The sequence below is a fragment of the Eulemur rufifrons genome, chromosome 22 (genome assembly GCF_041146395.1).
Source record: "Eulemur rufifrons isolate Redbay chromosome 22, OSU_ERuf_1, whole genome shotgun sequence".
Lineage (NCBI taxonomy): Eukaryota > Metazoa > Chordata > Mammalia > Primates > Lemuridae > Eulemur > Eulemur rufifrons.
Genome location: NC_091004.1, coordinates 2,054,127 through 2,155,072, shown reverse-complemented (window position 1 = coordinate 2,155,072; position 100,946 = coordinate 2,054,127). Strand labels below are relative to the sequence as shown.

The following is a 100,946-nucleotide window of genomic DNA, read 5'->3' as shown; positions in this document are numbered from 1 at the left end:
GGCGTCCCTCCCTGCCCAGTCCAGTCCCTCCCGCCGGGCCCGCCGCCCTGGCGCTTCCCGAGACCCCCGTGTCCAGATCGGGGCGCGGGGAGGCGGGCGGGGGGCGGGGCTGAGGGCAGGGGGAGACCGAGGGGTCTGGCGCGCGGGCGCACACGCCCCCCTCCGCCACCGCCAACAGGGACGCACCGCGCCAGCGTCCCACGCCCCCACGAGCAGACCCACGGACACGGACACGGGCGCGCAGGGACAGCCTTCCCGGCGTGGCGACGGAGGGGCAGAGCCGGAGAGCGCGCGGGAGCCGGCCCTCCCCCGCGCCACGCCGGGGCAAGGTGAGGAGGGGGTCGGGGGCGGGGCCGGGACCAGGAGGCGGGGTCGTGGGCCCGGTCCTTGCCCGGAGGTCCCGAAGACGCGCGGCCCCCCTGCCTGGGGAGGACCGTTCTGCCCCGATCCCCGTCGGGGGTGGGGGGTGGGCGGAGGAGCGGGGTGGCGGGAGGAGCCGGGGACGTCCCGGAGTACGGGGGGGGGGGCTGCGGAGAGCCAGCGGCGCTTAGGGATCCCGCCACCCGGCTCCCTGTGGGCCCGGGTCTGGGGCCCCCCCGGCAGCCTGCAGAAGGGCCGGGCCGGCCCCGCCGCTCCCGCTGCGGCTGCCGCTGCCGCCGCCTGGCGGTGGTGCCGCGGCGGGGGGAGGGGAGGAGGCGGCGGGGGCGGGGGCCGAGGCCGGGGGCGGGTCGGGGTGGCGGGATCCGCCGTGGCCGGCCGGGAGGGCGGAGGGAGGGGGCTCCCCCTTCGCCACCCCCCGCCCCCCGACCCCCGCAGCCCGGCGGGCGGGACCAAAGAAGGGGCGAAAGCCTAGGGCACCCCACCCGGTAGGGAGGAAACTTAAAACCCCGATCGCTCTGTCGGCTGGGAGGGGAACCCTTCCACGCACGCTGCCCACGGGGCAGCTGGATTTATACAACCATTTGGAAAACAATTTAGCATAAAGGGATGAAAAAAAAAAAAGAACAAAAAAAAAAAAAACCAGGGGCATGATGTAGGAACAAGCCTATTCTCTGCGTGGCAGGTACCATAGAGAAGAGAGGGCACGCGTGACCGGGGAACACCCGGGGCGGTACTCACGGGAGCCCCGTTTCCGTGGACCCGGGGAAAGACGGTTCAGAGAGATTTCCACGTCTCCCTGCGGTGCCGGTCTCCAGCAGCGCCGACGAACCGCAGCTTCTCGTGTGAGCGAGGATGCTCCTCCAGACCCAAGGTCTCCCCTGGAACACGAGTTCCCCAGAATGAAGCCAGAAGGGTTCCACGTATATGATAGAGCCCGTGAAAGGAACAGAACGTCTCCGTGAGAGAGTCACGTCCTAGGGAGCCAAAACTTTCAAAGGAAAAGCGAGGAAAAGGGTGACCGTCCACAGGGGATTTGTTTGGGAGAAGGGTTTTCTGGGTTCCAGGCCTTCAGGAACAGACACACAGCGGTTTCCAACCCGGGAATAAACTCCCACGTGTATAAGGTCGGCGGTGGAGGCTCGGTACAGTTCATTCTATTTAATAGAATCATCACAACGCTTATGCTCTAACATATCCACTTCCCAAGTTAAAAGTAAAAGAGAAAGAAACAGACTGTAAATGTCTAGTTGTCATAACCCCGTTTAAATCGGATCATGTCTTCATTCGGGGGAAATGATTATCTTGGGGATTCTGTGTCCATCTGTCTGGGAACACGGTCTGTCTCTCCATGGATTTGGGCCGTCCTTGATCCTTCTGCCAAGTTTTCCATGGAAGTCGGCACCCGTTTCCTCTAGGTGCGACGTAGATCTTCTGTGACCTGGAATATGAATCCTTTGGAAAAGTTGCATTCGTTATCATGTATTGGGCCTGAGTGTGTGCTGAATTTAGAGCCGGTCCGTGAGAAGTTGCGGAGGCCCGGACCTGCCACAGGTGTCTGAGGGGCGACAGCCTCGGGGACCGAGCCTTGACATGTAAAACCTGACCTCTCTCCAGGGTCCACGGGGCAGGGTCCGGGCCAGCCGGGGCGGTGGGGGCAGGCCCGGGCCGGGCCCGGAGGACGGAGGGTCCCCCCCTTCCCAGCCGAAGCGGGCGGCGGAGGAGGAGCCCCCCCCCCCCCCCACACACACACACCTTCTGGGCCAGGGGGTCGGGAGAGCCAAAGAGGCAAAGGAAAAAAAAACAAAAAAGCGTACGGCGGCCCCGGGTCTCCCATCCAGGGCCCGGCCGGGCCCGACCCTGCTTAGCTTCCCAGAGCAGACGGGATCGGGCGCCTTCGGGGCGGCGCGGCCTTAGACTGAGGCGGGTGCCGCGGGACGCCCCAAGAGGCCCAGCGGCCAGGCGTCCCTCCCTGCCCAGTCCAGTCCCTCCCGCCCGCCGCCCCCGCCGCCCTGGCGCTTCCCGAGGGACCCCCGTGTCCAGATCCGGGCGCGGGGAGGCGGCCGGGGGGCGGGGCTGAGGGCAGGGGGCGACCGACAGGTCTGGCGTTGGTCGGGCACACACAGCCCCCGCCTCCACCGAAAACAGGGACGCACCGCGCCAGCGTCCCACGCCCCCACGAGCAGACCCACGGACACGAACAGGGGCGCGCAGGGCCAGACGTCCCGGCGTGGGGAGGGCGGGCCAGAGCCGGAGAGTGCGCGGGTGCGGGCTCTCCCCCGCGCCACGCTGGTGACACACACACACACACACACACACACACACAAACACACACCCCTTCCATTCCAGGGGGCGGGGCAGCAAAGGAGGCAAAGGAAAAAAAAACAAAAGCGTACGGCGGCCCCGGGTCTCCCATCCAGGGCCCGGCCGGGCCCGACCCTGCTTAGCTTCCCAGAGCAGACGGGATCGGGCGCTTCAGGGCTGCGCGGCCTTAGACTGAGGCGGGAGCTCCCGGAGGCCCCAAGAGGCCCAGCGGCCAGGCGTCCCTCCCTGCCCAGTCGAGTCCCTCCCGCCCGCCGCCCTGGCGCCCTGGCGCTTCCCGAGACCCCCGTGTCCAGATCGGGACGCGGGGAGGCGGGCGGGGGGCGGGGCTGAGGGCAGGGGGAGAACAACCGACGGGTCCGGCGCGCGGGCGCACACGCCCCCCTCGGCCACCGCCAACAGGGACGCACCGCGCCAGCGTCCCACGCCCCCACGAGCAGACCCACGGACACGGGCCCGCAGGAACAGACTTCCCGGCGTGGGGAGGGAGGGCCAGAGCCGGAGAGTGCGTGGGTGCGGGCTCTCCCCCGCGCCACGCCAGGGACACACACACACACACACACACACCCCTTCCATTCCAGGGGGTCGGGACAGCCAAAGAGGCAAAGGAAAAAAAAAAAAAAAAAGCGTACGGCGGCCCCGGGTCTCCCATCCAGGGCCCGGCCGGGCCCGACCCTGCTTAGCTTCCCAGAGCGGACGGGATCGGGCGCTTCAGGGCTGCGCGGCCTTAGACTGAGGCGGGTGCCGGGGGACGCCCCAAGAGGCCCAGCGGCCAGGCGTCCCTCCCTGCCCAGTCGAGTCCCTCCCGCCCGCCGCCCTGGCGCCCTGGCGCCCTGGCGCTTCCCGAGACCCCCGTGCCCAGATCGGGACGCGGGGTGGCGGGCGGGGGGCGGGGCTGAGGGCAGGGGGAGACCGACGGGTCTGGCGTTGGTCGGGCGCACACGCCCCCCTCCGCCACCGCCAACACGGACGCACCGCGCCAGCGTCCCACGCCCCCACGAGCAGACCCGCGGACACGGACACGGGCGCGCAGGGACAGCCTTCCCGGCGTGGCGACGGAGGGGCAGAGCCGGAGAGCGCGCGGGAGCCGGCCCTCCCCCGCGCCACGCCAGGGCCACACACACACACACACACCCCTTCCATTCTGGGGGCGGGGCAGCAAAGGAGGCAAAGGAAAAAAAAACAAAACGTACGGCGGCCCCGGGTCTCCCATCCAGGGCCCGGCCGGGACCGACCCTGCTTAGCTTCCCAGATCAGACGGGATCGGGCGCTTCAGGGCTGCGCGGCCTTAGACTGAGGCGGGTGCCGCGGGACGCCCCAAGAGGCCCAGCGGCCAAGCGTCCCTCCCTGCCCAGTCCAGTCCCTCCCGCCGGGCCCGCCGCCCTGGCGCTTCCCGAGACGCCCGTGTCCAGATCGGGACCCGGGGAGGCGGACGGGGGGCGGGGCTGAGGGCAGGGGGAGACCCACCGACGGGTCTGGCGCGCGGGCGCACACGCCCCCCTCCGCCACCGCCAACACGGACGCACCGCGCCAGCGTCCCACGCCCCCACGAGCAGAGCCACGGATCTCTCCATCGATGTGGGCCATCCTGGATGTTTCTGCCAAGTTTTCCATCTAAGTCGGCACCCGTTTCCCCTAGGTGCGACGTAGATCTTCTGTGACTTCGAATAGGAATCCTTTGGAAAAGTTGCATTCGTTATTGTGTATTTGGTAGGAACTGAGAAATATTCAAACTGTCGATCGAATGCTGACTTCAGGTAGAGCTATCTTGCCGAACTCCCTGAGGATTTCTACAGGTCTGCCACGCATAGGTGCAAACGTTCTATTTTGAGAACCGTAGGAGGTGAGGAAAATGAATAAGGTGATTTTCCTTTCCAATACACTCCTGGTTTTTTACCTGGCTTTAGTACAGTTTGAGAGCGTCTCCTGCAGTACGGAATAGGAGGATTTGGTGTCAACACCCTGGCCTTGCTCGGGACTTTCCAAAGAAGGTTTTCACTTCTTAATCCTTGGGAATATTTTCTAAAGACTTAGACTTTTGAACAGTGTCTCCAGACGTCTTCTCGCTGGATTCTGAAATCTTTTTATCCTGAAGGAATGTCAAAGATTTTAGCTTCTATTCTTCTGCACATAGGGATACGATCAAATTTTTCCTTTCGCAGGGTAACGTGGTCATCGACCTGGACAACTTTAGAATTTGTCCTGAGTGTGTCGCCATCATGCACGGGGTCTACCAGATGTCCCCGTCACTCTTAATCTCTGGGGGAAGTTCCCGTGGACCCTATTGAGGGGATGACCGCCAGAGGGGACTGCGGTTTCAGGCTTCCGGACTCTCTGTCCCTCCCTTCCTCACTAGGTGGCTGAAGGTGTGACTTCTGTTTTTGTCCCCGCCTCCCCCCCCCCCACCGGATCGCTCACTGGTGCCACCGCTGGTGCCACGCCAGAACGCCATGGGGCACGGGGTCCACTAGATGTCCCCGTCACACTTAGTCCCTGCAGGCCGGACCCCGTCGACGCCATGGAAGTGGTCACCGCCAGAGGGGTCTGCAGTTGCAGACTGCCTCTCCATCCCTACCTCACTAAGAGACAAAAGGGGTTACATTTATTTTTTCTCCCCCCCCCCCCCCAACCGCTCACTCGCAGTCAGAAGCCTGCAACCCCAGAGTCCTCTGGCGGTGACCCCTTCCTTAGGGTCGACAGGGCCGGCCCCGCAGAGACTAAGTGTGACGGGGGACATCTGGTCGACCCCGTGCCCCATGGCCTCCGCGCGACACACCAGCGGAGGCGCGAGCGAGCGAGCGAGCCAGCGAGCGGGCAGGCGAATTGAAGAAGTCTCACGATGAGATTTAGGTTTAGGGTACGGGGTTAGGATTAAGGTTAACGTTAGGTGTTAGGGACTGGCATTAGGTTTAGGGGTTAGGGTTCGAGGTTAGGATTGCGGTTAGGGTTACCGTGAGGGTTAGAGATTAGGATTATGTGTAGCGGTTAGGTTCAGGTTTAGGGCGAGGAGCAAGGGTAAGGGTTAGGGATTAGCGTTACTGTTAGGAGTTAGGTTCAGGGCTTAAGGTTAGGACTAGGGGTTTGGGTTAGTGTTAGGGTCAGGGCTTAGGTTTAATGGTTAGTGTTAGGGCATGGGCCCTGTCTAATCTAGGGGGCACTGTGGGTGTGGGCAGGGCTGCGTCCCCACTCCATGGTATTCTGCGCCTTGGGCTCCGATTGTCACGCAGGACACAGGCAGAGCCTCATCTCAGGCATGGCATGGCTGTATTGTAGGCTTGCTTAACTCTGAGAATGGAAGAAGTGTGAGAAATAGGGTTAGGGTTAGGGTTAGGGGTTTTGGGTTAGGGGTTAGGGGTAGAGTGAGGGTTAGGGGTTAGGGATTAGTAGAGGCCCCCGGGTCTCCCATCCAGGGCCCGGCCGGGCCCGACCCTGCTTAGCTTCCCAGAGCAGACGGGATCGGGCGCCTTCGGGGCGGCGCGGCCTTAGACTGAGGCGGGAGCTCCCGGAGGCCCCAAGAGGCCCAGCGGCCAGGCGTCCCTCCCTGCCCAGTCGAGTCCCTCCCGCCCGCCGCCCTGGCGCTTCGCCAGACCCCCTGTCCAGATCCGGGCGGGGGGGCTGGGGGGGAAAGGTGGGCGGGGACCGGGGCAAGGAGAGACTGACGGGTCTGGCGGTCGGTCGGGCGCACACGGCCCCCTCCCCCACCGAAAACAGGGACGCACCGCACCGGCGTCCCACGCCCCAGCGATCGGACCCACGGACACGGACACGGGCGCGCAGGGACAGCCTTCCAGGCGTGGGGAGGGCGGGCCGGAGCCGGAGAGTGCGCGGGAGCCGGCCCTCCCCCGCGCCAGGCCGGGGCACGGTGGGGAGGGGCTCGGGGGCGGGGCCGGGACCAGGAGGCGGGGCCGGGAGGTCCGGAAGACGCGCGGGCCCCCCGCCTTGGGAGGACCGTTCTGCCCCGATCCCCGATCCCCGTCGGGGCACGCGGGTGGCAGCGGCACCCGCGGGGTCCCGGTGCCGGCCGGCCCGTCGCTTGGTCGGGCGGCCGGCGGGTCGTTGGGGTCCGGGAGCGCGCGCTCCCCGCTGTTCCCTGGTTTCCCGTGGCACGTCCTCTCTGCCCGGGTGGCCGTGGCCGGCGACCTGCCGTGTGCGGCGCGGTGCGGTGCGCCTGTGTGTCCCTCGGGAGCCCCCCCCCCCGGGAGAGGAGCCCCGCCCAGCGTGAGTCCCGGGCCTGAGGCCCCGGTGTGCGGGGGCGGAGAGGAAGTCCACGGTGGGCTGGGGGTCCGGGGGCCCAGGGGACGGTTTTCTTCCGCGGGCTGGCCCCCGCCCGCCGAAGGGGACGTCCCGGAGTACGGGGGGCCGGGGAGAGCCAGCAGCGCTTAGGGATCCCGCCACCCGGTCCGCTGTGGGCCCGGGTCTGGGGCCCCCCCCACCCCCGGCTGCCGGCAGAAGGGCTGGGATGGCCCCGCCGCTCCCGCTCCCGCTGCCGCCGCCTGGCGGTGCTGCAGGGGAAGAGGCGCCGGGGGCGGGGGCCGGGCCCGGGGAGGAGCGGGGTGGCGGGAGCCGGGGACGTTTCGGAGGGCGGAGGGGCCCCCCCTTCCCAGCCTAGGCGGGCGGAGGAGGGGGAGACCCCCCCCCACACACACACACATTCCGGGCCAGGGGGCGTCGGGACAGCCAAAGAGGCAAAGGAAAAAAAAAAACAAAAGCGTACGGCGGCCCCGGGTCTCCCATCCAGGGCCCGGCCGGGCCCGACCCTGCTTAGCTTCCCAGAGCAGACGGGATCGGGCGCCTTCGGGGCGGCGCGGCCTTAGACTGAGGCGGGTGCCGCGGGACGCCCCAAGAGGCCCAGCGGCCAGGCGTCCCTCCCTGCCCAGTCCAGTCCCTCCCGCCGGGCCCGCCGCCCTGGCGCTTCCCGAGACCCCCGTGTCCAGATCGGGGCGCGGGGAGGCGGGCGGGGGGCGGGGCTGAGGGCAGGGGGAGACCGAGGGGTCTGGCGCGCGGGCGCACACGCCCCCCTCCGCCACCGCCAACAGGGACGCACCGCGCCAGCGTCCCACGCCCCCACGAGCAGACCCACGGACACGGACACGGGCGCGCAGGGACAGCCTTCCCGGCGTGGCGACGGAGGGGCAGAGCCGGAGAGCGCGCGGGAGCCGGCCCTCCCCCGCGCCACGCCGGGGCAAGGTGAGGAGGGGGTCGGGGGCGGGGCCGGGACCAGGAGGCGGGGTCGTGGGCCCGGTCCTTGCCCGGAGGTCCCGAAGACGCGCGGCCCCCCTGCCTGGGGAGGACCGTTCTGCCCCGATCCCCGTCGGGGGTGGGGGGTGGGCGGAGGAGCGGGGTGGCGGGAGGAGCCGGGGACGTCCCGGAGTACGGGGGGGGGGGCTGCGGAGAGCCAGCGGCGCTTAGGGATCCCGCCACCCGGCTCCCTGTGGGCCCGGGTCTGGGGCCCCCCCGGCAGCCTGCAGAAGGGCCGGGCCGGCCCCGCCGCTCCCGCTGCGGCTGCCGCTGCCGCCGCCTGGCGGTGGTGCCGCGGCGGGGGGAGGGGAGGAGGCGGCGGGGGCGGGGGCCGAGGCCGGGGGCGGGTCGGGGTGGCGGGATCCGCCGTGGCCGGCCGGGAGGGCGGAGGGAGGGGGCTCCCCCTTCGCCACCCCCCGCCCCCCGACCCCCGCAGCCCGGCGGGCGGGACCAAAGAAGGGGCGAAAGCCTAGGGCACCCCACCCGGTAGGGAGGAAACTTAAAACCCCGATCGCTCTGTCGGCTGGGAGGGGAACCCTTCCACGCACGCTGCCCACGGGGCAGCTGGATTTATACAACCATTTGGAAAACAATTTAGCATAAAGGGATGAAAAAAAAAAAAGAACAAAAAAAAAAAAAACCAGGGGCATGATGTAGGAACAAGCCTATTCTCTGCGTGGCAGGTACCATAGAGAAGAGAGGGCACGCGTGACCGGGGAACACCCGGGGCGGTACTCACGGGAGCCCCGTTTCCGTGGACCCGGGGAAAGACGGTTCAGAGAGATTTCCACGTCTCCCTGCGGTGCCGGTCTCCAGCAGCGCCGACGAACCGCAGCTTCTCGTGTGAGCGAGGATGCTCCTCCAGACCCAAGGTCTCCCCTGGAACACGAGTTCCCCAGAATGAAGCCAGAAGGGTTCCACGTATATGATAGAGCCCGTGAAAGGAACAGAACGTCTCCGTGAGAGAGTCACGTCCTAGGGAGCCAAAACTTTCAAAGGAAAAGCGAGGAAAAGGGTGACCGTCCACAGGGGATTTGTTTGGGAGAAGGGTTTTCTGGGTTCCAGGCCTTCAGGAACAGACACACAGCGGTTTCCAACCCGGGAATAAACTCCCACGTGTATAAGGTCGGCGGTGGAGGCTCGGTACAGTTCATTCTATTTAATAGAATCATCACAACGCTTATGCTCTAACATATCCACTTCCCAAGTTAAAAGTAAAAGAGAAAGAAACAGACTGTAAATGTCTAGTTGTCATAACCCCGTTTAAATCGGATCATGTCTTCATTCGGGGGAAATGATTATCTTGGGGATTCTGTGTCCATCTGTCTGGGAACACGGTCTGTCTCTCCATGGATTTGGGCCGTCCTTGATCCTTCTGCCAAGTTTTCCATGGAAGTCGGCACCCGTTTCCTCTAGGTGCGACGTAGATCTTCTGTGACCTGGAATATGAATCCTTTGGAAAAGTTGCATTCGTTATCATGTATTGGGCCTGAGTGTGTGCTGAATTTAGAGCCGGTCCGTGAGAAGTTGCGGAGGCCCGGACCTGCCACAGGTGTCTGAGGGGCGACAGCCTCGGGGACCGAGCCTTGACATGTAAAACCTGACCTCTCTCCAGGGTCCACGGGGCAGGGTCCGGGCCAGCCGGGGCGGTGGGGGCAGGCCCGGGCCGGGCCCGGAGGACGGAGGGTCCCCCCCTTCCCAGCCGAAGCGGGCGGCGGAGGAGGAGCCCCCCCCCCCCCCCACACACACACACCTTCTGGGCCAGGGGGTCGGGAGAGCCAAAGAGGCAAAGGAAAAAAAAACAAAAAAGCGTACGGCGGCCCCGGGTCTCCCATCCAGGGCCCGGCCGGGCCCGACCCTGCTTAGCTTCCCAGAGCAGACGGGATCGGGCGCCTTCGGGGCGGCGCGGCCTTAGACTGAGGCGGGTGCCGCGGGACGCCCCAAGAGGCCCAGCGGCCAGGCGTCCCTCCCTGCCCAGTCCAGTCCCTCCCGCCCGCCGCCCCCGCCGCCCTGGCGCTTCCCGAGGGACCCCCGTGTCCAGATCCGGGCGCGGGGAGGCGGCCGGGGGGCGGGGCTGAGGGCAGGGGGCGACCGACAGGTCTGGCGTTGGTCGGGCACACACAGCCCCCGCCTCCACCGAAAACAGGGACGCACCGCGCCAGCGTCCCACGCCCCCACGAGCAGACCCACGGACACGAACAGGGGCGCGCAGGGCCAGACGTCCCGGCGTGGGGAGGGCGGGCCAGAGCCGGAGAGTGCGCGGGTGCGGGCTCTCCCCCGCGCCACGCTGGTGACACACACACACACACACACACACACACACAAACACACACCCCTTCCATTCCAGGGGGCGGGGCAGCAAAGGAGGCAAAGGAAAAAAAAACAAAAGCGTACGGCGGCCCCGGGTCTCCCATCCAGGGCCCGGCCGGGCCCGACCCTGCTTAGCTTCCCAGAGCAGACGGGATCGGGCGCTTCAGGGCTGCGCGGCCTTAGACTGAGGCGGGAGCTCCCGGAGGCCCCAAGAGGCCCAGCGGCCAGGCGTCCCTCCCTGCCCAGTCGAGTCCCTCCCGCCCGCCGCCCTGGCGCCCTGGCGCTTCCCGAGACCCCCGTGTCCAGATCGGGACGCGGGGAGGCGGGCGGGGGGCGGGGCTGAGGGCAGGGGGAGAACAACCGACGGGTCCGGCGCGCGGGCGCACACGCCCCCCTCGGCCACCGCCAACAGGGACGCACCGCGCCAGCGTCCCACGCCCCCACGAGCAGACCCACGGACACGGGCCCGCAGGAACAGACTTCCCGGCGTGGGGAGGGAGGGCCAGAGCCGGAGAGTGCGTGGGTGCGGGCTCTCCCCCGCGCCACGCCAGGGACACACACACACACACACACACACCCCTTCCATTCCAGGGGGTCGGGACAGCCAAAGAGGCAAAGGAAAAAAAAAAAAAAAAAGCGTACGGCGGCCCCGGGTCTCCCATCCAGGGCCCGGCCGGGCCCGACCCTGCTTAGCTTCCCAGAGCGGACGGGATCGGGCGCTTCAGGGCTGCGCGGCCTTAGACTGAGGCGGGTGCCGGGGGACGCCCCAAGAGGCCCAGCGGCCAGGCGTCCCTCCCTGCCCAGTCGAGTCCCTCCCGCCCGCCGCCCTGGCGCCCTGGCGCCCTGGCGCTTCCCGAGACCCCCGTGCCCAGATCGGGACGCGGGGTGGCGGGCGGGGGGCGGGGCTGAGGGCAGGGGGAGACCGACGGGTCTGGCGTTGGTCGGGCGCACACGCCCCCCTCCGCCACCGCCAACACGGACGCACCGCGCCAGCGTCCCACGCCCCCACGAGCAGACCCGCGGACACGGACACGGGCGCGCAGGGACAGCCTTCCCGGCGTGGCGACGGAGGGGCAGAGCCGGAGAGCGCGCGGGAGCCGGCCCTCCCCCGCGCCACGCCAGGGCCACACACACACACACACACCCCTTCCATTCTGGGGGCGGGGCAGCAAAGGAGGCAAAGGAAAAAAAAACAAAACGTACGGCGGCCCCGGGTCTCCCATCCAGGGCCCGGCCGGGACCGACCCTGCTTAGCTTCCCAGATCAGACGGGATCGGGCGCTTCAGGGCTGCGCGGCCTTAGACTGAGGCGGGTGCCGCGGGACGCCCCAAGAGGCCCAGCGGCCAAGCGTCCCTCCCTGCCCAGTCCAGTCCCTCCCGCCGGGCCCGCCGCCCTGGCGCTTCCCGAGACGCCCGTGTCCAGATCGGGACCCGGGGAGGCGGACGGGGGGCGGGGCTGAGGGCAGGGGGAGACCCACCGACGGGTCTGGCGCGCGGGCGCACACGCCCCCCTCCGCCACCGCCAACACGGACGCACCGCGCCAGCGTCCCACGCCCCCACGAGCAGAGCCACGGATCTCTCCATCGATGTGGGCCATCCTGGATGTTTCTGCCAAGTTTTCCATCTAAGTCGGCACCCGTTTCCCCTAGGTGCGACGTAGATCTTCTGTGACTTCGAATAGGAATCCTTTGGAAAAGTTGCATTCGTTATTGTGTATTTGGTAGGAACTGAGAAATATTCAAACTGTCGATCGAATGCTGACTTCAGGTAGAGCTATCTTGCCGAACTCCCTGAGGATTTCTACAGGTCTGCCACGCATAGGTGCAAACGTTCTATTTTGAGAACCGTAGGAGGTGAGGAAAATGAATAAGGTGATTTTCCTTTCCAATACACTCCTGGTTTTTTACCTGGCTTTAGTACAGTTTGAGAGCGTCTCCTGCAGTACGGAATAGGAGGATTTGGTGTCAACACCCTGGCCTTGCTCGGGACTTTCCAAAGAAGGTTTTCACTTCTTAATCCTTGGGAATATTTTCTAAAGACTTAGACTTTTGAACAGTGTCTCCAGACGTCTTCTCGCTGGATTCTGAAATCTTTTTATCCTGAAGGAATGTCAAAGATTTTAGCTTCTATTCTTCTGCACATAGGGATACGATCAAATTTTTCCTTTCGCAGGGTAACGTGGTCATCGACCTGGACAACTTTAGAATTTGTCCTGAGTGTGTCGCCATCATGCACGGGGTCTACCAGATGTCCCCGTCACTCTTAATCTCTGGGGGAAGTTCCCGTGGACCCTATTGAGGGGATGACCGCCAGAGGGGACTGCGGTTTCAGGCTTCCGGACTCTCTGTCCCTCCCTTCCTCACTAGGTGGCTGAAGGTGTGACTTCTGTTTTTGTCCCCGCCTCCCCCCCCCCCACCGGATCGCTCACTGGTGCCACCGCTGGTGCCACGCCAGAACGCCATGGGGCACGGGGTCCACTAGATGTCCCCGTCACACTTAGTCCCTGCAGGCCGGACCCCGTCGACGCCATGGAAGTGGTCACCGCCAGAGGGGTCTGCAGTTGCAGACTGCCTCTCCATCCCTACCTCACTAAGAGACAAAAGGGGTTACATTTATTTTTTCTCCCCCCCCCCCCCAACCGCTCACTCGCAGTCAGAAGCCTGCAACCCCAGAGTCCTCTGGCGGTGACCCCTTCCTTAGGGTCGACAGGGCCGGCCCCGCAGAGACTAAGTGTGACGGGGGACATCTGGTCGACCCCGTGCCCCATGGCCTCCGCGCGACACACCAGCGGAGGCGCGAGCGAGCGAGCGAGCCAGCGAGCGGGCAGGCGAATTGAAGAAGTCTCACGATGAGATTTAGGTTTAGGGTACGGGGTTAGGATTAAGGTTAACGTTAGGTGTTAGGGACTGGCATTAGGTTTAGGGGTTAGGGTTCGAGGTTAGGATTGCGGTTAGGGTTACCGTGAGGGTTAGAGATTAGGATTATGTGTAGCGGTTAGGTTCAGGTTTAGGGCGAGGAGCAAGGGTAAGGGTTAGGGATTAGCGTTACTGTTAGGAGTTAGGTTCAGGGCTTAAGGTTAGGACTAGGGGTTTGGGTTAGTGTTAGGGTCAGGGCTTAGGTTTAATGGTTAGTGTTAGGGCATGGGCCCTGTCTAATCTAGGGGGCACTGTGGGTGTGGGCAGGGCTGCGTCCCCACTCCATGGTATTCTGCGCCTTGGGCTCCGATTGTCACGCAGGACACAGGCAGAGCCTCATCTCAGGCATGGCATGGCTGTATTGTAGGCTTGCTTAACTCTGAGAATGGAAGAAGTGTGAGAAATAGGGTTAGGGTTAGGGTTAGGGGTTTTGGGTTAGGGGTTAGGGGTAGAGTGAGGGTTAGGGGTTAGGGATTAGTAGAGGCCCCCGGGTCTCCCATCCAGGGCCCGGCCGGGCCCGACCCTGCTTAGCTTCCCAGAGCAGACGGGATCGGGCGCCTTCGGGGCGGCGCGGCCTTAGACTGAGGCGGGAGCTCCCGGAGGCCCCAAGAGGCCCAGCGGCCAGGCGTCCCTCCCTGCCCAGTCGAGTCCCTCCCGCCCGCCGCCCTGGCGCTTCGCCAGACCCCCTGTCCAGATCCGGGCGGGGGGGCTGGGGGGGAAAGGTGGGCGGGGACCGGGGCAAGGAGAGACTGACGGGTCTGGCGGTCGGTCGGGCGCACACGGCCCCCTCCCCCACCGAAAACAGGGACGCACCGCACCGGCGTCCCACGCCCCAGCGATCGGACCCACGGACACGGACACGGGCGCGCAGGGACAGCCTTCCAGGCGTGGGGAGGGCGGGCCGGAGCCGGAGAGTGCGCGGGAGCCGGCCCTCCCCCGCGCCAGGCCGGGGCACGGTGGGCAGGGGCTCGGGGGCGGGGCCGGGACCAGGAGGCGGGGCCGGGAGGTCCGGAAGACGCGCGGGCCCCCCGCCTTGGGAGGACCGTTCTGCCCCGATCCCCGATCCCCGTCGGGGCACGCGGGTGGCAGCGGCACCCGCGGGGTCCCGGTGCCGGCCGGCCCGTCGCTTGGTCGGGCGGCCGGCGGGTCGTTGGGGTCCGGGAGCGCGCGCTCCCCGCTGTTCCCTGGTTTCCCGTGGCACGTCCTCTCTGCCCGGGTGGCCGTGGCCGGCGACCTGCCGTGTGCGGCGCGGTGCGGTGCGCCTGTGTGTCCCTCGGGAGCCCCCCCCCCCGGGAGAGGAGCCCCGCCCAGCGTGAGTCCCGGGCCTGAGGCCCCGGTGTGCGGGGGCGGAGAGGAAGTCCACGGTGGGCTGGGGGTCCGGGGGCCCAGGGGACGGTTTTCTTCCGCGGGCTGGCCCCCGCCCGCCGAAGGGGACGTCCCGGAGTACGGGGGGCCGGGGAGAGCCAGCAGCGCTTAGGGATCCCGCCACCCGGTCCGCTGTGGGCCCAGGTCTGGGGCCCCCCCGGCTGCCGGCAGAAGGGCTGGGATGGCCCCGCCGCTCCCGCTCCCGCTGCCGCCGCCTGGCGGTGCTGCAGGGGAAGAGGCGCCGGGGGCGGGGGCCGGGCCCGGGGAGGAGCGGGGTGGCGGGAGCCGGGGACGTTTCGGAGGGCGGAGGGGCCCCCCCTTCCCAGCCTAGGCGGGCGGAGGAGGGGGAGACCCCCCCCCACACACACACACATTCCGGGCCAGGGGGCGTCGGGACAGCCAAAGAGGCAAAGGAAAAAAAAAAACAAAAGCGTACGGCGGCCCCGGGTCTCCCATCCAGGGCCCGGCCGGGCCCGACCCTGCTTAGCTTCCCAGAGCAGACGGGATCGGGCGCCTTCGGGGCAGCGCGGCCTTAGACTGAGGCGGGTGCCGCGGGACGCCCCAAGAGGCCCAGCGGCCAGGCGTCCCTCCCTGCCCAGTCCAGTCCCTCCCGCCGGGCCCGCCGCCCTGGCGCTTCCCGAGACCCCCGTGTCCAGATCGGGACGCGGGGAGGCGGACGGGGGGCGGGGCTGAGGGCAGGGGGAGACCGAGGGGTCTGGCGCGCGGGCGCACACGCCCCCCTCCGCCACCGCCAACAGGGACGCACCGCGCCAGCGTCCCACGCCCCCACGAGCAGACCCACGGACACGGACACGGGCGCGCAGGGACAGCCTTCCCGGCGTGGCGACGGAGGGGCAGAGCCGGAGAGTGCGCGGGAGCCGGCCCTCCCCCGCGCCACGCCGGGGCAAGGTGAGGAGGGGGTCGGGGGCGGGGCCGGGACCAGGAGGCGGGGTCGTGGGCCCGGTCCTTGCCCGGAGGTCCCGAAGACGCGCGGCCCCCCTGCCTGGGGAGGACCGTTCTGCCCCGATCCCCGTCGGGGGTGGGGGGTGGGCGGAGGAGCGGGGTGGCGGGAGGAGCCGGGGACGTCCCGGAGTACGGGGGGGGGGCTGCGGAGAGCCAGCGGCGCTTAGGGATCCCGCCACCCGGCTCCCTGTGGGCCCGGGTCTGGGGCCCCCCCGGCAGCCTGCAGAAGGGCCGGGCCGGCCCCGCCGCTCCCGCTGCGGCTGCCGCTGCCGCCGCCTGGCGGTGGTGCCGCGGCGGGGGGAGGGGAGGAGGCGGCGGGGGCGGGGGCCGAGGCCGGGGGCGGGTCGGGGTGGCGGGATCCGCCGTGGCCGGCCGGGAGGGCGGAGGGAGGGGGCTCCCCCTTCGCCACCCCCCGCCCCCCGACCCCCGCAGCCCGGCGGGCGGGACCAAAGAAGGGGCGAAAGCCTAGGGCACCCCACCCGGTAGGGAGGAAACTTAAAACCCCGATCGCTCTGTCGGCTGGGAGGGGAACCCTTCCACGCACGCTGCCCACGGGGCAGCTGGATTTATACAACCATTTGGAAAACAATTTAGCATAAAGGGATAAAAAAAAAAAAGAAACAAAAAAAAAAACCAGGGGCATGATGCAGGAACAAGCCTATTCTCTGCGTGGCAGGTACCATAGAGAAGAGAGGGCACGCGTGACCGGGGAACACCCAGGGCGGTACTCACGGGAGCCCCGTTTCCGTGGACCCGGGGAAAGACGGTTCAGAGAGATTTCCACGTCTCCCTGCGGTGCCGGTCTCCAGCAGCGCCGACGAACCGCAGCTTCTCGTGTGAGCGAGGATGCTCCTCCAGACCCAAGGTCTCCCCTGGAACACGAGTTCCCCAGAATGAAGCCAGAAGGGTTCCACGTATATGATAGAGCCCGTGAAAGGAACAGAACGTCTCCGTGAGAGAGTCACGTCCTAGGGAGCCAAAACTTTCAAAGGAAAAGCGAGGAAAAGGGTGACCGTCCACAGGGGATTTGTTTGGGAGAAGGGTTTTCTGGGTTCCAGGCCTTCAGGAACAGACACACAGCGGTTTCCAACCCGGGAATAAACTCCCACGTGTATAAGGTCGGCGGTGGAGGCTCGGTACAGTTCATTCTATTTAATAGAATCATCACAACGCTTATGCTCTAACATATCCACTTCCCAAGTTAAAAGTAAAAGAGAAAGAAACAGACTGTAAATGTCTAGTTGTCATAACCCCGTTTAAATCGGATCATGTCTTCATTCGGGGGAAATGATTATCTTGGGGATTCTGTGTCCATCTGTCTGGGAACACGGTCTGTCTCTCCATGGATTTGGGCCGTCCTTGATCCTTCTGCCAAGTTTTCCATGGAAGTCGGCACCCGTTTCCTCTAGGTGCGACGTAGATCTTCTGTGACCTGGAATATGAATCCTTTGGAAAAGTTGCATTCGTTATCATGTATTGGGCCTGAGTGTGTGCTGAATTTAGAGCCGGTCCGTGAGAAGTTGCGGAGGCCCGGACCTGCCACAGGTGTCTGAGGGGCGACAGCCTCGGGGACCGAGCCTTGACATGTAAAACCTGACCTCTCTCCAGGGTCCACGGGGCAGGGTCCGGGCCAGCCGGGGCGGTGGGGGCAGGCCCGGGCCGGGCCCGGAGGACGGAGGGTCCCCCCCTTCCCAGCCGAAGCGGGCGGCGGAGGAGGAGCCCCCCCCCCCCCCCACACACACACACCTTCTGGGCCAGGGGGTCGGGAGAGCCAAAGAGGCAAAGGAAAAAAAAACAAAAAAGCGTACGGCGGCCCCGGGTCTCCCATCCAGGGCCCGGCCGGGCCCGACCCTGCTTAGCTTCCCAGAGCAGACGGGATCGGGCGCCTTCGGGGCGGCGCGGCCTTAGACTGAGGCGGGTGCCGCGGGACGCCCCAAGAGGCCCAGCGGCCAGGCGTCCCTCCCTGCCCAGTCCAGTCCCTCCCGCCCGCCGCCCCCGCCGCCCTGGCGCTTCCCGAGGGACCCCCGTGTCCAGATCCGGGCGCGGGGAGGCGGCCGGGGGGCGGGGCTGAGGGCAGGGGGCGACCGACAGGTCTGGCGTTGGTCGGGCACACACAGCCCCCGCCTCCACCGAAAACAGGGACGCACCGCGCCAGCGTCCCACGCCCCCACGAGCAGACCCACGGACACGAACAGGGGCGCGCAGGGCCAGACGTCCCGGCGTGGGGAGGGCGGGCCAGAGCCGGAGAGTGCGCGGGTGCGGGCTCTCCCCCGCGCCACGCTGGTGACACACACACACACACACACACACACACACAAACACACACCCCTTCCATTCCAGGGGGCGGGGCAGCAAAGGAGGCAAAGGAAAAAAAAACAAAAGCGTACGGCGGCCCCGGGTCTCCCATCCAGGGCCCGGCCGGGCCCGACCCTGCTTAGCTTCCCAGAGCAGACGGGATCGGGCGCTTCAGGGCTGCGCGGCCTTAGACTGAGGCGGGAGCTCCCGGAGGCCCCAAGAGGCCCAGCGGCCAGGCGTCCCTCCCTGCCCAGTCGAGTCCCTCCCGCCCGCCGCCCTGGCGCCCTGGCGCTTCCCGAGACCCCCGTGTCCAGATCGGGACGCGGGGAGGCGGGCGGGGGGCGGGGCTGAGGGCAGGGGGAGAACAACCGACGGGTCCGGCGCGCGGGCGCACACGCCCCCCTCGGCCACCGCCAACAGGGACGCACCGCGCCAGCGTCCCACGCCCCCACGAGCAGACCCACGGACACGGGCCCGCAGGAACAGACTTCCCGGCGTGGGGAGGGAGGGCCAGAGCCGGAGAGTGCGTGGGTGCGGGCTCTCCCCCGCGCCACGCCAGGGACACACACACACACACACACACACCCCTTCCATTCCAGGGGGTCGGGACAGCCAAAGAGGCAAAGGAAAAAAAAAAAAAAAAAGCGTACGGCGGCCCCGGGTCTCCCATCCAGGGCCCGGCCGGGCCCGACCCTGCTTAGCTTCCCAGAGCGGACGGGATCGGGCGCTTCAGGGCGGCGCGGCCTTAGACTGAGGCGGGTGCCGGGGGACGCCCCAAGAGGCCCAGCGGCCAGGCGTCCCTCCCTGCCCAGTCGAGTCCCTCCCGCCCGCCGCCCTGGCGCCCTGGCGCCCTGGCGCTTCCCGAGACCCCCGTGCCCAGATCGGGACGCGGGGTGGCGGGCGGGGGGCGGGGCTGAGGGCAGGGGGAGACCGACGGGTCTGGCGTTGGTCGGGCGCACACGCCCCCCTCCGCCACCGCCAACACGGACGCACCGCGCCAGCGTCCCACGCCCCCACGAGCAGACCCGCGGACACGGACACGGGCGCGCAGGGACAGCCTTCCCGGCGTGGCGACGGAGGGGCAGAGCCGGAGAGCGCGCGGGAGCCGGCCCTCCCCCGCGCCACGCCAGGGCCACACACACACACACACACCCCTTCCATTCTGGGGGCGGGGCAGCAAAGGAGGGAAAGGAAAAAAAAACAAAACGTACGGCGGCCCCGGGTCTCCCATCCAGGGCCCGGCCGGGACCGACCCTGCTTAGCTTCCCAGATCAGACGGGATCGGGCGCTTCAGGGCTGCGCGGCCTTAGACTGAGGCGGGTGCCGCGGGACGCCCCAAGAGGCCCAGCGGCCAAGCGTCCCTCCCTGCCCAGTCCAGTCCCTCCCGCCGGGCCCGCCGCCCTGGCGCTTCCCGAGACGCCCGTGTCCAGATCGGGACCCGGGGAGGCGGACGGGGGGCGGGGCTGAGGGCAGGGGGAGACCCACCGACGGGTCTGGCGCGCGGGCGCACACGCCCCCCTCCGCCACCGCCAACACGGACGCACCGCGCCAGCGTCCCACGCCCCCACGAGCAGAGCCACGGATCTCTCCATCGATGTGGGCCATCCTGGATGTTTCTGCCAAGTTTTCCATCTAAGTCGGCACCCGTTTCCCCTAGGTGCGACGTAGATCTTCTGTGACTTCGAATAGGAATCCTTTGGAAAAGTTGCATTCGTTATTGTGTATTTGGTAGGAACTGAGAAATATTCAAACTGTCGATCGAATGCTGACTTCAGGTAGAGCTATCTTGCCGAACTCCCTGAGGATTTCTACAGGTCTGCCACGCATAGGTGCAAACGTTCTATTTTGAGAACCGTAGGAGGTGAGGAAAATGAATAAGGTGATTTTCCTTTCCAATACACTCCTGGTTTTTTACCTGGCTTTAGTACAGTTTGAGAGCGTCTCCTGCAGTACGGAATAGGAGGATTTGGTGTCAACACCCTGGCCTTGCTCGGGACTTTCCAAAGAAGGTTTTCACTTCTTAATCCTTGGGAATATTTTCTAAAGACTTAGACTTTTGAACAGTGTCTCCAGACGTCTTCTCGCTGGATTCTGAAATCTTTTTATCCTGAAGGAATGTCAAAGATTTTAGCTTCTATTCTTCTGCACATAGGGATACGATCAAATTTTTCCTTTCGCAGGGTAACGTGGTCATCGACCTGGACAACTTTAGAATTTGTCCTGAGTGTGTCGCCATCATGCACGGGGTCTACCAGATGTCCCCGTCACTCTTAATCTCTGGGGGAAGTTCCCGTGGACCCTATTGAGGGGATGACCGCCAGAGGGGACTGCGGTTTCAGGCTTCCGGACTCTCTGTCCCTCCCTTCCTCACTAGGTGGCTGAAGGTGTGACTTCTGTTTTTGTCCCCGCCTCCCCCCCCCCACCGGATCGCTCACTGGTGCCACCGCTGGTGCCACGCCAGAACGCCATGGGGCACGGGGTCCACTAGATGTCCCCGTCACACTTAGTCCCTGCAGGCCGGACCCCGTCGACGCCATGGAAGTGGTCACCGCCAGAGGGGTCTGCAGTTGCAGACTGCCTCTCCATCCCTACCTCACTAAGAGACAAAAGGGGTTACATTTATTTTTTCTCCCCCCCCCCCCAACCGCTCACTCGCAGTCAGAAGCCTGCAACCCCAGAGTCCTCTGGCGGTGACCCCTTCCTTAGGGTCGACAGGGCCGGCCCCGCAGAGACTAAGTGTGACGGGGGACATCTGGTCGACCCCGTGCCCCATGGCCTCCGCGCGACACACCAGCGGAGGCGCGAGCGAGCGAGCGAGCCAGCGAGCGGGCAGGCGAATTGAAGAAGTCTCACGATGAGATTTAGGTTTAGGGTACGGGGTTAGGATTAAGGTTAACGTTAGGTGTTAGGGACTGGCATTAGGTTTAGGGGTTAGGGTTCGAGGTTAGGATTGCGGTTAGGGTTACCGTGAGGGTTAGAGATTAGGATTATGTGTAGCGGTTAGGTTCAGGTTTAGGGCGAGGAGCAAGGGTAAGGGTTAGGGATTAGCGTTACTGTTAGGAGTTAGGTTCAGGGCTTAAGGTTAGGACTAGGGGTTTGGGTTAGTGTTAGGGTCAGGGCTTAGGTTTAATGGTTAGTGTTAGGGCATGGGCCCTGTCTAATCTAGGGGGCACTGTGGGTGTGGGCAGGGCTGCGTCCCCACTCCATGGTATTCTGCGCCTTGGGCTCCGATTGTCACGCAGGACACAGGCAGAGCCTCATCTCAGGCATGGCATGGCTGTATTGTAGGCTTGCTTAACTCTGAGAATGGAAGAAGTGTGAGAAATAGGGTTAGGGTTAGGGTTAGGGGTTTTGGGTTAGGGGTTAGGGGTAGAGTGAGGGTTAGGGGTTAGGGATTAGTAGAGGCCCCCGGGTCTCCCATCCAGGGCCCGGCCGGGCCCGACCCTGCTTAGCTTCCCAGAGCAGACGGGATCGGGCGCCTTCGGGGCGGCGCGGCCTTAGACTGAGGCGGGAGCTCCCGGAGGCCCCAAGAGGCCCAGCGGCCAGGCGTCCCTCCCTGCCCAGTCGAGTCCCTCCCGCCCGCCGCCCTGGCGCTTCGCCAGACCCCCTGTCCAGATCCGGGCGGGGGGGCTGGGGGGGAAAGGTGGGCGGGGACCGGGGCAAGGAGAGACTGACGGGTCTGGCGGTCGGTCGGGCGCACACGGCCCCCTCCCCCACCGAAAACAGGGACGCACCGCACCGGCGTCCCACGCCCCAGCGATCGGACCCACGGACACGGACACGGGCGCGCAGGGACAGCCTTCCAGGCGTGGGGAGGGCGGGCCGGAGCCGGAGAGTGCGCGGGAGCCGGCCCTCCCCCGCGCCAGGCCGGGGCACGGTGGGGAGGGGCTCGGGGGCGGGGCCGGGACCAGGAGGCGGGGCCGGGAGGTCCGGAAGACGCGCGGGCCCCCCGCCTTGGGAGGACCGTTCTGCCCCGATCCCCGATCCCCGTCGGGGCACGCGGGTGGCAGCGGCACCCGCGGGGTCCCGGTGCCGGCCGGCCCGTCGCTTGGTCGGGCGGCCGGCGGGTCGTTGGGGTCCGGGAGCGCGCGCTCCCCGCTGTTCCCTGGTTTCCCGTGGCACGTCCTCTCTGTCTGCCCGGGTGGCCGTGGCCGGCGACCTGCCGTGTGCGGCGCGGTGCGGTGCGCCTGTGTGTCCCTCGGGAGCCCCCCCCCCCCCGGGAGAGGAGCCCCGCCCAGCGTGAGTCCCGGGCCTGAGGCCCCGGTGTGCGGGGGCGGAGAGGAAGTCCACGGTGGGCTGGGGGTCCGGGGGCCCAGGGGACGGTTTTCTTCCGCGGGCTGGCCCCCGCCCGCCGAAGGGGACGTCCCGGAGTACGGGGGGCCGGGGAGAGCCAGCAGCGCTTAGGGATCCCGCCACCCGGTCCGCTGTGGGCCCGGGTCTGGGGCCCCCCCGGCTGCCGGCAGAAGGGCTGGGATGGCCCCGCCGCTCCCGCTCCCGCTGCCGCCGCCTGGCGGTGCTGCAGGGGAAGAGGCGCCGGGGGCGGGGGCCGGGCCGGGGGAGGAGCGGGGTGGCGGGAGCCGGGGACGTTTCGGAGGGCGGAGGGGCCCCCCCTTCCCAGCCTAGGCGGGCGGAGGAGGGGGAGACCCCCCCCACACACACACACATTCCGGGCCAGGGGGGGTCGGGACAGCCAAAGAGGCAAAGGAAAAAAAAAAAACAAAAGCATACGGCGGCCCCGGGTCTCCCATCCAGGGCCCGGCCGGGCCCGACCCTGCTTAGCTTCCCAGACCAGACGGGATCGGGCGCTTCAGGGCGGCGCGGCCTTAGACTGAGGCGGGAGCTCCCGGAGGCCCCAAGAGGCCCAGCGGCCAAGCGTCCCTCCCTGCCCAGTCCAGTCCCTCCCGCCGGGCCCGCCGCCCTGGCGCTTCCCGAGACGCCCGTGTCCAGATCGGGGCGCGGGGAGGCGGACGGGGGGCGGGGCTGAGGGCAGGGGGAGACCGACGGGTCTGGCGCGCGGGCGCACACGCCCCCCTCCGCCACCGCCAACACGGACGCACCGCGCCAGCGTCCCACGCCCCCACGAGCAGAGCCACGGATCTCTCCATCGATGTGGGCCATCCTGGATGTTTCTGCCAAGTTTTCCATCTAAGTCGGCACCCGTTTCCCCTAGGTGCGACGTAGATCTTCTGTGACTTCGAATAGGAATCCTTTGGAAAAGTTGCATTCGTTATTGTGTATTTGGTAGGAACTGAGAAATATTCAAACTGTCGATCGAATGCTGACTTCAGGTAGAGCTATCTTGCCGAACTCCCTGAGGATTTCTACAGGTCTCCCACGCATAGGTGCAAACGTTCTATTTTGAGAACCGTAGGAGGTGAGGAAAATGAATAAGGTGATTTTCCTTTCCAATACACTCCTGGTTTTTTACCTGGCTTTAGTACCGTTTGAGAGCGTCTCCTGCAGTACGGAATAGGAGGATTTGGTGTCAACACCCTGGCCTTGCTCGGGACTTTCCAAAGAAGGTTTTCACTTCTTAATCCTTGGGAATATTTTCTAAAGACTTAGACTTTTGAACAGTGTCTCCAGACGTCTTCTCGCTGGATTCTGAAATCTTTTTATCCTGAAGGAATGTCAAAGATTTTAGCTTCTATTCTTCTGCACATAGGGATACGATCAAATTTTTCCTTTCGCAGGGTAACGTGGTCATCGACCTGGACAACTTTAGAATTTGTCCTGAGTGTGTCGCCATCATGCACGGGGTCTACCAGATGTCCCCGTCACTCTTAATCTCTGGGGGAAGTTCCCGTGGACCCTATTGAGGGGATGACCGCCAGAGGGGACTGCGGTTTCAGGCTTCTGGACTCTCTGTCCCTCCCTTCCTCACTAGGTGGCTGAAGGTGTGACTTCTGTTTTTGTCCCCGCCTCCCCCCCCCCACCGGATCGCTCACTGGTGCCACCGCTGGTGCCACGCCAGAACGCCATGGGGCACGGGGTCCACTAGATGTCCCCGTCACACTTAGTCCCTGCAGGCCGGACCCCGTCGACGCCATGGAAGTGGTCACCGCCAGAGGGGTCTGCAGTTGCAGGCTTCTCGACTGCCTCTCCATCCCTACCTCACTAAGAGACAAAAGGGGTTACATTTATTTTTTCTCCCCCCCCCCAACCGCTCACTCGCAGTCAGAAGCCTGCAACCCCAGAGTCCTCTGGCGGTGACCCTTTCCTTAGGGTCGACAGGGCCGGCCCCGCAGAGACTAAGTGTGACGGGGGACATCTGGTCGACCCCGTGCCCCATGGCCTCCGCGCGACACACCAGCGGAGGCGCGAGCGAGCGAGCGAGCCAGCGAGCGGACAGGCGAATTGAAGAAGTCTCACGATGAGATTTAGGTTTAGGGTACGGGGTTAGGATTAAGGTTAACGTTAGGTGTTAGGGACTGGGATTAGGTTTAGGGGTTAGGGTTCGAGGTTAGGATTGCGGTTAGGGTTACCGTGAGGGTTAGAGATTAGGATTATGTTTAGCGGTTAGGTTCAGGTTTAGGGCGAGGAGCAAGGGTCAAGTTTAGGGATTAGCGTTACTGTTAGGAGTTAGGTTCAGGGCTTAAGGTTAGGACTAGGGGTTTGGGTTAGTGTTAGGGTCAGGGCTTAGGTTTAATGGTTAGTGTTAGGGCATGGGCCCTGTCTAATCTAGGGGGCACTGTGGGTGTGGGCAGGGCTGCGTCCCCACTCCATGGTACCCTGGGCCTTGGGCTCCGAATGTCACACAGGACACAGGCAGAGCCTCATCTCACGCATGGCATGGCTGTATTGTAGGCTTGCTTAACTCTGAGAATGGAAGAAGTGTGAGAAATAGGGTTAGGGTTAGGGTTAGGGGTTTTGGGTTAGGGGTTAGGGGTAGAGTGAGGGTTAGGGGTTAGGGATTAGGTGTTAGGGTTAGTGTTAGGGTTAAGGGTTAGGTGTTAGGCTTACGATTAGGGGCTAGGGTAGGTTTAGGGATAAGGGTTAGTGTTTGGGTTAGGGTTAGGGGTAAGTGTTAGGCTGAGATTTAGGGATAGGATTAGGGTTAAGGTTAGGCTTAGGGTTAGGGTTAAGTGTTAGGGTTAGGGTTAAGTGTTAGTGTTAGGGTTAAGGGTTAGGGTTACGGTCAGGGTTAAGGGCTAGGGTGATGGTTTAACGGTTAGGGTTAGGGTTAGGCTTACAGGTTAGGGATAGGGTTAGGGTTAAGGGTTAGGGATAGGGTTAGGGTTCAGGGTTAGGATTAGCATTAGGGCTTAGGGTTAGGGTTAAGGGTTAGGTTTAGGTTTAAGGGTTAGGGTTATGATTAGGGTTAAGCATTAGTGATAGGGGGTTAGTGTTAAGGGATAAGGGTTAAGGTTATTTTTAGGCATAGGGTTAGGGTTAGGGGTTAGGGTTAGTGTTAGGGTTGTTGGTAGGGTTAAGGTTAGGGTTAGCGGTTTAGAATTAGGGTTAGGGATTAGGTCTTACGGTTATGGCTAGGAGTTAGCATTAGAATTATGGGATAGGGGTTGTTCTCAGGGTAGTGTTATGCATTAACGTTAGGATAAGGGGTTAAAGTTAGGGTTATGGTGAGGTTTACGTGTTAAGGTGAGCAATAGGATCAGGGTTAGGTGTTATGTTCAGGGTTAGGGTTAGGGGTACTGTTTATGCTTAGGGCACAGGGTCTGTCTGCACTAGGTGGGGGGTTTAGGGGACTCTGATTGTCATCGTGAACCCACTGTAACGTACGCTGGGTATGGGCCCCTTGGTTTCATGCAGAACACAGTGGGAAAGCCTCCTTTCACACATGGCATGGGAGGATTGTAGGCTTTCTAAACTCTAAGAAAGCAAGAAGACTCAGAATTAGATTTAGGGTTAGGATTAGGGTTAGGGTTGGGGATGAAGGTTAGTGTTAGGGTGAGGGCTTAGGGTTAGGGGTTAGGGTTAGGGTTAAAGGTTAATGTTAGGTTTAATGGTTACAGTGAGGTTTAGGGTTAAGGTTTAGGGTTAGGGTTAAGGTTAGGGGTTAGGGTTAGGTTTAGGGTTAGGTTTATGTGTTAAGGTGAGCAATAGGTTTAGTGTTAGGTGTTATGTTTTGGGTTAGAGTTATGGGTTAGGGGTAGCGTTTATGCTTAGGGCACGGGCCCTGTCTGCACTGGCGGGCGGGAGGGGTAGGGTGCTGAGATTGTCACCGGGAACCCACTCTATCGTACTCTGAGTATGGGCCCCTAGGTTTCACGCAGGACACAGTGGCAGAGCCTCCTTTCTCACATGGCATGGGAGGATTGTAGGCTTGCTTAACTCTGAGAATGGAAGAAGTCTGAGAATTAGATTTAGGGTTAGAATTATGGTTAGGGTTAGGGATTAAGGTTAGTGTTAGGGTGAGGGCTTATGATTAAGGGTTAGGGTTAGGGTTAAGGTGGTTGTTTGGTTAGTGTTAGGGATTGAGATGTTGTAAGTGGTAGGGTTAGGCTTAGGGTTGTTGTTAGGGTTAGGGTTAGTGTTAGTGTTTTATAGTTAGTGTTATGGTTTAGGTACTACGGTTATGGTTACAGGTTAGGGTTAGAGTTAGGGGTTAGAGGTTGGATTTAGTGTTAGGGTTAGGGTTAGGGTTAACAATAGGGTTATGGTTAGGTGTTATGGTTAGGGTCAGGGGTAGCGGTTAGGGTTAGGGATGAGGGTTAATTCATGGGCCCTATCTGCTCTATGTGGGGCCGGGAACAGGGAGCATCACTGGGACCCCACTCCATTGTACCCAGGGCATGGGACCCTGCCTCTTTGAGACACTGGAGCGGAGCCTCATCTCACGCATGGATTGTGTTGGTTGTAGGCTTGCTTATCTCTGCGAATGGAAGAGGTGTGAGAATTACATTTAGGGTAAGGGTAAGGGCTTAGGTTAGGGTTAGGGTTAGGGATTAGGAGTAGGTTTAGGGGTTAAGGTTTAGAGTTAGGGTTGGGGGTTTGGGTCAGGAGTTAGGTTTAGGGTTAGGTGTTAGGGTTAGTGTTAGGGCTTAGATTTAGCAGTTAGTTTAAGGGCACAGGACCTGTCTATTTATGGTGGGGGGGGTGGGCAGGGTCACTGTGACACCACTCAATCTTATCCTGGTCCTTGGGCCCTGACTGTCATGCAGGATTCAGGTGGAGCCTCATCTCACACATGGCATGGCTGAATTGTAGGCTTCCTTAACTCTGAGAATAGAAGAAGTATGAGAGATAGGGTTAGGGTTAGGGTTAGGGGTGAGGCGTTAGGGTTACTGTTAGGGTTAGGGGTTACAGTTAGCGTTAGGGTTAGGGTTTAGGGCTAACCCTGAACCCCAACCCTAACACTAACGATAATCCTAACCCCTTTCCCTTACCTGAAATGTAATTCTCACACTTCTTACATTTGCAGAGATATCAAGTGTGCATCCAACCTACGCAATGCATGAGGTGAGGCTCCGCCCATGTGTCCAGGTGAGAGGCAGCGTCCCATGCCCTGCATACAGGGGTCCCAGGGATGCACCAAGTCCCGACCCCTCTAGACCAGATAGGGCCCAAGCCTTAACCCTAATCCCTAACTCTAACCCGTAACCCTAACCCCTATAATAACACCCAACTCTAACCCTAACCCTAACCCTAACCCCAAACTGTAACCCTCATCCCTAACTCTAACCCTAAACTCAACCCCTAACCCCTAACTCTAAACCCCTCAATCCCTAACCCCTAGCTAAAGCATAATCAAAACCATAATACCTAAGCACAAACACTCTACCCCTAAAATGCTAACCCTGACCCTAACCACAACCCTAACCCTAACCCTACCCCTTACGACAACCCTAGCCCTAACCCTAACCAATGATCCTATCCCTAACCCCCTAACCCTAAACCCTAACACTAACACTAACCTTAACCCCTAACCCTAACCATATTCCTAACCCTAACACTTAACCCTTAACATAAACCTAAGACTAAATCCTAACCCTAATCCTAACCCTAAACCTAATTCTCACACTCCTTCTATTCTCAGAGTTAAGGAAGCCTACAATCCAGCCATGCCATGCGTCAGATGAGGCTCCGCCTGAGTCCTGCATGACAGTCAGGGCCCAAGGACCAGGATAAGATGAAGTGGTGTGACAGTGACCCTGCCCGCCCCCCTATGACCATAGATTAGACAGGCCCTGTGCCCTTTAACCACTAAATTTAAGCCCTAACACTATCCCTAACGCTAACCCCTTACCCTAACCCCGAACCCTAACTCTAAACCCTTAACTCTAACACTAACCCTAACTCTTAACCCTAACTCTAAACCTAACCCCTAACCCTAAACCTATCCCTAACCCCTAAACCTAAACCTATCACTAACCGTTCACCCTAATCCTAACCCTTAACTCCAGCACTGACCCTTAACTATAACCCTAACCCTGACCCTTAATCCTAATCCTAACCCTTAACACTAACCCCTAACCCTAACCCTTAACCCTAAACCTAACCATTAATGCTCACGCTAAACCTTAACACTAACCCTAACCCTTAACCGTAACCCCTAACACTAACCCTAACACTTAACCCTAAACTTAATCCTAACAGTTAACTCTAGCCTTTACCCTAAAACTAACCCTTAACCCTAATCCTAACCCTAACCCCTGACCCTAAACCTAACACTAACACCTAACCCTAAACCTAACCCTAACAAGAACACCTAACCCCTAACCCCTAACCCTAACACTAACCCTTAACCCCTAACCCCAAACCTTAACCCTAACCTTAACCCCAAACCCCAAACCCCTAACCCTAACCCTAACACTTAACCCTAACCCTTAACCCTAACCCTAAACCCTAACACTAACTCTAACACTAACCCCTAACCCTAACTCTAAACGTAACCCCAACCCTAACACTAACACCTAACCCCTAACCCTAACACTAAACCTAACCCTTAAACCCTAACCCCAAACCTTAACACTAAACCTGACCCCTAACCCATAACCCTAACCATAACCCTATTGCTCACCTTAACACGTAAACCTAACCGTAACCCTAACCCTAAACCTAACCTTAATGCAAAACCCTTACACTAATAACAACCCCTATCCCATAACACTAACCCTACATCCTAGGCATAACCATAACACCTAAAGCCTAACCCTAACCCTAAACTGCTAACCATAACCTTAACCCTACCATCAACCCTAACCCCTAAGCCTAACCCTAATCCTTAAACCTTAACCGTAACCCTAACCCCAACCCTAAAACTAACCCTTAACCCTAATCCTAACCCTAACCCTTAAACCTAACCCTAACCCTATCCGTAACACTTACCCTAATGCCTACACCTAAACTTTATCCTAAACCTAACCCCTAACCCTAACACTAACCATAACACTTAACTCTAACCCTAAACCTAACACGAACCCTTTACCCTACAACCCTAACTCTTAACCTTAACCCTAGCTGTTAACCCTCATTCTAACTCTTAACCCTAAACCTAATGTTAATCTTTAACCCTAAACCTAGCACTTAACCCTAACCCTCAACCAAACCCTAACCACTAACCCTCACCCTAATTCTAAACCTTAACCCTAAACCCCTAACTGTAACCATTAAACCTAATATTAACTTTTAACCCTAACCCTAACCCCTAATCCTAAGCCCTCACCCTAACACTAACCTTCATCCCTAACCCTAACCGTAATCCTAACCCTAATCTAATTCTGAGACTTCTTCCTTTCTCAGAGTTTAGAAAGCCTACAATCCTCCCATACCATGTGTGAAAGGAGGCTCTGCTACTGTGTCCTGCATGAAACCCAGGGACCCATGCTCAGCATACAAGAGAGTGGGTTCCCAGCGACAATCCCAGCCCCCTAATCCGCCCGCCTAGTGCAGACAGGGCCCGTGTCCTAACCATAAACAGTACCCCTAACCCGTAACCCTAACCCTGAACATAACACCTAACCCTGATCCTATTGCTCACCTTAACATGTAAACCTCACTGTAACCCTAACTTTAACCCCTTATCCTAACATTAATGCATAACACTTAACCTGAGAATAACCCCTAACCCAAAATTCTAGACCTAACTCCTAGCCATAACTGTAACACCTAATCCCTAACCCTAATTCTAAACTGCTAAACCTAACCTTAACCCTACCAACAACCCTAACCCTAATCCTAACACTAACCCCGAACCCTAATTCTATGCCTAAAAATAAGCCCAACTCTTAACCCTTAACCCTAACCCCAACCCTTAAACCTAACCCTAACTCTTAAACCTAACCCTAACCCTTACCCTAACACCTAGACCTAACCCTAACAGTGAACTCTAAACCTAACCCTAACCCTTAACCATAACCCTAACCGTCAGCCCTAACCATAACACTTAACCCTGACCCTAACCCTAACCCTTAACTCTAACACTAACCGTTAACCCTAAGCCAAACCCTTAAACCTAATCCTATCCCTTAACCCTAACCCTAACACCTAACCCTAACCCTAACACTGACCCCAACCCTAAACCTAACCCTAGTCCCTAACCCAACACTAACACCTAACCCCTACCTGACACTAACCCTAACCCCTAATCTCTAACCCCTAACCCTCACTCTAACCCTAACCCCTAACCCCAAACCCCTAACCCTAACCCTAACCTTAATTCTCACACTTCTTCCATTCTCAGAGTTAAGCAAGCCTACAATGCAGCCATGCCATCCATGAGATGAGGCTCCACCTGAATCCTGCATGTATGTCTGCGCCCAAGGCCTAGGGTACGATGGTGTGGTGTCACGGTGACCCTGTCTGCACCCCTCTAACCATAGATTAAACAGGTCCTGTGCCCTTAAACTAAACACTAAATCTAAGCCCTAACACTAACCCTAACCCATAACACTAAACCTAACCCCTGACCTTAATGTCCAACACTAACTCTAAACCCTTACCCTAAACCTAACCCCTAATCCTAACCCTAACCCCTAAACATAACCCTAACCATAAAGCCTAAACCTAATCCTAACCATAACACTTAACTCTAACCCTAAACCTAACACGAACCCTTAACCCTAACCTTAACCCGTAACACTAACCCTTAACCCTAACCATTAACCCTCACACTAACCCTTAACGCTAACCCTAATCCTAATCTTTAACCCTAACACTAACACTTAACCCTAATCCTGTTCCAAATGCTAACCCCTAACCATAACCGTAACACTAAACCTTAACCCTAAACCTAACTGTAACCGTTATACCTAACACTAACCTTTAACACTATCCCTAACCCTAAGCCCTCACCCTAAATCTAACCTTCATCCCTAACCCTAACCCTAATCCTAACCCTAAATCTAATTCTCAGACTTCTTGCTTTCTCAGAGTTTAGAAAGCCTACAATTCTCCCATGCCATGTGTGAAAAGAGGCTCTGCCACTGTGTCATGAATGAAACCCAGGGGCCCATGCCCAACATACAATAGAGTGGGTTCCTGGTGACAAGCCCAGCTCCCTAGTCCCCCCACCTAGTGCACACAGGGCCCGTGCCCTAAGCATAAATACTACCCCTAACCCATAACCCTAACCCTGAACATAACACCTAACCCTGATCCTATTGCTCACCTTAACACGTAAACCTCACTGTAACCCTAAATTTAATCCCTTATCCTAACGTTAATGCATAACACTTAACCTGAGAACAATCCCTAACCCATAATTCTAGCCCAAACTCCTAGCCATAACCGTAAAACCTAATCCCTAACCCTAATTCTAAACCGCTAAACCTAAACTTAACCCTACCAACAACCCTAACCGTAATACCTAACCCTAACACTACGCCTAAAAATAATCCTAACCCTAAACGAACCCCAACCCCAACCCTAACTGTAACCCTTTACCTTAACCCTAGCTGTTAAACCTCATTCTAACTCTTAACCCTAAACCTAATGTTAATCTTTAACCCTAAACCTAGTACTTAACCCTAACCCTAACCAACCACAACCCCAACCCTAACCCTAACACAAACCCCTAACACCAAACCCTAACCCTAACCCTAAACCTACCCATAACCCTAACCCTAACCTAACCCTAACCATAACCCTACCTCTACCCCTACCCTAACCCTAACCCCAATCACAACCCCTACCCTAACCCCTAACTCTAACCCCTAAATCTAACCCTAACCCTACCCTAACCCCAACTAGAACCCCTAACCTTAACCCTACCCTAACCGACCCTACCTTACCCTAAACCTAACCCCTAACCCTAACCCAAAACCCTACCCCTAACCCTAACACTTACCCTACCCCAACCCTAAAACCTAACCCCTAATCCCAACCCTAACCCCTAATGATAACCCCAACCCCAACTCTACCCCTACCCTACCCCTGACCCTGAACCCTGACCCTAACCCTAACCCTACCCTATACCTACTCCTACCCCCACCCCTAACCCTACACCTAACCCTAACTGTACCCTAATCCTAACCCCTACCCCTAAACACTAACCTCTACCTCTAACCCTAACCACACTAACAACCCTAACCCTAACCCAACCTCAACCCCAACCCCAACCCCAATCATAACCTTAACCCCAATCCTAACCCCTAACACTAACCCTAACCCTACCCCTAAACATACCCCTACACCTACACCTAACCCTACCCCTACCACTACCCTACCCTACCCTATCCTAACCCTACCCTGACTCTCAACCTGACCCTGACCCTAAGTCTACCCTACCCCTACTCTAACACTACCCTACCCTACCCTACCCCTAACCCAACCGAAACGGCAACCCCAATCCCTACCCTAACCCCTACCCTAACCCTAACTCTAAACACAACCCCTAACCCTAACTCCTAACCCTAACCCCAACCCCTAACCCTAAGCCCAACCTCTAACCCTAGCCTTAAGCCCACCTAACCCTACCCCTAACCCTAACCCCCTAATCCTAACCGCCTAACACTAACCCTAACCCTATCCCCAACCCCAACCCTAAACCCTAACCCTAACCCCTAACCACTAACCCTAACCCTAACCCCAACCACAACCCCAACCCTATCCCTTAACCCTAACCCCAAGCCCAACACCAAGCCCACCCCTACCCCTACCCAACCCAACTCTAACCCCAACCCTACCCCTAACCCTAACCACAACCCCAACCCCACCACTACCCCTACCCCTAACCCTACCCTAACCCTAAGCCCAACACTAACCCCAAACACTAACCTTAACCCTAACCCATAACTCTAACCCCTAACCCTAACCTCAACCCCTGACCCTGAACCTGACCCTAAACCCTAAACTCTGACCCTGAATCTGACTGTGAACCTGACCATACCCCTACCCCCTCACCCCAACCCCAAACCTAACCCTACCCCTAACCCCAACTGCAAGCCCAACCCTAACCCCAACCCTAACCCAACCCTACCAAACCCTAACCCCTAACCCTAACGCTAACCCCTAAACCTAACCCCAACAACCCCAACATTAACCCTAACGCCCTAACCCCAACGCTAACCCCTAAACCCTAACCCTAACCCTACCCTAACCCTAAACCTAACCCTAAACCTAACCCTGACCGTACCCCTAACCCGACCCTAACCCTACCCTATCCCTAACCCCAACCCCTAACCGTACCCCTACCCCTACCAATAACCCTAACCCTACCCCGAACCCTACCCCTAACCCCTAACTCTTAACCCTAACCCTACTCCTACCCCTACCCCTAAACCCTAACCCAAACCCAACTCAACCCTAACCCTACCCTAACCCTAACCCTTACCCCAACCCTAACCCTACCCCTAGCCCCAACCCCTACCCCCTAAACCTAAACACAACCCATTCCCAAGCCCAAACCCAACCCTAACCCTAACGCAAATCCCTAACCCTAAACCTAACACCCTAACCCCAACTCTAAACCAACCCCAGCCCCAACCCCAAACCTACGCCTACCTCTAACCCTACCCCTAACCCCAACACCCAACCCCTAAACCCTAACCCTAATCCCTACCCTAACCCCTACCCTAAACCTAACGCTAACCACTACCGCAACCCCTAATCCTAGCCCTAACCGCAACCCTAACCCTAACCCTAGCCCTTACCCTAACCTGAACACTAACCCAACCATACCCTACCATAATCCTAACCCCAAACCCAACCCAACACCTAACAATAACCCTAACCCCAACCCCTAACCCTAACCCCTACCACTAACCCTAACCCCTAACCAGAGCCCTAGCCCTAACCCAAACCGTAACCATACCCAACCCTATCCTACCCCTACCACTACCCTAACGCTAACCCTACCCCTACCATAACCCACCCTACCATAACCCTACCCTAACCCTAACCCCAACCCCAACCCTTAATCCCTAACCCTAACCAAACCCTACCGCTAACCCTAACCCTTAAACCCAACCGCAACCATATCCCTAACGCTAACCCTAACCATAATGGAACCCTACCCTAAACCTACCTGAACCCTAATCACCCTAACCCTAACCCTACTCCTAACCCCTACCGCCAACCCCACCCCTAAACCCTACCCCTACCCTAATCCTAACCCTACCCCTTACCCCTACCCTCTACTCTGACTCTAACCCCAACCCCAACCCCTACCCTAACCCCAACCAAAACCCCAACCCCAACCTCAACCCTAACCCTACCCTATCCTAACCCTAACACCCTAGCCTAACCCTAATCCTACCCTATCCTACCCCCTAACCCTAACCCCAACCTCATCCCTAACTCCTAACCCTAACTCCCTACCCTAACCCAACCCTAATGCTAACCCTAACCACCCTCACCCTCACCCTAACTCTAACCCCTCCCCCTGAACACAAACACTAACTCTAACCCGAACCACCTAACCCTAACCCTGTAACCCTAACCCTAACCCTGTACCCAAACACTACCCCTAACCCTATCCCAAACCCTAACTTTAACCACCTAACCCTAACCGCCTTACCCTAACCCCTAACCCAGACCTGAACCTGAACCAGAATCCCAACCCCTAACCCTAATCAACAACCCTAACCCTCCTCCCCCTGCTGGCCATCACAGACACTGCAGTCCTCGGCGCTCACAGGGGACGACGGGCGCTCCGCCTCCCGCTGGCTGTCGTGGGCACTGCATCCCTGGGTGTTCAGGAGACAGGACGTGCGGCCTTGGTGACCTTCTGCCCCTGACAGCTGGGTGATCCGTCTGCTGTGCAAATGTCACCAATTCAGGCAGCCTCAGGAAATACCCCGGGGAGGGGAAACACTTCCCCAAGGTGACTTTCTGGTGAGGAAACCACACCATCCAGTCCAATTGGTCTGCCCCAACCCGTAGGAAGCCCCAAGTGACAGGTTCTTCCGCAACGTGTGCCCTGTCTCTTATACCTCCCGCAACCAGCCCAGCGTCCACTGTAGCAATAACCCCAAATACTCCCCCCCTCCTGTGTGATCCTCTGGTCACTGACCGCTTTTCTTAGCAATGACTAAGCCCTATTTTTTGAGATATATGCATATCTTCTTTATTGCTATAAAGGACATGAAACAGCCGATAAGGGTGGGAGGTGTGAGCTGCAATATAATGTCATTAAGGCAAAGTTAACAGGTGGGAAACGGAGCCCACCTTCTCAACCTTCAGGCAGGGAAAGGGGGCCTTTGGGGGCCCGTGATATCCGTTCTTCAACAAGCGCTCCAGGGGACTTGGTCACCTTTTAGAAGCCAAAATAGGCAATTAGGAAGAGCTGAACCAGCTCACCCCCTTTCTTTACTAAGCACAAGCTCGAGGTTATCCAAAACCCATGCCCCCGACACAGCACAAAGACAAGACAAGACACCAGCTCTCAGTACGACATTTATTGACAGGAATCTATTGATTCTTGAAGAGCAGAATCAATATTATTTATTGTGGGGGAATGAATTTCCCTCTCAGGAAATCTTTGGGGTTCTGAGCCGAGAAGAGGGTGGGGGGCAGTAGATGTCGGGGTGATTTGCTCAGAGCCTACCCACAGGCTACCCAGAGCCTCCCATGTGTGGGAGAAACCTCATATGAAGGAGGTGACACCTGCCCTACCGCGCTGCGGGGTTAAGTAAGACGTCGTGAGGACCATGCGTGGCCTCTCCTTCTCATCAAGGCCTTGCCCTCACGCAGGATTCGGGCCCCCACCTCCTCCCGTGCAGGGTACGGGGACCCACCTCCTCTCCCGTGGGGCATGGGGGCCCCCACTTCCTCCCAGGCATGGGTCAGGAGCCCTAGCTCCTCCACCATAGGGCGTGGCCGTCCGACGTCCCCTCATGCAGGCTGTGACAGCCCTGCCTCCTCTCACACAGGCCACGGCAGCCCTGGCTAGTCTTGAACTCCTGGGCTCCAGGGAGCTTCCTGCCTTGGCCTCCCACACTGTTGGGATCATAGGCATGAGCCACCCTGCCCAGCCCAGCGTAAGGATTATTTTGAGCTGATTATTTTGACACGCTGCACACACAGGGGAAGCTCTGAAAATAGGCCAGAAGTTACCTTTTGGTCAGGGACATTTACGTCTGTGGAGGAGACCTACATCCATTTGTAAATGTGTCTCCCTCTCATACCAACAAGAGAAGGATGACTAAATCATGAGGGATTCTTAGCAATGCGGAAGGCACCACTTAAGTCTGAACAACAATGCTTGCTCTTGCTTACCTTGCTTTTCCTGGTTAGCTCCCCACTGCTGACCCCCACCACACCCATTCTTTCTTTGTTTCACTTGAAGGTAGTGTGTAAGCCTGAACTCAGAGCCACTTCTTGGAGATTTACTCATTTTTCCTGGCTGTTTCCTCCCATGCATACATAAAGAAAGCATTACTAAATTATACTAGTGAAAGCATGGTAATGTAAAGTAAAATAAAACCCTAAGCCCCATGCCAACTGAATGGACCCATCTTAGCCAAGCAAACCTCAGAGAAACCTTACAACTGAGTTCCAGGAGTGTAGATACAATTGACCAGCATTTATGAAAAAACAACAACAACAAAAAAACAACCCCCCCCCCAAAAAACCTAAAACAAAACAAAACAAAACAAAACACACACACAAAAAAAGCCCCCCCAAAAAACCCCAAAAAAAAACACACACAAAAAAAAACCAAAAAAAAAAAAAAAAAACCACCACAAAAAACAAACAAACAAAAAAAACCCCCAGAGATCATAAGACTAACAAACCAGAATCCTTGTGATAATAACATACAAAATTATTTTTTTTTTTTTTTTTTTTTTTGAGACAGAGTCTCACTCTGTTGCCCAGGCTAGAGTGAGTGCCGTGGCATCAGCCTAGCTCACAGCAACCTCAAACTCCTGGGCTCAAGGGATCCTCCTGTCTCAGCCTCCCGAGTAGCTGGGACTACAGGCATGCACCACCATGCCCGGCTAATTTTTTCTATATATATTTTTAGCTGTCCATATAATTTCTTTCTATTTTTAGTAGAGATGGGGTCTCGCTCTTGCTCAGGCTGGTCTCGAACTCCTGAGCTGAAACGATCCACCCGCCTCGGCCTCCCAGAGTGCTAGGATTACAGGCGTGAGCCACCGCGCCCGGCCACCAACTGATTTTTGACAAAGCAGAAAACATACATCGAGAAAAGAAAGCCCTATTCAATAAATAATTCTGGGAAAATTGGATATCCATATGCAGAAAAAGGAAATACGATACCTCTCTCACTATATACAAAAATCAATTCATGGTGGATTAAAAAGTTAAATGAAAAGCAAGAAACCATAAAAATTCTAGGGAAAAAAAAAAGTAGGAAAACTTTTTAGATATCAGCCAAGTCAAAGAAATTATGACTAAGACACCAAAGCCAAATATAGCAAAAACAAAAATAAATCAATGAGACTTAATTAAATTAGAAAACTTCTGCACAGCAAAGGAAATAATCAACACAGTGAATACACAACCTACAGAACAGGACAAAATATTTGCAACTATGCACCTGACAAAAGACTGATATCCAGAATATGCAAAGACCCAAACAAATCAGCAAGGAAAAAATAAACACCCTCATCAAAAAGTGAGCAAAAGACCAGAACGGAAGTTTTTGAAAAGAAGATAAATTGCCAGAAAACATGAAAATACTGCTAAACATCGTTGATCATCAGAGAAATGCAAATTAAAACTACAATAAGATACCACCTTACCCCAATCAGAATAGCCATTATTAAAAAGATAAAAAACAGGCGGTGGCTCACGCCTGTAATCCTAGCACTCTGGGAGGCCGAGGCGGGAGGATCGCTCAAGGTCAGGAGTTCGAGACCAGCCTGAGCAAGAGCGAGACCCCGTCTCTACTAAAAATAGAAAGAAATTATATGGACAGCTAAAAATATATAGAGAAAAAATTAGCCGGGCATGGTGGTGCATGCCTGTAGTCCCAGCTACTCGGGAGGCTGAGGCAGGAGGATCGCTTGAGCTCAGGAGTTTGAGGTTGCTGTGAGCTAGGCTGACGCCACGGCACTCACTCTAGCTCTGGGCAACAGAGTGAGACTCTGTCTCAAAAAAAAATAAAAAAAAATAAAATAAAATAAAAAAAAATCCAAACACCGTATGTTCTCACAAATAAGTGGGAGCTACTACATGGATACACAGAGCACAGGACAATAAAAAGGACATGAAAAACCTAGAAGGGGGAGGAATGGAGCGTAGGTGTAAGATAAAAATTTGCCCACCGTGAACACTATATTCTGATGATGGACACACCCACACCTCTGACTTCAGCACTACACAAGATAGCCAGGTAACAAAAACTACTTGTACCACCTTAATTAGTATTTGAAATAAAAAAAATAAGATTGCATTGAAAGTTCTATCCAGAATAATTACACAAGAACGGGAAATAAAAGGCAGCCATAGGGGGTGGGGAAAAAAATATGAAACTATTGTTTTTAACTTGCACTGTTCACTTAATAATTTATCATGAATATTTCCCATATTATTTCATATCATTGTACAAGAAATAATGTATACATTATGAGGACATACTGTGTCTAACAAGATATACTGTTAGACTCTTTGATTCTGTAAAATTAAATTAAAAAAAAAAAAAAAAGGCAGCCATATGTGAAAGGAAAGCAAATCTATTCACAGATTCCAAATCACATGATCTTAAATATAGAAAATCCCAAAGGATTCAAAAAAAATTATTTGAACTAGCAAACAAATCCAGAGAAGTTTTAGTTCCAGAACATTTCAGTACACAGAAATCCATTTTATTTCTGTATGGCAATCAAGAACGTGGAAATAAAATTAAGACAAAAATTCCATTTGAATAATGTCAACAAAAATAACCCACTCGGGAAAAAAATTAGCAAAGGTGCAAGACCTGGATGTGGAAAATTACAAAACATTACTGGAAAAAAAAACCTAAAGAAAATCTAAACAAATGTCCAGACACTCCATGTTCATTGACTAGAGACTGAATATGTTTGAAGACGGCCATACTACACAAAGTGATCTCAAACTCAATGGAATTCCTACAAAAATCCAAAAAGTCCTCGCGGCATAAATGGGCAAAGTGATCTTAATATTCAAATGGAATTTTTTTTTTTTTTTTTTTTTGTTGAGACAGAGTCTCACTTTGTTGCCCAGGCTAGAGTGAGTGCCGTGGCATCAGCTTAGCTCACAGCAACCTCAGACTCCTGGGCTTAAGCGATCCTACTGCCTCAGCCTCCCGAGTAGCTGGGACTACAGGCATGCGCCACTATGCCCGGCTAATTTTTTCTATATAGATTTTTAGTTGTCCATATAATGTCTTTCTATTTTTAGTAGAGACGGGGTCTCGCTCAGGCTGGTCTCGAACTCCTGACCTTGAGCAATCCACCCGCCTCGGCCTCCCAGAGTGCTAGGATTACAGGCGTGAGCCACCGCGCCCGGCCTCAAATGGAATTTTAAGGGAACACAATTAACCAAAACCTTCTTGAAAAAGAAAGACAAACTTGGAGGTCCACACTTTCCAATTTTAAATCTTAAATTTTACTACAAAGCAACAACAATCAAAACAGGATGATATTGGGATCAAGGTACACATATAGATCAATGAAGCTGAACTGAGGGTCCAGATATAAATTCATGCCTCTATGGTTAATTGATTGTGTGCCAGCCCCGAGGTCCCTAAATTCCACAAGGGACGTCAGACAACTATCCACATGCACAGGAATGAAACTGTACCCTGACATCACACCACACAGAAAAATGGAACTCAAAATGGTCCACAGGCCAAAATGTAAGAGAGAAAAACATAAACCCTGGAAAAAAACATGGAGATAAACCTTCATATCATTGGGTGTAAGAATGGTTTCTTAGATCTGACACCATAAGCACAGCCAGTAAAGAAAAATTTCCCCCAAATTAAAAACTTTTCAAAATCCAAAGGCACCACCAAGAAAGTAAGATGAAAACCCACAGGGGCACGTTATATATCCGATGAGGGTCTGCTATCCAGAATATATAAGCAGCTTTTAAGACTGAACAGGAGGCCGGGCGCGGTGGCTCACGCCTGTAATCCTAGCACTCTGGGAGGCCGAGGCGGGTGGATCGCTCAAGGTCAGGAGTTCGAGACCAGCCTGAGCAAGAGTGAGACCCCGTCTCTACTAAAAATAGAAAGAAATTATATGGACAACTAAATACATATATATAGAAAAAAATTAGCCGGGCATAGTGGCGCATGCCTGTAGTCCCAGCTACTCGGGAGGCTGAGGCAGGAGGATCGCTTGAGCCCAGGAGTCTGAGGTTGCTGTGAGCTAGGCTGACGCCACGGCACTCACTCTAGCCTGGGCAACAAAGTGAGACTCTGTCTCAAAAAAAAAAAAAAAAAAGACTGAACAGGAAAAAGACAAACAACCAAATAACAACATGGATAAAGAGCTTAAAATACACACTACACACACACACAAGCAACTGGACAACAAGCACATAAGAAGATACTACCCGTTATTAGTTATCATGGAAATTCAAATTCCAACCACAATGACATACCCACTCACACACACTAGAAAGGCTATTGTTAAAAAAAAAAATTGAAGATACCTATTGGCAAGGATACAGAAAACCTGGATACCCTTAAACACAGCTTGTAGAAATACAAAATGGTACAGGCTGTGTGTAAACTAGTTGAATCTTCCCTCAAAAATTTACATGCAGAAGAATTACCATAGTGCAACAATTCCATTCCAAGGTACATATTGCAAAGATTAGAAAACAAGCGTTCAGGCCGGGCGCGGTGGCTCACGCCTGTAATCCTAGCACTCTGGGAGGCCGAGGCGGGTGGATCGTTCGAGGTCAGGAGTTCGAGACCAGCCTGAGCAAGAGCGAGACCCCGTCTCTACGAAAAATAGAAAGAAATTATCTGGCCAACTAAAATATATATATAGAAAAAATTAGCCGGGCATGGTGGCGCATGCCTGTAGTCCCAGCTACCCGGGAGGCTGAGGCAGTAGGATCACTTAAGCCCAGGAGTTTGAGGTTGCTGTGAGCTAGGCTGACGCCATGGCACTCACTCTAGCCAGGGCAACAAAGCGACACTCTGTCTCACAAAAAAAAAAAAAAAAAAAAAAAACGAGGAAATTCTGACGTATGTAACAAAATCGTGCTAAGTGAAACAACCCAGGCACACAAGGACAAATAATATATGCTCTACTTATTAGGTAGCTGGAGTCGTTCCCAGGGGCTGGGGGGAAGAGAAAATGCGAAGTGGGTGTTTAACACTCGTAAATCCATTCTTCAACAAGCGCTCCAGGGGACTTGGTCACCTTTTAGAAGCCAAAATAGGCAATGAGGAAGAGATGAACCAGCTCCCCCCCTTTCTTTACTGAGCACAAGCTCGAGGTTACCCAAAACCTATGCCCCCGACACAGCACAAAAGACAGGACACGGGGACATTTGCTCGCACACGAAACAGGTGAGCTTGCTTTAAACTCAACGGAGAAAACGTTAACAGATTCACACTGGTTTTCCGGCACCTTTGAAAAAAGAACTGCGATTTAATTTTTTCACAATTTCTATCTCTTTCCGTCAAAAATAGTTTTCATCCGTCAAAAATAGTTTTCATCCGTCAAAAATAGTTTTCATCCGTGAAAATGAAGGACGCGTTCAAAAATCAGGTAGAAATCACGTTTCTTTTTAATTGAGTGGTTCATTCCCACTCTCTCCTGTCCTGGCTGCTACCTTGGTACCGGTTAGGTCCCCCATCTCTCCAGAACAGTGCACGGGACCAGGGTGAAGCCAGGGGGTTTGGAATCACAAGAACCACAGAATCCAGCCTGTCTTCTCTTCCCTGACAAAGGGACCGTGCACGGGAGGGGTTCAAAGGTCCACCTTGTAAAATCAGAACACCCGGGGCTCATTGCAAAAATGGAAACCCAAATTTTATCAGGAATGTGGTACCCCCTTCTCATATACTCCAGGTCAGAATGGTTTTGTTTCTATTGTTACCCAAAGGGGTACAAAATCCACTCAAAAGTATACAGTGAATCAGACCAAATCAACTCAAGAAACACTCCTGGACAACGATTTTTTTTGGGTGCTGGCAACATTCACAGTTATTTCAAAGTGGTAAAATTCAGAGCAGTGTGAGAATTCAGCCGTGGCGGCTACATTTCCTGACAGGTTTGTGGGGGACACACGTACGTACAGACCCCATTTTTTTTTTTCCAGCGTACACGGCGGGAGACCAAGACCTCCGGCCAGCCGAATAAGTTACTTTGCCCATTCAAACTGCACAGGACAGCGGAGGAAAAGACGCTTTCTGGGAAGGCGACAAGAAGGCATTGTGCAAAAGGTCCGAATCATTCTAGAGTGGAAAGACTGGAGCCCAGCGCCTTGTGGCCTTCATGAACTCGGCTCCTCCGCTTCTTTGGTTGTTGCAGTGGCTTCAGTGGCAGCCGTTTCTTCCGCACGTTCCACTGGCTGCTTCTCCTCTTCCTCCTCCGCATCCTCCTGGGGGTAGAGGTCCGGGTATTTCTGCATGCATTCCTGCATGGCCCGGAACTGGTCTATACAGTCCGAGCCCTTGACGTCCTCTGTGCTGTAGTGGAAACACGAGAAAGCCGCCTTGAACTGCTCCCCACAGGGCCCGCTGGCCATGCCCCCGAGGCACGGGCAGTTCCAGTTGATGCCTCCGCTGGGCAGTATCAAGCCTGGAACAGGAGGACGAGCAAGGAAAGGGTGAGAGAGCCCCTCTTACGGTTTCAGAACATGCCAGAGCGAGGCGCAGAACAGCGGGCACTCTTGTGGCCTGGCGGACGCTGCCTGGCCCTTGCCTGGGGTCGGGTTCAAATGCCCTGTCCCAGAGCTGGGAGGCTGTGCTTTGAGAACACTGGGAACCGTTCCAGCCCGGGAAGCGATCGTCTGCGTGGTTTACTGAGGAGCTTTTGGAAAGCCGAAGGCGCTTTTAGGAGCTGACGTATTGATCTCGTCCTTCCAGGCCCTGCTGGGAACTGGAAGGGATTGGAACTGGGAAGGGATTGGATTGGCCCATATGGACCATGAGGACCGGACACCCCCGCCCACCCCCAGCCGCCGAGCCCCCCTCGGCCTGCAGCTGCTCTGGGAAGCTCGGCGGAGTCTGGGGACTGTACGAAGGACGAGGCTGGTCCTTGTGCACTGACGGGGACAGATGTTCGGGACGTGCGGCACGGGAGAAAGCTGGTGGCACGCCACGGGGCGCCACCGAATTCTCGCCCAAAAGTATCGATCTCTAAAATGCTTTCAGGGTGGCTTCGTGTGCTGTTGTGTGACAGACACGGAAATACGATTCATACGGACGCTCCTGCCTGTAAAATGCCAACGAAATGAGGCCTGATTTTTCCCCTGCAGGGAGGTGCCCGCCCTGGCTCTGGTGTCCAAAGTCCCAGGTGAAACCCGCCTCTTAGCTCCAGCTCAGCAAACTGCCCTGACCAACGCGCCGGCCACCGCTGTTCCTTCTGTGTAAAGTGAGGATGACAGAGGGGACGCCGACCGCCCCGGCCCCCTGGCAGGCAGCTGCCCGCCAGCACCACCGGCGGCTACACAGCGAGCTCCCCCGAGTTAAGCCGTGCTTGGGAACTCACATATTCCTCTGTCTATTCCCGCAGCGGGTGCTACTAGGCACGGCTTAGACACGAGGTTTCTGGGGTTCCTGGGGTCCGAGTCGGGGCGGCAGCCAGGCCTGCAGGATTCCCAGAGCCCTTTCCCCCATCTCACCACCTCTCCCCACCTCACAGGAATCTGTGCTGGAAAAAAAAAAAAAAACCAGAAAAAAAAAAAAAAAAACCAGAAAAAAAAAAACCAACAAAAAACAGAAAAAAAAAAAAAAAAAAAAAACCCAGAAAATAAAACAGAAAAAAAAAAAAAAACAAAAAAAAAACAACAAAAAAAAAAACGTTCCCAAGTGCTGCCCCCTAGAGGTTCAAATCTGCATGACCTGTGTCCAAAAGAAATGATAACACTTTATGTTAAAATAATATAAATTTTGATCACTGAAAAATTACGACCCAGGTCCGCGGGAGCCCCTGTTTTGATGTTTCTCAGGGGCGGGCGAGCTGGAAGGAGACAGCTGGTCACAGAGAACATGGCACCGACTGGCACTTCGGGGAAACAAGGAAAATCTACACACAGGGTGTGGCCGAGTCAGCCCGGACGCTGTGTGGTTTCAAACACGCGGTCAAGGACTCGAGTTAGTTCCAGTCCTTGCTACTTCTGGGCCCTCGGTCTCCCCTTGGACCAGCTGATCTTTGAGACCCTCCTGGGTTTTGGATTCTAGGAACAGGAATTCTGCCATCTCAGCTACGCCCAGCACCATGGCAGCCACAGCGCTGGGCGCTGGATGGCGGGGAGGTGACACACACTGGCAGCCTACAGAGTCGGCTGTAATTTAGCGATTTTGCAATTGAGAGCCCAGAACCCGGGTCCCGGAGTTCTCTGGGTTTTATTGGCTTCTCAAAGGCCGGCCTGCGCCAGGGCAAACTGGGGAAGGAATTCGGCACGCCGGGCTCCCCGCCTCCGGAAGAACGTGTCTGTGGGTCCCTGGAACGCCGCATGGCACTCACCGTGCTCCTCGTACGGGTCGTTGGGGTCATCGGCCACCAGCTCTGCGTTGCTTGGCGTTTCGTGGTCTTCTTTGGTCACGAAGATGATGCGATCCTTCCCTAGTGTTTGGAGAACAGACGAAGGGCGGTTTCACTCAAGGGCACTGCGGCGGCCTTCAACCCAAAGCTGCCGCGCACGCCGAGATGGAAGACTGTCCCGTCTGCAAAGCCGCGACTGAGACGGCCACCAAACTGCCGCACCACCGACTGGCGGACGGGCTAGCAGTCACTTCTCCCGAGGGGCCTGCGGCTGGGACAAAAACGCCAGCCACCGAGGCTGTGAGTGAGAAGGCAGCGTGCCTTGCCTCCTTGTGCCTTCTCCAGGCGGGAGCCAGAATGGCCCAGCCCAGCCAACGCGACTGCTTCTAAGGCCCAAATGCAACCGGTCTTTTCGTCTTCCCATCCAGAAAGGAACAGCCCCCTCACCCAGGACAAAGGAAGGAGGCTGTCCCTCTCAGAAACCCGTGCCCCTCTGACTGTCCACGTGATCCCGCAACCCGTGAGCGCCTCGCCTGCTTGCTCTGTTTCCCTCCTCCCCAGCCCTCCCAGGGAGCTCCCTGCAGTCAGCTCCCAGACGACACTTGCACGATGAAGGGCCGGGCATGCTCGGATGCCCGCCACGGCGCTGCCACCCCACTCTGTGTGACACAAGCTGCTCTCACACGCTGGGAGGATGGGGAGCAGGGCATAAAAAAAAAAAGCGCATGAAGAAAAAGGATGTTTTCTAGCCCATTAGCGGTTTATGCACAGGGTGTGGGATGCAAGAAAAGACAGAGGAAGACTGAGAGCTCTGACTAAGCGAGCGTGCAGCCCACACGCTCTGTGACAGCCCCTGCATCTGTCCAAGGCGTCCTCTGGAGAAACAGCCCAGGCACCTGCCTCTGAAAGGATGAGGACACAGAGGGTCAGAGAGTACCCACAGCCAACAGCCCTTCTAGGTCACAGGCCTAGTGCTGATGTTTTTAGCGTCTGTAACCGTCTGTAATTCCTTATTTTTTAGGACAAACAGAATAGGCTGGCAGGTAGGGTCAGGGGTGGGGGTCTGCAGGGCCAGCACCGGGAAGCTGGCACCTTAAACTGCACAGCACCTTGTTCAAGGCCACAGCCCCCGCCTCGGGCCTGGCTACCAGAAGGTCCAAGGCCTCCAGGGAACCAGCCCGGTGCGAGCCAGATGCATTTTCTGCGAGGAGCTTCTCACAGGAGGCTGGTGAGCACAGAAAACCGGGGTGCGTGCAGTCACACTGTCTTATAGTGACTCTATAAATTATTGTCACCCTTGGCCGAGCGTGGTGGCTCATGCTTGTCATCCCAGCCCTCTGGGAGGCCGAGGCGGGAGGATCGCTCAAGGTCAGGAGTTCGAGACCAGCCTGAGCAAGAGCGAGACCCCGTCGCTACTAAAAATAGAAAGAAATTAGCTGGACAGCTAAAAATATATATAGAAAAAATGAGCCGGGCGTGGTGGCGCATGCCTGTCGTCCCAGCTACTCGGGAGGCTGAGGCAGGAGGATCGCATGAGCCCAGGAGTCTGAGGTTGCTGTGAGCGAGGCTGACGCCATGGCACTCTAGCCCGGGCGACAGAGCGAGACTCTGTCTCAAAAAAAAAAAAAAAAAAAAAAAAAACGAGAAAAAAAAAAAAACGAGGGGAAAAAAAAAACGAGAAAAAAAAAAAAAAACCTACACGAGACCTACTACTGTCTAACGAAGCGGGGAGGGCAGAGGACTTTTGCTCGCGTCACACCTTCAGTAGTGATGAACACAAATTTTAACGGTGCTCATTAGAGAGAGAGGCTTATGAGTTTGTGATCCAGGCAAGGAAGAGGAGTTCTAGAAGCGGACCAGGGCTCTGAGGCCCAGGCTCAGCGTTCCAGGCTGGATGGATATAACCCCTGGTCAGGCCGCCCTCCTTCTCCGGGCTCCAGCCCGCTGGAATTAAACGGACGGGGCTGGACTTTTCGCCGAAGGATTCCCTGGGTGGGTTCCGGCTCCCTCTCTGCAGGAAAAGCGCCCGCCATCCCCCTTCTCTGGCACAAAGAAGGTACGTCAAGAAGAAAGCATGACGCCCAGCGTTTTGTTTTACAAAAACTGCAAACCGGGGCCTGGAGGGCATGGGCTCTGTCTGGGTGGCGGCTCGGGGACAAGCAGCCAGTTAAAGGCGCGCGCAAAACGGAAACACGTGGTGCGCGGCAGGCACAGTAATGATTAACAGCAACGAATTCCAAATTCCCAGCCACACGCAGCGGGCGCCGCGCGTCCCCTCCCCGCCCCGGGCCTAGGGTACGGCTCCCCCGCGGTCCGGGTTCGAGCCTCGCGGTGACCTTGGATCGGCCCCCGTTGCTCCCCCTCCCGGCCTCGGTTTACCGCCCCGCGACACCGGGGTGGCGACCCCCTCCCCGCCCCGCCCCCTCCCCGGCCGGTCTCCATGGCAGCGCGCCCCCCCTACCTTCCTGCCGGCAGTAGGACATGGCTGAGCCCGGCGCTGAGACCTCTCGGAAGCGGCGGCGGCGGCGGCGGCGGAGGCGACAGCTTCCCGCCGTGACCTCCGTCTCCTCGAGCCGGGCGGGAACCTCCGAGGACCGCGCGGACCCGCCCCCTTCAGGTCTGCCCGCCGCGCGCCTGCCTCCGCGGCCTGCCGGCGCCGGCCCGGCCCTCTCCCCCACCCCTCGGCCGAAAACTACATTTCCCGGCAGGCCGCGCGCCCCCCCCCCCCCCCGGGCCACTCTCCAGCCAGTAGCAACTCCATGTCCGCGAAAGGCTCGCAGCGCGCAGGCGCGTCAGGGAGGCACCGCGCGCGTCAAAACGGTGCGACGAAAGCGCCGGGCGCCGGACTCCATTTTCCAGGAGGCCTTGCGGCGCGCGTGCGCAGACGAGCGGAGGTGCCCAGGGTGGTGGGCGGTGCCTGTGTTGCAAGTCGGTCCCGGTCTGGCGGCTCCGCCCGGGTTTTCGGAGCTCCGGGGCGAGAGGCCGCTGCGCCGCGCGCTCCGGTCGTCAACCCGCTCGCTGGGCCGAACCGAGCGAGGAGGCGGCAGCCGCAAGCCGGTCCCGCCATGGCGGCGAATGTGAGTGTCCCCGGGTCTGCCGGGCCACGCCCAGACGTCGCCGTCGCCCCCCGGGGCTCCTCGTCGCCCGGGGGGCCCCCTGTCCCCTCCGCCCGGTGGGGGTTGGGTCCGATGAGGCCGCGACCGAGGGTGGTCCCTTCCAGGCCCCTGCTCCCCGCGACGCCCCTCTCTCGGGACACTGTCGCTCGGCAGACGGCGGCGGGCGCTGGGCGTGGGACAGGCCGGTGACTCACCGCTCGCGTCCTCCGTGCAGGCGCTTCTGGGGCCGCCGGGGGCGCAGCCAGCCGAGGGCACCTGCCCAGCCTGGGGACGTGCTGGAGAGGGCCTGTCACCCCCGGTGGAGTCTCCCCTGCAGGGGGGAGGGCGCCTGCCCAGCCTGGGGACGTGCTGGAGAGGGCCTGTCACCCCCGGCGGAGTCTCCCCTGCAGGGGGGAGGGCGCCTGCCCAGCTTGGGGACGTGCTGGAGAGGGCCTGTCACCCCCGGCGGAGTCTCCCCTGCAGGGGGGAGGGCACCTGCCCAGCTTGGGGACGTGCTGGAGAGGGCCTGTCACCCCCGGCGGAGTCTCCCCTGCAGGGGTGGCACCTGCCCAGCTTGGGGACGTGCTGGAGAGGGCCTGTCACCCCCCCGGTGGAGTCTCCCCTGCAGGGGGGAGGGCACCTGCCCAGCCTGGGGACGTACTGGAGAGGGCCTGTCACCCCCGGCGGAGTCTCCCCTGCAGGGGGGAGGGCACCTGCCCAGCTTGGGGACGTGCTGGAGAGGGCCTGTCACCCCCGGCGGAGTCTCCCCTGCAGGGGTGGCACCTGCCCAGCTTGGGGACGTGCTGGAGAGGGCCTGTCACCCCCCGGCGGAGTCTCCCCTGCAGGGGGGAGGGCGCCTGCCCAGCTTGGGGACGTGCTGGAGAGGGCCTGTCACCCCCGGTGGAGTCTCCCCTGCAGGGGGGAGGGCACCTGCCCAGCCTGGGGACGTGCTGGAGATGGCCTGTCTGGCCTGTGGGAGGGACTTAGAGCACGACAGAAAGCCTGTCCCCGGGGGCCAGGGACCGTCTCGGGGCTGTTGGGCCCTGACTCCTCTCCGAGGAGCGCAGGTGCATTTGGGGACCCTCTGCTGCCAGGCCCGTGTCACCCGGTAGCTGGGGACACAGTGCCCGGAGCCACCGGGCTGGGTGAGGCAGAAAGCTCCGCCGATGGGGGGCGGGGCAGGGAGGCAACAGAGCTCTTAATCAGCGTGACAACAACGGGGCCTGTAGTGAACACGCTGTCCCCGTCTTCGTTTTGTACATGAGAATATGTATATGATGGACACACATAGTATACGGATATCTGTCTTCATATAATATGTAACATATGCAACGTCTTTATATGATACAGAACATAAATGTCTTTAAATAATATATAACATGTCTAGAATATATAACATACAATATATGTGTCTATGTAATGTAGAACATGTCTACATAATATATAACATATACATATATGTGTATGCATGTCTTAATATAATATACATGCCTTTATATAACATATAACATAATATATGCATATACATGTCTTTACATGATGTATAACATATATTTATATAATACATAACATACAATATATGTATATACCTGTCTATATAATATATATCTTTATATAACATATATCTTTATATAACATATATAATATGTGTATATATGTGTTTATATAATACATGTCTATATAGTATATACTATTCATGTATCTACATGTCTTTATATAACATAACATGTCTTTATGTAATATATAATATATATTGTATATGTATATACAAGTGTTTATATAATACATAACATGTCTATATAACATATATACTATATATATCTTTATATAATATATAACATACAATATATATGTACATGTCTTTATGTAATATATATCTTTATATAACATATAATATATACTATATGTATATACGTGTGTTTATATAATACATAACATGTCTATATAGTATATACTATACATGTATCCACATGTCTTTATATAACATGTCTTTATGTAATATATAATATATATTGTATATATATTGTATATATACAAGTGTTTATATAATACGTCTATATAACATATATACTATATGTATCTTTATATAATATATAACATACAATATATATGTATGTACATGTGTTTATGTAATATATCTTTCCATAATATATACTATATACAATATGTATGTATATAAATGTGTTTATATAACATATATGTCTGTGCGTACATGTCTTTATATAATATATAACGTCTATATTACATGTGTCTTTAAACATATAGATTTGGGTTTTTTTTGTTTTTTTTTTTTTGAGACAGAGTCTCACTCTGTTGCCCAGGCTAGAGTGAGTGCCGTGGCGTTAGCCTAGCTCACAGCAACCTCAAACTCCTGAGCTCAAGCGATCCTCCTGCCTCAGCCTCCCGAGTAGCTGGGACTACAGGCATGCACCACCATGCCCGGCTAATTTTTTCTATATATATTTTTAGCTGTCCATATAATTTCTTTCTATTTTTAGTAGAGACGGGGTCTCGCTCTTGCTCAGGCTGGTCTCGAACTCCTGAGCTCAAACGATCCGCCCACCTCGGCCTCCCAGAGTGCTAGGATTACAGGCGTGAGCCACCGCGCCCGGCCTGGTTTTTTTTTGTTTTTTTTTTTGAGACAGAGTCTCACTCTGTTGCCCAGGCTAGAGTGAGTGCCGTGGCGTCAGCCTCGCTCACAGCAACCTCAAACTCCTGAGCTCAAGCGATCCTCCTGTCTCAGCCTCCCGAGTAGCTGGGACTACAGGCATGCGCCACCATGCCCGGCTAATTTTTTCTATATATATTTTTAGCTGTCCATATAATTTCTTTCTATTTTTAGTAGAGATGGGGTCTCACTCTTGCTCAGGCTGGTCTCGAACTCCTGAGCTCAAACGATCCGCCCACCTCGGCCTCCCAGAGTGCTGGGATGACAGGCGTGAGCCACCGCGCCCGGCCTAAACATATAGATTTGTATGTGGATCCCCCATGATCCTCCATGCTTCCTGGGCAGGGGTGCAGAAACTTTCTGGGCTGATAGAAATGTTCCGTATCTTGCTCTCGGTGTCGGTCAAATGGGGTATACATTGGTGGAAACCCATGAAGCTGCACATTAAATATCTGTGCATTTTTACCGTATGTGATGAAAGTTAAAAAAAAAAAAAAACCCAGTAAAAATAAATAGAAAAATTCCATTTAGTTTTAAAAAAAATTTTTCACTGATCTTTTTGATGTGTGTTGTTTTTCCTTAGTGCTCCAGTACGGGTCCCAGGAGAGAGCACGTCAGAATTACAACCAGCCCCGAGCCAGGCTTCCTGGAGCGGCTGAGCGAGACCTCGGGCGGGATGTTTGTGGGGCTCATGACCTTCCTCCTCTCCTTCTACATCATCTTCACCAATGAGGTAAGATGTCCGGGTCCCCTGTGCAGAGCGAGAGTCCCTAGAGCGTCAGCAGCAAAAGCGATGAATCTGGGAGCGCGATTTGGTAATACAGGGCCTCGGTTTGGCAGAAGACAGAGCGGGGTGCTGTGTTCGTTGGCATTCTGCTGTGACCCACCGCACAACTGACGTAAACAGGAAGGGGAATGGATCGGTTCGCACACCTGAAAATTGAGGGGGGGGTAAAATACCTGCTTCAGGCACGGCTGGATCCAGCTGCTCCTGCTGGAGCGCCAGGAATCTCCGTTTCTTCCTCTCTCGCCTGTTTTTCTCTGCGGAGTTTTTCTGGGGCAGCGTCTTCTTTTGTGGTGGCAAAGGTAATCCCAACCAGTCCGGGCTCCCGTCCATCCAGTTTAGCAATCCCGGAGAGAACGGGAACCGGTTCTTCTGTAAATCAGTTTGGCAAAAGCTGCAGGGAGCTCTCTCGGTCTCCCAGCTCGGCCAAGCCCTGTGGCCGGGGGACGAGGCCTGCGTCACGTGATTTGGACAGCGGCGTACATGAGCCTGTGTACACCACGGGGCGTGAGAGTAGGGGAGAGGAGAAGAAGGCAGAGGAGATGGGGGGGAGGGCCCGGGGCAGGCAGAGACACCAGCTAGTCCCAGCCCGGGGGCAGTGCTGAGACTGCCGGGGTGCGGGGTGGGACGAAGCCCGTCTGGGAAATTAGGATTTGTGGGTTCCAATCCTGACCGCCACCTGCGAGACCTCAGCTTTCCAACTGGTAAAATGGGGAGACGGGTCTCCATGCTCCCCGACAGTCTGCAACAAGCACAACCGTGCTGGGCCACCCCCGACAGTGTGCAACACGCACAACCGTGCCGGGCCACCCCCGACAGTCTGCAACAAGCACAACCGTACCGGGCCACCCCTGAGCTCTTAGAGTCCCCAACTCCCCTCTGCTCACAGGGCCGCGCGCTGAAGACGGCCACCTCGTTGGCCGAAGGGCTGTCCCTCGTGGTGTCCCCGGACAGCATCCACAGCGTGGCTCCGGAGAACGAGGGGAGGCTGGTGCATATCGTCGGCGCCCTGCGGACGTCCAAGGTAGGCTTGGCGGTGGTCGCGGACCCCCCCGGGGGGGGAGGACTGACTCAGGGCACATTGCTGGGGACGGACACACGTGTGTCCAGTGCCCGGCCACCAGTCTGGCCACCCCCGCCCCGCTCCCCGCCCCGAGCCAGGCACGCAGGGCTGACCGAGTCTCACCCCTAACGTTTCCGGGTCTGTCCGATTCTTTTCGCAGCTCTTGTCGGACCCCAACTACGGGGTCCACCTTCCGGCCGTGAAACTGCGGCGGCGCGTGGAGATGTACCAGTGGGTGGAGACGGAGGAGCACAGGTGAGCCGGGCCCCCCCCCCTACCAGGACAGGGGCGCGGAGGGAACGCAAGGTGGCTGCCACCCTGTCGCCTTTGCGACTCAGAGCACAAAGCTCTTCCTACCAGAAAAAAAAAACGGAATTATCGTCCAACGAGCAGCCAGGGGTCTTGCAGCGGGAGGGTGCAGCGAGGCAGCGAGAAGTCGCTATGGGAAAAAGGGGGACCGGGCAGCCCCCTGTGTGGGAAGTGGCGGGGACGTCCCCTCTTCTGGGCCTCGAGGGAGCAGAGGTGGCCTCCCGGTGGCTCCCGGCCGGAGACGTGGGCCAAGCCGGGGCTCCCTGTGCCTCCCCGCAGGGAGTACACCGAGGACGGGCAGGTGAAGAAGGAGACGAGGTTCTCCTACAGTGAGTACCGCGCCCCATGGGGTCACCGGCCCGGCCGAGGCCACCAGCAGCGGGGACAGTGGGGCTGCGGGTGGCGCTGGGACCATTCCCCAGAGCCCTGCTCTCCCTCCCCCAACCCCCTTGGCCCTCAAGTGCCCTGGGCTCGGATGTGGCCTCCGTGACCGTGGGTCCCCGAGTCACTGTGTGCCCCCCACCCCCCGTCCCCAAGCAGACACGGAATGGAGGTCGGACATCGTCAACAGCAAAAACTTCGACCGAGAGATCGGCCACAAAAACCCCAGGTGAGGGAGGGCCGGGCCCGAGCGTCCACTTGTACCGGCCGCTCGCTCCCCAGCCTCAGTTTCCGCGTCTGAGTAATGGGACGACGGAGCTCGTTCTGCCTCGTGGGGAGATGGCTCCGCGGCGCGGCCGTGACACGGGCCCCCTCCGTCTCTTCACAGCGCCATGGCGGTGGAGTCCTTCACGGCGACGGCCCCCTTTGTCCAAATCGGCAGGTTTTTCCTCTCGGCCGGTAAGTCGCAGGCCCTTCCGGGAGAGGAGCTGTCACCGCTGGCCACGGTCATCCCGGGGCTCGGATCCCCCCCTGCCCCTGGCCTGGCCCAGGGGAGGCCGGAGAGAGAGAGAGAGAACTCTCGGGGCCCAGACGGCCACGGTGACGGGCGGAGGACGGGTGACCCGGGCCGGGCCTGCTGGCTGCTCCGTCCCCCCCGGCCCAGGCGGGGGTCTGGCGGGGACATGCGTGGCTGTAGCCCCAGCTGGGAGGGCAAAGGGCAAAGGGCAAACGGCTGAGGCCACTGCGGGGGCTGTGGTCACCCTGGCTCGGTGGGGGGAGGGCACAGGGGAGGAGCTGGTGGCCGAAATCGCTCCGGTCCCCCCCCCCCACCACCTACACCTCTCAGGCCTCATCGACAAGGTCGACAACTTCAAGCCCCTGAGCCTGTCCAGGCTGGAGGACCCACACGTGGACATCATCCGCCGCGGGGACTTTTTCTACCACTCCGAAAATCCGAAGTACCCAGAGGTGCGTGGGGCACAGGCTGGGGGTCCCCGAGGGTCGCGCATCCCCGGGGGACACCCGCGGGCCGAACCCGGCTTCCTCCGTGGGCCGAGTGGACCGCAGCGGGGCGGGGGGACAGGCCCTCGGGGGACACCGCCCGCCTGGGCCCAGGCGTGGCGCGAGGGACCCGGCCTCACTGTCCCCACCCCCTTCCCCCCGCAGGTGGGAGACCTACGTGTGGCCTTTTCCTACGCGGGACTCAGCAGTGACGATCCCGACCTGGGCCCGGCCCACGTGGTAACCGGCCTCCCGGGGTGGGGGACGGGGGGGACCCCCGAGGCAGGGCCTGGCCTCGCCGGGGACACAGACACTCTGGACAGTGTCCGGAACGCTTGGGCCGCCCCCTCCCTGGAAACGCATTCGGGAGGTCCCCGTCCCTGCGGCCACCGGGTCCCCCGCCTCCTGTGCTCCCCGCTGTGGCTCTCGCCCGGCCCCCGCTTGCCCTCGGATCGTCCCCTCGGCCCTAACGCGCACGTCCCTGGCCAGGTCACCGTGATCGCCCGGCAGCGGGGTGACCAGCTGGTGCCGTATTCCACGAAGTCGGGGGACACCCTGCTGCTGCTCCACCACGGGGACTTCTCGGCGGAGGTGAGCGGCTGGCGCCGCCCTGGCCAGAGAAAAAGAGAGAGGAGGTCGAGTGTCCGTTGTCCAAAATGCGTGACCCGCAGGATCGCAGACTCCAGATCCTTTCGGATTCTGGAACATTCTCCCGCATGTGAAGGAGGTGTCTTGCGGGTGGGACGCAAATCCCAGGCGCGGCAGAGCACGCACATGCGGACTCGGTCTCGGGGCAGCAGCCGGTGGCACCAGGCCACAGGCAGGAGCGTCCCACGCACGGCAGGGGACACCGTGAGCCGAGGACGCTGGGCGGAGCTGGGCTGTGCGGCGAGGACGGCTGTCACCCGCCGCGGGGACGTCTCAGGCCTTGCTCTGGGCTCCGCCCGGCGGCGGCGGAGGGACGCAGAGCGGGTGGGAGGGTCCCCCCGTCGCCGGCGGAGTCTGACGTCCCCGCCTTGTCCCCCAGGACGTGTTCCACAGGGAACTGAAGAGCAACTCCGTGAAGACCTGGGGCCTGCGGGCGGCCGGCTGGATGGCCATGTTCATGGGGCTGAACCTCATGACCCGCATCCTCTACACGCTGGGTAGGTGGGGACAGCTGGGCACGGCTGGGGACGGCTGGGGACAGCTGGGGACGACCGGGCAGGGCCCGTGTGGTGCCATCCGGCCTGACAGGGGGCTCCGCGGGGCAGAGAGGAGGCCACTGGGCACCCCACCCCCCCGTGTCCCTGCCCCGCGGCTGTGTGCCGAGTGAGCAGAGCAAGGCGCGGTGGCCTCATGGCCTTTGTCCCCTCCCAGTGGACTGGTTTCCCGTCTTCCGAGACCTGGTGGACATCGGCCTGAAGGCCTTTGCCTTCTGCGTGGCCACCTCGCTGACCCTGCTGACGGTGGCGGCCGGCTGGCTCTTCTACCGGCCGCCGTGGGCCATTGTCATCGCCTGCCTGGCCCTGGTGCCCATCGCCATTGTCCGGACGCGGGTGCCAGCCAAGAAGCTGGAGTGAGACGCGGGGCCCCCCGGCGGGACCCCGGCCGCCCCGCGCCCCCTGCCCGAGCGCCACGCCGGGGCGGGAGCCCGGGGCAGTCGGGGACCCTGTGAACAGACACCGCCGGACGACGTCACCAACGGGGCAAAGCTGGACATTGAGGGGGCTTCGCGCTCCTGCGTCCGCGGAAAGGTTTGCTTTCGCCCTGGCAGGAGACGGGGACTCTCCGGAGGGTGGAAAATAGCATCTCCTGTCGTCCTCCCGCATCCGAACGCAGCCACGCACCTGACCTTGGTTTGGGGGTCTTCATCCGCCATGAAGAGGGTGGCAGCTTTAGACTAAAGCTTGGCGCCTTCGACGTGAACCCAAATTTGACAATCTGAGGCCCAAGCCTGGCCAGAGAACACCCCCGTCTCGCCCCGCTCCCTCTGAGCCTCACACAGCCACGATGTCCTAAAAGATTCTCTGCATGTCCTTTAATCTCGTGCATCCGTGGACGTTGTTTTTTGTGCCTGCTGGCAGTGGCGGCTTTGGCGACTATTTGGTAGCTGCAATACTAAGAGGTCAGCACTCCTGAAACCGCCATCGACGATGGTCTCTCCTATCCTGGACTAGCTGGACCGTAAATCGAGACGCTTCCCGTTGAAAACATACCCTATCTTCTATGTATGCTTGAGAAAAAGAAAAAAAACAGAAAGAAAAAAAAGAAAAAAAAACGGAAAAGAAAAAAAAAAGAAAAAAAAACGGAAAAGAAAAAAAAACGGAAAAGAAAAAAAAAAAAAAGAAAGGAAAAAAAACAAGGAAAAAAAAAAAAAGAAAACATACCCACCCGGAGGTGATTTGCAGACCGTTTAGGATTGCAGACAGTCTTCACTACTGCTTATTAAATGAGCACTTTCATCCGAGCTCTGGATTCTTCAAGAACGCTTTTGAAAAACACACACAGCCTTAACCACGTGATGGCTAAATACAAAATTCTCGGGATTCGGTCTGTGTTATTTTTTTTTTTTTTTCTTATACGCATTTTAAATTCCTGCCAACTTCCAAAGTGTTCCAAAAGGGCAAAATAGTGTTAAGTAAAATTTGACGGCTTTGGGAAAATTTGTATCATCTTTGTATTTTTGATAAAAATTGGAAATAAATTTCTAAATGTCTTCTGGTATATAACGTTGATGTTATTTTGTTTGGGGTTTTTCTTTTTCTTTTTTTTTTTTTCATTCTTAATGAAATTTTTATCTTAAAGAATGCAACCATACAGTTCATTAAAAACTGTACAGGCTGGGCGTGGTGGCTCGTGCCTGTCATCCCAGCACTCTGGGAGGCCGAGGCGGGAGGATCACTCGAGGTCAGGGGTTCGGGACCAGCCTGAGCAAGAGTGAGACCCCGTCTCTGCTAAAAATAGAAAAAAATTAGCTGCACAACTAAAAATAGAAAAAATTAGCCGGGCAACTCAAAGTAGGAAAAATGAGTCGGGCGTGGTGGCGCATGCCTGTAGTCCCAGCTACTCGGGAGGCTGGGGCAGGAGGATCGCTTGAGCCCAGGAGTTGGAGGTTGCGGAAAGCCACGAAGACGCCACTGCACTGTAGCCTGGGTGACAAAGCAAGACTCTTGTCGCAAAGAAAAAAAAAAAAAAAGAAAACCCTATACAGGTATTTTTAGAGCTCAGTTCTAGGTTGCTTTTAGTGGTTAAAATAGGTTTCAATGAAAATTTAAAGTCAACTACTCACAGACCCAAGTTCTGAGTCCGAAGTCTGCCACCAACTGGCCGTGTGATGTTAGGCGAAGCGAAGATTTCTGAGCCTCAGTTTCCCCAACTGTAATATGGGGACAGAGCACTTCTACCTGGAAACCAGGTGGGCAGAGGGCAGGAGCACCCAAGGACAGAAGAGGGAGGACTCTGGGGACAGGTGGGCCCAGGTGGGCAGACGGCAGGAGCACCCAGGAACAGAACAGGGAGGACTCTGGGGTGGGCCCAGGTTGGCAGATGGCAGGAGCACCCAGGGACAGAACAGGGGGGACTCTGGGGTGGAGCCCAGGTGGGCAGATGGCAGGAGCACCCAGGGACAGAGCAGGGAGGACTCGGGGGGGGGGGCCCAGGTGGGCAGACGGCAGGAGCACCCAGGGACAGAACAGGGAGGACCCTGGGGTGGGCCCAGGTGGGCAGACGGCAGGAGCACCCAGGCACAGAACAGGGAGGACTCTGGGGACAGGTGGGCCCAGGTGGGCAGACGGCAGGAGCACCCAGGGACAGAACAGGGAGGACCCTGGGGTGGGCCCAGGTGGGCAGACGGCAGGAGCACCCAGGGACAGAACAGGGAGGACTCTGGGGACAGGTGGGCCCAGGTGGGCAGACGGCAGGAGCACCCAGGGACAGAACAGGGAGGACTCTGGGGTGGGGGCCAGGTGGACAGACGGCAGGAGCTGACCTCAGAGGAGAAAACCTATAAACACCTGACTTGTAGCACCTAAGTTTTCATTCACGTTGCTTGGTGTTCTGGAGCCACGAGCTGCTCATTGCTGAGAAGCCCGCGGTTTGCAAAAAGCTCCTCCCTAGTGACAAGCAGGTGAGGGAGAACTTTCCAGAACCTACCCTTGTATTTCATTTCCATAACATGTTGTCCAAGTGACTAGCTGTCTCTCAGGACCGTGGTTTCCACGGCAACCCCGGTCTGTTTGGCAACAAGAGCTCTGCAGCCAGGCTCTCGCCCCGTGAGTCACAGCCCGAGTGTTGTGTTTGTTTTCCTTGGTTAACACGGACTCGAATTTTTAACGGCTCCCGTCAAAGATTAAACAGCATCTCCTCCGACACAGGAAAAACAAACTGTATGTGCGTAAAGGTTGAGTTCCCGGCCTAGACAGAAACAAAATCTAGTCTTCCGTGGGGTCTCAACAGATGAACAATTCATTCCATCACCTGGATGTTCTCAGCTAACGTAAAATCTGGAAGCAGCCAGACACGGCACAGGCCTTACCGCCACTTGGCGGGGCTGGGGGTGGGAGAATCACTTGAGCCCAGGAGTTTGAGTCCAGCCTGGACAACATAGCAAGACCCCAATGCTACCAAAAAAAAAAAAAAAAAAAAAAAGCTGAAAGAACGTGGAGAGCCAGATCTTTTTAGATAAATGCTTTATTATTTTTTTTTTCCTGAAAATGGTACAAAAGTTCTTTCTCTGGAACATCTATAATGCACAGAGCTTTGTAAATTTATCCAGTTATGAATAAAATCTGGTTTGACACTGATCTACTTTTAGTCAGCCTAACATCTCCTTACGGTGCAACCAGCGTTCCTTTTCTTTCCTGACTTTACGAGCTCCGTTCTAGTTTCTGCCGCCACAGAACGTTACTTGGGAGACTCGAGTCCAGCTAGCGAACCTGATTCGGGGCAAAAATAAACGGCCTGTGGAGAAAGGGGCCCAAGGGCGCGAAAACACTTGTGAGATAGAGGCAGACGGACTGGGGTTCCTAAATGCACCCTAAAATTCCTAAATGCACCAGAATTCCCAAAGGCATTCCTAACTACACCGTCATCCAGAAACTTCCCCGGTGGCTTCTATACAAAAACCGACCACGATTCCAAAGACGGGAAGAACAGGTCTAAGGAGGGGGAGGGTGGTTCCGGGCAAGAGTTCTGTCGCTCACAGAGCAGGTGGGCTTTGGTGACAAAAGGCACTGGAAGTCCCCCCCCGACCCTGGGCGAATGTGACGAGGGCCGGGCCAGCCCAGACCTGCTGCAGCCCCTCCTCCCGGCCTCCTTCCCCGGCCTCTTCCCCTCAGCCTCCTCCCCCGGCCTCCTCCGCCAGCCTCGCCTGCAACGCCACTGGGGTCCGGCCACCGCCCAGGGAGGTGTGGGGCTGGTGGCACTCGGATCACAGCTTCTCGAAGGGGAACAGATGGGAAGCCTCTGCTTTTTTCCCCCTCTTGCTCTTCCTGGAACATTCCGGCTTCGGCTTGTCCTCGGCGTCCCGGTTCTGAGGCCACGAGGCCGCCAGGATCCTGGCCGCTTCTGCCTGGGAGCTGGTGCCCTCCTCTTCGTCGGAGGAGAGGCCAGCGCCCGCGGCCACGTGGGGCGCGGCCGCCTCGCTCTGCAGGGGGATAGCGGAGGGGGACACAGGCCGGGGTCGGTGACCAGAACGTGGGCCGGTGACTTCCGAGCCGTCCCTGCGACAAACCCGCCCCGGCTCGTTGTCCCTGCAGAGGACGCAGACTGACCTTGGGCCCGTAGCGCAGCTTCAGCCTCTCCCGGATGAGCAGGCCTTTGACCAGAACCTTCCAGTGCCCGAGGGCTCGCTTCTCCCTTCTCTGCGGGCAGAAAGGAGGTGGGAGACAGGGTTCAACGCTGGCGTTTGCGGGAAAAACCCTGAGGCGGAAGCTGAGAACGTGAAGGTATCTATGGGCCGGGCGCGGTGGCTCCCGCCTGTCATCCCGGCACTCTGGGGAGACCAGCCTGGACAACAGAGCAAGACCCCGTGTCTAAATAAAATACAAAAAAATCAGGCCGGGCGTGTGCGGTGGCTCGCGCCTGTCATCCCGGCACTCTGGGAGGCCGAGGCGGGAGGATCGCTCGAGGTCAGGAGTTCGAGACCAGCCTGAGCAAGAGCGAGATCCCGTCTCTACTAAACGTAAAAAGAAATGAGCTGCACAGCTAAAAATATAGATAGAAAAAATGAGCCGGGCGTGGTGGCGCATGCCTGTAGTCCCAGCTACTCGGGAGGCTGAGGCAGGAGGATGGCTTGAGCCCTGGAGTTTGAGGCCAGCCTGGACAACATAGCAAGACCCCATCTCTACAAAAAAGAAAAATGAGCCGGGCGTGGTGGTGCATGCCTGTCGTCCCAGCTACTCGGGAGGCCGAGGTGGGAGGATCGCTTGAGCCCAGGAGTCTGAGGTTGCTGTGAGCGAGGCTGACGCCACGGCACTCTAGCCCGGGCGACAGAGCCAGACTCTGTCTCAAAAAACAAAACAAAACAAAACAAAACCAAAAAAAGATACCTATGTGCACACGCACACACACGGTTTCAGGTTCAAACACGCAGTTTCTCGGTCCCACGCAGCCTCGTCTGCAAATGACTGGTCTGATGTGAGACCCGAGAGCCCGGATCCGGGCGCATCGTGGGCAGGGGACGGCGACGTGGAGACCGGCCGGGGCCGAGGGGGCCGGGGCCGGCCGTGCCCGCCTTCCCCGCCGCTCACCTCCTTCTCCTTCTTCTCCGCCAGCGCCTGCTCCTCCTCCCAGGCGCTCAGGAGCACGTCCCTGAACTCCTCGCAGACGATGTAGCCGTCGGTCCTGCTGGGGGACACGAGGCGGTGACCCTGCGTCCGCTCTCCGCCCCCCCCACCCCCTCCCGGTCCCCACCCCGGTCCCCCCCCCGGCCCCTCACGCACACGGGGTGCGAGTAGCCCCCGTGGAAGTCGAAGCCGGTGACAGCCTGGGCACAGTCCACGCCCAGCCTGCGGGCCACACGGTGCAGCTGCGGCAGGTGCAGCTGGACGCAGCCGACCGGCATCATGCTGGGCAGGAACAGGTAGACGTTCCCGAACTCGTTCCGCGGCACCTGCGGGCGGCGGGCGGGGCTGTGACATCGTGGGGACATCGTGGCGGACCCCTCCAACCGCTCCGGGGGCCACAGGCGTCCTCACCTTGCCGTCCACGGCCACCGGCGGCTGGTACGGCTCCGTCTGCCAGTGGCCGAACAGGCCCAGGTCGCTGTGGTCCCGCAGCTGCGGCTCGGCCAGGCGGGCTCTCCGGGCGCGGTTGGAGTAGCCCTTCACCATCTGCGCCGGGGACACGGCGCGGGGTCACGGCCCCCGTGTGTCACCCCCAGCCAGACACACACTGGGCCAGCGCCTGCTCACCGGTCCCCACCCCCGGCTCTGCCTTCCAGCCTTGCCCTGCCTATCCCCCCCCCCAGCCCCCACCGGGTCCCCCGGGCTTGTCACCTACCTTATAAGGGACCTCTCCCAGCCTCACCACTCTGCCCTTCTTCAGCCAGGTGTCCCTGGAGTGCAGGGTGTGCACGCAGTCCCTGCGGGACACAGAGGACACTGTCCCGCGGCTGCCTGGGGCCCACAGCCCTGCCCGGTCCCCCCCCCCACCCCCCGGGCGTCTGAGGCTCGATTTCAGCACAGCACCCTGGACGGGGGGCGAATCCCGGCCCGGGCTGGGCGACCCAGGCCTCGGCGCAGGCCAGGCCTGAGTCCAGACGGTTCCGCTCGGATTCTGTGACTGAATCACGACACAAAAGCGACACACGCTCAAGAGAAACTGCGCTGACTACAGGTCCCACATGACCGTCCTCTCTTTTTCGTTTTTAGTGTAAAATCCCGCAAAGTGCACGCGCTGTTCCACACTTTGTTAGCAAACAGGCTTTGCGTGAGACTGGGCCCAGCCGCAGGCGGGTGTAGACGCTCTGAGCTTTGGGGTGAGACCGGGCCCAGCCGCAGGCGGGTGTAGACGCTCTGAGCTTTGGGGTGAGACCGGGCCCAGCCGCAGGCGGGTGTAGACGCTCTGAGCTTTGGGCTGAGACCGGGCCCAGCCGCAGGCGGGTGTAGACGCTCTGAGCTTTGGGGTGAGACCGGGCCCAGCCGCAGGCGGGTGTAGACGCTCTGAGCTTTGGGGTGAGACCGGGCCCAGCCGCAGGCGGGTGTAGACGCTCTGAGCTTTGGGGTGAGACCGGGCCCAGCCGCAGGCGGGTGTAGACGCTCTGAGCTTTGGGCTGAGACCGGGCCCAGCCGCAGGCGGGTGTAGACGCTCTGAGCTTTGGGCTGAGACCGGGCCCAGCCGCAGGCGGGTGTAGACGCTCTGAGCTTTGCGGTGAGACTGGGCCCAGCCGCAGGCAGGTGTAGACGCTCTGAGCTTTGGGGTGAGACCGGGCCCAGCCGCAGGCGGGTGTAGACGCTCTGAGCTTTGCGGTGAGACCGGGCCCAGCCGCAGGCGGGTGTAGACGCTCTGAGCTTTGCGGTGAGACCGGGCCCAGCCGCAGGCGGGTGTAGACGCTCTGAGCTTTGCGGTGAGACCGGGCCCAGCCGCAGGCGGGTGTAGACGCTCTGAGGTGTTCGAGGCGGGCTCGGCTGGGCCACGCTGTGCGCTCGGTCAGGGGAGCTAAATGCATGTTCAACGCAGGATGGGTTTACGGGGACACACGAGCCCCGTCTAAGTCGACAAGGTGCTGTGTGTGTCCTCACGGGCCTGCCGGGGGGACCAGACGCCGAGTGTCACAGCGGGGAGGCTCCACGCCACACTCGTGCTCAGCACCGGACGTCTCCGATGGCCCCAGAGAGCAATGATGTCCTCGTCACGCTCAAGGCTTGGAGGACGGACAGACAGGGCAGTCACCGACATTTCCAAAGAGGAAAAAAAATAATAAAAAAAAAAACGAAAAAAAAAAAAAAAAATGAAAAAAAAAAAAAAACGAAAAAAAAAAAATGAAAAAAAAAAAAAAAAAAAAACCCCAAAATATTTCCCCGAGGGAGGTGGCAATGAAGGGGACGCAGCTCTCCCGGAATAAATGTCCACTTTCCATGACTTCACGCCCACCCGAACGGCTGCTCCCCAAGACGACAAGATGGCACACGTCAGCGAGGAGGTGGTGTAAGTGGAACCCTCGTGGCCTGTCGGTGGACATGGAAACTGGGAGAGCCACCGTGGGAACAGCATGGCGGCCCCTGAAAACCTTACACGGGGAATTTCCACCTGGTCCAGCGAGGCTGTGTCTACGCAGCCGACCCCGCCACCCACAAGTGACAACGGGGTCTCGAAGGGACACAGGCACACACCCGTGTTCCCAGTGGCGTTACTCACGGTGGCCTGAAGGTAGGAGCAACACACACGTGTCCACTGAGAGAGGACACGATAAACCACGTGATCTAAGTACATACAATGGGACACAATCCAGCCTTAGAAAGAAAAGGAATTCTGACACGTGCCACCGCGTGGGCGAACCTCAGGACGTTATGCTAAGTGACATAAGCCAGGCGCAAAACAACGATCAACGCCGTGGGACCCTGCAGGTGTGTGGATTCTAGAATGTTCCAGTGCACAGAGACGAGAAGTGGCACGGTGGCCGTCTGGCCTCAGGAAGGGCAACGGGGGTCCGTGTTTCACAGGGACAGAGCCTCAGCCTGGGAGGAGGAAGACGTTCTGGAGAGGGATGGTGGGGACAGGTGGGTGACAGTGAGAATGTGCTGGATGCCACCGAGCTATACACTGAACGGTTAAGATGGTAAATTGTGTGTTATGCGGTGTTTTACCACAATAAAAATACATCCACAGGCCGGGCGCGGGGGCTCACGCCTGTCAGCCCGGCACTCTGGGAGGCCGAGGCGGGAGGATCGCTCGAGGTCGGGAGTTCGAGACCAGCCTGAGCAAGAGCGAGACCCCGTCTCTGCTAAAAATAGAAAGAAATTAGCTGGACAACTAAAAATATATATAGAAAAAATGAGCTGGGCGTGGTGGCGCATGCCTGTGGTCCCAGCTACTCCTCTAGTCCCAGCTACTCGGGAGGCTGAGGCAGGAGGATCGCTTGAGCCCAGGAATCTGAGGTTGCTGTGAGCGAGGCTGACGCCACGGCACTCTAGCCCGGGCGACAGAGCCAGACTCTGTCTCCAAAAAAAAAACCAAACAAAAAAAAAATCGCTTCTTCTATTAGCTTTCTGTTGCTAGTTCTCAAAATTCCTGTTTCTATTTTTATTTTGTCCTTTCCTCAAAATTACATTAACATTTTTTCCAGGTTTAAGTTTGTATATATTTTATTCATATTTTACTCATTCTACTCTTACTTTAGTGATTTTTTTTACCGTGGCATGAAACATAGAATATTTTTTACGTAAAAAATATTTTTTTACATAAAAATTTTTTTTTACGTAAAAAAAATTTTTTACATAAAAATATTTTTTACATAATTTTTTTATATAAAATATAAAACACACGATTTTAACCATTTTTAAGTGTACAGTTCGGTGGGCATTAAGTCCATTTAAACAGCTGCTCGGACGTCACCTGCATCCGTTCCAGAACTTTCTCATCATCCCAAACAGAGCTCTGTAGCCATGAAACTACCCACTCGTTTTAATGTTCGTGATCAAATCCTTTATTCCTTCCTTTTCGTATGTTTTTAACTTATATCTGTGTGTTCTTTATCGCCTTATCTTACATCGTATTTGTCCTACTTATTTTTTTTATTTATTTATTTTTTTTGAGACAGAGTCTGGCTCTGTCGCCCGGGCTGGAGTGCCGTGGCGTCAGCCTCGCTCACAGCAACCTCAGACTCCTGGGCTCAAGCGATCCTCCTGCCTCGGCCTCCCGAGTAGCTGGGACTACAGGCATGCGCCACCAAACCTGGCTGATTTTTCTTTTTTTCTTTTTTGTAGACATGGGGTCTTGCTATGTTGTCCAGGCTGGCCTCAAACTCCAGGTCTCAAGCCATCCTCCTGCCTCAGCCTCCCGAGTAGCTGGGACTACAGGCATGCGCCACCATGCGCGGCTCATTTTTTCTCTATATATTTTAGTTGGCCAGATAATTTCTTTCTATTTTTAGTAGAGACGGGGTCTCGCTCTTACTCAGGCTGGTCTCGAATTCCTGACCTCGAGCGATCCTCCCGCCTCGGCCTCCCAGAGTGCCGGGATGACAGGCGTGAGCCCCGGCGCCCGGCCTTGTCCTACTTTTTATTTTACTTTTCCCCGTAACTCCCCCCATTGGTCTTGTAATCCTTGTTCAATTTTCACGCTTTCATCCGTCCCCCTCGTCCCAGCAAACGCACACGGCTGTGCACGGCCTCCAGATGTTGTCGGGAAGCTCTGCGACCTCCAGACCTTCTGGAAGCTTCCGAGGCCCACCCGGCCGCCCCACGCACCTGGAGTAGACGGCTTCCCCGCGGCAGTAGCCGAGCACGGCGGCCGTGGCGGGGTAGACGGCCTCGTACTTGAGCAGGTGCCGCTTCAGCGCGTACAGCGGGTGGTTCTTGTAGGAGCCGACCGCGGTGGGCAGGGGCTGCTCCAGCTGCTTCGCCTGAAACTGCGGAATCCGGGAGGCCGGCCGTGAGCACGCTGGTTTTATTTTATTTCATTTTATTTTTTGAGACAGAGTCTGGCTCTGTTGCCCGGGCTAGAGTGCCGTGGCGTCAGCCTCGCTCACAGCAACCTCAGACTCCTGGGCTCAAGCGATCCTCCTGCCTCAGCCTCCCGAGTAGCTGGGACTGTGGGAGTAGCTGGGACTAGAGGAGTAGCTGGGACCGCGAGAGTAGCTGGGACTAGAGGAGTAGCTGGGACCGCGGGAGTAGCTGGGACCGTAGGAGTAGCTGGGACTGCGGGAGTAGCTGGGACTAGAGGAGTAGCTGGGACTACGGGAGTAGCTGGGACTGTGGGAGTATCTGGGACTAGAGGAGTATCCGGGACCAGAGGAATATCCGGGACTACAGGAGTAGCTGGGACTACAGGAGTAGCTAGGACTAGAGGAGTAGCTGAGACCAGAGGAGTAGCTGGGACTAGAGGAGTAGCTGGGACTGTAGGAGTAGCTGGGACTAGAGGAGTAGCTGGGACTGTAGGAGTAGCTGGGACTAGAGGAGTAGCTGAGACCAGAGGAGTAGCTGGGACTAGAGGAGTAGCTGGGACTGTAGGAGTACCTGGGACTACAGGCATGCGCCACCATGCCCGGCTCATTTTTCTATATATTTTTAGCTGTCCAGCTAATTTCTTTCTATTTTTAGTAGAGACGGGGTCTCGCTCTTGCTCAGGCTGGTCTCAAACTCCTGGTCTCGAGGGATCCTCCCGCCTCGGCCTCCCAAGTAGCTGGGACTAGAGGAGCAGCTGGGACTGTGGGAGTAGCTGGGACTAGAGGAGTAGCTGGGACTAGAGGAGTAGCTGGGACTATGGGAGTAGCTGGGACTGCAGGAGTAGCTGGGACTGTGGGAGTAGCTGGGACTGGAGGAGTAGCTAGGACTGTGGGAGTAGCTGGGACTATGGGAGTAGCTGGGACTGTGGGAGTAGCTGGGACTAGAGGAGTAGCTGGGACTCCGGGAGTAGCTGGGACTAGAGGAGTAGCTGGGACCACGGGAGTAGCTGGGACTACAGGCATGCGCCACCACGCCCGGTACATTTTTTATATATATATTTTTAGCTGTCCAGCTAATTTCTTTCTATTTTTAGTAGAGACGAGGTCTTGCTCTTGCTCAGGCTGGTCTTGAACTCCTGGCCTCGAGCGATCCTCCCACCTCGGCCTCCCAGAGTGCTGGGATGACGGGCGGGAGCCGCCGCGCCCGGCCACTAACTTGTTTCCGACAACAGATGGGGCAGCTGGGGTTGCAGGGACACAGGGGACTCTGCAATGTCGCATGTGTGGCTTTGGCCATTGAGTAGGTGACAGACGAAGGGAACGCTGTGAGTGAGTCACCCTGTGGCTTGTGGCGAATTCAGGACGTCACCTAACCTATTCTGGCCCTTAGACGCTTTCCCCAGCCCGGCAGCCTGCCCTGTCCAAGGTCCTCCCGGGAGAGGAGTGCAGGGCTTTCCTCAGTGACGCGGCCGCGGCTCCGGGTGACGTCCCTGTCCCATACCCTGGGCTCCCGACTCGGCTCTCCCAGGAACCTGGCGCCCCGACTTTGCTCCCGGTCCGCTGTCTTCCGCGCCCGCCCTCTGCCCTTCTCTAGGGCCCCTGATCCCCACTGTGTCACCTACAGCGAGTCACCAAGCCTTCCCGTGGCATCTCTAGCACCCTGACGAATCAGCCTGGCCGCGCGGGGCCGCCGAGGGAGGGAGGGGACCCTGCACCTCAGCCTGAGCTAGTTCTTTACGGTCAGGCCGGTCACAATGCCACCTGCGCAGGTGACGTCTGACCTGTCGTCACCTAATAAAAAGAATCCAGGGCACCCCCGAAGCAACTGCTCAACAAACGGGTCGCGATGTCACAGGAAATGATACACAGACTCGCGCCCTGCCTGTCCTGCGAGACTGCAGACAGACCCCCGGCAACTCCGGGCACCTTCCCGGGCACAATCGCCCAGCTGTCCCCAACGCCGCCACCACGGGCAGCTCGGAGCTGCTGCCTCCTGGCGTCAGCGTTGGTTCTGGGAGCAAGTGACATCGCCCCTGCTACGTTCTAGAAGTCTCTGCTTCCCGGCGTGCCTTCCCGGCAGACTACAGACACCTTCTCCTTCCCAGGAATGTTCTGGCTACGAGGGGCGCGCCTGTGTCTGTCTGAGCAGGCGCGATGGGAAAGAGGGGGACCCTCCCGTCCCCAGCCTGAGCTGCGTCCCTTGCAGAAATGCTTTCAAAGCTCCGACTTTATAACTGGACGAGACCGGGAAGGAGACAGACTTGGGCTCGAAGCCCAAGTCCACTCATGTCTGGGCTCTGCGATGTTTTGCTGGGAAAATTAAGGCCACCATCGCCCCCGGCTTCATGGTGTCGTGACGGTTCAACGGCGGAACATGCTGGCAACCCGCGACCCGGCGCCGGGCATGCAGAAGGCGCTCAGGGAGGGGGAAGGACGTGAACCACCGGCCCGACCGGGACGTGGCGCTTCTAGAGGCCGAGCACTTACCTCCGAGTCCTCCTGCTTGTCCCTCTCCGTGAAGGGGCCCCGGTAGGGCCGCAGCGTCTCCGCCCACCACGCGGCATCCACGCGCAGCTTGCGGGTGGCCGTGAGCCAGGCGGGGTCGTAGCGCTGCGTGACGTCGCGGACCCAGCCGTCGCCGTCGATGCCTACCACGTAGGCCAGGGGCTTGGTGGCGTAGCGGTGGCAGGCGGCCGGCTGGCCCACCGCGCCGTGCACGCAGTCCACGCACAGCCACCTGGCCTCCCGCTCGCAGAACACCTCCAGCCAGTGGTCCACGCCCGCGGGGACCCCGCCGCCATCCGCCTCCTCGCTGTCCCCGGGCGGCTTGCGGCGGCCCTTGTCGCGCGTGGGACCGGAGGGGGCTGCTGGGGGGCCCCCACGGCGCGGCCCGGACGCGCTCTTGGCCCCGGCCTTTGTCCTCTGCCTCGCAAGGCCGGGTTCCGAGTCGTCGTCGTCGGAGGGGTCGCCGGCTGCCCCACTGGGGGGCTCGAAGTCGGAGCCGCTGTGGGCGTCCTCGCCGCTGTGGGCGTCCTCGCTCCCGCTCTCCTCTTTGTATGACACCCTGGAGGCCGCCTGTCGCCGCTGGCCACGCGGCCGGCCCCGGGCACCCTCCTCCTCCTCCTCTTCACTGCACGACGGGTCCCCGCCTCTCCTCCTGCCCGCCCTGCTCCTCTTGCCCTTGGCACCGCGGTCGCCGGCGGCCTTAGCAACGGTTTGCTCCTGCTTGGCCCCTTTGCTGGGCTTGGCTTTGCTGCGGTTTCCTCGACCTCGGCTGGAAGATTCCGAGGAGCCTCCGGGATCCTCCATGGCTCTCTCCTTGGCGGGTTTCTTCCCCTTACGCAAAGGAAGAGTCTGGTTATTTTTTATTTTTTATTTTTTTTGAGACAGGGTCTGGCTCTGTCGCCCGGGCTAGAGCGCCGTGGCGTCAGCCTCGCTCACAGCAGCCTCAGACTCCTGGGCTCAAGCGATCCTCCTGCCTCAGCCTCCCGAGTAGCTGGCACTGTAGGAGTAGCTGGGACTGTAGGAGTAGCTGGGACTGTAGGAGTAGCTGGGACTGGACGAGCAGCTGGGACTGTAGGAGTAGCTGGGACTAGAGGAGTACCTGGGACTACAAGAGTAGCTGGGACTGTAGGAGTAGCTGGGACTGTAGGAGTAGCTGAGACTAGAGTAGCTGGGACTGTAGGAGTAGCTGGGACTGTAGGAGTAGCTGGGACTGTGGGAGTAGCTGGGACTAGAGGAGCTGGGACTGTAGGAGTAGCTGGGACTGTGGGAGTAGCTGGGACTAGAGGAGTAGCTGGGACTGTAGGAGTAGCTGGGACTAGAGTAGTAGCTGGGACTGCGGGAGTAGCTGGGACTGTGGGAGTAGCTGAGACTAGAGCAGTAGCTGGGACTAGAGGAGTAGCTGGGACTGCGGGAGTAGCTGGGACTGTAGGAGTAGCTGGGACTGTAGGAGTAGCTGGGACTAGAGGAGTAGCTGGGACTGTAGGAGTAGCTGGGACTGGAGGAGTAGCTGGGACTGCAGGAGTAGCTGGGGCTGCAGGAGTAGCTGGGACTGGAGGAGTAGCTAGGACGACAGGCATGCGCCACCACGCCCAGCTCATTTTTTCTATATATATTTTAGTTGTCCAGATAATTTCTTTCTATTTTTAGTAGAGACGGGGTCTCGCTCTTGCTCAGGCTGGTCTCGAACTCCTGACCTCGAGCGATCATCCCGCCTTGGCCTCCCAGAGTGCTGGGGTGACAGGCATGAGCCACCGCACCCGGCCCAAAGGAAGACTTTGGTTGGTTTTTCTTTTGTTTTTTTTTTTTTGGCTAATGAAAGGATAGAGAGCCTGCAATGTTGTAACCTAACAGGGTGATGTCCCTGGCTGTCTCTGAGGTTGTGTGAAAGCTCTAGCTAAGGTCTGCGGCAGCTCAGAGAAGGCCCCACTCCAGTTCTTTCTACGCCAGCTGTAAAGCAGAGAGAGGAGCGTGGTATTTAGAAACAGACAAATCTGGGTTCAAATTCCAGTTCTGTCTCCAATTTCTTACGTGGCTCGGGTTAAATTATTTCACCTCTGAGTCTCACTTTCCTGAGCAATAATAATACCTACCTTGCACATATGCAATTTGCAGACAAATACTTAGGGACTGAACGTGGTTATAGTTTTAAGAATACAGAAATTTTAGGCTGGGCACGGCAGCTCACGCCTGTCATCCCAGCACTCTGGGAGGCCGAGGCGGGAGGATCGTTCGAGGTCAGGAGTTCGAGACCAGCCTGAGCAAGAGCGAGACCCCGTCTCTACTAAAAATAGAAAGAAATTATCTGGACAGCTAAAAATACATATAGGAAAAAATGAGCCGGGCGTGGGTGGTGCATGCCTGTAGTCCCAGCTACTCGGGAGGCTGAGGCAGGAGGATCGCTTGAGCCCAGGAGTCTGAGGTTGTTGCGAGCGAGGCTGACGCCAGGGCGCTCTAGCCCGGGCGACAGAGCAAGTCCCTATCTCAAAAAAAAAGAACCCAGGCTTCACGAATCCCGGCTCTTAAAAATATAATCGTGACCCATTTTTTAAAGTGTGAGAGCTGCTCTCTCCTCTCTGGTCAACAGCCGATTTTTCTCTGGAATCCCTGCAAACCTCACCTTCGCGGCTGACGACTTCAGAGGAATCGGCTGCAGCGACAGCACCAGCCGGGTCAGGAGTTGCAGAGCCCGGAGAATCAGCAGAAACATCTACGGTAAAAAGGAACAACGTATTCGTCCTCGGAAAATAACTAAGGACTTCGCTAGTGTGATGTGGTTATTGTAGCGCTTTGTTCAGGATAGGGAAGAGTGGGAAACAAACAAACTGTCCAACAACAGGAGACTAGAAGTCTCTTTGTTTTATTTTTTTTTGAGACAGAGTCTCGCTCTGTGGCCCGGGCTAGAGTGCCGTGGCGTCAGCCTCGCTCACAGCAAACTCAAACTCCTGGGCTCAAGCGATCCTCCTGCCTCAGCCTCCCGAGTAGCTGGGACTAGAGGAGTAGCTGGGACTACAGGAATAGCTGGGACTGTGGGAGTAGCTGGGACTAGAGGACTAGCTGGGACTGCAGGAATAGCTAGGACTAGAGGAGTAGCTGGGACTGTAGGAGTAGCTGGGACTGTAGGAGTAGCTGGGACTACAGGAGTAGCTGGGACTGGAGGAGTAGCTGGGGCTATAGGAGTAGCTGGGACTACAGGAATAGCTGGGACTGTAGGAGTAGCTGGGACTGGAGGAGTAGCTGGGACTAGAGGAGTAGCTGGGACTAGAAGAGTAGCTGGGACTGGAGTAGCTGGGACTAGAGGAGTAGCTGGGACTAGAGGAGTAGCTGGGACTACAGGAGTAGCTGGGACTGGAGGAGTAGCTGGGACTACAGGAGTAGCTGGGACTAGAGGAGTAGCTGGGACTACAGGAGTAGCTGGGACTACAGGAGTAGCTGGGACTGCAGGAGTAGCTGGGACTGCAGGAGTAGCTGGGACTGTAGGAGTAGCTGGGACTGTAGGAGTAGCTGGGACTGTAGGAGTAGCTGGGACTACAGGAGTAGCTGGGACTGTAGGAGTAGCTGGGACTGTAGGAGTAGCTGGGACTACAGGAGTAGCTGGGACTAGAGGAGTAGCTGGGACTACAGGAGTATCTGGGACGACAGGCATGCGCCACCATGCCTGGCTAATTTTTTCTATACATATTTTTAGCTGTCCAGCTAATTTCTTTCTATTTTTAGTAGAGACGGGGTCTCGCTCTTGCTCAGGCTGGTCTCGAACTCCTGACCTCGAGCGATCCTCCCGCCTCGGCCTCCCAGAGTGCTGGGGTGACAGGCGTGAGCCACCGCGCCCAGCCTCTTTGTTTTATTTTTGGAGACAGAGTCTCGCTTGAGCCCGGGAGTTGGAGGCTGCGGTGAGCTATGATGACGCCACCGCACTCCAGCCTGGGTGACAGAGACCGTGTCTCCAAAAAAAAAAAAACATCTGGGATTTCAAGGGGCCCAAAGAGCTCAAGAACAGAGTGCTGTCGTGGCGTAAGAACAGACATGTATAAAAATGCCAATTCTCATAAAATAAAAAATAAATTTAAAAGAAAGAATAGACATGTAAATAAACCAATGGAAGGGAACTAAGAAGCCAGAGATTAACCCATACATTTATAGCTCGTTGATTTTCTACAAGTTCACCATTAGCTCCCTATTGAAAAGACAACCTCTTCAACAAATACTGAAAATAATAAAACCAAGAGTTGAAAGGCTAAATCATGCTGGGACCACGGGATATCCCCAGGCCTGAGAATGAAGCTGAAAACCTACCTCGTATCGTACACAAATATTAACTCTCGATGGACGGAATCCTAAATGCAGGAGCCATAACTATAAGATTCTTAGAAGAAAACCCAGGGGCCGATCTTTACAACCCTGGATTTGGCAATAGGTTCTCAGACAGGACCCCAAAAGCTCAAGGAACAAACAAAACAGGTTAACTTGGATTTGGTCAAAAGGACAAGTGTTTGTGTAAAAAAAGGACTTTATCGAGAAAGTCAAAAGATAACTTGCAGAACGGGAGAGAATATTTGCAAAGCGTGTATCTGACAGGTGACTGATAGCTAGAATAGATGAGCGGGTCTTAGGGTTCATGAACAAAAAGACCACCTAATTTAAAAGGGGCAAAGGGCCGGGCGCGGGGGCTCACGCCTGTCACCCCAGCACTCTGGGAGGCCGAGGCGGGAGGATCGCTCGAGGTCAGGAGTTCGAGACCAGCCTGAGCAAGAGCGAGACCCCATCTCTACTAAAAATAGAAAGAAATTATATGGACAGCTAAAATATATATATACAAAAAATTAGCCGGCCATGGTGGCGCATGCCTGTCGTCCCAGCTGCTCGGGAGGCTGAGGCAGGAGGATCGCTTGAGCCCTGGAGGCTGAGGTTGCTGTGAGCAAGGCTGACGCCACGGCACTCCAGCCCGGGCGACAGAGCGAGACTCTGTCTCAAAAAAGAAGAACAAAAGGTGACATGCACATCCGTCACCGGGAACGGTGGCCAGGGTCACCGTCAGCTACCAGGCTAATGAAACGGCGCTCCCTGGGGAGCCGCTTACGTGCACCAGCTCCTCGTCATCTCTCGCGGAGTAAATGGCGAATCTCCTCTCCAGGGTCGTGTGCAGGTCCCGCTCGCTGGCCGACAGCGCCGGGTTGACGGTAAATGTTCCGATGAACCTGGGGAGAAACCGGGGTAAAGCGGGGAGGGACGTTCGTTCTTTGACGGCCCCAAGAAAATCAAACGGGGGGCGGGGTCGTGAACCGCGGGGTCCGCCTGGCTCTGTCCCACCCGGCCATTCCCGGGCAGGCCGGGGCCTGGCGCTTCTGTGTCACCACGGTCACGCCGGCCACCGCCGCCGCCGCCGGGCACACCGTCCCCACCTCGGGGAGGCGGGTGCGTGGGGCTGCCCCGAACCCAGCCCCGAGAGCGGCAGGACGGCGGCCTCACCACTTGACCAGGTTGGAGAGGTAATAGGCGTCCACGTCCCGCGGTGACACTTTGGCGAAGCGCGGTGGCACAATGGAGAGGCCCACGGCCCGCAGGTCCGGCTGGCTGCACACGCGGTTGCGGTGGAAGCCGTTGGCCAGCAGGCACAGGAGGTGGACCTGGCGGGGGAGGCGGGGAGGACGGAGGGGACAGAGAAGGACGCTGAGAGCCAGCAGGGCGTTCCCGCTGCCCGAGTCCGGACAGAATGGGGACAGGAGCCACGCGCTGCCATCTCCACGCACGGCAAGGCAAAAATGCCACCACCGGCCGCCTCCCTAGACCACCTTCCAGCCCCTCTTTGCTTCTTGCAACTGAAGGCTGCAAAATGCACCGGCTCGGGCAAGAGTTCCCATCGGCTGGAGACCCACGTGGCAGGGGTTTCTAGAATAAATGCTACCACGTCCGGAGTTTGTGACCAGCAGACCGGGACGAAAAGCAACTCGGGGGACAGCTGGGCGGGACGTGCACGGAGGCCGGCGGTGGGACCGGGGCTCCCCGGGCCCCTCTGGCCACCTCCCTGTGTGTGTCTGACTGTCCCGGCCTGTGTCCCGTCCTCCTGGACCTCGCTACGTCAGTCACCACCGGCCACCGTCGAAAGCCACCGCGACGCTCACTGAGGTCGGGACCGACGTCATTCAGTGGCCGGGGGAAGACAGGGCAGGCCGGGCCCTGCGATCCAGACCCCCGTCACGTCCCAAAGACGGGGGGGGGGGGGGGGGGAGACACGCTGACGTCCCCCGCGCTCACCTTGTGTGTGTCCTCGTGGACTTCTCTGCTGAAACGCTTCATCACCCTCCGAAGGTGCGTCTCGAACTCCACCTTTATCTTTTCTCTGCAAGACGCGGGGAGAAGTCTGAGCACCGGGGGGGAAACTGAGGCCAGGCCGCCCCCCCCTCGCCACCCGGGGTCCCCGAGGGATCCGTTCTGCTCGTAGTGACGTGTGTGGACCGTTCTCTCCGCTTTCCTGCTGGTTTCCGGCCTGCCTCGTCCTCCTGGCCCGCGTGACACCGTCACGTGCTCGGCCGGCCCCAGATCACGTCCCCACCGAGGGGCCTCGGAGCTCGCTTGGTCCAGGGGGTCTTTTCTGCCTGGCCCTGCCGACTGCTGCCTCGTTGCCTAGCAACCAGCATCTTCCTGTCACATGCAGGCGCGCCCAGACGGCGCCGTCCTGGCGTGTGACATCTCTTTTCACGGCTGTGTCCCTTGGATCTTCAAGACCACTCGGGCCTTCTCGAATGACTTCTAGAGTCTCCTCCGTGCCGAGTCCTGTTCCCGCAACCAGCGGATTCGGGAACCCACGGACTAGCAGGCGCCGCACGCCACACCCTCGAGCCACCAGAGGCCACCGGCCGGGGACCCCTCGATGGATGGGGGGGGGGGCGGGGGCTCACGATCATGCCAGGAAAAGCGTGAATGATAGTGAGTCCGACGACAGACGTTCAGCTCTTCTGCTTCCGGGCTGTGTGACCCCCGAAATGTTACTCAGCCTCTCTGAGCCTCGGGCTCCTCATTCTGATACTGTTCTGAGGATCGTTCCAACCTGGTGGCTGACCTGCTCAGGCCCTGTACGCGGGACACCCCCTTCCCGTGTCCTGCCCCAGCCGGGACACGACGGTCTCTCGGCCCAAGGCCCTGACGGCGACCCCGGGGCTCTCTGCGGTGACACTCAGCCTCCGGTGCCCTGGAGCCGAGAAGCAAAGACCTCATCTTACCTCCTTTCTCGGGCTTTCGCCTGCTCCGGCGTTTCGATCTCGATCTCCACCGGCGTCGCGGGCAGAAGGGACTGAGACGCGGTGGCATGTTCTCCCGCGTCACCCGGCCCAGGCTCGCTGAGTTCTGGCGACGGTAGTTTTGACAAATCAATAATAACGGCAATAGCACCCATCGCACGCAACAGAATCAAAGCTCTGCTGGCAAGGAGGGAACGGAGGCAGGGACGGAGGGGTGGGACGTCACAAGCCATGGGGACTGCATGCCCACCGTGGCTCTGAGCTCCTGCAGAGCGCCAGGCGCTGTGCGAAACGTTTTATAATTAACTGTCTCACGTAACCCACACGACCACCCACAGTAGTTGTTAGGTGGGGAAACTAAGGCCTGGAGACACTAGGTTGAATCAGATACAGACCCTGCTACAGAAGAGCTGACAGTCTTTGTTTCAGGAGATACTTGGTCTTTTTATTTTTATTTTTATTTTTGAGACAGAGTCTTGCTCTGTCGCCCGGGCTAGAGTGAGTGCCGTGGCGTCAGCCTCGCTCACAGCAACCTCAGACTCCTGGGCTCAAGCGATCCTCCTGCCTCAGCCTCCCGAGCAGCTGGGACGACAGGCGTGCGCCACCACGCCCGGCTCATTTTTCTTTTTTGGAGAGATGGGGTCTTGCTATGTTGTCCAGGCTGGCCTCAAACTCCAGGGCTCAAGCGATCCTCCTGCCTCAGCCTCCCCAGTAGCTGGGACGACAGGCATGCGCCACCACGCCCGGCTCGTTTTTCTGTATGTTTTTAGTTGTTTGGCTAATTTGTTTCTATTTTTAGTAGAGACGGGGGTCTCGCTCTTGCTCAGGCTGGTCTCCAACGCCTGACCTCGAGCGATAGTGGGAGGATCGCTTGAGCCCACAAGTTGGAGCTACGGCCGTGCCCCTGCACGCCAACCTGGACAACACAGAAAGACCCCACCTCTTAAAAAAAAAAAAAAAAAGGTGTAAATGTTCTAAAGTAAAAAAAAAAAACAAAAAACAAAAAAACAGGATCATAGTAAGTGACATATGACTGCAAACAGAATCAAACAAACAATGCTGCAAAGATGTCTCACCTTCGACCTCTTCCCAGTCATCTTCGCTTTCTTCCTCATCCTCTCCTTTGTCGCTGCTTTTGTCCGCAGGAGGCCCTCTCTTTGGGTGGTGTGTCTTCTTGAGTTTACTCGGAACGTCCCTGTGTGAAGACCACAGGACAATGAAGAAGGCTGAGACATCCCGGGGTTACGGAATTTAAAAGATTTCCTCCTTCTCTTGATTGAGACTCTGCTGCGATTATTTAAGGATTGTCACGGAGCTCTGAGTGAGCCTCATCTCCTCCGTCAACAGGGCTCTCAAAACCTCCCCAAGATGTGCTCTGATTAATACTAGATGTGCTGTCAAAAAAGAAACCCGGCCGGGCGCGGTGGCTCACGCCTGTAATCCTAGCACTCTGGGAGGCCGAGGTGGGCGGATCGTTTGAGCTCAGGAGTTCGAGACCAGCCTGAGCAAGAACGAGACCCCGTCTCTACTAAAAATAGAAAGAAATTATATGGACAGCTAAAAATATATATACAAAAAATTAGCCGGGCGTGGTGGCGCATGCCTGTAGTCCCAGCTACTCGGGAGGCTGAGACAGGAGGATCCCCTGAGCCCAGGAGTTTGAGGTTGCTGTGAGCTAGGCTGGCGCCACGGCACTCATCTAGCCTGGGCAACAGAGTGAGACTCTGTCTCAAAAAAAAAAAAGAAACCCACCATCCAGAGCCGTATGAAAGAAGACAGTCCAGCGAGAACTTAGAAGACACCACAATAATGACGTGAGTGAGTTCCGGAAGTCATGGCTGTGATGTCTGTATGCACACGTGTACAGCTCGAGGCCAGAAACCGAGAACAGGGAATCCACACTTGTTGATCCTATTACAAACCAACTCAAAAGATTTTTTTCCATCTTGAGGCCGGGCGCGGTGGCTCACGCCTGTCATCCCAGCACTCTGGGAGGCCGAGGCGGGAGGATCGCTTGAGGTCAGGAGTTCGAGACCAGCCTGAGCAAGAACAAGACGCCGCCTCTAACAAATATAGAAAGAAATTAGCTGGACAGCTAAAAATATATAGAAAAAATGATCCAGGCGTGGTGGCGCATGCCCGTAGTCCCAGCTACTCGGGAGGCTGAGGCAGGAGGATGGTTTGAGCCCCGGAGTTTTGGCCAGCCTGGACAACATAGCAAGACCCCATCTCTACAGAAAAGAAAAAAAGAAAAATGAGCCGGGCGTGGTGGCGCATGCCTGTCATCCCAGCTACTCGGGAGGCTGAGGCAGGAGGATGGTTTGAGCCCCGGAGTTTGAGGCCAGCCTGGACAACATAGCAAGACCCCATCTCTACAGAAAAGAAAAAAAGAAAAATGAGCCGGGCGTGGTGGCGCATGCCTGTCATCCCAGCTACTCGGGAGGCTGAGGCAGGAGGATTGCTTAAGCCCAGGAGTCTGAGGTCGCTGAGAGCGAGGCTGACGCCACGGCACTCTAGCCCGGGCCACAGAGCGAGACTCTGTCTCAAAAAAAAAAAAAAAAGATTTTTTTCCATCTTGAAGAAACAGGATCTAAGGGGACTGAAGGTGACAGAATTCCGATTTGAAGTCGGGGTGTGACAATACTTAGGTATGTCACACGATACAACCATGGACCGGTTAGCTAGTTAAGCAGATAACTACATAGACAAGTGGGTAGCTAAAACACGGTTCCACACGAAGAAATGACAAATGTTGGATGATAGATATGCTAAATTACCCTGATCTGATCACGATAATTATACGGATCGCGACATCATTATAAGCGCTCCATAAATAAGTACATAGCATTAGGTGTAATTAAAAACTGGCCTTAAATTAAGAAGATTTTTAAGAAAAAATTTAAAAGACTGTACGGTTGCTCGTATGCAATATATTTCTGCAAATTCCTTTATAAAATGTATCTGGAGCTTTGAGCTCGTGTAAACTTTGGGCATTTGTGATCAAGCGAGACTAGGATCTCTATGGCTTGTCCCGGTTGTACCGCTGTCTGGCTGTGGAACCGTGATTTAAAGCACTTTCTGCGAGCTGTCATTGTCCCCAGGGGAAAAGGTCCCAGCGCTGGCTGGTCTGAGTGACACCCGGAAGCGGTGAATGATCCGGATCCCAGGCACCAGCAGCAAGAGTCGGTTTGATGGCTAGCGCTTGGCCGATGGGCCCAGAGGGGTCCAGCTCTCACCTGAGATCCTCTCCGTCGCTGAGGCCTTCCTCCTTCACGACCTTGACCTTCTTAGATTTCGCCGTCACCTTGGCCACTTTCTTCTGCGTGGGCCCCTCTGCTGAGGGCTCGGCGTGGCTGGGGTCTCTCTTTCTCTTTCCTCGGGAACCCCTGGAGGGAAGGCTCTTCTCTGGGGGCTCCTCGTCTTCCGGGACATCTAGGGGGACCGCAGGGAACAAGAGGGCAGCGATGACAAGTCGGGTGTGGCTCGGGGGGCCAGGGGCACGACAGGGCTCTGTGTCTTGTCTCTGAGCCCCGTCTGCACCCCAGGAGTGGGCAGCCACCAGCTCTCGGCCTGTCTCCCCTGTGGCTGGTCTGTGTCCAGAGGGAAAAAACCACCCTTCTTCCCTGAAACTCCTAAGGCGACAGAGAATGCCTGTGACTCCAAATAAAATCTAACGTCCACATCTTAAATTCCAGCTGATCTCCAGCAAAGAGAACACATAAATCCGTTAACAAGGACCCTGCTTGCTTGCTCCCTGCCAAGGCTAACGATTGGTTCCAGGCATGTCCTATTCATCTGAAATAAAATGCTCCCAGTCCCTAAATCTGTCTGAGTTTTACCACAATCCTATTCCTACAAATCCTTGTTTCTGCCATCTTTCGAGACCCAACTGTGCTCACTATTGCTATGAAACCTTTCCAGACTAACCCAACAACGCTCACCTACCCACCGTCAGCAAACTCAGGGCTGAAATAAAACAGCAGCCATTGAAAAATATCTGCATTTTCCTAAAATAGTTACTGTTTTTGTTCAAGGGAAATACAAAAAAAAAAGCACGAGAGGTCAGTTTTAGTTTCATCAGGGTGTCCAAAAGGGTGGCGTGCGTATTCACATATAACACTTATTTTAACAAATTAATTTTAATAAATAGTTGATAATGATATGGCAGGAAAAGACATTTTTCTGTTTGGCAAATATGTGCACACAAGTGATCTTGGATCTGAAATACATCTTCCTTGGCGTGACTCTGCTGCAATTAATTTGAAAAAAATAAAAATATTCTTTTATTGAGGTTGTAAAAAAAAAAAAGCTACAACGGTAACCTAAAATAGCAAATTAATACGAATCCTTTCATTTATGGTTTGTCCTGTTAGCTCTCTGGACACGCTTTTATTTTTTTTTTTATTTTTTTTTATTTTTTTTATTTCATCTTATTGTTATGGGGGATACAGAATTGCAGGTTCCATACGTTGCCCATTGGACAGGCTTTTATATTCCCCAGGAATGTACTCTTGCACAGGGGAAAAAAAAGACTCTCTCTTCTGATCTACATAAAATCATAATTTAATTTAAATAAAGTTTGTATTAGAGGGGCATTTATTTTAACGCTAGACAGATCGCTGATTTGGCTCTGTTTCTTTAAAAATATGTTCTCTAAAAGAAGGAATTTACTCATTCCCATGTTTCAAACATTTTAATGGAAACCTAACGAGTCAAAATTTTGCAGAACAATATTCAAAATTTAGTTGTTCGAATCTGAGACTAGATTTCTTATTCCAAGGCCAGAGGCTGAATAACAGTTTATGCCTCACACCTCATGTAGAGCAAGTCCTTAAAAATCAAGATTTCTGGATCTTACGCTGGTCTTTAGCCCTCTGTTAATAAGTAAAGATGCTAAATACTCCTTTTTACTAATCTAAAAAAAAAAAGCAGGTGGGAGGATATTTCAAACGCCATCACCAAATGGTTCTGGTTGGTTTCAGGCACAGGTTTTATTTCTGTGTTTTGAAGAGAAAAGCAGAGGCGTTAAAAGGCAAAACAAAAAGGAAACAAACAAACAAACAAAACCCATGAGATGTTCATGGCATCATTAGTCGTAATATACATAATTCTTTAAAAAAAAAAATCTGAAAGTCCAACCATAATTATTAAATTATGGTACAATCGCACAATAAAATATAATTCAGTCATCTTTTAGGACAGAGGCGGATGTTATATGCTATAATGCTTAAGCATGGGAAGTTTTTACAGCTTTTCTGCTACCTAAAAGAACACAGAGAGAAGGAAATATACCATTATTTAGTGGTTACTTCTGGACAGCAGAAACATGGGTGACTTTTCTTCCTTTATTCTTTGCGATTTTTTTTGGGGGGGTCCCTAAAGCATCCAGAGGCTCTTTTCCAGAGCTTTCCAAGATCCACAGCTACCTAATACGCCCACCTTACCAATGTCATTGAGCTTAGCATTATTCTAGTAGGGCAGAAATTAATACCGCTGTGGTTTGCTAAATCTATTAGGATTTAACAGGAACACCTGGCTAAACCTTCCAGCAACATCTCCCAGCACTTAGAATAAAATGCAAACTCCTGACCAAGCCGAGGGCCTGGCCCCCTTCTCCCACCTCAATTCCTCACTCACTGTGTCCGGCCAACTGGCCAAGCTCTTTCGCTCCTAACAGTCTTTTAATCGACTCTTCTCTCTGCCTAGAATTCTCTTCCCCCAGAACTTCCTATGAACGGCTGCAAAATTATATGCTCAGTAACTGGCTCCAGACGTCACCTCCTCAGAGGCCTTCCCTGATCACCGATTGTTGATTTAGCTGCTTCCTCCCCGCCCCCACAGAAACTGGATTGCAGCAACCTGTTTGGCAACCTGTGAATTTGGTTTTTGACCTTATTGTCTGTCTCACCTGCCCCTCCCCAAACATGATAAGCATCGTGAGACCAGGGACTGTGCCTGTCTTGTTCACAGCTATAATCCTAGTACCTAGAGTAGCGCCTGGAAACAGTAGGTGCTCAATAAATAGCTGTTGACGGGAGGAATACATTATCCCGATGAAAGCATTCACGTAGAGGAAAAAATAGGAAGAATCCAGAGGTGCCCTAAAAGTCAACGAGGAAATAATAACGTAGAGAAAAAATAGGAAGAATCCAGAGGTGCCCTAAAAGTCAACGAGGAAATAATAACGTAGAGAAAAAATAGGAAGAATCCAGAGGTGCCCTAAAAGTCAACGAGGAAATAATAACGTAGAGAAAAAATAGGAAGAATCCAGAGGTGCCCTAAAAGTCAACGAGGAAATAATAACGTAGAGAAAAAATAGGAAGAATCCAGAGGTGCCCTAAAAGTCAACGAGGAAATAATAACGAAGACCGTTTTTTTTTTTTTTGCTCCTGTCTGTTGAAAGCAGCCAAGTATCACGTTTATTTGCATGCAAACGGCTGCCTGTTAAAACCTACAGGGTCGCACTGATAGTCACCAAATTAGTGCCACTTGCAGCCCAAACCACAGTTGCTGAGTTTGTGCTCCTCCACCAAAACCACGGCAAAGATGAACTCTTCAGATCCTGCTGGAAGCTTCCTTGGGGATTATACAGCTCGCTCTTCTGCCTGGCAGGGTTTGAGTAAGATTGGGTGCACCATGGGCTGAATGACATGAGACCGTGCCCTGAGTTTCACACGCTGTCTCACTCAACAGGCACGATCACCTTGCAAGGTAGTAACACGTTTCATAGAGTAAGTTCCAAAGGGCTAAAATATTTGCCCAAAATAATCTACCCTCCTGCGCGGAATTCCTGAGCGTTGCAGCTATACCAAGCTGGCCACCAGGTGGCGAATGTTTAGCTGGGAGAAATGCTGCCCAGGAAGGTGGCATTGCTATCAGCTTAAAATCTTTTTCGTTTTTGAATGGCTGCCTATCCGGAAGACCCCGACCAGAATACGAACTCCCTCTTGATAGCCCCTTGCTAAAACGGTGACCACCCTTTCCGTAGCGCGTCGAACAATCTCACAGAGCACGTTGCAATCGCTCCAGTCAAACCCGATCATTCTTTTGCAAATCACAAATGCTTGTACCTTCTTCCAGGACATTTAACCCACTCTGCCTTGCATGTTTTATATGTAAATGTCCCGTCAACACTAAGATCCTCCGAGCTATCTGTATCTCCCATGCACAGCACACAGCAGAGACTCAAAAAATGTTATGCGAATAAATGAGTAAATGAACGAAGAAAATGGTGCTCATCATATTAACTGGCCGGTAAATCATCTCCTAAGTTTAGGAATTATTAACCCTTTGACTGTTTCCAAATGGACGATGAACTTACAATCATTACAGACTCAGAATTTAATGTGCTAAGAGCCCCTCCTGGTTACCTACTCTGACCTTCTACGCAGTTATAAATATCTCAGGGGACCCAGAAATCCCTCTTACAGCATGCATTTCGCAATTATTTCAAATATTTATTTATTGAGCCGGGCACAGCGGTTCACGCCTGTCATCCTAGCACTCTGGGAGGCCGAGGCAGGAGGGCTTCTTGACATCAGGAGTTCGAGACCAGCCTGGGCAACACAGTGAGACCCCATCTCTACAAAAAATGGAAAAAATGAGCCAGGCGTGGTGGCACGTGCCTGTAGTTCCCGCTACTGGGGAGGCTGAGGCAGGAGGATCGCTTGAGCCCAGGAGTTTGAGGTTGCAGTGAGCTATGGAGATACCACTGCATTCGAGCCCAGGCGACAGAGCGAGACTCTGTCTCAAAAAAAAAAAAAAAAAAAATTATTGAGCATTTAGTACAGTCAGCCCTGAATCTGCAGATTCTACCAACTGCGAATGGAAAATATCTGGGCAAAAAGTACAACAATAAAAACATGATACAAACGCTAAAAATACAGTATAACAACGATTTACACAGCACTTTCATTGTATTAGTTATTATAAATAACCTAGAGATGACTTAAAGTATATGCATAGGTTCTATGCAAATACCACAACACTTTATATAACTTTGGACTTAATAGCCACAGATTTTAGTATCCTTGGTGGTCCTGGACCAAATCTCCCAAGCATACCAAGGGATGAACACATACACCCGGAGGGTGGGGGAGGGGGGAAAGGACAAGATAGGATATAGCAATAAAAAAGATATGCTTGCATGAAGCTTAAACACTAGGCAATCCAAAAGGAAGCAAATAAGACCATTACAGACCGAAAGAGGCTAGGAGGGCAATCATTAGAGTCCGATAAAAAATGCCCGGGACATGGTGGCTCACACCTGTCATCCCGGCACTCTGGGAGGCCGAGGCGGGAGGATCGCTGGAGGTCAGGAGTTCGAGACCAGCCTGAGCAAGAGCGAGACCCCGTCTCTACTAAAAATAGAAAGAAATGATCTGGACAACTAAAAATATATATATAAAAAATGTGCTGGGCGTGGTGGCACATGCCTGTAGTCCCAGCTACTCCTGTGGTCCCAGCTACTTGGGAGGCCGAGGCGGGAGGATCCCTCGAGGCCAGGAGTTCGAGACCAGCCTGAGCAAGAGCGAGACCCCGTCTCTACTAAAACTAGAAAGAAATTAGCTGGACAGCTAAAAATATATATAGAAGAAAATGAGCCGGGCATGGTGGCGCATGCCTGTAGTCCCAGCTACTCGGGAGGCTGAGGCAGGAGGATGGCTTGAGCCCTGGAGTTTGAGGCCAGCCTGGACAATATAGCAAGACCCCATCTCTACAAAAAAGAAAAACGAGCCGGGCATGGTGGTGTATGCCTGACGTCCCAGCTACCCGGGAGGCTGAGACAGGAGGATCGCTTGAGCCCAGGAGTCTGAGGCTGCTTCGAGCGAGGCTGACGCCACGGCACTCTAGCCCGGGGCGACAGAGCCAGACTCTGTCACAAAAAAAGAAAAGAAAAAGAAAAAAGAGCCCGGGAAAGACCCCCTTCTACAGCGCGCTCAGGGAGTGTCTCACCCCAGACCTGAAGGAACAGAAGAAATGAGCCTGGCAACCGCCCCGAAAGAACATTCCGGGCAGAAGGAAACATCAAAGGCAAAAGGCTCCAGGGCACAAATAACTCGGCACAGCTGAGGACCAGAAAGGAAACCAATAAGGAGGGTGTCTGGCAAGGAGACCAGGGGTGGGAGGCAACGGGAGAGGCGGCTGCAGACACATGGCGGAGCGTCTGGCAGGTCAAGTGCAGGCCAAGTGCAGGTCAGGTGCAGGTCAGGTGCAGGTCAAGTGCAGGTCAAGGAAGAAAGTGGGATTTTCTGCAAAAAGCAACGGGAAGCCAAGGCGGGTTTAAAGTGGCAGCTTGGCATGATTTTTTTTTAGGATCATCCGGGTCTCTGGGCAGAGAACCGCTGCCAAGGGAAGAGACGGAGCCAGGAAAGAGGAAATTGCAGGAATTCAGGCGACAGGGGATGGACAGGGGCTGCGGCCACCGGCGTTAAGACAAGTGGGCGGACTGGACGTGCAATTCCGGGATTGCGGATGAACCGGATGCAGGAAAAGGGGGGGGTTGCTTTGACAAGGGGGCGACCGGAAGCACCGGGGAAAGGGCGGGCTAAAGGGGGGCAAATCACGAGCTTTGCTTTGTCCGTGACGAGCAGACGACGCCCGTCCTCCGTGCACGGGAGGAGGTCACGCCGGACTCCAACGGGGGACCCTGCGGGCAACGTGATCGCCCTCCGTCCCGGCCCGTCCGCCTCCCGGGGACACGACACAGCCGCGACACCGTCCCCCGTGCGGCCCTCAGCAGCGGCCGGGAGGCCGGACGTCGCCCTCCGGGCTCCGGGGGGAACCAAAGCCGCGGGGACACCCGGGGGGCGGGGGGGGGAGAACCGGGGACGGGCAACTTCCGGTCCTCACCTCCGCGTCCGGCCTCCCCCGGCCTCCGGCGGCGTCTGCCCGCTGAGCCCGGCTCGGCCGCGCTGTCTCCCGCGTCCTCGTCGCACCGCGCCGCGCCGCCGCCCTTGGCCTTCTGCCTGCGTGGGCCGCGCTCCCGCGGCTGCCGGCCCGCCGCGCGCCTCCGAGCCATGTTGCCCGGGCAAGACCCGCCGCGCCGGGGACGCTTCAGGCCACCGGAAGTTGCCGGAGCGCCGCCTCCGCCCCCCAAGGCGAGCCAGCTCTGGCCACGCCCCCCGATGAAGCTCCGCCCCAGCCGTCAGGGCCGCCGTAAACAGCGAGGCGCAAAACAAACTTCAACTTCCGGTGCGTTGCGTCCTCACGCTTCCGGTGCCCGAGAGGTTCGCGTGTTCTCGCGAGAGGCGGGAAAAAGCGCAGGGTTTGAAACATGGCGGACGACGTGGACCAGGTGAGTGTGTTCTGAGGAGCTCGCGGGGGGCGGCTTCCTCACACCCAGCCGGGGCCCCGCTCGGCTCCGCGGGGCAGGGCCGGTTTCTCCAGGCTCCCGGACACCTTTCCCGTCCCGCCTGCTCTTGTCCCGGGTCCCCACGGCCCAAAGTGTCCCGTCCGTTCCGTGGCCGCGCCGCGCTCCCTCCGAATCCTGCCGCGCGCGCGCCCGGAGACTTTTTCTTGTTCCGAGTCCGCCTGACGACTATTTATTCGTCACTCTCGTCGTTTTTTCTTCTTCTTCCGTTTTTTTTTTCTTTTTTTGTTTTTTTTTTCTTTTTTTTTTTGAGTTTTCCCTTTATGTGCCTATGTTTCTTTGTTGAGCGTGTATTTTTCCCCACTAGAACGTCAGTTCTGAGCGAGCAAGGGTTTTTTGTGTGGTTCGCTCTTCCGGGCGTTGGATTTTAGACGGACTCGACCGATATGTATTGAGTGAATTAGACAGTGAGGGGAACCCTGTTTGAAACGGCACAGTTAAAGCTACAGGGTGAAAAGCAGGACAGGGGGCTTAAGTGTTAGTAAGTGCTATCACGTGTATATTGTTGTAGTATTATAATTATTATTATTATTATTTTTTTTTTTTTTTGAGACAGAGCCTCACTTTGTCGCCCGGGCTAGAGTGCTGTGGCGTCAGCCTCGCTCACAGCAGCCTCAGACTCCTGGGCTCCAGCGATCCTCCTGCCTCAGCCTCCCGAGTAGCTGGGACGACAGGCATGCGCCACCACGCCCGGCTCATTTTTCTTTTTTTCTTTTTTGTAGAGATGGGGTCTTGCTATGTTGTCCAGGCTGGCCTAAAACTCCAGGGCTCAAGCAATCCTCCTGCCTCAGCCTCCCCAGTAGCTGGGACGACAGGCATGTGCCACCATGCCCGGCTCATTTTTCCTATATAGATTTTTAGTTGTCCGGCTAATTTCTTTCTATTTTTAGTAGAGACGGGGTCTCGCTCTTTCTTGCTCAGGCTGTCACATATATGATTTAAGCCTCATACATATTTAAGCAGTCAGTAAACGCTGTCGTTACCTCCGTTTTACACATTACTGAGGCACAGAGAGGTTAAGTAACTTACCCGCTGTCACACAGCAGAGCAGCGATTTGAACACTACGCTATCTTAGTACTGCCTTCCTAAGTCCGTTTTCTTTTATCAGCAACAAACCACCAACACCGTTGAGGAGCCCCTTGATCTTATCAGGCTCAGCCTGGATGAGCGAATTTACGTGAAAATGAGAAATGACCGAGAGCTTCGCGGCAGATTACACGTAAGTTAATGTATCAGATCACCTTGAAAAAAATCAGACGGTTTGCTTGTCATCGCTTCCTTCCCCCGCTCCGTTGAAATGGAAAAACTGTCCGGTGTGAAAGTGTATTTTGAAATGTAGAAGAGAGGGACGTAGAAAGCCGTGTTTCTATAAGCCACATAAACTGTATTTTATTCATAGTTTTCGCATTTTTTTCTGTTAATAGGAATGTGTTTATTACAGAACATTTCCATTCCTGTCATTTTTTCCTTGTATTTATTTGTAAATGACATTTTTTTTTTCATTTTTATTTTTTTATTTTTTATTTTTTTATTTTTCTTCATCTTATTGTTATGGGGGATACAGAATTGCAGGTTACATACGTTGCCCTGTAAATGACATTTATTTATTCTCCATGCTGACTTAAATTTTTTTTTAATTACTGACATATAGATATTTTTGTTAGGAAAAGTTAAGCAGCACAGAAATATATAGACGAAATGGTGACATTCCATTTCCTCTTTTGGTCACTCCATTAAAAAGTGGGTTATTTTTTCTGTATATTTCCACGTATGTGTACATATGCACATATTTGCACGGTATATACGATCTGTACAAAAAAAATGTATGTTACCGTTCATATTTCTCATCATTTTTTATTTTGTACTTAATCTTTCTTGGAAATCATTGATCATGAGAACGCATAAATTTCCTTTCTTCTTTTTAATGATCACACAGGGGACCTATATGATGGTGATATATAGATTATTTTGCATTTTCTTACTACTATAAATAATGTTGTAGGAAGCATTTCATGCGTATGTCTTTGTGCATATCTGCAAATATTTCTTTTCTTTTCTTTTTTTTTTTTTTTTTTGAGACAAAGTCTCGCTCTGTCGCCCGGGCTCGAGTGCCGTGGCGTCAGCCTCGCTCACAGCAACCTCAGACTCCTGAGCTCAAGCGATCCTCCTGCCTCAGCCTCCCGAGTAGCTGGGACTACAGGCATGCGCCACCACGCCCGGCTCATTTTTTCTATATATATTTTTAGTTAGCCGGATAATTTCTATTTTTAGTAGAGACGGGGTCTCGCTCTTGCTCAGGCTGGTCTCGAACTCCTGACCTCGCTTGGCACTATGAAAAATTGTCCGTGCTTTGCAACTGAATTAAGCTCGAGCGCAGAAAGAGGGAGTCACTTGCTCAGGGCCAGGTGGCCAGGACATGAGTCCAGGCAGTCTGGTCTCAGCCTTGCTCTTAAGTACAGTGGGGCCGCCGTCCGTAAAACCGAAAGATGAGGACCCTCTGGGCTTGGGAAGGAAATGGGGACCCAGGGGGACAATAGGCCTCATCTACAGCTAGCCTTTGGGGAAGAGGAGCTCCAGGGATGGAATAGCAGCCATTTAGGGAAGAGAAATCGAATTGCGTTTCATTGCTTAACTCCGTGGCACGTGGACAGTCAGCCCAGGACAGACGTGTTAACTCTTGGGGGCTTCCTCAGCTCCCTGCGGAGACCCGACCGCCCTCTCTCCCGAATGTCCCCGGCTTTCTGTTTCCTGCCCGTCACTTAGTCCTCTTTGTTCTCGGTAGCGCGCCCTGCCTGGCCGTCCCCCGGATGTGGCCGGGAGGCCACTCTTGTCTTGACGTGAGCAGGCCAACCGTTCAGCGCTTGGTGAGGAGCAAACAGGAGCGAGTTCTGAACAAGCCCCCAGGAAGTTCCCCTTTTAGTAGAACGTCAACTTCGGAGCTTGGATCGAATGTCTTCGTTGTGGCATTTCTCGACTGAGCCCACGGGTGCCGATGGGATATAAAGCTCCAGGTTGCTGCTCTACTTTACCTTCGTGGTATTCAGTCTCCCGGAAGACGGCAACACCGTCATCTTAGTAGCTCGACAAAGGATTTTATCTCTTTCTGCTGTATCACTGTTACAGGTGGAATCGAAGGAGGTCTACTGATAAGTGATGAATTTGACATTTTTCATAATTAAATGTTATAAATGATAACAAGCAGGGTGGATACTTACAAAATAATTTCAGGGGATTTGGGGTCAATTCCTTTAATTTACGCACACACAGTTTTATATCTTATCAGGTCAACTAAGTTATTAAATGGTTTGGGACGAAACAGTATGTTAGCACAGCAGGTTTATTTTTTATTTACACGTAAAAGTTTGCGGTATAAGGATCAAGCGTGTTACTTGTAATTGAGACCATGTGTATCTTACAACCCCTGTTCGTTGTTTTTTACTTTGATTATTAAATTTCTGGGCCTCTCGCCTTCCCACTCCAGGCTTACGATCAGCATTTAAACATGATCCTGGGAGATGTGGAAGAAACCGTGACTACCATCGAAATTGACGAGGAAACATACGAGGAGATATATAAAGTAAGTCCCAGAATTCTAGAATGTCAACTGTTGTGTACATCCCACAGTTTAACGTGTGTTTGTGGAACGTTTTGACACCTACTCACCGACTTGGTAGCGTAGAGCCATTAAATGCACGGGCTTCGGGGTCGGACAGACCTGGTTTCCAGGACTGGCTTGACTACTCCCTACCTGGGCTACCTTGGGTGAAGGAATTAATTTTGCGGACCGTTTTTTTTTTTTGTGTGGTTTTTTTTTTTCCCTTTCTTTTCTTTTTTTTTTTTTCTTTCTTTCTTTCTTTCTTTTTTTCTTTTGAGACAGAGTCTCGCTCTGTTGCCCGGGCTAGAGTGCCATGGCGTCAGCCTCGCTCACAGCAACCTCAGACTCCTGGGCTCAAGCGATCCTCCTGCCTCAGCCTCCCGAGTAGCTGGGACTACAGGCATGGGCCACCACGTTCGGCTCATTTTTTCTGTATATATTTTTAGCTGTCCAGCTAATTTCTTTCTATTTTTAGTAGAGACGGGGTCTCGCTCTTGCTCAGGCTGGTCTCGAACTCCTGACCTCGAGCGATCCTCCCGCCTCGGCCTCCCGAGGAGCTGGGACTACAGGCAGGAGCCACCGCGCCCGGCTGGTAGACTTTCTTGGTAAGCAGGTATACGACCACTTACCTCACTTAGGTGCCAGGCTCCATGACAAATGACACTGCAAAGTGCCCATGAGTGCTAGTGTGTGACAGCAATGGTGGACAACGAGTTTTCATGTTATGCGGATTTGATCCACCAATGCTTAGCGTATCAGAAACTTAAAACCGAGACATTCTAAACTATTCCTTAATAAATACTAAATCTATCACGTATCATCGTGAGTGCCGTTTTTGTGTGCGATCGCTATATTTTCTAAAACAAAGTATTTGGCGGGGAGTGTCTTCGTTTTGCATTTTTACAGATCTCTTGAATGCCCGGTTTAACCGACGACAGCCAGATTCTCACGTCTGTTTTTCCGTTGTCGCGGAAGAAAATCTGGCCGCCCGCAGATAGGTAGTTGGAGAAAGGAGGAGTATTTTTCTGTGGATATACCTTTGTGACGACACCCAAACTCGATCAGCGAGAGTCCGCTAAAGTTTTCACTGCAGTATGGAGTCTGAGACCACGCCCATCATGATATTTACTTATGAATTATTCATATTGTGACATGAATATTCATTGGTCTGCCTTGCCCTTAGGGGGGCTGTTTTACCTGCGTGTGATTTGGTTCCGCCAGACACGGGTCACACTGTGTGTCGCGGGCTCAGCGGCCTCTGCGGCACTTAGAGTCGCAGCTACCAGGAGAGTGAGCGGAGTGTGGTCAGTTAATGAGGCGTTTTACGTTGCTGTGATTTATCGGGTAGAATATTTTCAGTGGGATCTTTGGACGATCGAAAATACTTTTCTCTTAGTTCATCTCGAAAGAGACAACGGCGGTCTTCTCCGGAAAGCGGAAGCCTCGTGCCGTTTTCTGTCTGGAGGGTTTGTTTCCTTGTAGGGCCAAGCGAGCTCGCCCCGTTAGGGTGGTGTTAACAGACGGATGTCACAGCCTGTGAATGGACATTAACCGTGGACACAGAGAGGAGAGACGGTGACGTCTGCCTCTCGCTGCCCTGCGCGCCCGTGTCATTTCCGTCGAAGATAAGAACCCAGACCAGGCCGGGCGCGGCGGTGACTCACGCCTGTCATCCCGGCACTCGGGGAGGCCGAGACGGGAGGATCGCTCGAGGTCGGGAGTTCGAGACCAGCCTGAGCAAGAGCGAGACCTCGTTTCTACTAAAAATAGAAATTAGCTGGACAGCTAAAAATATATATATAGAAAAACGCCTCATGGTTCCACTCCCCGGACAGTGTCCCTTGGGGACGTTGTGCCCGTCGTGACTGCGCCTGTCACCTCCCGCCCTGCCTGCAGCAGCCCTCCCTCCCGTTACAGACCTTGGCCTGTCGGCCTTCTAGATCTTTCTCTAGGTCAGCCCCGAAACACCAGAACCGTCTGCAGCAATGACGACGTTCTCTGTCTGTGCTGCCGAGCCAGCAGCCAGGAGCCGCGTGGCTTCTTAGCGCTTGACACGGAGGCCGGTGGGACTAAGGAACCGGATAGTCCGTTTCGTTTAATTGTCATCGAACGTGTCATTTGGGGCTGGCGGCACTTTCTGCGCGGAACAGCTCTGGGCCAGCTCACGCAGAACGCGTTCTCTTTTTACGATCCATGTTCTGTATCACGGTGTAATATTTGACACCTGCCGTATGTCTTTTCTCTCTCTAAATCGCCTCCGTTTTAATTGTGTAGCTGTACCGTGGTCTGTTTAACTATTTGCGTATCGACGGGACAGGTCGCCGTTTCTAGTCTTTTGCTCATACAGATGGTCTTGCTGTCAGTAACGGTTTTTCTTAGGTGGATGTATACCTGTGGAATCAACTCATAATTTTCACTGCCAGAATGGGGATTCCAGGAGGACAGCGTTCCTGTTTTCTGTCTGTCTAATGCGTGTCGCCGTACCTGACACTCACCTGACGGACATTCCGTGAACGTTTGCACGCGTGAACTTCAGGTTCCGTCCCAGGGCGAACCAGACTTTCAGGCAGAAAAGATTCGGTTTCATTACCAAGGACTGCAGATCTAAGCCTGGTCACCTGTCATGTACACACACGCTTTGTTTTTTATTATTATTTTTATTTATTTATTTATTTTGAGACAGAGTCTGGCTCTGTCGCCTGGGCTAGAGTGCCGTGGCGTCAGCCTCGCTCATAGCAGCCTCAACCTCCTGGGCTCAAGCGATCCTCCTGCCTCAGCTTCCCGAGGAGCTGGGACTACAGGCATGTGCCACCACGCCCGGCTCATTTTTCTTTTTTGCTTTTTTGTAGAGATGGGGTCTTGCTATGTTGTCCAGGCTGGCCTCAAACTCCGGGGCTCAAGCGATCCTCCTGCCTCGGCCTCCCGAGTAGCTGGGACTACAGGCATGCGCCACCATGCCTAGCTCATGTTTTCTATATAGATTTTTAGCTGTCCAACTAATTTTTTTCTATTTTTAGCAGAGCCGGGGTCTTGCTCTTGCTCAGGCTGGTCTCGAACTCCTGCCCTCGAGCGATCGTCCTGCCTAGGCCTCCCAGAGTGCTAGGATGACAGGCGTCAGCCACCGCGCCCGGCCCCAAATTTTTTCTTATGCTGGAAGACTCGAATAGTCAAATGCTTTTGGGGGCCAGGCTTGTGGTTTCTCTCTTGTGATTTCTTTAAGGACTTAGAAGTTTATAGGTTTCTGATCTGTCCACACCCAAATAATTCCCCGGGCCAGTGACCTCAGGGTTGTTTCCGAGGCATAGTTTATAGGGCTCGTTTATTTTCTTTTGTTTCTCACCTCCGTTCTGCTCCCTGGAATTCACCCGTAAATTTGGGTGCAGAGACAACGCCCTTAATCTGGTCTTTGCCTGAGGCCTGAGCTCGTTTACCGGCGCAGTTTCACTGGGCTCTGGGTCCTCAAAGCTGTTTTCCATCCTCACCTGCCACGGTCTGGGGTCTGCAAGACGCGGGCTTCCCTAACCCCGTGACTCCGGTTTTAACCTCTGCTTGAAAACGGGCCGGTCCTCGCCTCGTGCTGCCCTGGATGCATTCACGGGGGGGACCGCGACACGTGGCCCCGTGTGGCCTGTGCCAGCCTCTTCCCGCAGAGCCCGCAGGCTTGGGCGGCTCGCGGACGGCACTCCGCGTTTTATCCGACCCTTTGCCAGGGCGTGATGTTAGGACCGCAGACGTTCCGTGTGTCTCCTCACTGCCCAAGGCCCCCGGGCATCCGTCCCCGTATGTGCCAGCGTGGAAGTGACACGCGGTGGCTCAGCACAGTGGAAGGGGATCTCTTGCTCCCGTGACAGCCCTGGTCGGGTCATAGGTCAGCACCGCCGTCTTCCAAGTGCTGAGTCAGGAAGCTGCCTCTCCTGGTGCCTCTCCTGGTGGCTCCGCCGTGCCCCGAGTTCTCCGAGTTCACCCGGTGGCGGGGGACGAGCACAGGGTGGGGCAGCCTGGATGTGGTCCTGCCCCGCGTGGGCGCTTCCCGCCGGCTGAAACTCAAGCTGCTGGCGTGGCTGGTGACCAGCAAGGGGAGCGCGGAACACGCAGGGTCTCTGTACGCCCGGGAAGAGGACGCCAGTGAGTCGTGGTGGGTGGCACCAGCCGCCGCCACAGCAGTAGACACCCAGGCAAAGCAGACAGTGAACACGTTGTTGGTGCCTTGTGCCACAAAGGTGAGTGGTTCGGTTGTTTAATTCCCCTTTTGCGTGTCACGATGAATCCGTCTCTTTAATGTGTCTCTCATGAAAAAAATAACAGTGCACGTTTTTTTTTTGTTTGGTTGGGTTTTTTTTTTTGTTTGGGTTTTTTTTTTTTTTTTTTGGTTTGGATTTTTTTTTTTTTTTTTCTTTTTTTTTTTTGGTCTAAATGTGTTCTGTTTTCTGCTCTTCCAGTCGACGAAACGGAACATCCCAATGCTGTTCGTCCGGGGAGATGGGGTCGTCCTGGTGGCCCCTCCGCTGAGAGTCGGCTGAAATGAAGGCTTCCCCACGAAGGAGATCTCTGTACGAAGGCCTCTTTACGCGTACAAGGCGCTCCCAAGAGAAACCTGCCTACATTTCGATATTAGGAGACGCCCCGAGGATTCTTCCAGCGCCGAAACGAGCTCACGTGTAGATAGATAAGTCCCAGCTTCTTGAGCAAATTGTCATTTGTCTTTTTCTCCCGCACTTCCAATAAAAGGCGCTCACCAAGGTGCATGAGCTCTTTTTCAGAAGTCGGTCTGCTCTGTTATTCTTGTGTGCAAGTTTCTGGTGTTGTTTGTTTGTTTTTGTTTTTGTGGTTTTTTTTTTGTTTGTTTGTTTGTTTTTTGATTTTTGGTTTTTTTTTTTCCCCCTTTCAATTTGAGGTTTTTGATGCAGTCTCCTGTCTTGTGAATTCTATAAAGGCAGCGGATGTGTTTTGTCCACTTAGTGCCGGTTGACAACGCTTCTGTTAATACGGTGTGGGAGGCCCCGGTTAAGAGTTAGAACTGGAGTGTTACCGTTGTGCTTCCTGCCCGCACGGTTTCCGGCAGGGAGTTGTTCAAAGCACCAGTTGCAGGGTGGTAAGGACAGTGCTGGTGGAATAGTGGCTTTCCAGGACGAGGGTCGGGCCATGTGTCACTATAAACATCAACATCGCCCGGGCCCTCTTGTCTCTGGCCTGATCTCTTGGTAAGCTCAGGCTTCAGTGGTTCCACACCTGCGTGGCTCCCCTCGGTGCTGTCTGCCAGTGCTGTGTTCATTTTATGACAAAGCGTTTTTCCGTTCCTGGATCGTAGGTCATCAGCGACGCAGCGTCATAAAACAACGCCTCTCAGCGGCGCACTAAAGCAGGCGGTGGCCAGAAGCAAAGCTGTTTTTATTTCTAACTCAGCCAGCACTGAAAGCTCCACACGTAAAGGGGGAAAGTCTGTGCGTATTGTGAACCCAGTCTCTAAAACTTCATCACGACAGGGCTTGGGCCGGGTGCGGGGGGCTCACGCCTGTCATCCCAGCACTCTGGGAGGCCGAGGAGGGAGGATCGCACGAGGGCAGGAGTTCGAGACCAGCCTCAGCAAGAGCGAGACCCCCGTTTTTACTAAAAATAGAAAGAAATTATCTGGCCAACTAAAATATATGTACAGAAAAAATTAGCCGGGCGTGGTGGCGCATGCCTGTAGTCCCAGCTACTCCTCTAGTCCCAGCTACTCCTACAGTCCCAGCTACTCCTACAGTCCCAGCTACTCCTACAGCCCCAGCTACTCCTATAGTCCCAGCTACTCGGGAGGCTGAGGCAGGAGGATGGCTTGAGCCCTGGAGTTTGAGGCCAGCCTGGACAGCATAGCAAGACCCCATCTCTATAAAAAAGGAAAAAAAGAAAAACGAGCCGGGCGTGGTGGCGCATGCCTGTCGTCCCAGCGACTCGAGAGGCTGAGGCAGGAGGATCGCTTGAGCCCAGGAGTCTGAGGCTGCTGTGAGCGAGGCTGATGCCACGGCACTCACTCTAGCCCGGGTGACAGAGCCAGACTCTGTCTCAAAAAAAAAAAAAAAACCAGTAAGTAGGTCGTTGCCTTTTGAAATGTAGAAAATCCAGTCTGCGGGCGGCTTGTCTGTAAATACGCCGAGGTGTGTGTGTGTTGATCCGTTACGAAGCGTGAAATGCTAACACGCACATTTTTGAAGCCACGTACAGGGCAGACTTCGTGTTAAAGAGATTTGCTCGTCTTGCTTCCTGGCACACGTCCCTGCAGGTTGGCGGAGAAGAGGAAAACAAGCGTGGGCGAGCCCAGGAAGGTTTTATCTTACGCAAGTAGGCAGAGAGACACCTTCCCTTCGCCACGTTTTGTCCTTGGGGTTCAGCGGTCGTAGGAGGTGACCTGGTCACCAGTCCCCTGTTGCAAAAAAGTGGGACTTGCCATAGCAAGCAGACCTCAAAGAGCTGAAGTCGCCCGTGGTCACACGGCCACCGCTTGTGCGTGGCAGCAGGGTCGAGCCTGTCTGACCCCTGCCCGCGTGTGGCTGCCGGCTCTGGGCGGTAAAGTGACTCTCGGTGTCCAGCCCGGCCGTGACGTGACAGGCCACCCAGCCCTCTGGCTCCGCCACACTCTGCGACTCTCTCCAGCTGTTGGTTTTTGGTGGTGTCTGATGTCCACAAAGTTCCTTCCCGGACTCTTTGTTCTCTAGGTCGTGTCTTCTTTCTCCCGGAGCTGCTAGATGGCGCTGGGACCGTTGGCCGTGGGGACTCGTGTAAACACTGTGTTTCTAGAACCCAGGCCCCTTAAAACCTGACACGGTTACCAGCACGGGGGGAGGGTCAGGCTGGGGGCTCGGTGTCTTGAATGACAAAGAGCAGTGACATTTCTTTGTGGTCGTCACTGTAGGTGGAAACCTCAAACGGGAGTTTCAAGGAAGGCGAGCTTTGCATGTTGCTTTGCAGACAACGCGTGTGGTATCCTTCCCACAAGGGGACCCTGTCCCCAGCGTGGTCACCCTTCCTCCCCCGACCCGTCCGCCCCCGCTGCCTTCCCCTGAGACTGCCAGTGGGAGCCACCGGCGGGCCCCCGACTCCATCTCCAGCGACGTCGAAAACTAACGCCAATTAACGGGGAAGGCGACGCCACGTGCTTTAAATTCCTTTTAGATCCCTTGCTCCGTGTTAATAAACCGGAGCATGTAGATTCTCATCTCCTTTGGCGGCTTCTAGAAGCTTCCTGGGTGTGGAGGTGCCATGGCCTCACTGCAGTTCCTGACGCTGGTGACTCCCGGGGGGGGGTGTTTTCTTGGGGCTCATGTCACCCACCGGCACAGTTGTGGGTGTCACTAGAACTCGAGTTGTCCTTGGCGAGCGGGAAAACCAACCACGCTTTAGCAGGGCAATGGCGTCAGAGACCTGGGTTCTAATCCCAGCTGTGCCTGCAGAAGGATCTAGAAGGGCAATGGCGTCAGGGACCTGGGTTCTAATCCCAGCTGCGCCTGCGGAAGGATCTAGAAGGGGCAATGGCGTCAGGGACCTGGGTTCTAATCCCAGCTGCGCCTGCGGAAGGATCTAGAAGGGGCAATGGTGTCAGAGACCTGGGTTCGAATCCCAGCTGCGCCTGCGGAAGGATCTAGAAGGGGCAATGGCGTCAGGGACCTGGGTTCTAATCCCAGCTGCGTCTGCGGAAGGATCTAGAAGGGGCAATGGCGTCAGGGACCTGGGTTCTAATCCCAGCTGCGCCTGCGGAAGGATCTAGAAGGGCAATGGCGTCAGAGAGCTGGGTTCTAATCCCAGCTGCGCCTGCAGAAGGATCTAGAAGGGGCAATGGCGTCGGGGACCTGGGTTCTAATCCCAGCTGTGCCTGCAGAAGGATCTAGAAGGGGCAATGGCGTCAGAGAGCTGGGTTCTAATCCCAGCTGCGCCTGCAGAAGGATCTAGAAGGGCAATGGCGTCGGGGACCTGGGTTCTAATCCCAGCTGTGCCTGCAGAAGGATCTAGAAGGGGCAATGGCGTCAGGGACCTGGGTTCGAATCCCAGCTGCGCCTGCACCTGCTGGGTAAATGGCTCGTGCCCGAGGTCAGTGGTAAGGGCTGGCAGGGGTCTCTGTGAGCAGCCCAGGGCCGTGCCGGGGTGTCCCCGTCTCGTCCCCAGCGCCAGAGCGGGACGACACAGAGGCCAGGGCAGATGGCCAAGTTCCTTCCTTCCTCTCGTTCAGTCGTGAGCTTGAAATCACCGAATTCACCCCATTAAAGCCGATTTTCAGGGGTGCACGGTGGGGAAGGCTTTGTTGTCAGTAAGACCAAGGGATCGGGCTGGGAAGCACCCAAGGGGGTCGGGGGACTCAGGGAACAGAACATTCCAGCAAACATCTGAACAGCAGGAGGTGAGGACGGCTTTGGCTTCCCCCCTGGTAGGTCGAGGCCCGGCGAGGAGGCCGAGGGGGCTGGAGGAACGCGTGAGCTGAGAGGGACCCGGGACACGCAAGGGGGACATGTCCAGGTGTCACCCAGGCCGTGCGAGCACCCGACCTGGGCGTCCCAGCCGTCGGCACCAGGTGGCGCTGTGCCCTTCGCTTTTCCACGGCAGCTCGATGGCTGTCACCGTGCCCCGAGGTCGTCCCCACAAGCTCCCTGTCATTTGCTTACTTCAATGCAAACAGCGCAGGGAACCCCAGCCCTGCCAAGCACGTTGCTTAGGGCCCAGGGGGATGCCGTTCTCGGGGACACCCTCGTCCTGCTGGACTGAGATCCAAGACGGCGAGACTGTCCCCAGCAAAACCCACGTGCCGGGCCAGGCGGGTTTTTGTCCACACGCTGCGTCCCGTGTGCGTGTGACCGCGAGGTGGGGGGCTGGACCGAGCTTTGGTCGAGGTCCCGGGGCGGATCGCGCCACCCCCCCGCCGAGCCGATCCTTCCTCCTGCCCACGGCCGGGGCGTCCTTGGAATCCGAGCAACGTGTGCTCCAGAGAAAGGCCTAGAAGCCCCCACTGTTGGTTAAAAGAGCCCAGGTCTGGAGTTCTTGGAAAACTCTCGCTTACAGTTATCTGAAAGCCAACGCGTGGGCGTGATCGGTCAAGAACGCAGGTTTGGGGTCAAGAACGCAGGTTTGGGGTCAAGAACGCAGGTTTGGGGTCAAGAACGCAGGTTTGGGGTCAATATTTCTCTGTCTGTCTAGCAACGATCAGAGCTGTTTTTTTTTTTTATGACCAGTTCGTAGTTTCTGCCTTTGCTGGGTCTACTACATTTTTGAAAATCTCTCCCTGATCTTTTCTGGTGTTGTTTCTCCTTTGTCACTTCTGCAGGCTGAGTACTGGTAGAAACCGGGTCGCATAGAAGCCAAGCCGGTCAGGGTCAGGGTTTGGAAATCAGACGACGGGGCCAAAGGGCTGATCTTCCTGCCGTACCCCTCCTTGGTTCCCAGCAGTGTTTTTCTTTTTTGTTTTTTTTTTTTTGAGACAGAGTCTCGCTCTGTCGCCCGGGCTAGAGTGCCGTGGCGTCAGCCTCACTCACAGCAACCTCAGACTCCTGGGCTCCAGCGATCCTCCTGCCTCGGCCTCCCGAGTAGCTGGGACTACATGCATGCACCACCACGCCTGGCTCGTTTTTTTTTTTTTTTCTTTTTTGTAGAGATGGGGTCTTGCTATGTTGTCCAGGCTGGCCTCAGACTCCTGGCTTCAAGCGATTCTCCTGCCTCGGCCTCCTGAGTAGCTGGGACTGTAGGAGTAGCTTGGACTAGAGTTGTAGCTGGGACTGTGGGAGTAGCTGGGACTAGAGGAGTAGCTGGGACTGTAGGAGTAGCTGGGACTGTGGGAGTATCTGGGACTGGAGGAGTAGCTGGGACTGCGGGAGTAGCTGGGACTAGAGGAGTAGCTGGGACTGTGGGAGTAGCTGGGACTGTAGGAGTAGCTGGGACTGCGGGAGTAGCTGGGACTAGAGGAGTAGCTGGGACTGCGGGAGTAGCTGGGACTGGAGGAGTAGCTGGGACTGCGGGAGTAGCTGGGACTGGAGGAGTAGCTGGGACTGGGGGAGTAGCTGGGACTGTGGGAGTAGCTGGGACTAGAGGAGTAGCTGGGACTGCGGGAGTAGCTGGGACTGGAGGAGTAGCTGGGACTGTGGGAGTAGCTGGGACTGGAGGAGTAGCTGGGACTGGGGGAGTAGCTGGGACTGGGGGAGTAGCTGGGACTAGAGGAGTAGCTGGGACTGCGGGAGTAGCTGGGACTGTGGGAGTAGCTGGGACTGTGGGAGTAGCTGGGACTACAGGCAGGCGCCACCACGCCCGGCTCATTTTTTCTATCTATATTTTTAGTTGTCCGGCTAATTTCTTTCTATTTTTAGTGGAGACGGGGTCTCGCTCTTGCTCAGGCTGGTCTCGAACTCCTGACCTCGAGCGATCCTCCCCGCCTCGGCCTCCCAGAGTGCCGGGGTGACAGGCGTGAGCCACCGCGCCCGGCCTCTCAGCCGTGTTTTTCGAGGTTCAGCTTGAGGGTAGAAGGAGAGGAAAGAGTGGAACCAGCTCAGCGAGCAAGGTCACCCAACTATATCACGAGGCGATGACATCGCCGTCAGCTCCTCCCCGGGAAGAACCGGGAGCTCAGATAACCCTGCGTGGCCGGTTGACAGAGCGGGTTGCAGAGTCCCTTTGTCCCAATCGCAGGGCCTGAGAGTGTCGCTAAAAATGGCCCAAGGACCACACCTGCCTCTGCTCCATGGGCCCAGGCCGCCTTGCTGTCCTCAGGAGCCCAGAACAACAGAATCTCACCAACGGGGCAGGTTTTATTTTTTTTTTTTTTCCACCGTCTTTCCTAGAAGCAAGGTCACCAACTGCCAGAATGAAAATAGAACATGAACCGCGTCCTCAGGAATCCCGTCCAAGCCAAGCACACTGGGAGTGCGCAGCGCCCTCCAGGCGGAGGTGGGGGTGGGGCAGACAACGAAATCTCCCAGGTACCGTCACACTGTTGGAAGGGACTTGGGCCCTTCTCCCTTCTCCGGGCTAGTCGGGTTTCTGCGACGCTGCGTGTCAAGCACAGCACGCTTTTCAAGTTCCAGAAAGATACCGTTTCCTAGAGAAACCCGGGTACGAGGCCTCCCAGAAAGAGCAATTTTGTTAAAGCGATTACCCCCAACTTTATCCATTCCCCAAGTTCCTACTTTTGGGGCATCGTTTTCTTTCTTCCTTTCTTTCTTTCTTTTTCATGCTTGGCTTGAATTCTTTATCATTCCTAACGGTGTGACACAGTTTTGCACAGGGCTATGAAATACCCACGGGAACTTTTCCTGAAGAAAAAGTAAAAAATGAACCACACTGGAGAGAATTCAGTGCTTGGCGGTGTTTGTCTTTTGCATACCTGATGAATATGATCTTTTTCTCCGAAGCTTTAATTCCATCTTGGCCCCAGAGACTCATCCTTGAAGGAGGAAGAACCATCTCTGCCCGTTGGCATTTCTGAAAGTCGTTCAATATTTAAGTAATGCACGTAATTTAATCAGCTTATGTTTGAGCTTGTTTACACCCCCGGTGTGTCTTTTTCTTGTGCTTTCGTGAAGCGCAGAAAGCATTTGAGAAACATCTGGGCC

General features: G+C 56.1%; 4 protein-coding genes across 12 annotated transcripts; 2 read left to right on the top strand and 2 right to left on the bottom strand.

The window, feature by feature from the left end:
• Nucleotides 1-42,172: 42,172 nt before the first annotated feature.
• On the bottom strand, nucleotides 42,173-47,438 carry CHCHD4 (coiled-coil-helix-coiled-coil-helix domain containing 4). Its single transcript, XM_069497675.1, has 3 exons — nucleotides 47,253-47,438; nucleotides 44,774-44,872; nucleotides 42,173-42,883 (listed from the first exon to the last, which is right to left on the bottom strand). Exons 1-3 carry the CDS (start codon nucleotides 47,272-47,274, stop codon nucleotides 42,576-42,578), a joined length of 429 nt encoding a protein of 142 aa, XP_069353776.1. The 5' UTR covers nucleotides 47,275-47,438; the 3' UTR covers nucleotides 42,173-42,575.
• A 269-nt stretch (nucleotides 47,439-47,707) lies between these two features.
• On the top strand, nucleotides 47,708-56,773 carry TMEM43 (transmembrane protein 43). 5 transcript variants are annotated; one of them, XM_069497745.1, is made up of 12 exons: nucleotides 47,708-47,868; nucleotides 51,138-51,287; nucleotides 52,243-52,362; nucleotides 52,562-52,656; nucleotides 52,990-53,039; nucleotides 53,251-53,320; nucleotides 53,480-53,550; nucleotides 53,939-54,060; nucleotides 54,259-54,333; nucleotides 54,583-54,684; nucleotides 55,121-55,238; nucleotides 55,453-56,773. In XM_069497745.1, exons 1-12 carry the CDS (start codon nucleotides 47,857-47,859, stop codon nucleotides 55,653-55,655), a joined length of 1,188 nt encoding a protein of 395 aa, XP_069353846.1. In that variant the 5' UTR covers nucleotides 47,708-47,856; the 3' UTR covers nucleotides 55,656-56,773. The 5 variants fall into 5 exon arrangements, with proteins under 5 accessions (XP_069353846.1, XP_069353845.1, XP_069353843.1 ...); XM_069497744.1 differs by having other exon boundaries at nucleotides 52,228-52,362; nucleotides 54,259-54,330; XM_069497742.1 differs by having other exon boundaries at nucleotides 52,228-52,362.
• Nucleotides 56,774-58,781: 2,008 nt separating this feature from the next.
• XPC (XPC complex subunit, DNA damage recognition and repair factor) lies at nucleotides 58,782-85,486 on the bottom strand. 5 transcript variants are annotated; one of them, XM_069497736.1, is made up of 16 exons: nucleotides 85,270-85,486; nucleotides 78,654-78,849; nucleotides 76,494-76,612; nucleotides 75,400-75,523; nucleotides 74,435-74,519; nucleotides 73,649-73,806; nucleotides 73,260-73,377; nucleotides 70,803-70,892; nucleotides 68,168-69,016; nucleotides 65,484-65,644; nucleotides 61,576-61,657; nucleotides 61,272-61,406; nucleotides 61,017-61,186; nucleotides 60,825-60,918; nucleotides 59,847-59,936; nucleotides 58,782-59,719 (listed from the first exon to the last, which is right to left on the bottom strand). In XM_069497736.1, exons 1-16 carry the CDS (start codon nucleotides 85,436-85,438, stop codon nucleotides 59,504-59,506), a joined length of 2,856 nt encoding a protein of 951 aa, XP_069353837.1. In that variant the 5' UTR covers nucleotides 85,439-85,486; the 3' UTR covers nucleotides 58,782-59,503. The 5 variants fall into 5 exon arrangements, with proteins under 5 accessions (XP_069353837.1, XP_069353838.1, XP_069353840.1 ...); XM_069497737.1 differs by having other exon boundaries at nucleotides 85,333-85,486; XM_069497739.1 differs by having other exon boundaries at nucleotides 85,354-85,486.
• Nucleotides 85,487-85,654: 168 nt separating this feature from the next.
• LSM3 (LSM3 homolog, U6 small nuclear RNA and mRNA degradation associated) lies at nucleotides 85,655-94,131 on the top strand. The gene is made up of 4 exons (XM_069497716.1): nucleotides 85,655-85,714; nucleotides 86,899-87,009; nucleotides 89,272-89,367; nucleotides 93,825-94,131. Exons 1-4 carry the CDS (start codon nucleotides 85,694-85,696, stop codon nucleotides 93,903-93,905), a joined length of 309 nt encoding a protein of 102 aa, XP_069353817.1. The 5' UTR covers nucleotides 85,655-85,693; the 3' UTR covers nucleotides 93,906-94,131.
• Nucleotides 94,132-100,946: the final 6,815 nt, after the last annotated feature.

What these genes read in the sequence shown, in the direction of transcription:
- CHCHD4 (XM_069497675.1), bottom strand. Translation starts at nt 47,274, where the DNA reads ATGTCCTACTGCCGGCAGGAAG. An exon ending in GTCCTACTGCCGGCAGGAAG is followed by an intron (nt 44,873 to 47,252) that starts GTAGGGGGGGCG and finishes TCCAAACACTAG; the next exon opens with GGAAGGATCGCATCATCTTC. An exon ending in CGACCCGTACGAGGAGCACG is followed by an intron (nt 42,884 to 44,773) that starts GTGAGTGCCATG and finishes CTCCTGTTCCAG; the next exon opens with GCTTGATACTGCCCAGCGGA.
- TMEM43 (XM_069497743.1), top strand. An exon ending in ATCGGCCACAAAAACCCCAG is followed by an intron (nt 53,321 to 53,479) that starts GTGAGGGAGGGC and finishes GTCTCTTCACAG; the next exon opens with CGCCATGGCGGTGGAGTCCT. An exon ending in ACGGGGACTTCTCGGCGGAG is followed by an intron (nt 54,685 to 55,120) that starts GTGAGCGGCTGG and finishes CTTGTCCCCCAG; the next exon opens with GACGTGTTCCACAGGGAACT.
- XPC (XM_069497736.1), bottom strand. Translation starts at nt 85,438, where the DNA reads ATGGCTCGGAGGCGCGCGGCGGGCCGGCAGCCGCGGGAGCGCGGCCCA. An exon ending in TGAAGTCGTCAGCCGCGAAG is followed by an intron (nt 69,017 to 70,802) that starts GTGAGGTTTGCA and finishes CCTTTGCGTAAG; the next exon opens with GGGAAGAAACCCGCCAAGGA. An exon ending in GGGGAAGCCGTCTACTCCAG is followed by an intron (nt 61,658 to 65,483) that starts GTGCGTGGGGCG and finishes TGTGTCCCGCAG; the next exon opens with GGACTGCGTGCACACCCTGC.
- LSM3 (XM_069497716.1), top strand. Translation starts at nt 85,694, where the DNA reads ATGGCGGACGACGTGGACCAG. An exon ending in AGCTTCGCGGCAGATTACAC is followed by an intron (nt 87,010 to 89,271) that starts GTAAGTTAATGT and finishes TTCCCACTCCAG; the next exon opens with GCTTACGATCAGCATTTAAA. An exon ending in CATACGAGGAGATATATAAA is followed by an intron (nt 89,368 to 93,824) that starts GTAAGTCCCAGA and finishes CTGCTCTTCCAG; the next exon opens with TCGACGAAACGGAACATCCC.